A 144,179-nucleotide genomic window follows, 5' to 3' on the forward strand; every position below is an offset into this window, starting at 1 on the left:
GGTTACCAACTTAATTAGAGCTGTAAAAATAAATGTTTTGTCATACCTGTGGTATACGGTCTGATATATCACAGCTGTCAGCGAATCAGCATTCAGGGTTCGAACCACCCAGTTTATAATAATGCTTAATCTTGGGTCACACACCAAATCAACATCCTTGATAACACATGATCTTCTTCCAGGATCGTATGCTCATATGGCACCAGCAGTCTAACCGCTTCAACACAGAGCTGCGGCACTTCAAGAAGCAGACTGCTGATTTTATAAATGGACTAAACCAGGACCATGGTACCTTGTGCCAACACCTGGAGGGGACAGGGGTCTGGGTGGACCATGTGGAGAAAGAAATGGACTTCGTCAAGACCCAGAATCCAGCTAGGGCCTGTGTGAACCAGGCAGACAGAATGGTGGAAGTGGACCAAGAGGTGAAGGAGAGGGTGAAAGAGAGGGTGAAAGAGAGGGTGAAGGACAGGGTGAAGGAGAGGGTGAAGGACAGGGTGAAGGAGGGGTGAAGGAGGGGTGAAGGAGAGGGTGAAAGACAGGGTGAAGGAGGGGCGAAGGAGAGGGTGAAGGACAGGGTGAAGGAGGGGTGAAGGAGGGGGTGAAGGAGAGGGTGAAAGACAGGGTGAAGGACAGGGTGAAGGAGAGGAAGAAAGGGGGAGATGAGAGGATGGGCACTCCAGAGTCTTGGGTGAGTAGAGAGAAGAGCAGTGGGAGGCAGTTGGGGGAGCTCTGACGTCTTGCACAGGATGATTGCCTTTGATCTAGAGCCTTTATTTTCCTGCCTGACAGAGACTTGGCTGAGAGAGACCTGTTGCCTTATGGAGCATGGTTACAGATTTTTTGCCTTACACTAAGCATTATACAGCTATTGACAGTTGGTGTCCTCCCCTGAAAATAGGCAACACACACACATTTATTTCAAGTATTTTATTTGCAGTTGGACCTACGTTTTGAATCAATGGGTAGCTACTAGTTAATTTTGGGCGGGTTGTACCAGTCTCCTATTTGTACCGCATGGACACTTGTCTTCTGTCTTTATTACCTACAACATGACTCACAGCAGGTTGGTACAAATAAGGTTGTGATTCAAAGTCCTATTTCACAGACAGTAGGTTAATTTGGTCAACTGTATAACATTGAATGTAAAACACAGAGAAAAGAGTTTCAGCATCATAAAGAGTTTCAGCATCACTAGGAGTTTTAGCATCACTAAGAGTTTCAGCATCAATAAGAGTTTCAGCATCATAAAGAGTTTCAGCATCACTAAGAGTCAGCATCACAAAGAATTTCAGCATCACAACGAGTTTCAGCATCACTAAGTTTCAGCATCACAAAGTGTTTCAGCTTCACAAAGAGTTTCAGCATCACTAAGCGTTTCAGCATCACTAAGCTTTTCAGCATCTGCATGCCCTCCTGAGTGATCAGGGGGTTCGGTAGCACATCAACATTAAATAAAGGTTTATAAAAGGTTAAGAAGTAGTTTATAAACCAGGAATTATTAGTTTATACATTAGTTTATAATAAAAAACAGTTATAACATTAATGTAAAGCGTTTACCAGGGGTTCTTAAGGTGTCCGCAAACATAGGTGTCACGTCCTGACCAGTATAGGGGTTATTTGTTATTGTAGTTTGGTCAGGACGTGGCAGGGGGTATTTGGTTTATGTGGTTCGGGGTGTTGTGTGTCTATGTAGAAGGGTGTTTGATTTATGTATTCCGGGGTTTTTGGGCACTGTTCTATGTTAGTGTATGTCTATGTTCTGTCTAGTCTAGTCTATTTCTATGTTTAGTTTATTGGGGTTGGACCTTCAGTTGGAAGCAGCTGGTTATCGTTGCTTCTGATTGAAGGTCCTATAATTAGGAGTTTGTTTTCATGGGTTTTTTGTGGGAGATTGTGCTGTGTATAGCTTTGTGCCTTACCGACCTGTTATTCGTCGTTGTGTTCATCTGCTAAATATGTGTATGTGACCAATAAAATGTTTCTTGATTGGGTGACAGACAGTGCTGTGTTTCCAGTGGAGGTGGCGGACCATAGACCCGTTATATATATATATATATATATATATATATATAAAACAACAGATACAATTATAGTTTTTTGATCAGTTTATTACACATTGGACCTCATATTATGAGTCATAACGATTCAGGATTTAAAAGCAACCAAAAATAAAACCCCTTATCTGAACTAACAACATTTGGCTTCAATTACAAGAACAGTTGTCAAACAGTTATATTACAAGTACAAATCTTCAATAGAAAATTGGAAAGTCAGAGCTATCCATGAGGAATGGCAGGGATACGACATCATATTGAGGAACATAACGATAACAATAATAGCCAAAGCAATAAGGTCTTTAAAACAGTCCATAAACTGAGGCTAAATCGATTTAGTATGATAGCTACTATGGAAACAAACACACTAGGCTATATTATCAGAACATAAGATCATCATCATTATTAAACGCACGTTACTGAAACAGAGGAAGAACAAAATCTACAGTCAGTTATTTCAACAATTTTTGTCAAATAGAAACAAACTTGGGAGTCAGATATCGGTACAGAAATGTCATGAATCTAATCAGGAATATAACCAGCAAGTATATACCTAGAGACTGTATGTGAGAACAACTGAAGAATCACACTGAGCAGAAAAATAGAAGAAAAAAACCAGTAATGCAATGTGCAGGTGCCTCCTGTCTAAAGCCTCACTATTGTTATTTTACTGCTGCTCTTTAACTATTTCTTACTTTAGTTCATATTTTTTGGGGGTATTTTTCTTAAAACTGCATTGTTGGTTAAGGGCTTGTAAGTAAGCATTTCACTGTTGTATTCGGCGCATGTGAACATTTTAATTTGATTTGATTTTAGTGGTGTGAGGGAATCCAACAATCCAACAAACTGTAGTGAATCAGATATCAGGAGTCTGCCAGTAATGACAGGAGGAATCTTAGCAGGATTGTAACCATTACTGTAACTATACATACTATGTGAGGAAACCCAATTAATCACATTGTGCAGAAAGAAACAATACTGGTGTGAGGGAATCCAACAAGTGACACATTGAATTGTGTCTCACCAACTGCCAATTAGAGAAATGTCACTGACTCACTGCAAGACATCGGCCTTTCACTATCTATTGGCTAGTTTCCCCCACACTGTCTGTCTGTCTGTCTGTCTGTCTGTCTGTCTGTCTGTCTGTCTGTCTGTCTGTCTGTCTGTCTGTCTGTCTGTCTGTCTGTCTGTCTGTCTGTCTGTCTGTCTGTCTGTCTGTCTGTCTGTCTGTCTGTTAGACAGTGTAGACAAAGTAAACAAGGTTAACTCCTGCTCTCTCTAGGAGGAATAGCTAAAACAGTGATCTATTGTGTGTCTATTTAGTTCATTCACTTTAACCATTTTCCTTGTTCACTTTTCCCATGGTTCTTCCATATCCTCTCTGTTTGATTTATACCATCTTAAAACATGCTTCTGCTCTGCAGCTGTGGTCAGGCAGAAGCCACCTTGTCATGACCATTTTAGATTTTACTATCACTGAGTTACAATTACCTCTTTGATTCACAAACAACTACTACCATACGATCTGTGCCAAAGTTCTGTAGACAGAATGCATGGAAAACGGAGCTTCAGTTTAGAGCACTCAAGCGATAAACGTAGAGAAGAATGCTACTCAGAAATGCTCCTCATGTACTACAAACAACACCAATTTCCTGATACCCACATTATAGGCAGACCTGCTTTCAAACATGTGCTTGCCAATGTCAAATCAAAACACTGTCACGGTCAACATAAAACAACATTGATAAAGATTCCTGATTTGTATTACATCTTACTGGGATAAACAAGAATCCTTCTAATCAAATTGAAGATATTACTAAAATACCTCTCAAATGGTAGCCTACTTTCAGTTGCACATTTTATTATTAAAAAACATTTGTAATCCATGATGTATTTGTTCTAATAATTGAAACAATACATTCACTACATAGCACAGAAAATAATAAGTCTCACTGGAAAGAAAATATACATTTTGATGATTGACATTACTTTCCTTATTTTTGTCACAGAGCAAATTATAGTCTACCTTTGCTACAAGCACCAAAACACTATACACCAATTAGTTTGTTTTCTTTTGTCTGTTTAATACATATTTGGCTATTGAGAGGGTATCAAATATTAGGTTGTTCTGCACTCATCATAGTACCACAATGTAGAAAGAAATATAAATATTACATAACCATCATAATCAAACCAGGATTCCTTTAACCTTTTTAAATATTCATCCATTAGGTCCGATAGTACACATGTATGGCATACAATAGAAGTAGCTACATACATGACTGCCTACATGTAAAGGCCGACTAATTGGATTTTGTCGCAGCATTGGGAAAAGGGTTCAATAATGCAAATCATTTGTTTGGATTCAGATCAAGCTCCTCAACAATATCCAATAAACTGGTCCTTGTATGAAGGGCAGATTCAAAGTCAGCTCATTACAAACCACTAGTTTCCATGGTGCCTCATGATAGAAAATAAATATAAAATGAATAGTTGATTATTGGTCCCCCGGTGGGTGATGTTCTCCTCTTTTGGAGGAGAGTTCTGAACACTTAAGGATAAGGAAAACTCCCACAACACAACAATACTAGATTTACAGTGCCTTGCAGAAGTATTCATCCCCTTGGCATTTTTCCTATTTTGTTGCATTACAGTCTGTAATTTAAATGGATTTTTATTTGGATTTCATGTAATGGACATACACAAAATAGTCCAAATTGGTGAAGTGAAATGGAAAACATTACTTGTTTCAAAAAATTAAAAAAAATGTAAAACGGAAAAGTGGTGCGTGAATATGTATTCACCCCTTTGCTATGAAGCCCCTAAATAAGATCTGGTGCCACCAATTACCTTCAGAAGTCACAAAATTAGTTAAATAAAGTCCACCTTTGTGCAATCTAAGTGTCAAATGATCTGTCACATGATCTCAGTATATATACACCTGTTCTGAAAGGCCCCACAGTCTGCAACACCACTAAGCAAGGGGCACCACCAAGCAAGCGGCACCATGAAGACCAAGGACCTCTCCAAACAGGTCAGGGACAAAGTTGTGGAGAAGTACAGATCAGTGTTGGGTTATAAAAAAATATCCAAAACTTTGAACATCCCACGGAGCACCATTAAATCCATTATTAAAACATTGAAAGAATATGGCACCATAACAAACCTGCCAAGAGATGGCCGCCCACCAAAACTCACCGACCATGCAAGGAGGGCATTAATCAGAGAGGCAACAAAGAGACCAAAGATAATGACTTAAAGATTGCTCTACACCAGCGGAAAAATGGGAAGGAGCTGGAGCAGTTTTGCCTTGAAGAATGGCCAAAAATCTCAGTGGCTAGATGTGCCAAGCTTATAGAGACATACCCTAAGAGACTTGCAGCTGTAAGTGCTGCAAAAGGTGGCTCTACAAAGTATTTGGGGGGGGGGTGAATAGTTATGCACGCTCAATTGTTGTGTTTTTTTTGTCTTATTTCTTGTTTGTTTCACGATAAAAAATATTTTGCATCTTCAAAGTGGTTGGCATGTTGTGTAAATCAAACGATACAAACCGCCCAAAAATCAATTTTATTCCATGTTGTAAGGCAACAAAATAGGAAAAATGCCAAGGGGGGTGAATACTTTCGCAAGCCAATGTATATCTACTTTGTATTCTGGTGGGAAATACAAACTTTACATTAGCAGAAAGAGGACTGTGCTGTACAGTTCAAACCAACCCCAGGGACAGAATACAATAAGAAGGTGCTGAAGATGTGCAATATGTTCAGCTGAGAGGGAAAACTATGGGAGCAGGAGTAATGAGAATACACTCTGCGATGGAATAGGCAAGGGCACCAAGACTAACAAGGAAAAAAACAGGAGAGAGGTACGGGTGGTTCGGAGTCTGTGTGCTATTTAACCCTTTTTCGTTCCATAAAAGTCTCTCTCTCTCTCTCTCTCTCTCTCTCTCTCTCTCTCTCTCTCTCTCTCTCTCTCTCTCTCTCTCTCTCTCTCTCTCTCTCTCTCTCTCTCTCTCTCTCTCTCTCTCTCTCTCTCTCTCTCTCTCTCTCTCTCTAGTGTGTTGGACCAAGTCCCTGTGAGAGAACTGTGATCACATTCATTTGGACTCAACCCATAGATAGATACACTCGGAACCGGCAGTCTGTCGTTCCACTCAGACAACAAGCTCCCCCTTTGGGGACTCACTTGATGAGAGAAGCCCAGGATAAAACCAAACCAAAGCACCCCAATTACTGGGATTGACTCCAGATCAGTAAACCTAACTTCAACACTTCATGTTGATTCAAAAAAACCATTGTTACGTCACAAACAACTGACAGCGATGCTGATCCAGGATCAGTTCTTGGGAACGGGATCACTTTGCTGCTACACTTGAGGGAGAGTGAAGACTGAGAAAGGGACTGAGTGGGGTTATGTTTCTCCTCAGGCGCAGGCAGACAGACCAGACAGGATGTAGGATTAGTAGGAGAGAGAGGAGACCATTTCACTAGGGTCAAAGGTGCTTCTGCTCAGGGGCTAGAAGGAGGCCTGGGGGAGGGGCAAGAGCCCTGGCTGTCTAAACTGGCCGTCCGCGTTTTCCACTGCAGTACACAGACACACACACACACACACACACACACACACACACACACACACACACACACACACACACACACACACACTTCAGTTAGAAGATAGATATTACACTGTTACAATATCTGACATTGACTATTTATCCTACATGTGATCCTTGAAAAAAAGTCTATATTTTTTACTATATGCAATATTCATGCCTACGAATTCTTCACACAATGCAGCGTGCTGTATGAACTAACCTCTTTCTCTGATTTCTTGGCCTCCAGTAGGGGGTGCCAGTGTGCAATGGGCTTGCGTGGGTACGCCAGCATCTCGTTCCAGTGGCCCTTGCCAAGCCCCTCAGCACTGCACCCCACACGGTTCACACCAATGATCTCATTGTGACCTACCCTGCAGGGGCCAGACAACACACACAACGTCAACACAACAGTACAGCTAATCCTGCTCTTCAGAGACACTACATTACAAAATGCAGGATTGATTTCATAGCTGAATTTGTTTTACAAAATAGAATAAAAAAATACTCTGGGAACACACCAATGTAAGATCTTTGCACTCATATTAAAAAAGCTAATTTGGCAAAAATTATTTCACCCCATCTCCAACCCTTATAACAAGTATACATTTAGTTATCAGAGGATACGGCTGCAAGATGTAAAGTTAAAAGGGAGTGGTGATAATTAGCAGTTGCAGTTCATGTGAAGATAAAGTTATGGTTAAAAGGAGACATTTCCATATCTCTTGGAGAGATAATGTCTGAAATGTAAATGTGATGAAGAAACAACTACAAATGGTAATGGCACCAACAAAGTCCAGACCAGAAGGGATCTAAGTTCTTCCACATCATAATCCTGGATCTAATGGACGGACTGGTACAAAACAAGGATGACCTGGCTGATACCCTCAAATTAGAGTCAGTTCGAGAGTCGGCAGCTGCCACGTTAGTTGATAAAGACTACCCTCAGTGCTTCCATTCAACCAGTGAAGTGAATGTTCTGACTCCTGATCTATTCTTTCTATTTGTTGTGTTTATTTTTATTTTTTAAATAGACATCATACGCCGTGTTCTATTCTAGGGGGCGTATTGTGCAAACTACACAGATGCTGAATATTCTGATAGAACCATCTGAGTTGAATTTTTTGACAGTGCTTGACAGACTGTTACCAAGTTGCTGGCCAAGTGCATGCCAGATTTGTCTTATGGATGCCAAGATTAAATCAAAGTGTTATACGCACAAGTCATAGTCCATGACAGAGATGTGCAGGCTGACGTGGTCCATGCTGTCTGGGGGGATGTCGAAGATGATGGCCTCGTTGTACGTGGGGTTCAGAGTGTTCTTCTTGATGGTCGTCTTCTTCTTTTTCAAACGCCTCCCGTCACAGATGAGGGACACTTTGACGTAGGGATCTGAAGTGGAAAAGAGAAAAAGCTATAAGATATAAATCAGGATGTAAATTCTATATTCTATAGGCGCATTATCTTGAGATTAATCGTGGCGCCCAGAAATCTCCTTGTGTTTTCATCCTTGATTTGAAAAAGAGATTCTGTACATTTACCACCAGAACACTTGACATGCAGCATTATCAAGGACCCCACATGGAGCATGAGGTTTGATACCAACAGGCTCAGAGATAGTTTCTATCTACAAGCCATCAGACTACTGAACACTTGAACTGGACTGACCACCTGCACTGACTCTTTGCACCTTAGCACACATGCACTCGCTCACCTACGCATACACCCACACAGACATACACTCATCCACTGATCCACATACACAGACACATGCACACACACACACGCACGAACACACACACAGATATACAGTGAGGGAAAAAAGTATTTGTTCCCCTGCTGATTTTGTATGTTTGCCCACTGACAAAGAAATGATCCGTTTATAATTTGAATGGTAGGTTTATTTGAACAGTGAGAGACAGAATAACAACAAAAAAATCCAGAAAAATGCATGTTAAAAATGTTCTAAATTGATTTGCATTTTAATGAGGGAAATAAATATTTGACCCCTCTGCAAAACATGACTTAGTACTTGGTGACAAAACCCTTGTTGGCAATCACAGAGGTCAGACGTTTCTTGTAGTTGGCCACCAGGTTTGCACACATCTCAGAAGGGATTTTGTCCCACTCCTCTTTGCAGATCTTCTGCAAGTCATTAAGGTTTCGAGGCTGACGTTTGGCCACTCGAACCTTCAGCTCCCTCCACAGATTTTCTATGGGACTAAGGTCTGGAGACTGGCTAGGCCACTCCAGGACCTCAATGTGCTTCTTCTTGAGCCACTCCTTTGTTGCCTTGGTCGTGTGTTTTGGGTCATTGTCATGCTGGAATACCCATCCACGACCCATTTTCAATGCCCTGGCTGAGGGAAGGAGGTTCTCACCCAAGATTTGACGGTACATGGCCCTGTCCATCGTCCCTTTGATGCGGTGAAGTTGTCCTGTCCCCTTAGCAGAAAAACACCTCCAAAGCATAATGTTTCCACCTCCATGTTTGACGGTGGGGATGGTGTTCTTGGGGTCATAAGCAGCATTCCTCCTCCTCCAAACATGGCGAGTTGAGTTGATGCCAAAGAGCTCCATTTTGGTCTCATCTGACCACAACACTTTCACCAGTTGTCCTCTGAATCATTCAGATGTTCATTGGCAAACTTCAGACGGGCATGTATATGTGCTTTCTTGAGCAGGGGGACCTTGCGGGCGCTGCAGGATTTCAGTCCTTCACGGCGTAGTGTGTTACCAATTGTTTTCTTGGTGACTATGGTCCCAGCTGCCTTGAGATCATTGACAAGATCCTCACGTGTAGTTCTGGGCTGATTCCTCACCGTTCTCATGATCATTGCAACTCCACGAGGTGAGATCTTACATGGAGCCCCAGGCTGAGGGAGATTGACAGTTCTTTTGTGTTTCTTCCATTTGCGAATAATCGCACCAACTGTTGTCACCTTCTCACCAAGCTGCTTGGCGATGGTCTTGTAGCCCATTCCAGCCTTGTGTAGGTCTACAATCTTGTCCCTGACATCCTTGGAGAGCTCTTTGGTCTTGGCCATGGTGGAGAGTTTGGAATCTGATTGATTGATTGCTTCTGTGGACAGGTGTCTTTTATACAGGTAACAAACTGAGATTAGGAGCACTCCCTTTAAGAGTGTGCTCCTAATCTCAGCTCGTTACCTGTATAAAAGACACCTGGGAGCCAGAAATCTTTCTGATTGAGAGGGGGTCAAATACTTATTTCCCTCATTAAAATGCAAAAGAATTTCTAACATTTTTGACATGCGTTTTTCTGTATAAAAGACACCTGGGAGCCAGAAATCTTTCTGATTGAGAAGGGGTCAAATACTTATTTCCCTCATTAAAATGCAAATCAATTTATAACATTTTTGACATGCGTTTTTCTGGATTTTTTTGTTGTTATTCTGTCTCTCACTGTTCAAATAAACCTGCCATTAAAGTTATCGACTGATCATTTCTTTGTCAGCGGGCAAACGTACAAAATCAGCAGGGGATCAAATACTTTTTTCCCTCACTGTACACCCATAAACACACACACACACACGCACAGACACACACATGGAAAGACACACGCACACACACACACACACACACACACACACACACACACACACACACACACACACACGTTTGTTTTACTATTCTTGTGGTGACCAAACAATTGATTCCCATTCAAAACCCTATTTCTCTAACCCCTAACCCTAAACCTAACCCTAACCCTAAACCCTAACCTCAAAACCCTAACTCCTAACCCTAAACATAAACTCTAACCCTAATTGTAACCCTAAACCTAACCCATAAACCTAGACTTTTTCCTTGTGGGGACTGGCAAAATGTCTGGTCCCCACAAGGGTACTAAAACCAAAAACACACAGAGACACACATTTATGCTAGACACACATCCCATCTGCTGATGCTAGACTCGTATTATTATTGCTAAATAATGCACAATTTAAACACTTGCCCCCCAATCCCCCCTTTGCAAAACACGTGTAAATATTGAACTATAAATTGTGCCTTCCTGCTAAAATGTTTATTCTATTCTAATGAGCCATTTACTTAATGTTCATATTCTTATCTTGTATTATTTATTATTGTTGTTGCATTGTCGAGAAGGAACCTGGAAATAAGCATTTCGTTGGATGATGTATACCATGTGTATACTGTACATACGACTAATAACACTTGAAACTTGAAGCATGCAGGTATTGTTTCAGTATGTGAGAACATAATGTTTTTCTTATTAAGCCTGCAGTGACCTCAACATAACTCAACACATACATTTTGATGCTGCAGCGATCAATTTCATTTCCCATAAAGTAAATTTCCCATGTGTATTATACTCCTACGCTACCTTAAACCTAAATATAACAATAACATCCTTGGAAAGGTCCGGAAAAAATCTCTGTACATTTGAAATTGATGAGTAAACACCTCATGTATTGAAAGCGGAGGAAGCGAAAGCTGCTGAAATAGTGTTTTAATGGAATAAAGGGAAACATATTGGCGTGGTGAATACTGATTTCAATCTTCATCCGTCAACTCCTATAATCCATTATGCCAGTAAACTAGTCAGATGTAAACTGCCTTAGATCCATAAACAACAATACAAAGAGTGCTTGCTTTGCAACCAAATATGCTTCAGGGTACAATTTACTAGCCATGGTTTACTGCACACAGATCCAATTCAATCCAGCAACAATTGGTAGACATTTAAATCCTCAACTGAGAAGGGATGTTAAACTTGTAAAATGTTGTTAACAATGAGCGGAAAAATAATAACAAATAATAAAATAATTGTTTGAAATACATACTACAAGATTCACGACATTTAACACACAGGGAATGTCACTTCAATTCGCAAGCAAACATATTTCCTCAAATTAAATTTGGTTTTTGATAATATAAACTGAATATGGAACAGCAGATTGTTATCCTACATCCCAAATGGCACCCTATTTCCTACATAGTGCACTACTTTTAGCCCTTTGTAGTGCACTATATGGGAATGGGTACCACCTGGGACACACCTAGATTAGAATAAAAACATTGACTGAAACCTCAGAGAAATGAGTAGTTGTAGGTGACATCTTCATATTGCCAGTGGTGAATATGAAAAGATTCTCACAGAAACAGAGCTCAGCGCTAGAGAGGACTTCCCTTCGTTTGCTCTTTTTATTCAACATTTGATAACATCTATAATTTGATATGTTACAGCCGGGGTTTATTTTCACTTTGACTTATGAAAAACAATGAGCGCACCATCACAATGCACGAGTGCCCACACACACACACACACACACACACACACACACACACACACACACACACACACACACACACACACACACACACACACACACACACACACACACACACACACACACACACACACACATAAAGCTTGCCTACCTGAGTATCCAGTGATATCCATGGCCTTGAGGTTCCTGCACTTGATGACGGTGAGAGTGAGTCGTCCTGCGGTTGGCAGGTAGCATAGTGAGAACATGATCTCTCCCAAGTCTACACTCTCCTGTGGGAACAAACAGAGAAACAAACTGATGTGACACACATCACTGGAAGGATGCCTTCAAGCCCTACTGGCGCAAGGGCAATAACATTACGATGGAAATGGATTGTGAAGCCAATGCTATTCCAAAATCCCTCAAGAGATATTGGTGTGAAGCCTGTCATCACAAACAGGACTGAGTATCAGGCTCACACTGAGGAAGTTGTAGAGACAAATCTGCAGAACAGTGAAAAATGTCTACTTTATGGCCACCTGTGGAGTGTTAAGCATTTCAAATGAAATGTTAGTATTTAATGTGGAGTGTTAAGCATTTAAACTGTAGTGTTAGTATTTAATGTGGAGTGTTAAGCATTTAAACTGTAGTGTTAGTATTTAATGTGGAGTGTTAAGCATTTAAACTGTAGTGTTAGTATTTCATGTGGAGTGTTAAGCATTTAAACTGTAGTGTTAGTATTTCATGTGGAGTGTTAAAAGTTTTAAATGTAATGTTAGTATTTAATGTGGAGTGTTAAGCATTTAAACTGTAGTGTTAGTATTTAATGTGGAGTGTTAAGCATTTAAACTGTAGTGTTAGTATTTCATGTGGAGTGTTAAGCATTTAAACTGTAGTGTTAGTATTTCATGTGGAGTGTTAAGCATTTAAACTGTAGTGTTAGTATTTCATGTGGAGTGTTAAAAGTTTTAAATGTAATGTTAGTATTTCATGTGGAGTGAAAGTTTCGCTCTCAGTCTGTCCCGGGGTGTTCTGACTAAGCTTCATCCCATGAACATGCATCAAGGTTGGTGAGGTTCTAATCACTTTAAATGGGCTATGGTGAGACCCCCCTGACTGAGAATCCCATGACTTGGGATGGGATGTGGACTTAATGTCTCAAGCACTTAAAGCTGATTTAGCTAAAGCACTCCAATGGGAGAGGGATGGGAGAGGGAAAGCTAAAGCACTCCAATGGGAGAGGGAATTTGGTTGACGAAGACAAAGTTGGATTCTGTGCAGTAATATGAGCGCACAGCAAATGTGTCATAAAATACGTTTCTAGTCCAGAGCATCTTAGAAGTCTAATGTGGTACGTGAACTGTATGCAATATTGACATTTACAGTTATGAAATGGAGCTAATGAATCATTGTGAAGACTTCAGCAATGTCAGAACAGTTAGCTTACGCACTGCTCCCTTGTCCTCTCTGTCTAGAGACAGTATTACCTGTTATTAATGCCTCCTCTTTGTAAAACAGTATTGCTTTTCACGGCACCAGTGCAGGTTTTCAGTAGTCAAAGGGCCAGGATTAAAACTGGGGTGTGGTGCGAAGGCAAGGGATGCAAGTGTCAGTGTTATGAGGGAAAATGCTACATTTAGGGTTTGAGCCAGGATTAGAGTTTAGATTTAAGCTGATTCTCAAGCAATACGGCCCCAACCATTCACTTCCTCTGAGTTTGTGATCAGCCACTATCATTTATCACTTTATCACCACAGGATGAAACAGTGGATACAGTAGGCCTACCTATAGATGTAGAAATCAGGCTTACCTAAACATTTATGCATCATGCGGCCCATGATTAGTGAGAAACCCCTCTCAAAATAGTTCTTATGTATCATGCTCTAAGACACTGCCTGAAGTCAATAAGTCTTCCACCCTGCCCTCCCCCCAGCCCTCGGCCCCCTCTACACTCTTGATGTTCCTGATGCCAGTGGGTTGGTGTTATTGATGCATCCCACATTTGTAAACAGTACTTTCATTCAGTCCAAGGCTCATATAAAAGGTAGGCCTAGTACATGCACCTCAACCCCTTTATGCCTGCTATTACATCCTCAAAGCAACAATCACATTTAGAACCGTCCTGGTCGGTCTACTATATACATTACTTTATATAAGATGGTGGTTGAGGGAGTTTTGGCTGGGAGTCCTTGTTCAATAATATGTGTTTGTGAAGCAACGAGCCAACTGCTTTCTGCCACTTTAGCAATAACTGCTGGATTATTGAACTGCCCTCCAAAAGCAGCTGAAGTCCAACAATACAGGCCAAATAAAATAATCTGACAGAGGTACCCCTCAGACCAGAGAGCTGCCAGAGTGATGCCAGAATGATGCCAGAGTGATGTAGACTCCAATAGAATCCAAACTGATGCCAACAGCATAGTGCACTATTCATCAAGACATCCTCAGGACACCATCCAAATAGAATTACTGTCAAATATAATGACCACTTCAGTATCTCGTTGGAGGGCTCCATTTTTTTTGCCGAGACAGTTTTATGACCTTTGTGATGATTACAAGTACTTTTTATGCCTTTAGCTTATAATTACTGTAATTTCATATGACTTGAATAAATTCTTACTTCAACAAAAGATTTATGACATGCTGAACTCACATTTGTTCATAATTTTTTGTTCTGGTGGGAGGGGGGCATATGATTTGAATGAGATTATTATAACTGGTTTCAAATATAAGTAATGTTAACTCTAGGCTGGTCAGCACGAACAGATCTGGGATCAGGCTATGTCGACTCTGCTTTGACTCAAAGACAAACAGACAGACGTTCTTACAGTTGTGGCGTACTGAATGTCCCTCCAAATGTCTGTCTCCCTGGAGAGGTCTGACGTCTCAACAAGGTTATCCACCACCACCTCCCCGATCATATCATGTCTGGAGAACCTGTCAAAGTCAAACACACTCATGTGGAGCTTCCTAACAGCCAGCTCATCATAAGGCACGGGGAACTGGAAGGACTCGTCAAACGTGGGGTTGAGCGTCTTCCGGTGGACGCGCGTCTGGAACTTCTTGCGATCTGGGAGAAGATAGATTTTGACGTATGGGTCGGAACTGCCGCACAGGTCCTTGGCGGGCAGGTCGAAGGCCTTGAGGATGTTGACCAGGAGGGCCTCATTGTCATAGTCGTACTTCAGGGAGAAGTTGATCTTCCCACAGTTCTTGGCGTTGCTGTTCTTGGCAGACTCGTCTGTATCCAAGGTCTTCTGTCTGTAGAGTTCTGGTTTGATGCGTCCGATGCTGGTGGGCTGCTCGTCCTCATCCGCATAGTCGTTGCCCAGGTCCAGGCTGATGGACTGCATCTGCCTGGGCAGGTGCCTTTTGAATGAGCTGTGTCTGCAGAGACAGAAGAGAGGAGGGAGAAATATGAGAACCCCACTAAACCATTCAGCCTGTAGTAGCGACAGGCGGTGTGTAAAAAGGCAGAGAGAGAGGAGAAGAGGGAGAATATGAACAGCTTCATTGTGGCGTCTGGAAAGGTCAGTGTTTTGAAAAATTGCTTGAGTGCCCAGCAGGTGAATTCAATTCCAAGTGGTTTCTCAAATCTTAATAGTGTTTCTGCAACCAAGAACTACATGGTCCCCAATTCAATTTATCTTAGTCAGTAGTATAAATTGTCCTACTCTTAGGGGGCTGTTATTCAGGATGGGTATGGGTATTTCAAGACAACAGAGCACAGAGATTATGTTATTGAAAAATAATTTGAGGTACATCCAATAATTAGACCCCCCGTTATAGTTGTGGCCATGTGGAATAATGTCTGTGGGGTTGTTACTGGTGATTTTACGCTTTTAAGTGTATTGCATTACTCATCATGAAGTGGTCTGGAGATATTAACCTTATATTAAATGAACAGCACCAAATGGCTCACAGGCAAACAGTAATACAAGGGCTTGGGAGGACCGAAACAAATTGAAACATAATTGTCTTTTTCACTATGATAATCATGTAAAAAAGAAATGTTTAAACAGCTGTGGAATAACAAATTGAATTCAGATAAAAGTTCATTCCTAACTTTGTTAGTGTTGTTATTTGTGCCGTTATTTGTGAGGTCCCTATGAAGTTTCTTTATAACTGACTAAAGATATTTCTGCTGACTTCCTGACCCATTCAGTTTTTCTGACATGCCTCTGTGTATGTGTGTACTGTACTGTATGTGTGTGTGTGTGTGTGTGTGTGCGTGCGCGCGCGTGCGTGCGCATGTGTGTGTATGTGTATGCGTATGTGCGTGTGTGCATACGTGTGTGTTGTGTGCATGTGTATGTGTGTGTGGCAGTGGAATACTGAAGAGGATTCAGGTAGATTAAATGTTGGATTTTCTATCTTTGTTGCCATTATGTAGAGATGTGGCCTGTACTGTCCCTGTGTTCACGTCAGGTTCTTTAAACTTTAATGTTTTTATTATTACCAGAGCCATTCAATTTTTCTGACCATGCCTCTGTGTGTGTGTGTGTGTGTGTGTGTGTGTGTGTGTGTGTGTGTGTGTGTGTGTGTGTGTGTGTGTGTGTGTGTGTGTGTGTGTGTGTGTGTGTGTGTGTGTGTGTGTCTGTCTATGGCTGTGGGTGCTGACCTGGTGGAGGAAGCGGGCTCAGTGGCTTGCCGCTGCATGCGTTGCGTGCGCCTCAAAAAGTGCTCCCTCATTGAGAGCTGCACCTCGGCAGGGATGTCAGGCGATGTGTGGCTTATCTTCACAGCAGCCTCTAGGAATCCCATGGAACCCATCGGGTCTTTCACCTTATCCGTAGCCATGGTGACCGGTGACTTTTGCTGGTTGGGGCTGGGGAGGAATTTGTGCTGGTTGTGGTGGAGGGGGTGAGGAGGGTGGAGGTGGAGGTGGAAGGGAGGGCAGTCGTCTGGGGGACCACAGGCCGGAGTGAGGGCTGCAGAGTTGGAGGAGAGGGCCGCTGCCTCTTTATTCCGCAAATAAGGCACCCAGCACAGCTTCCAGGAGGCGAAGGCACAAAGAGTCAGCAGGACCAAGCCACACACCACAAACACACCGAGGAGGAGGCCAAAAGTGACGTCTGGAGCAGAGCCGCAAGGACCAAATGCAGGATCACACAATATGGACAAACAGATGGTGGTAACAGTGAGAGAGAAACAGAGAGAATCAGAGTCAATTAGATTGAAATACAAAATATGGCACAGTAGATTGGTATGGTGCAGTGCTGCAACACAGTATATTGATATCGCAGTATCAGTGGCAATGAAACACTGGCGGTCTGACAGCCATATGTTTACTGTCAAACCTGTTTTCGTAAGATTGATGATCATATTATACATTTATCTGCAGTCATTGATGTATACATGTGGATGCTGAATACATAAAGCTCATCCTTAAAGCAGTAAAAAGATACGTAACACACACGCTTAGTTAGCCTTGCAACTGAGTTAAAAAGTCATTACAGTTAACTCTGATAAATGATAAATAATCTATTTCAATAGCAACGAAGCCTATTGGGAGATGTGCTACAGTGTCAAATGCTCTCTCTGGAGATAGTTGCATTAATGAATGCCCGTCTCTGGTGTGTGGATCTGTATGTGTGTGGATATGAAAATGGGTAGGGGGTGTGGTGGGCTTGCAACAGCCTCTCAAACTAATTTATTTGTCAATATTATGAATATGTTTTCTGGAAGAACAAATGGGATCTAAAGACCTAGAGAGCCACCAAGAATGCTAGCAGGCAGCACCAAGGACAAACATTCATCTTTTTTTTGTTGAGAAGATGAAGAAAAAACACCACATTGTTGGCTTGGTTCACCCGGGGGGATACTTGCCAAAGCGTTATAAATATATTTTTGATGCAATGTAATTATTTTTCTCCACCTGATACTTACCAATGTTTCCATACTGTGGAAAATTTACTTTTATTTATTTGGGTTTCACTGTAGCGTTCATCCAATGCTGCTGAACTCTTGATTACCCTGATTTATCTGCAATAATTCACACTGAAGAGTTTCTGAGCATCTTGGTGCTTTCTGTTTGTATTCTGACTCCAATCTCAACATACTGTCATTCCCTGCTAACCATTAGACCTGCTTCAAGGCAGATTCAATTTGTTCCTTTTAGAAATTCAGCTGGCTCAACTGTTACTCATTTTAATGTACAAATATGAGCATATGTTCAAAAAGAACACTGGAGGTTAGATTCTATTTGTTCAACAGTTACATTATAGCCTTCAATATGTATATGATATCATATTTATACAGGGAGATTTGTAAATGGTTCTAATGAAACATGGGTTGAATGTCCAGTTTTTGACAATCATCAATATGGATCATTACTTTAAAAAAAAAATAGATTTAATCCTTTCCAAGTCCTTTCACACTCTACATCAAACTCTAAGACAGTGGTATTGCAGTATTATTAGGTATAATGAAGATCTCTTTACGCATGCCTTATGGTTTCTATAATACAGTTATAGCTTTCAAATGGCCCCAGATACCTCCAAGTTTGAAGATGTACATTTTTACTCAAATGAAAAACTCTCATGTTCAGAACTCTCCATCAAAGCATTTTGTAAATTGGGTCCAGTTTGGAGAGCTTTGGGCTTATCCAAGATGGAGCCCGGATTTCCTAGACATGGGGATTTGTGCCTCTACTCTGAGGGGATTTCAACATCATCCCCAGCCATGACTCCTCCTTGTCATCTCCCATTTCTCCCAGTTCTTCACAAAGGACAGTGTTAACTGACCTGTCACTGGCACATTTCTCGTTAACTGTGACAAAAAATGCGAAGATTGTAGATTGATGGTTTATGTAGGCTATCTGACCAGAGCATAGAATGGAAGTTTTATGTAGCTGAAATGGTATATGATGGCTTTGGAATGTATGATGTAGCTGTTTCATGATATGTAACCATATGTAACCATATGTAACCCTATGTAACCACTCATGATATTTAACTCATTATCAATTTGTTGTTATTATACAAAGTACTTAATTTCCCAATAATGACAACATAATCGCACATTTGATCATTGGAACCTGGAAGCAAATCTGAGTGTGCTGACGGTCTGTCACGAGAGACTATAGCGCAGTAGATCACTGGCATACAGTAAGCAGAGCTCTATTTGATGGGTAATGTAATGTTCACAATAGAGACAATGGAGTAGGCAACAGATATAGACAGTGAGCAGTGAATTTCCATTTTCTCTGTGTGTGTTGTAATGTCCACACTAGAGACACTCAGCATTGGGGAGTAACGGTTTATAAAAAACTCTAACTGTAATCCGTTATGTTACCAGCAAAAATATTGTAATCAGATTAAAAGTAGATGATTACGTCTATGAATAATTTGGAATTCAGAAAGGATGTTTGAGAAAAAAATCTTTGACACCTTTCTGTTTTCTCAATGACATTCAAATAAGCATTGAAAAAAGTGTAAATTGATCATGACACAATAAATGTGTTTGATGGATCATGGGAACAGAGCAGGAATAGCAGTGACGTGTACTGATTGATGACAAGGGAAGCCAGGCTTCCCAAAAATTTTTACAGATGAAAAAAGATAGCAACTAATGTATCTTTAGTTTCTCTGTTTTTCATAATTTTCCTTCAATTCGCAAGAGGCTGAATGTATCTCACCGGAGAAAGCATCTGAGCGAGCGAAATAGCTCCCCTCTTTTTCAGTATGTGTAGCCCATCTATCAGATGCTGTCTGGTCAAAAAGAGTATGACATTGTAGTTTCGGCTATTTCAGCCACCGACAGGTGTATAAAATCGAGCGCACCGCCATGCAATCTCCATAGACAAACATTGGCAGTAGAATCACCTTACTGAAGAGCTCAGTGACACTCAACGTGACACCGTCATAGGATGCCACCTTTCCAACAAGTCAGTTTGTCAAATTTCTGCCCTGCTAGAGCTGTCCCAGTCAAGTGTAAGTGCTGTTATTGTGAAGTGGAAACGTCTAGGAGCAACAATGGCTCTGCCGCAAAGTGGTAGGCCACACAAACACAAACAGGACCGTTGAGTGCTGAAGCTCGTAGTGCGTAAAAATCATCAGTCCTCGGTTACAACACTCAACCCTCAGTTCCAAATTGCCTCTGGAAGCAAAGTCAGCACAAGAACTGTTAGTTGAGAGCTTCATGAAATGGGTTTCCATGGCCGAGCAGCCACACACACACAAACCTAAGATCACCATGTGCAATGCCAAGCGTTGGCTGGAGTGAAGTAAAGCTGGCCACCATTGGACTCTGGAACAGTGGAAATGTGTTCTCTGGAGTGATGAATCACACGTTTCACCATCTGGCAGTCCGACGGACGCATCTGGGTTTGGCGGATGCCAGGAGAACGCTACCTGCTCCAATGCATAGTGCCAACTGTAAAGTTTGGTAGAGGAGGAATAATGGTCTGGGGCTGTTTTTCATGGTGCAGGCTAGGCCCCTTAGTTGCAGTGAAGGGAAATCTTAATGCTACAGCATACAATGACATTCTAGATGATTCTGTGCTACCAACTTTGTGGCAAAAGTTTGGGGAAGGCCCTTTCCTGTTTCAGCATGACAATGCCCCCGTGCACAAAGTGAGGTCCATACAGAAATGGTTTTTCGAGATCGGTGTGAAAGAATTTGACTGGCCTGCACTGACCTAACCTGGCCGTGACCTCAACCCCGTTGAACACCTTTGGAAAGAATTGGAACGCCGACAGCGACCCAGGCCTAATCTCCCAACATCTGTGCCCGACCTTATTAATGCTCTTGTGGCTGAATGGAAGCAAGTCCCCTCAGCAATGTTCCAACATCTAGTTGAAAGCCTTCCCAGAAGAGTGGAGGCTGTTAAAGCAGCAAAGGGGGATCAACTCTATATCAAGGCCCATGATTTTGGAAAGAGATGTTCGACAAGCTGGTGTCCACATACTTTTGGTTATGTAGTGTATAATGGATTTATACACCAGTTCAGTTGGCCAATGGCCATAAAACCTAATTGAAGAAGAAAAAGTAGGAAGGTAGGGTTAATGTAGCACAGGTGACAGGAGAGGGTATACAGTTCTTACCATCCCACAGGGCCATGCTTATAGATTACACCTTTTGTATGGTAAATAATGTTTTGATTACACTATTATGCAAATTAGAAAGGTCAAACCACAGTAAAGACCAAGGACAGCTAGTGCAGTAGTGGTACATGTAGCTGTGATTCCACCCTTATATTTACACAAAATCAAATCACGTGTTCAAGCCTACAAAGTCTTTATATCAAAATACCATATGAAAGAATATGTTACATTGTTGGATGTATATATTTTTTAAGGATTCATAATACAAATGTATTAATATTGTTTTGTCTGGAAAGCTCAGAAGCTCCAACATACAATTATATCATCATCATCAAGCTCAACACCGGCACCAGTAGACCCAGTAAAAGCCTATATTGTTAAGTCTTTCAATGGAAGAACGATGAAAGATGAAAAGGGCTGGCTGAGAACTGCTTCCATCCCAATAGAGAGTTCTACCAAGCTGGGCCTTGGCTGAAGCCTATGTAGCCTTTCAGAACGGCCCACAAATTGAATTAAACTTTGTTTTGAAGCAGAGTCAGAGCAAACTCAAGCCCGGGGGTTTTTCACTTCAAGTGCCTTCAAAATCTAACCTGGTTTCCATAGAAACCTTGTCATTAGACAGACGCAGTCTCTACTGGCTGTTATGAATCGACTGATCTCCAGAAAAAACTCAAAAGGAGGACCACTTTTGCATAGAGCTAATGGCACAATGCGAGATATACACTGCCCGCTGTGCACAGCATGAGTTGTATTGTATTGGTAATGTTGTATTACATATTGTATTACACGTGTTGCTGTCCACAATGCAACAAGGAGAGTGTTCAATGATAAGCCAAGGTTGACCTTTTGGATTTAAATCTTTCAAGAGCCTTAACGATCCACTGTCATCAATTGAATAAAAATGATTGGCGTGTACTGCTCAGCTCATTTTCTGCAAAGGGCAATCTCTGAGGAAGGCGGGGAGCGGTCGTGCTATCCCTGCCCTGTATCCCTCAATTACTCACAGGCTCTCCCTCCAACACATCGCCATGACAGTTGATATTTCCCTGGGAACGAGAGGGGAGCCACAGCAATGGAGAGTGGCTCAGAGTCACGCTGCTATCGAAGATGAGGGATTTCAGAGTAAAATAAAGTAAAATAGGCTTTGGATAGCAATTTCACTTCCAAACTTCCAAAGTAAAATTGTATTTGAAACCCTCAGTCATTTCCAGTGGTGAATCTCATGTTCACACAATTTCACTGTTCACAAGAAATGCAAATGTTCACAGTAGAATGATTCATTGAAGAGCAATACAACAGGCCAACTACAAGGAGATTAAAGGCAGGTTTCCCATCTCTCTTATTTTTTGATAGCTGCATTTCGTGGCTCACTTTCTATCTTTCTCTCTTCCTCACTGCAATCTGAAATCCTCTAATCCCCCACATCCCCAAATCCTTAAAACTCCACAGCATGCCAGGAAGAGAAGGGTTAGACTCTAGCATTATCTGCCTGCCTGCCTGCCTGCCAGAGGGGTGTGTGTGTGTGTGTGTGTGTGTGTGTGTGTGTGTGTGTGTGTGTGTGTGTGTGTGTGTGTGTGTGTGTGTGTGTGTGTGTGTGTGTGTGTGTGTGTGTGTGTGTGTGTGTGTGTGTGTCCAGTATATCTGCCTGCCTGCCAGAGGTGTGGGAAGAAAATGGGAATGGATTATGGGAAAGACTGTTAGACACCCTCACAGTAGAATTCACACACTGATCTGGGGTGAGGTCTACTATTAGAGCATGGTGTTATTTAGGGTTGGGGTTGGATGGAGTCCATAGTAGTAGTAGCCCTGATTTTGATGGGATTATGGCAAGGGAATGTAAGACATCCTACCTCACAGTACCATTCACATACTGGGTTGGGGTGAGGTGTACTGTTGTACTGATGTACTGTGTTTCGGATATGAATTGGAGTCGGTTGGATGGAGTTCATTAAAGCAGTATCCCTGATTTTGTGTCTTTGCTTGTCATTTTAGCCACCCTTTTTTAATTAGTGGAAATAATGTTATAATTATTTGGGTCTTGTAAACAGCTTTCAAGGATGAGCCAAGCTATTGAAATGGTACAGTATTGGGTAGGGGTTGGATGGAGTGCATTCTAGCAGTATACCTGCTTTTGCTTGCTTTCCTACTAATCGTTTTAGCCACCCTTTTTTAATAAGAGTGGAGAGATGATTTTGTAATTATTAGGTATCTTGTAAACAGATTTGTCAAGGGGTGGTGAAGCTATTTAAATGTTGTGGGGATGGATGGATGGTGTATCAGGGGTTAGGGATAGTGACTCATATAGATGCTGTGGTGAAAGTATATTAAAAACTTCCAGCTTGCTACAAGGTTGAATTTTTTACTGTGATTCATTGACTTTAGCAGGCCTTCATTTACAGCAGTATCAATTTCCCAAACTGCACTCGTATATGAAATATAGGACTATTCTCTAAGAGGAATAAACAGACAAAGTCACTTAACATTCATCAACATTGTTGAGGGTAGTAGAACAGGTAATGAATATTGCATTTGAAGACCAAGATCTTTCCTGTTAAAGGTATTTTTATATGTTATGTAAACAGATTACTTGTACAGTATAAATTGAGATCAAAGCAGTAGACTATTTAACCTTTATTTAACCAGGAAGTTCTACAAAGGATATTGATAAAGACTGTATGTCTCCTTAATTATGTACAGTGGGGCAAAAAAGTATTTAGTCAGCCACCAATTGTGCAAGTTCTCCCACTTAAAAAGATGAGAGAGGCCTGTAATTTTCATCATAGGTACACGTCAACTATGACAGACAAAATGAGAAAAAAACACATTGGAGGATTTTTTATGAATTTATTTGCAAATTATGGTGGAAAATAAGTATTTGGTCACCTACAAACAAGCAAGATATCTGGCTCTCACAGACCTGTAACTTCTTCTTTAAGAGGCTCCTCTGTCCTCCACTCGTTACCTGTATTAATGGCACCTGTTTGAACTTGTTATCAGTATAAAAGACACCTGTCCACAACCTCAAACAGTCACACTCCAAACTCCACTATGGCCAAGACCAAAGAGCTGTCAAAGGACACCAGAAACAAAATTGTAGACCTGCACCAGGCTGGGAAGACTGAATCTGCAATAGGTAAGCAGCTTGGTTTGAAGAAATCAACTGTGGGAGCAATTATTAGGAAATGGAAGACATACAAGACCACTGATAATCTCCCTCGATCTGGTGCTCCACGCAAGATCTCACCCCGTGGGGTCAAAATGATCACAAGAACGGTGAGCAAAAATCCCAGAACCACACGGGGGGGACCTAGTGAATGACCTGCAGAGAGCTGGGACCAAAGTAACAAAGCCTACCATCAGTAACACACTACGCCGCCAGGGACTCAAATCTTGCAGTGCCAGATGTGTCCCCCTGCTTAAGCCAGTACATGTCCAGGCCCGTCTGAAGTTTGCTAGAGAGCATTTGGATGATCCAGAAGAGGATTGGGAGAATGTCATATGGTCAGATGAAACCAAAATAGAACTTTTTGGTAAAAACTCAACTCGTCGTGTTTGGAGGACAAAGAATGCTGAGTTGCATCCAAAGAACACCATACCTACTGTGAAGCATGGGGGTGGAAACATCATGCTTTGGGGCTGTTTTTCTGCAAAGGGACCAGGACGACTGATCCGTGTAAAGGAAAGAATGAATGGGGCCATGTATCGTGAGATTTTGAGTGAAAACCTCCTTCCATCAGCAAGGGCCTTGAAGATGAAACGTGGCTGGGTCTTTCAGCATGACAATGATCCCAAACACACCGCCCGGGCAACGAAGGAGTGGCTTCGTAAGAAGCATTTCAAGGTCCTGGAGTGGCCTAGCCAGTCTCCAGATCTCAACCCCATAGAAAATCTTTGGAGGGAGTTGAAAGTCCGTGTTGCCCAGCAACAGCCCCAAAACATCACTGCTCTAGAGGAGATCTGCATGGAGGAATGGGCCAAAATACCAGCAACAGTGTGTGAAAACCTTGTGAAGACTTACAGAAAACGTTTGACCTGTGTCATTGCTAACAAAGGGTATATAACAAAGTATTGAGATAAACTTTTGTTGACCAAATACTTATTTTCCACCATAATTTGCAAATAAATTCATAAAAAAATCCTACAATGTGATTTTCTGGATTTTTTCTCTTCTCATTTTGTCTGTCATAGTTGACGTGTACCTATGATGAAAATTACAGGCCTCTCTCATCTTTTTAAGTGGGAGAACTTGCACAATTGGTGGCTGACTAAATACTTTTTTGCCCCACTGTATATACTGTGACACTGACAGCACTTTTCTATAGGAAAGGTCATTCAATTTAAGCCCTACTGTATTTTCAGTGTATTCTTAGCAATGTAATACAGATATTTGGTGACGTGAAAATATTGAGTATAGCAGTATTTCCGAGATTTAAAAAAATATATTGTCCATTCTCCTTTACTTCCCTGCAGGAAACTCCACTGGCTGGTTCTTGGCCTTTATCTTATATCATGTGAACATTGACTTCCCTAATCCATTTCCTACTGTGAAGTATATCTATTGATCTACTGACCAATTGATGAACTTTTGGAACTCAAGGAAGTGAAGGAATTAACTTATTTTGAAAAATCGATTTTCTCACAGGATATGCATGTCCATTTATATATCAATGCTCCCTCTGTCTCGCTGGCTAATTACTTTATCATGTAATGGACTCCTTGGGGTTCAACAATGTAACTTGCTAGCATTCACACTCAATAGCTGACAGACAGAAGACTCTCAGCTGGCTGTTATCTCACCACACTTGTGATGGTGTGAAGTAAATCATTGTAATCTTTTTCTATAATTTTCTCCACTTAAAATTATCAGATGATATTTCCCATTTCAGATTATGCTCTTATTCTATTGATTAATGATGGTCTTACATGAGTTTTGAGGTTAATATGAATGTTAATTATATTTTCCTTGGTCTGAGAAAACACATTTTGACTGCTGCCAAATGTTATCTGATTTATTTGATTTCCTGGTTCCCGTGTCCAATCAGGGAGCAGGAAGTCTGCCCCCTGGGGGATGTAATTGAGTGGCTTAGTGGTGCATCAACATCTTGTCCTAGCAGCCAATTAGCCTGCCTGGTTACCAGTAGTTTCTATCTCTGACACACAGGCTTTAGTGTGCCAGCCAGGCCCACACCACTGCTACTTTACCTGGCTTCTAAGCCCCTATAACTCTCAGGTTCACACAGAAAGGAAAACACTGAAGTCATTCCATGGATGGATGTTTTGCTATTTAAAGATGCACGCTTGTTTACAGTGCAGTGTTCTTTACACCTTACTCAGTCTACTCCGGGTGTCCTAACCCTCTCCTTAGCTCCCCCAGACACATCACTTTTTGTTTTACCCTAAACCGGCACACCTGATTTTAATTAGTCAAAGGCTTGATGATTAGTTGACCAATTTAATCAGGTGTGCCAGTTTAGGGTTAAAATGAAATTGTGAAACGTCTGGGGGGGCTGAGGAGAGGGTTGGGAAACCCTGGTCTGCTCAGTCTTCAGCCATCAGAGAACACTCCCTACCTGCCCAGCTCAGGCCCAGCTCTGACATTAAACAATTCTTCTGGCCAGCACTAGACACAGCACTGTTGAATAGCTAACAACTACTGCCCTCTCTTTCTTGCAGACTATCCGCACTGACTACCTGTGTAGGGCGACCCAGCCCCGAAGTGACTTATTAACTGTATGCAAGAATTTCCTATGTGTTGTCTACGAATTCAGCATTCTGTGTGTCGATCTTGCCAACCCCATTGTCTCACCACTGAGAAGCAGAGGTTACACCCTGTAGGTCTGATATCGGATTGGAGGTTACCTATACAGTAATACTACTGGTCATCAACTCAGTTTTTGAATCCAAACAACTCAGACGCTTATAAAAGGTCTTAGATTAATTGTATCTCTCTCTTTTTTTTGTTCCTGGACTGCTGCGTTGAGATACTTTCTATCTCTTTCTTTCTCTCTCACATGAGCCATGGTTTCTTTGATTCTCTCTCTCTCTCTGACCATGCTTAGAATCAGTGGTGGAAAAAGTTATTGAGTAAAAGTAAAGATACCTTAGTGGAAAATGACTGAAGTAAAAGTGAAAGTCACCCAGTAAAATACTACTTGAGTGAAAGTCTAAAGTATTTGGTATCAAAAGTATCAAACGTAAATGTAATTTCCATCATTGTAAATAAGAATTTGTTCTTAACTGACTTGCCTAGTTAAATAAAGGTAAAAAAAATATATATATTGTAAGAGTAAAAGTATAAATCATTTCACATTCCTTATATTAAGCAAACCAGATAGCCAGGGGTACACTCCAACCCTCAGACACCATTTACAAATGAAGCACTTGTGTTTAGTGAGTCCGCCAGATCAGTGGAAGTAAGGTTGACCAGGTATGTTCTCTTGATTAGTGTTTGAATTGGAAAATGTTCCTGTCCTGGTAAGCATTCAAAATGTAATGACTACTTTTGGCTGTCAGGGAAATGTTTGGAGTATAAATGTATGGAGTAAAATGTATGGAGTAAAATTATTATTTTCTTTAGGAATGTAGTGAAGTTAAATTAAAAGTTGTCCAAATATGAATAGTAAAGTACAGATACCCCCAAAAAACTACCTACAGTAAGTAGTACTTTAAAGTATTTTTACTTAAGTACTTTAAACCACTGCATATAATAATGCCTTGTAATGCTTGTTAATGCTTTGTAACTTAAGTTTATGTCTTGTATAATGTTATCATTCATTTTACAAAGTAAGTAAATACACCTGTTCTGGGCCAATTGTCTCTCTTTGTGGCACCTGACCACACAACTGGACAGTCGTCCAAGTGCGACAAAACTAGGGCCTGTAGGGCCTGCCTTGTTGATAGCGTTGTTAAGAAGGCTGAGCAATGGTTTATTATGGACAGACCTCTCCCCATCTTAGCTGCTGTTGCATCAATATTTTTTTACCATGACAGTTTACAATCCATGACAGTTTACTCCAAATAGTTTAGTTTCCTCAACTTGCTCAATTTCCACATAATTCATTACAAGATTTAGTTGAGGGTGCTTAGTTGAGGTTCTCTTAGTTTTTGAAATATTTTGTTTTTGAAATAACGTATTATTTATTCTGAATGTGTTGCAGTGATTTCACTTGCTGTGATAGCTGACGTGCATAGTATTGAGTCATCAGCTTACATAGACACACAGAGCCAGTGGCAGGTCATTAGAAAATATTGAAGAAAGCAAGGGGCCTGGACATCTGCCCTGGGGAATGCCTGAATCTACCTGGATTATGTTGGAGAGGCTTCCATTAAAGGCTACCCTCTGTGTTCTGTTAGACAGGTAAACTCTTGATCCACAATATCGCAGGGGATGTATAGCCATAACACATACATTTTTCCAGCAGCAGATAATGTCAAAAGCTGCACTGAAGTCTAACAAAACATCTCCCAGAATCTTTTTGTTTTCAATATCTCTCAGCCAACTCATAAGTCATTTGTATAAGTGCTGTACATGTTGAATGCCCTTCCCTACAAGCGTGTAGAAACTCTGTTGTCAATTTGTTTACAGTGGAATAGCATTGTATCTGGTCAAACGCAATTTTTTCCAAAAGTTTACTAATGGTTGGTAACAGGCTGATTGGTCGGCTGTTTGAGCCAGTAAAGACTGCTTTTATATTCTTGGGTAGTGGAATGACTTTGCTTCCCTCCAGGCCTGAGGGCACACACTTTCATGTAGGCTTAGATTGAAGAGATTGCAAATGGGAGTGGCAATTTCATCCTCTATCATCCTCATTCCTTTTCCATTGAAGTTGTTAGACCCAGGTGGCTTGTCATTGTTGATAGACAACAATAATTGTTTCACCTCTTCCACACGGACTTTACGGAATTCAAAATTACAATGCTTGTCTTTCATAATTTGGTCAGTTATGAATGATGTGTAGGGTAAGAATGTGTTGTTGGCATGTCATGCCTATGTTTGCTAATCTTGTCAAATATAAAATCATTAAAGTAGTTGGCAATATCAGTGGGTTTTGTGATGAATGAGCCACCTGATTCAATGAATGATGGAGCCGAGTTTGCCTTTTTGCCCAGAATTTCATTTAAGGTGCTCCAAAGGTTTTCTACTATTATTCTTTATATCAATTATCTTTGTTTAATAGTACAGTTTCTTCTTCTTTTTATTCAGTTTAGTCACATGATTTCTCAATTTACAGTACGTTTTCCAGTCGGCTGTGCAGCCAGACTAATTTGCCATTCCTTTTACCTTATCCCTCTCAACCATACAATTCTTCTCTTCCTCATGAATTCATGGGGATTTAACAGTTTTTACCGTCATTTTCTTAATGGGTGTATGCTGATTAGTAACTGGAATAAGCAATTTCATAAATGTGTCAAGTGCGCATCTGGTTGCTCCCCATTACACACCACAGACCTGTAAATATTATATATTATCTTCAACATAGGAATCACTACAAAACATATTGTATGACCTCTAATACACTATATTAGGCCCAGCCTTTGGAACTGAAAATTTCCCAGATATCAAATCAAATCAAATTGTATTTGTCACATGCGGCGAATATAACAGGTGTAGACAATACAGCGAAATGCTTACTCACAAGCCCCCAACCAACAATGCAGTTTTAAGAAAATACCTAAAAAAGTAAGAGATAAGAATAACAAATAATTAAAGAGCAGCAGTAAATAACAATAGCAGGGTTACATACAAGGGGTACCTGTGCAGAGTCAATGTGCGGGTGCACCGGTGTCGAGGTAATTGAGGTAATATGTACATGTAGGTAGAGGTACTGAAGTGACTATGCATAGATAATAACAGAGAGTAGCAGCAGAGTAGAAGGGGGGGGGGCAATGCAAATAGTCTGGGTAGCCATTTGATTAGCTGTTCAGGAGTCTTATGGCTTGGGGGTAGAAGCTGTTTAGAAGCCTCTTGGACCTAGACTTGGCGCTCCGGTATCGCTTGCCGTGCGGTAGCAGAGATCTGATGAGCTTTGAGGGCACCATGGTGTTGAATGCTGAGCTGTAGGTGTTCCTTTTGTCCAGGTGGGAAAGGGCAGTGTGGAGTGCAATAGAGATTGCATCATCTGTGTATCTGTTGGGGCGGTAGGCAAATTGGAGTGGGTCTAGGGTTTCTGGAATAATGGTGTTGATGTGAGACATGACCAACCTTTCAAAGCATTTCATGGCTACAGACGAGGGTCAGTAGTCATTTAGGCAGGTTATCTTAGTGTTCTTGGGCACAGGGACTATGGTGGTCTACTTGAAACATGTTGGTATTGCAGACTCAAAGAGAGGTTGAAAATGTCAGTGAAGATACTTGCCAGTTGGTTAGCGCATGCTCGGAGTATACGTCCTGGTAGTCCGTCTGGCCCAGCGGCCTTGTGCATGTTGACCTGTTTAAAGGTCTTACTCACATCGGCTGCAGAGAGCGTGATCACACAGTCATCCGGAACAGCTGATGCTCTCATGTGTGTTTCAGTGTTACATGCCTTGAAGCGAGCATAGAAGTTATTTAGCTCGTCTGGTAGGCTCATGTTGGTAGGCTCACCCGGATAAAGCACTAAACAAACTTCAGTCAGTGCTAAATACGGCTGCTAGAATCCTGACTAGAACCAAAAAATTTGATCATATTATTCCAGTGCTAGCCTCCCTACACTGGCTTCCTGTTAAGGCAAGGGCTGATTTCAAGGTTTTACTGCTAACCTACAAAGCATTACATGGGCTTGCTCCTACCTATCTTTCCGATTTGGTCCTGCCGTACATACCTACACGTACGCTACGGTCACAAGACGCAGGCCTCCTAATTGTCCCTAGAATTTCTAAGCAAACGGCTGGAGGTAGGGCTTTCTCCTATAGAGCTCCATTTTTATGGAATGGTCTGCCTACCAATGTGAGAGACGCAGACTCAGTCTCAACCTTTAAGTCTTTACTGAAGACTTATCTCTTCAGTAGGTCCTATGATTAAGTATAGTCTGGCCCAGGAGTGTGAAGGTGAACGGAAAGGCTGGAGCAACGAACCGCCCTTGCTGTCTCTGCCTTGCCGGTTCCCCTCTCTCCACTGGGATTCTCTGCCTCTAACCCCTTTTACAGGGGCTGAGTCACTGGCTTACTGGTGTTCTTCCATGCCGTCCATGGGAGGGGTGCGTCACTTGAGTGGGTTGAGTCACTGACGTGGTCTTCCTGTCTGGGTTGGCCCCCCCTTGGGTTGTGCCATGGCGGAGATCGTTGTGGGCTATACTCGGCCTTGTCTTAGGACGGTAAGTTGGTGGTTGGAGACATCCCTCTAGTGGTGTGGGGGCTGTGCTTTGGCAAAGTGGGTGGGGTTATATCCTGCCTGTTTGGCCCTGTCCGGGGTATCATCGGATGGGGCCACAGTGTCTTCTGATCCCTCCTGTCTCAGCCTCCAGTATTTATGCTGCAGTAGTTTATGTGTCGGGGGGCTAGGGTCAGTCTGTTACATCTGGAGTATTTCTCTTGTCTTATCCGGTGTCCTGTGTGAATTTAAATATGCTCTCTCTAATTCTCTCTTTCTCTCTTTCTGTCTTTCTCTCGGAGGACCTGAGCCCTAGGACCATGCCTCAGGACTACCTGGTATGATGACTCCTTGCTGTCCCCAGTCCACCTGGTCGTGCTGCTGCTCCAGTTTCAACTGTTCTGCCTGCGGCTATGGAACCCTGACCTGTTCACCGGACGTGCTTGTTGCACCCTCGACAACTACTATGATTATTATTATTTGACCATGCTGGTCATTTATGAACCTTTTAACATCTTGCACATGTTCTGTTATAATTTCCACCCTGCACAGCCAGAAGAGGACTGGCCACCCCTCATAGCCTGGTTCCTCTCTAGGTTTCTTCCTAGGTTTTTGGCCTTTCTAGGGAGTTTTTCCTAGGGAGTTTTTCCTAGCCACCGTGCTTCTTTCACATGCATTGCTTGCTGTTTGGGGTTTTAGGCTGGGTTTCTGTACAGCACTTTGAGATATCAGCTGATGTACGAAGGGCTATATAAATAAATTTGATTTGATTTTGATTTTGATGTTACTGGGCAGCTCTTGGCTGTGCTTCCCTTTGTAGTCTGTAATAGTTTGCAAGCCCTGCCACATCCGGCGAGCATTGGAGCCGGTGTAGTAGTATTCAATGTGCCTGTAATCCATGGCTTCTGGTTAGGGTACGTATGTACAGTCACTGTGGGGACAACATCCTCGAAGCACTTATTGATAAAGCCAGTGACTGATGTGGTGTACTCCTCAATGCAATTTGAAAAATCCCAGAACATATTCCAGTCTGTGCTAGCAAAACATTCCTGTAGTTTAGCATCTGCTTCATCTGACCACTTTTTTATAGACAGAGTTACTGGTGCTTCCTGCTTTAATTTTTGCTTGTTAGCAGGATTCAGGAGGATATAATTATGGTCAGATTTGCCAAATGGAGGGCGAGGGAGAACTTTGTACGCGTCTCTGTGTGTGGAGTAGTGGTCAGAATATATTTCCCTCTGGTTGCACATTTAACATGCTGATAGAAATTCAGTAAAACTAATTTAAGTTTCCCTGCATTAAAGTCCCCAGCCACCTCTGAATGAGCGTTTTCCTGTTTGCTTATGGTGGTCTACAGATCATTGAGTGCAGTTTTAGTGCCAGCATTGGTCTGTGGTGGTATATAGACAGGTATGAAAAATACAGATGAAAACTCTCTAGGTAGATAGTGTGTGGTCTACAGCTTATCATGAGATACTCTACCTCAGGCAAGCAAAACCTTGAGACTTCCTTAGATATCGAGCACCAGCTGTTGTTTACATATATGCATAGGCCCCCGCCCCGTGTCTTACCAGAGGCCTCTGTTCTATCCTGCCGATGGAGTGTATAACCCGCCAGCTGTATGTTCTTGATGTCGTCGTTCAGCCACGACTCGGTGAAACATAAGATATTACAGTTTTTAATGTTTTTTTTGTCCCATTTATTTTCCAGCGATTGAACGTTAGCTAGCAGGACAGAAAGCAAAGGCAGATTAGCCACTCGTCGCCTGATACTCACAAGGGACCCTGATCCTTTTCCGCGAAATCTCAGTTTCCTTCTCCAACAAATGCCGAGGATCTGTAGTCTGTAGTCACTTCCTCCTGTCCGATTCATTGAAGAAAAACTATTTTTCTAATCTGAGGTGAGTAATCGCAGTTCAGATGTCCAGAAGCGCTTTTCGGTCATAAGAAACGGTAGCAGCAACATTATGTACAAAACAAGTTACGAACAACGCGAAAAAACAAACAAAATAGCATGGTTGGTTAAGAGCCGATAAGACGGCAGCCATCCCCTCTGGTGCCATCTTCTTCTTTGGCTACGATACTATTATTTGGTATTTTGGTATTTTATTAGGATCCCCATTAACTGTTGCAAAAGCAGCAGCTACTCTTCCTGGGGTCCACACAAAACATGAAACAAAAAAACATTATCACTCCATCCAGTGGATTTGGATACTGCTTTATAGCAGATTTCTACAACATTAGTAAAGCTGTGATTAATACATGTAGATGATTTAATTCCTGTGCTGTTTGTAAATACTCTGGTAGGTTGTCTGATAATCTGAACCAGATTGCAGGCACTGATTACAGTTTGAAGCTATTCTTGAGTCGGCAGCCTGATGAAAGCCAGTGAATATTTAGGTCACCCAGAATAAATACAACCCTGTTGATATCATATACACTATCAACAGGGTTGGGTAGGTTACTTTTTAAATGTAATCCGTTACAGTTACTAGATGCCTGTCTAAAATTGTAATCAGTAACGTAACTTTTGGAGTACCTAAACTCAGTAACGTAATCTGATGAACTTCAGTAACTTTTGGATTACTTCACCCAAAAAACACATAAGAAGAAAAAAAAGATTATTACCAATTTAACAACATTTATTGTAGTATGTTTGAGCCACTAAGCATAGCCACATTAGAACACATCACAAAACATTGTGACAAAAATGTATTTATTCACTGTATACCTGCCTCTAACATGCGTTCTTCATTCTGATCTTGTCCATTTACACCTGTAAGATCTGATCACAGTCAGACCACATTTTAATCATGTACACCGGTCTAAAAATGTGGGCACAAACACAATGTGCAGGACAAAGGATACCTGTTAAAACCAGGTATAAGTAAGGGCTTAAGTAACACAGAAACATGGATGGTGCTAAACACTTATCACATGGGACATAAGTGATAAGAACGTCTGCTAAATGAGTAAAATGAGAAATAGAAAAGTTTAAGCAAAAAAAGTGCAGCTAGTTGCAATAAACCAATATTTCAGGACCTGTGTGCTTTGTTCCAAATGCTGGAACATTTTGACATTGCTCTTTTGTACAATTTTCATGATGGACCTTAGGATGCAGATTTGTCCACCTCATTAGTGGCAATGAGGTTGAGGGTGTGTGCAACACAACGTTGATGTGGAGGGAGAAAAAATTCAGTTCTTGCTCAATCTCCTCAAGAATCGCACCCACATTATCAAACCTCACTCCATCATTCGTCTCCTCTTGCTCCTCTTCATTTCCACTGATCTCCCGGAATGCCTTTACAAAGTTGCTTCCATTGTCTGTCACTGTGGATCTCACTGTGCTGAATTTTAAAATCTGCATGTATATCACTTAACTTGGCAGCAATCACATCATAGGTATGACGTCCTCACAGTCTCACACAAGCCAAAGTAGCTGACTTCCTCTCCAAGGTGTCCTCCTCGATCCAGTGGCATGTCATGCCAAAGAAGCTTATTTTATGGGCAGACCAGATGTCTGCTGTGGTGCTGACTGACTTAACGCTCTGGAATTTGGTGGAGAGAGCGTCTTTCACGGACTCAATTCCCTTTCAATTTGTTGCATAATGACCTTTCTCCCATCACTGATTCCTTCTACTAGCTTGCGGAATGAAGGCACCTCTACTAGTGAAAATGGTTGCACATCCTCCATGATTAAGTCAAATACCTGGTGATTAACCCCACTTTGTGAGGTGTGTGGTCCTCCTCAATGGTGTACAAGATGTCCCTTTTTGGCCATCTGTAGATGGCTGTGAATCTCTGCACCCCTCCATGTCATCTGGCTGCCTTTTCCTGCTCGGGGTCTTCCATTAACTGTTATGCATCCTCTGAAAAAGCAAAATGTAATTACTTAACTATGACACTACAGTATAAGTGAAATAACAGTGGAGTGAGAACCTTGTTATTGTTTCAATTAAGGATCGTAGCTATACCCAACTTTTGTCCATCCTTTTGAAACATATGTTTCACTTTCTATGCCCCTGTCTCATAAACACAGGGCTGGGGTTGGAACATGTAACCACTCACACATGGACAAAGCTGTGGATGCAAGGATATCTATGGTGGTATATATTGTTTGTCCAGAAATACTCAAATTTAAAACTAATGACAGCAGGAAAACTGCAGTATGGCTTTTTTGATTTGGGTAGCATGTTACTCTGAAACCAAGTTAGCAACAATCCTGACAGTTATATCTTGTTATGTTGGGTTACAGAGTGCAACTAGCTTTCAAAATTATTTTTTACTTTTGATTTAGCTAGCTAGCTAGGTTATGTAGCCCAGTGAATCTCACCCAACTATCTACAACTGATTTATGTTAGTTAAAATAGATTTAAATTGTTAACACATTTGCACAAAAGCATACTTGCTATGATATTTTGCTAACTACAGTAGCTAGCAACCGACAGAACAACCTTAAGTGAGCAGTATGCCACATACAGTTGAAGTCGGAAGTTTACATACACTTAGGTTGGAGTCATTAAAACTCATTTTCAACCACTCCACAAATTTCTTGTTAACAAACTATAGTTTTGACAAGTCAGTTAAAAAACAATTTCTGTCTCACTCACTGACTCACGCAGGGACCGAGGCATAATTAGGAGTTTATATATAGATATGGGTCCCATGTGGCTCAGTTGGTAGAGCATGGCGTTTGCAACACCAGGGTTGTGGTTTCGATTCCCACGGCGGACCAGTACGAAGAAATATTTTTTTCAATGAAATGTATGCACTCACTACTGTAAGTCGCTCTGGATAAGAGCGTCTGCTAAATGACTAAAATGTAAATGTAGTTAGGACATCTACTTTGTGCATGACACAAGTAATTTTTCCAACAATTGTTTACATACAGATTATTTCACTTATAATTCACTGTATCACAATTCCAGTGGCTCAGATATTTACATACACTAAGTTGACTGTGACTTTAAACAGCTTGGACATTTCCAGAAAATTATGTCATGGCTTTAGAAGCTTCTGATAGGCTAATTGACATCATTTCAGTCAATTGGAGGTGTACCTGTGGATGTATTTCAAGGCCTACCTTCAGACTCAGTGCCTCTTTGTTTGACATCATGGGAAAATCAAAAGAAATCAGCCAAGACCTCAGAAAAATAATTGTAGACCTCCATAAGTCTGGTTCATACTTGGGAGAAATTTCCAAATGCCTGAAGGTACCACGTTCATCTGTACAAACAATAGTACGCAAGTATAAACACCATGGGACCACACAGCCGTCATACCGCTCAGGAAGGAGACGCCTTCTGTCTCCTAGAGATGAAGGTACTTTGTCGCGAAAAGTGCAAATCAATCCCAGAACAACAGCAAAGGACCTTGTGAAGATGCTGGAGGATACAGGTACAAAAATATCTATATCCACAGTAATATCGACATAACCTGAAAGGCCGCTCAGCAAGGAAGAAGCCACTGCTCCAAAACTGCCATAAAAAAGCCAGACTACGGTTTACAACTGGACATGGGGACAAAGATTGTACTTTTTGGAGATATGTCCTCTGGTCTGATGAAACAAAAATAGAACTTTTTGGTCATAATGACCATCGTTATGTTTGGAGGAAAAAGGGGGAGGCTTGCAAGCAGACAAACACCATCCCAACCGTGAAGCAAGGGGGTGGCAGCATCATCTTGTGGGGGTGCTTTGCTGCAGGAGGGACTGGTGCACCTCACAAAATAGATGGCATCATGAGGGAGGAAAATGATGTTGATATATTGAAGCAACATCTCAAGACATCAGTCAGGAAGTTAAAGCTTGGTCGCAAATGGGTCTTCCAAATGGACAATGACCCCAATCATACTTCCAAAGTTGTGGCAAAATGGCTTAAGAACAACAAAATCAAGGTATTGGAGTGGCCATCACAAAGCCGTGACCTCAATCCTATAGAACATTTGTGGGCAGAATAGAAAAAGCGTATGTGAGCAAGGAGGCCTACAAACCTGACTCAGTTCCACCAGCTCTGTCAGGAGGAATGGGCCAAAATTCCCCCAATTTATTGTGTGAAGCTTGTCGAGGGCTACCCAAAACGTTTGACCCAAGGTTAACAATTTAAAGGCAATGCTACCAAATACTAATTGAGTGTATGTAAATTCTGACCCACTGGGAATATGATGAAAGAAATAAAAGCTGAAATAAATCGTTCTCTCTACTATTATTCTTACATTTCACATTCTTAAACTAAAGTGGTGATCCTAACTGGCCTAAGCCTAGAATTTTTAACAAGGATTAAATGTCAGGAATTGTGAAACTGAGTTTAAATGTATTTGGCTAATGTGTATGTAAACTTCTGACTTCAGCTGTAGTGTATGAGAGTTGCCAAGCAAATTAGTAAACTAAACAGGCTAGCTAGCTAGAAATCGGACTAACTAGCTAGCTAGTCTCTGAAATCTCTGCCCTATGCTGGAACATTGTGGATGCAAGACAACCTGTCTGTCTATGGAGCCTAGCTAGCTAAGCAAGCTAACGCGTCACACCTGACAATCGTCATCCTTACCTCCAGGTGTTTCTTCAGGTTCGAAGTCGAGTCTCCTGATGTTGACAGCAGCTTTATCGTGGGCAAGCATAGTTTGCATTTAACTGTTACATTCCTGCCCTTTTCTTCTTTGACACAAATTGTTATTTGAAACGGCATCCAAAAAATGCACAATACCTTTTTATTTTGTGACCGTGTATGTTGCTCAGGCGGGAAGATCAAAGTAGCACTTTTTCGGTTAATTACTGACCTTAATATGAATGGTAATTAACAAAACAGGCAATTGCTTCATGGAGAAAAAAATCCTGTAAACATCCCTTCTAAAATGTGAAAGTAATCTTAAAGTAATTATCGACTTTTACAGTAGGGGAACCCTGCTGTAGAGCATCTTCTGTTTCCAAAAGTTGTTAAAGTTATCTATAAACGTTATGCCAACAGATTTAGAGTAGTATTTTGTATTGGGCCTGAAATAATTGGCCTTTATTAGAACTTGAATCAGTTATTTAAGATCAGTTTTCAGCAGTTCCGAGCTAGCCCTCCTAATGTCGTTTGACCCCACATGCACTACAACAGTGTCAGCCCCCGGCAGCTGTCTTAGAATGGTAGGAAGCAGCCTTGTAATGTCCTGTACACATGCTCCAGGATAGCACAAGGTTTTTGACCTGTGAACCAAGATGTTTCTCACCATAGAACTGCCGATGATGACAGCTGGTAAAATGGCTGAGGAGGTTTGGCCATTCTGTGTTTTGGAAGACCCCTCGAGGACCGATGAGAGGTGGTGCCCGATGGATCCGAGCCAGCCATAGAATCCATCGTGGCTGATGAAGGGGCCGGAGTCTTAGACATCCTCACGGTCCGATGAGGGGGAGCTCTGAAGATCTGAATCCGAAGTAGAAGCCACCGGAGAGGGAGACAGAACAGAGGACAAAGATGCAAGTACCTCCGGATCTGATCTCGAAGCGGAAGCCCCCAGTGATGAAGGTGCCAGAACCTCTGGATCCAGGGCAGCGAAGCTGTTTGACGTCTGTATCTGGTCCGGGCTTCCCACCGCCAAGGAGGCCCCTATTGCCAAAGGCCGTAGCCTCCGTGGCTGGTTGGTAGGGTCAAGAATAGGAACATCCACTAAGTCATCCAGAAGCATCCTACTAACTCCATTCTGCAGGGAAGGGGGAGACCCCTTTGGGGAGGGATCCCTGCAGAGCTCCGGCCAGTCGGCTCTGGAGAGACGACACGACGGCGACACTCCCACCAGGCCAGAGCGATGTCCAGCTACTGGAGTAGAAGAGAAAGAGAAAGTAGGTGTGTAGGCTTGTGTAAGATCACTACTTGTTTGCCAAGAGTAGCCATATTTGCCCCTGTAGTCTTCTGCAATCAAACAGTTGCTACATTGAAAGTCCAGACGATCCACATTGTCCTGGAATAGAGCAAAATAAACATAGCTCCTGCAGCATTGAAAACATTTATTAGCAACCTCTATTTGAAACTATAGGCTAGCTAGGCTATCTGGGCTTCTGTGTCTCTCTCTTGACATTAATTTACTGAAGGTTTGCTATGAGCTACAGTGGGTTTGCAAATACAGGCCACACCCCGCCTCCCAAAACAAGCCCAGCAGGTGATAAGGCAAAAACACAGAAGCAACGCACACCCGAGTCACACACCAGTACAGAAAACAGAGAAAAGTGGAGGACTTGCTCGCTGTATGGATCCTGACTGCACATACACTATACAAGTGGGAGATGACCAACTCGCAAGTTGGTGCTGTAGAAACAAGCAGTAAATTGCGTGGCAGTGAGCCAAAACACCAGTCAACAAGTTAGGGAAAGAGCATTCGCTTACCAATGAGTAGCATGAATGCACATTGATGGGAAAGAACTTGCAAGTAAGCATTTCACTGTGCTGTTTTACACCTGCTGTATTCTGTGCACGTGACAAATAAATGTTGAAATTTGAAACTACGCCAGTTTTTCTTTTAAATCTCGTTGTGTGTTAGGAAAAATGCTGCTTATTCCATACTCCTATTTTTCTTCTCACCACTGCTGAAATCAACCCACCTATTCATCCCAGTCTCCAGCTTGCAGATAACACTCCCTACCTGCCGAGCTCAGACCCAACTTTGACCTTGGACCACCCACTCGTCCTCTCTGGCAGCATTAGTCCAAGCTCCTACAGCGCTTAACGCCTGCCCAGCCCTTACAGCCATTACAGTCTGTTGGCTTTCCCCCTGCCTGCCTCCTGCCTCTCTGCTTCCTGTTCTGCCTCCAGCCTCCAGCCCTACCCTGTCTCCAGCCTTGTCAACTAGTGGGCTGCTTTAAATAGATGTCAGTTCAACCTTGTTGGTAGCACTCTGCCATGTTAGTAGCATGAGCTGAACTCACTCCCCCATGCTATGGTCTACACCCCAATGCCATTCCACGCCCTGCTTTCACTAGAGAACAATAGACTGGACATGACAGCCCTCTGGTCATGTCTACTTCATATTGAATTAATAATGAATATTATTCAGAGGCGTCATGGAAGGAGTATTTTTTGAAGGGGCATTAATGGCCAAATTTGTATATATAAAAAAAAGATATTACATGAAAAGGCAACAGTCTCTTCTGCATTTTCAGTATTCAAATGGGAAGTAAATGAGAGGCCTGGGCCAATCATCATGCCAACCCTGCTATTATTCCTCCCTTTTATCTCCAGTTCTCTGTGAGGAAACATGAAATCCTGACACATTCTGCATAACTTCAACATATGAGAGGACCACCTCTCTTATCCACTAATTTTCATAACTAATTGTATGTTCCTCATAAAAATGCCCGACATTAAAAAATATATTTTATAAGCTGAAGTGTATAGGTAAGACCAGACCAGGAGAATACAGCACCTGAATGATTTATGACAGGGTGGTGAAGTCTTATCTATTTGGCCCACGCATTCAGCCATGACACATTCTAGGCTGTTTTAGTTTCCAAAGGTATCATAATAAAACTGCCAAGTTTCATTCCTTATGCTGTAAAAATAGATTAAGCCCATTTTCCGTCTCAGTTCTTGTCTCAGTTGTTTTCATTGCCCGGGAGTTTAAATGGATATGCTTTACCCATCACAGATAAAAAGCTTGCTGTTGCACACAGCAATCCTTCACTCCCACAAAATGCTTTATTGACCAAAAAACAATCAATTCATCTGCAATGAATAATCGCTAGCTACCAGTTACTGTCATATAAATGTATAAAGATATACGTGCTTGTATATAGAGGTGGCAGGCAGATAAGTTCTTATTGGCTTTGATTGGGTATGAAAAAATGTGGATGAACATAATTGAAATGGAGATACCTTTTTGTTCCCTATTAGCAGGTTATTAACACATCTTGATTGTTTATCAGAGCTCTCAGCTAAATGGACATTTAATGGAGTTTAAGAACAAACCCTTAAGACCTGCAGGGACATCATCACAGAGGGATGCTGCAAATGACAGCTTGAGGATGCATTAAAGACACGCTCCAGAAATTTGGCGACTACTTAGTATTTTTTTAATCTCCCGGTTAGGCTGGATGTGTCAGTGTGTAGTTCATACATGCATAATCTATGAGTAGAATTACTGTTGATATTCTGTATTGATATTCTAGTTTAGGCCACCTGTAACATGCTTATGTACGTTTTACATTTTAGTCATTTAGCAGACACTCTTATCCAGAGCAACTTACAGTAGTGAATACATACATTTCATAAATTTCATTTCATGCATTTCTTTTTTTTGTACTGGCCCCCTGTGGGAATCAAACCCACAACCCTGGCGTTGCACACACCATGCTGGCGTTGCAAACACCATGCTCTACCAACTGAGCCACAGGGGAGACGAATGCTGGAATGCTTGGATGCGACATTGGAATGCTTGGAATGTTTTGTCCTGTGAAACGTATTAAACAATGCCCACGTTAGCTTCTACTCCCATCTCATGTCCTGTTCTTATATTAGTTGTATAAGTAATACAGTATGTTATACAATAATTACTGTTTTACCTCAATTAGCCACAACATCCCTAGTTTTGTCACGTCCTGACCAGTAAAGGGGTTATTTGTTATTGTAGTTTGGTCAGGACGTGGCAGGGGGTGTTTGTTTTATGTGGTTCGGGGTTTGTTGGGCTATGTGTTTATGTAGAGGGGTGTTTGTTTAGAGTGTTCCGGGGTTTTGGTTCATGTTCTATGTTAGTATATTTCTATGTCTAGTCTTTCTAGTTCTATGTTTAGTTTATTGATTTGGCCTTCAATTGGAGGCAGCTGTTCCTCGTTGCCTCTGATTGATGTTCCTATGTATAGGGGTGTTTTGGTAATGGGAATTGTGGGTAGTTATTTCCTGTTTAGTGTATGTAGCACCTGACGGGACTGTTTAGTGTCGTTCGTTTTTGTATACGTTTTTCCTTCTTTTATAATAAATAAGGAGATGAGTATACATTTTCCCGCTGCACCTTGGTCTACTCAATACGACGGTCGTTACAAGTTTGAAAGTCACTATTTTTCTAGAAGCTGTGCTACACCATTTCCCCTTCATTTACGCCACGTGGGTCAGCCCCCTAGGAATTCAATTTAAACCAATGAGCTCCAGCCCCGCACCTTTTCAGTGACAGCTAGCAAGATGCACACACAGCAGAGCGAGAGAGAGAGCAATGACGTGGTGCACATATCTGCACATATGTGGTATAGTACGCAATTTTTGGGGACCACTTTTGGCTTGTGAGCGCTGCTTTCAGAACTACTGGCTAAAAACTATATAAATGTACTGGAGAATCTCTTGAAGAGAGCATGTGGTGCACTAGACTAGTTGAAAGGTTCTCAGATTAGTCTTGCAATGACAAAACATTTCATTCAATGATTATGGATGAGGCTATTCAGAGTTAAGTTCATGTCATTGGCTTTCTGCCTTCTCTCTCTTTCTCTTTGGGTTTAACCTCCAACACTGCATACCAGTCCAATCTGGAGTTTAAAATAGGATGAGTAGCCTACCTACTTATTTTGATCAAGAGAGTTTCATGTTGAGTCTAAATGTATTCAACAGCACCAGTCATGGTCAGTTCTTGTTTCGGACATTTTACAGCATTCATGTGTTTCGGCCTTGACAGCTCACCTACTACTTGCTCACTTTTATTCAAGGTCACAAGAGAAGTTCACAGAACTCCTTAAGGGTTTAAAAACTCATAATGGGTGTTGAATAAGCCATGGCCAAGCCACTTGCCACTACTCCAATCTGTTGATAAAAATTATTTATCAGCAGAGTGGCTCAGGCATTGATGTAATCTGACCTTTGGCCTTGGCCATGAAACAGAGCGTCCAGTCAGCATACGGAGATAATGATGATGTATCATCACTATGAGTCTCTGAACCGATGCTTGAAAATGAGAGGCCACGGGGCTCCGAGTCAGAGGGCAACTCTCGCTGCGTTATGGGTAGTAATGAGCTGGAGGTTTGACAGCTTCAGCGCTGCATCCACACACCAGTCACAATTCTCCTCTATATTTCCGTTTTGTCTTAATACATAACATATTGATGAGTTGTTATTGATCCAGTACAATGATGCAGGTCGCCTTAAAGCCCATTCATGTATGATGAGGAGGTAAATCAGAGAATTATGAAATGACTTGACACTATTTCTCTTGGTTGGTCACTTTTTATATGCACAGTGGGTATGTAGAAAATGTATGGTGAAGCAACATTAATTAGATCATACAATAGCATCACAGCTTTGTTGAAATCACGCAACTGTTCACTATGTTTTAATCTATGTCAGTCCAATAGGGGAATTGTCATAATGCGTTTCAGTACCACTGCAAGAATGCCCCAAAGGTGTTTTCCCTTCAAATAAAATATCCATTCCAGGATGCAACCTGCATAATTGCTGTCCACATACCAACAGCTTTCTCTTATGTAGGCTCAACCCTAATTTATGTGCTCTCTGACAACTGGAGTTGCATGGCAAATGGTCCAGGAACAAAGGACAATACCAAAGGACCAGTCAGCCCTTCCCCTCTGAGGGGCTAAAATGTACTGTATCTCTGCTATAGTATCCAGAGGACTGACTATAGAATGAGTGACAGAATAATACTATATTATATATCTGAAACTTGTTCAGCAAGGATAACTCTGATGCTATCTATATGTATCAGTGCATTCAGAAAGTATTCAGACCCCTTGACTTTTTCCACAGTTTGTTACATTACAGCCTTATTCTATAATTGATAAAATTATTTTACACACAATCTACACACAATACCCCATAATGACAAAGCAAAAACAGGTTTTTAGACATTTTTGCAAATTTATAAAAAAAAATAATAATAATAATAATACCTTATTTACATAAGTATTCTGACCCTTTGCTATGTGCATCCTGTTTCCATTGATCATCCTTGAGATGTTTCTACAACTTGATTAGAGTCCACCTGTGGTAAGGATTTGGAAAGGCACACACCTGTCTATATAAGGTCCCACAATTGACAGTGCATGTCAGAGCAAAAACCAAGCCATGAGGTCTAAGGAATTGTTCATAGAGCTCCGAGACAGGATTGTGACGAGGCACAGATCTGGGGAAGGGTACCAAAATATGTCTGCCGCATTGAAGGTCCCCAAGAACAAAGTGGCCTCCATCAATCTTAAGTGGAAGAAGTTTGGAACCAGCAAGACTCTTCCTAGAGCTTGTCCCCCTGGCCAAACTGAGCAATCAGGTCAGGGCCTAGGTCAGGGAGGTGACCAAGAACCTGATGGACACTCTGACAGATCTCTAGAGTTCCCATGTGGAGATGGTAGAACCTTCCAGAAGGTCAAATCAGGCCTTTATGGTAGAGTGGCCAGACGGAAGCCACTCCTCAGTAAAAGGCAGATGACAACCCGCTTGGAGTTTGCCAGATTCTCTGGTCTGATGAAACCAAGATTTAACTTTTGGCCTGAATGCCAAGCGTCACGTCTGGAGGAAACCTGGCACCATCCCTTTCGTGAAGCATGGTGGTGGCAGTATCATGCTGTGGGGATGTTTTTCAGTGGCAGGAAGCCACTCTGGGAGACTAGTTAGGATCGAGGGAAAAATGAAAGGAGCTAAGTACAGAGAGATCCTTGATGAAAACCTGCTCCAGAGCGCATAGGACCTCTGACTGGGGTGAAGGTTCACCTTCCAACAGGACAACGACTCTAAGGACACAGCCAAGACAATGCAGGAGTGGCTTCAGGACAAGTCTCTGAATGTCCTTAAGTGGCCCAGCCAGAACCCGGACTTGAATCCGATCAAACGCTCCCCATCCGACCAGTGGCGGTTCTAGACCATTTCAACTGGGGGGGCCAAGCTGGGGCCAGTTGTACTGTTTGAGGGGCCAGTTACATTAGATGTTATTGTTGTCATATTGTTTTCTTCACTGCATTGCAGGCATTAGCAGGCAAAAGACCATGTTCATAATCATTAGTGTTCCGTGTTGCCACTGTCTAATAACGGATGTAAAAAAGAACAATAGCAAAAATGTGTTATGTAAAAATTATTTCATACTCCACATTTAGGGGGGCCACAAGGGGGTCCAAAATTGTTGTCACAGGGGCACTGCCCGCCCTGCCCCCCCCCCCCCCAGAACCGCCCCTGCATCCGACGCTCTCCATCCAACCTGACAGAGTTTGAGAGGACTTGCAGAGAAGAATGGGAGAACCTCCCCAAATACAGGTGTGCCTAGCTTGTAGCGTCATGCCCAAAAAGACTCGAGGCTGTAATCGCTGCCAAAGGTGCTTCAACAATGTACTGAATACTTATGTAAATGTAATATTATACATTTGAAAAAATGTTTAAAAACCTCTTTTTGTTTTGTCATTATGGGGTATTGTGTGTAGATTGATGAGGGGGGAAAAACAATTGAATCAATTTTAGAATAAGGCTGTAATGTAACAAAATGTGGAAAAAGTCAAGAGGTCTGAATACTTTCCAAATGCACTGTATGCATTATCTCTGTGGTTCCTTGTATCTGAATAGGGTGAACTCTGAATTACTATATGCAAAAAGGTTTTATCGTCCTCTCAGGATTTATGTCTTATTTACATTGGTCTCATCCCCCACACAAGCCTTTAAATGCTGTGACACCCTATAGAGATTAGGCCTGGCAGTGTTTAGGTTACTGTAAACTTGATATTGTTTGATTGGGCAATGGTGGTTGGTTTGGGCTGAAAGGTTACACCTTCAGATGTTATAAATGGAATTTAATGCCTTTGTTCTCTCATCATATATCTAGTGAATGGAGGAAGGTTGTATGATCAATTCTCATTTTCTAGGCTTCTAGTTCTGGCCTAGTATGCATACCTTTGTTCATGCTTTGTCCAGTAAGTTAACCTTTGGATCTATATTCTTGGAATAATGCCTTGTAATGCTTGTTAACGCTTTGTAACTTAAGCTTTATGCCTTGTACAGTATGTGAATCCATTCATTGTACAATGTTAATTAAATATCTTCCTTTGATATAGACAACTCAGAACAATTCTTGCTAGTCATGGTCAACTCATTGCCTAATGCTTGCTTGTATATTTAGTAATGGCGCCGGAGGGTAGGGCTGCCGTCTTATCGGCTCTCAATCAACCATGCTATTTTGTTTGTTTTTTCGCGTTGTTCGTAACTTGTTTTGTATATAATGTTGCTGCTACCGTCTCTTATGACCGAAAAGAGTTTATAGACATCAGAACTGGGATTATTCTAGTCAAATTGGACGAGGAGTTCTTCTTCAATTAGTCGGATGCAAGGGATATACTGCAGACACCCAACCAGGCCCAGATCCCCGTGATTTACTGGAGAAGGAAACAGATATTTAGAGGCAAAAGACTAGGGTGCCTTCTGAGGATCAGGAGACGAGTGGCTAATCTGCCCTTGCCTTCCATTCTGCTAACTAATGTTCAATCGCTGGAAAATAAATGGGAGGAACTGACAGCACGTATATCCTATTAACTGGACATTAAAATCTGTAATATCATATGTTTCACCGAGTTGTGGCTGAATGACGACATTAAGAACATTCAGCTGGCGGGTTATACACTCTATCGGCAGGATAGAACAGCAGCCTTGGGTAAGACACGGGGAGGGGGCCCAGAGGGGCAGGGACCCACAAGGGGCGGGAGCCCAGCTGGTGCACGATATCTAAGGAAGTCTCAAGGTTTTCCTCCAAAATTTTTGAAAAAGCTGTTGCGCAGCAACTCACTGCTTCAGTCTGGTTTTAGACCCCATCATAGCACTGAGACTGCACTTGTGAAGGTGGTAAATGACCTTTTAATGACGTCAGACCGAGGCTCTGCATCTGTCCTCGTGCTCCTAGATCTTAGTGCTGCTTTTGATACCATCGATCACCACATTCTTTTGGAGAGATTGGAAACCCAAATTGGTCTACATGGACAAGTTCTGGCCTGGTTTAGATCTTATCTGTCGGAAAGATATCAGTTTGTCTCTGTGAATGGTTTGTCCTCTGACAAATCAATTGTAAATTTCGGTGTTCCTCAAGGTTCCGTTTTAGGACCACTATTATTTTCACTATCTATTTTACCTCTTGGGGATGTCATTCGAAAACATAATGTTAAATTTCACTGCTATGCGGACGACACACATCTGTACATTTCAATGAAACATGGTGAAGCCCCAAAATTGCCCTCGCTAGAAGCCTGTGTTTCAGACATAAAGAAGTGGATGGCTGCAAACTTTCTACTTTTAAACTCGGACAAAACAGAGATGCTTGTTCTAGGTCCCAAGAAACAAAGAGATCTTCTGTTGAATCTGACAATTAATCTGGATGGTTGTACAGTCGTCTCAAATAAAACTGTGAAGGACCTCGGCGTTACTCTGGACCCTGATCTCTCTTTTGAAGAACATATCAAGACTGTTTCAAGGACAGCTTTTTTCCATCTACGTAACATTGCAAAAATCACAAACTTTCTGTCCAAAAATGATGCAGAAAAATGTATCCATGCTTTTGTTACTTCTAGGCTGGACTACTGCAATGCTCTACTTTCCGGCTACCCGGATAAAGCACTAAACAAACTTCAGTTAGTGCTAAATACGGCTGCTAGAATCCTGACTAGAACCAAAAAAATTTATCATATTACTCCAGTGCTAGCCTCCCTACACTGGCTTCCTGTTAAGGCAAGGGCTGATTTCAAGGTTTTACTGCTAACCTACAAAGCATTACATGGGCTTGCTTCTACCCATCTTTCCGATTTGGTCCTGCCGTACATACCTACACGTACGCTACGGTCACAAGACGCAGGCCTCCTAATTGTCCCTAGAATTTCTAAGCAAACGGCTGGAGGTAGGGCTTTCTCCTATAGAGCTCCGTTTTTATGGAATGGTCTGCCTACCCATGTGAGAGACGCAGACTCAGTCTCAACCTTTAATTCTTTACTGAAGACTTATCTCTTCAGTAGGTCCTATGATTAAGTATAGTCTGGCCCAGGAGTGTGAAGGTGAACGGAAAGGCTGGAGCAACGAACCGCCCTTGCTGTCTCTGCCTTGCCGGTTCCCCTCTCTCCACTGGGATTCTCTGCCTCTACCCCTATTACAGGGGCTGAGTCACTGGCTTACTGGTGTTCTTCCATGCCGTCCATGGGAGGGGTGTGTCACTTGAGTGGGTTGAGTCACTGACGTGGTCCTCCTGTCTGGGTTGGCCCCCCCCCCTTGGGTTGTGCCGTGGCGGAGATCTTTGTGGGCTATACTCGGCCTTGTCTTAGGACGGTAAGTTGGTGGTTGGAGACTTCCCTCTAGTGGTGTGGGGGCTGTGCTTTGGCAAGGTGGGTGGGGTGTCGTGTCTTTGGGGGTACCATTAAACTGAAGATATGTTTATCAATTAGCTCCCTGTAATTATTATCACGCGATTAAACTGATTAATCGTTTAATTGTAATTAACTAGGAGGTCGGGGCACCAAGGAGAATATTCAGATTATAAAGCTATAATTTTCCTAATATAACTTTCCTATACTATAATATTATATTCTATTATAGTATTGGCCGATTATCTCCTAGTTTAAATGGTGTATTTACCTCTAGTCCAGTCTCATTCCAAACGTCGTAAATTGTTGTATCTGCATGAACCCAGTCTTTACTAAAATCATCCATACATCAATTGTCTTAAAATCATTTATTTACTACACTAAGTAATTAACAGAAAAACATACAAACAGTAATTATTGTCACAAAGGATTGGTATCGGAATGTGTCCTACTGGCTAAACAGTCAGGTCGGCCTGTTGAACAATGGGTCATAAAAGGTCGGCTGAGAAGTTACACAGGGTGATTTAATATTAACAATTGACAATTGAAGGCTCACTCATTCGGGAACAATTGCAATCAATATATATTTACGCTCAGTGTGTCGTTCTGATTCTTGTTGGAGAGTAGTTCTGTTGGGGAGTTTTGTCCGCGTTCTCTCTCTCTCTCTCTCTCGGTTAGAATGGATCTTTCAGAGCGACCTTCATTAATGTCGTCAGCGAATGGTTGCTTCGTTGGTCTTCGCGTTCAATGATATAATTTACTTAGCTGCAGACTAAGAATTAACATCAAAGACTTGTTCTTATTCTGTCAGTATCGATAGTCTAAAAGTTAACCACGTGGTATGGTTCACTTTCAGTAGAGGAATTAGATGGTAGAACCTATTTGGCCACGGAGTGTAGGCCTGGTCTCTAGAAATGTAAATCAGGGAGTGTTTTATAGTGCCCATAGAACAGCTTGTCAAATGACGCCTGGTCCTGTATGGGTGTTGGGGGCATGCCTATGACTGAGTTAGATTTGGTTACAGAAATACAATTTTATCACATTACATCAGTACATAGCATCTCAATGTCTTACAAAAGCTTTATCCTTATTAATACATTCCATACACCCATATGAGGCAAGTCTTAAACTGAGTCTATTATATAAACAGTTTTATGGTAATATGGCTATATTGTCTCTTCTGAGTATCACAAAATGGTACAGAGCGGATCAGTTCGTAGCTGGATTCTTCACCAATCTTCCATACCTTCTCCAGCACACACATGTCGCTCGGTTCTCCAATTCTATGAGTTGGAAGAATTTCCTTTGTCTCTCTATGAAACATGGGGTAGGAGATTCTCCTCAGAGGGTTTTTTACAACCCTGGGTTGGGGGGAAGGTAGGTTGGGTGATGGTACAAAGGGGAGGGGGTCAACTGTCCTTCCTGTACCCAAAGAGGCCAACGTCATGACAGGGGTTATATCCTGCCTGTTTGGCCCTGTGTCTTCTGATCCCTCCTGTCTCAGCCTCCAGTATTTATGCTGCAGTAGTTTATGTGTCGGGGGGCTAGGGTCAGTCTGTTACATCTGGAGTATTTCTCTTGTCTTATCCGGTGTCCTGTGTGAATTTAAATATGCTCTCTCTAATTCTCTCTTTCTCTCTTTCTTTCTTTCTCTCAGAGGACCTGAGCCCTAGGACCATGCCTCAGGACTACCTGGCATGATGACTCCTTGCTGTCCCCAGGCCACCTGGCCGTGCTGCTGCTCCAGTTTCAACTATTCTGCCTGCGGCTATGGAACCCTGACCTGTTCACCGGACGTGCTTGTTGCACCCTCGACAACTACTATGATTATTATTATTTGACCATGCTGGTCATTTATGAACATTTTAACATCTTGACCATGTTCTGTTATAATATCCACCCGGCACAGCCAGAAGAGGACTGGCCACCCCTCATAGCCTGGTTCCTCTCTAGGTTTCTTCCTAGGTTTTTGGCCTTTCTAGGGAGTTTTTCCTAGGGAGTTTTTCCTAGCCACCGTTCTTCTTTCACATGCATTGCTTGCTGTTTGGGGTTTTAGGCTGGGTTTCTGTACAGCACTTTGAGATATCAGCTGATGTACGAAGGGCTATATAAATAAATTTGATTTGATTTTTGATTTTCCTCACCTGAGGTAGTGTATCTCATGGTAAGCTGTAGACCACACTATTTACCTAGAGAGTTTCCATCTGTATTTTTCGTAACTGTCTACATTCCACCACAGAGCGAGGTTGGCACTAAAACCACACTAAATGAGCTGTATTCCGCCATAAGCAAACAGGAAAACAATCATCCAGAGGCAGCGCTCCTAGTGGCTGGTGACTTTAATGCAGGGAAACTTAAATTAGTTTTACTGAATTTCTATCAGCATGTTAAATGTGCAACCAGAGGGAAATAAATTCTAGACCACCTTTACTCCACACACAGAGACGCATACAAAGTTCTCCCTTGCCCTCCATTTGGCAAATCTGACCATAACTCTATCCTCCTGATTCCTGCTTACAAGCAAAAATGAAAGCAGGAAGCACCAGTGAGTCAGGCTACAAAAAAAGTGGTCAGATGAAGCAGATGCTAAACTACAGGACTGTTTTGCTTGCACGGAATGGAATACGTTCCGGGATTCCTCCGATGGCATTGAGGAGCACACCACATCAGTCACTGGCTTTATCAACAAGTGCATCGAGGACTTTGTCCCTACAGTGACCGTACGTACATACCCCAACCAGAAGCCATGGATTACAGGCAACATTCGCAGTGAGCTAAATGGTAGAGCTGCCGCTTTCAAGGAGCGGGACGCTAAACCGGAAGCTTATAAGAAATCCCGTTACGCCCTCCAACGAACCATCAAACAGGCAAAGCGTCAATACAGGACTAAGTCTGAATCCTACTACACTGGCTCTGACGCTCGTCGGATGTGGCAGGGCTTGCAAACTATTACAGACTACAAAGGGAAGCACAGCCGAGAGCTGCCCAGTGACACGAGCCTACCAGACAAGCAAATTAACTTCTATGCTCGCTTCAAGTTAAGTAACACTGAAACATGCATGAGAGCATCAGCTGTTCCGGATGACTGTGTGATCACGCTCTGTGAGTAAGACCTTTAAACAGGTCAGCATTCCCATGGCCGCAGGGCCAGACGGATTACCAGGAATGTGTGTACTCTGAGAATGCACTGACCAACTGGCAAGTGTCTTCACTGACATTTTCAACCTCTCCCTGTTTGAGTCTGTAATACCAACATGTTTCAAGCAGACCTCCATAGTCCCTGTGCCCAAGAACACTAAGGTACCCATAGCACACGTCTGTAGCCATGAAATGCATTGAAAGGCTGGTCATGGCTCACATCAACACCATTATCCCAGAAACCCTAGACCCACTCCAATTTGCATACCGCCCCAACAGATACACAGATGATGCAATCTCTATTGCACTCCACACTGCCCTTTCCCACCTGGACAAAAGGAACACCTATGTGAGAGTGCTATTCAGCGCCAAGTCTAGGTCCAAGAGGCTTCTGAACAGCTACTACCCCCAAGCCATAAGACTCCTTACTCCTTAACAGCTAATCAAATGGCTTCCCAGACTATTTGCACCCCCCGCTGCTGCTCCTCTCTGTTATTATCCATGAATAGCCACTTTAACAACCCTACCTGCGTGTACGTCATTACCTAAATTACCTCGACACCGGTGCCCCCGCATATTGACACATTGACACCGGTACCCCCGCTAATGTGATTTACTGCTGCTCTTTAATTATTTGTTTTTCTTATCTCTTACTTTTCTTGGGGTTATTTTCTTGAAACTGCATTGTTGGTTAAGGGCTTGTAAGTAAGCATTTCACTGTAAGGTTTACACCTGTTGTAGTCGGCGCATGTTACAAATAAAATTTGATTTGATATTTGAATTATCTTTATGGAGTCATATAAACATTTTAATAGGCTAATCGCTAAGTCTTATTACGAGTCACATGTGAGGTATTTATAATATCCTATATACTGTATTTGCACGTCAATTATTACTGTCCACTACACTCACACTTGATCTCTGAACAAGAGCAATCATTTATTCTTTTTTATTTTTTATTTCACCTTTATTTAACCAGGTAGGCTAGTTGAGAACAAGTTCTCATTTGCAACTGCAACCTGGCCAAGATAAAGCAAAGCAGTTCGACACATACAACAACACAGAGTTACACATGGAATAAACAAACATACAATCAATAATACAGTAGAAAAGTCTATATACAGCATGTGCAAATGAGGTAGGATAAGGGAGGTAAGGCAATAAATAGGCCATGGTGGCAAATTAATTATAATATAGCAATTAAACACTGGAATGGTAGAATGTGCAGAAGATGAACGTGCAAGTAGAGATACTGGGGTGTAAAGGAGCAAGATAAATAAATAAATACAGTATGGGGATGAGGTACATTGGATGGGCTATTTACAGGTGCAGTGATCTGTGAGCTGCTCTGACAGCTGGTGCTTAAAGCTATTGAGGGAGATATGAGTCTCCAGCTTCAGTGATTTTTGCAGTTTGTTCCAGTCATTGGCAGCAGAGAACTGGAAGGAGAGGCGGCCAAAGGAAGAATTGGCTTTGGGGGTGACCAGTGAGATATACCTGCTGGAGCGCGTGCTACGGGTGGGTGCTGCTATGGTGACCAGTGAGCTGAGATTTAGCGGGGCATTACCTAGCAGAGACTTGTAGATGACCTGGAGCCAGTGGGTTTGGCGACGAGTCTGAAGCGAGGGCCAGCCAACGAGAGCGAACAGGTCGCCGTGGTCGGTAGTATATGGGGCTTTGGTGACAAAACGGATGGCACTGTGATAGACTGCATCCATTTGTTAAGTAGAGTGTTGGAGGCTATTTTGTAAATGACATCACCGAAGTCGAGGATCGGTAGGATGGTCGGTTTTACGAGGGTATGTTTGGCAGCATGAGTGAAGGATGCTTTGTTGCGAAATAGGAAGCCGATTCTAGATTTAATTTTGGATTGGAGATGTTTATTGTGAGTCTGGAAGGAGAGTTTACAGTCAAACCAGACACCTAGGTATTTGTAGTTGTCCACATATTCTAAGTCAGAACCGTCCAGAGTAGTGATGCTGGACGGGCGGGCAGGCACGGGCAGCGATCGGTTGAAGAGCATGCATTTAGTTTTACTTGCATTTAAGAGCAGTTGGAGGCCACGGAAGGAGAGTTGTATGGCATTGAAGCTCGTCTGGAGGTTAGTTAACACAGTGTCCAAAGAAGGGCCAGATGTATACAGAATGGTGTTGTCTGCGTAGAGGTGGATCAAAGAATCACCAGCAGCAAGAGCGACATCATTGATGTATACAGAGAAAATATTGTGGATACATTGTGGATACACCATGCCTTATAAAGGACAAGAACACTATTCCCCTTTCACAGATGGTCAGGTTATTGATCCTATGTGCCAAACACCTGTCAAATACTAAAACATTCTGTATTTTATGTCTGCGTCCAAGAGGCCAATGGAAACTGTGGAAAACCTTACCACAAGCATCTCACACATCCCTCACTCTCTTCCTCGCTACCCTGGCTGTGTGTTTTATGACATTTATCTCTCCATTGTGCATCACTTTTTACACATTGAGCTGCTTCACTGGGTTTTTTTTTAACAGGCAACCCTTAGCGAGTGACATTTTGACAAGGAGTCTTAAATCGATTTCCGGTATGGCGACCGTGAGGTAGTCAGGTGAAGGTGATCCGTTTGGTATTCCGTTTCTTTACCAAAAATATGCCTCTTAAATTGAAAATAACTTGACTCTAAAGTCAGTAAATGACTGAAAAGTTATGTCGGCAACTGCATGTTATGGCAAATACTAGATCTAGAAATAGAGACAAACAAACACAGCAAAACAAAGTGACCATGGACCAATTAGCTGATGACTCGGCTAAAGTGAGACACCACTAATAGAATGGCAATGTATAGACTGAACAGACAATGTAGGACAGATGGGGAAATAAGAAAGGTATGCGTTAATGCCTTCACTCACACGCCTATTAACAAGACAATCACAGCACCACTCAGGCCAACTGTCTAAATTAATAACACTTTAATGGGTGTTGGATATGCAGCCTAAATGACAACCCATCCATTGGTAGGCCATAGCCATGATCTATTTGTTTACATAACAAACTGACAAGTGAGCTAGACAACATGATTGCTATGATCTGGACAATTATTTTGAATGACCCCCAGCCGATAGGCTATAAAGGCCTGAGTGGGTAGGAAGAATTTAAGTGGCCCATATATAAAAAAGAGATCAAATGTCATACAGCGTAAGACGCTGAATTTGTAAGCACACTGCCATTACCCTACAGCCACCAAAGGGCACTCTGTTCACAACGTTGACATCAGCTATGGTGGACATTCCTGCAGTCAGCATGCCAATTGCACGCTCCCTCAAAAGTTGAGACATCTGTGGCGTTGTGTTGTGTGACAAAACTGCACATTTTAGAGAGGCCTTGTATTGTCCCCAGCACAAGGTGCCCCTGTGTAATGACCATCTCAGTGCAAGAGGTGTCACTGCAGTCCCTGGTTCAAATCCAGGCTGCATCACATCCGGCTGTGATTGGGGGTCCCATAGGGCGGCGCACAATTGGCCCAGCGTTGTCCGGGTTTGGCCGGAATAGGCCGTCATTGTAAATAGAATGTGTTCTTTACTGACTTGCCTAGTTAAATAAAGGTTTGATTTATTGTGCAGCCAGCTAAAATAATTAAGGCATTTTCTTATTTTAAAAAGAATAACGACAACATCTGTTTTTTTTTTTTTTTACAAGAAACTCACGTCAGCAGTAGAATTTGAAAGGTTTGGGTGAGCTTGGGATGGGTACTCCACTTAGATCAAACAGGGTACATACAGAATAAGATGTCTTCAGACAGTCTCCGTCGATTTTTCTATAATCCATCATACCAAGAACTTGAACGTTCACAAAGTGGTAGTATCATTGGATGCCGAAAAAGCGTTGTATGGGGTGGAATGGGCCTATTTGGTGTCCGTCTTAAACAAAAATTGGTTTTGGTCTGGTATTTATTTCCTGAATGGAGCTATTGTATAAATCCCTCAAAGCAGCTATAAGAGCAAATGGACAAATCTCTGATTCAGACATCTGTTTCCTACAGTCAATGACAAGAAGCACCCTCTTTGTCCTCATGGCTGGAATGTTATTCATATTTGTCAAAATGTCCAAATAAAATAAAAGATAAACGACAAATCCGATGTTTCTTTGTTAAACTGTTTTGTTATATTTCAGTCTTCGTTGATGTATATAAAGTTTAATATTGGGATTCAAACTCATAATTGAATACAATTCAACTTTATATCTGACATGGTACAGGTGTCTTCTTTTTTTTAAGCCCATAACCATGTGTGTGAGGTGTATACTTTTGTTTCAAAGTAGATTTGTTTAAGACTACCAAGTATCACTCTATGTGACCCTGATTTAGGTTAAGTTAAAGAGGAACAAGACAGGGGGGGGGGCCTCTGTCCAGTTATTTATTTGCTTTAGCCACGTAACCCCAAGCATCAATAATCAGAACCCACGGCTCAATCCAGGGAAAGCAGCTACTCTTCCTGGGGTTCAGCAAAATTAAGGCAGTTTATACAATTTGAAAAACATTACAATACAGTCACACATTTCACAACACACTGTGTGCCCTCAGGCCCGTACTCCACCACTACCACATACCTACAGTACTCAGTCCATGTGTATGTATAGTGTGTATGTTATCGTGTGTGTGTGTGTGTGTGTGTGTGTGTGTGTGTGTGTGTGTGTGTGTGTGTGTGTGTGTGTGTATCCATGTGTCTGTGTTGCTTCACAGTCCCTGCTGTTCCATAAGGTGTTTTTTTAATCTGTTTTTTAAATCTAATTTTACTGCTTGCGTCAGTTACTTGATGTGGAATAGAGTTCCATGTAGTCATGCCTCTATGTAGTACTGTGTGCCTCCCATAGTCTGTTCTGGACTTGGGGACTGTGAAGAGACCTCTTGTGGCATGTCTTGTGGGGTATGCATGGGTGTCCGAGCTGTGTGCCAGTAGTTTAGACAGACAGCTCGGTGCGCTCAACATGTCAATACCTCTCACAAATACAAGTAATGATGAAGTCAATCTCTCCTCCACTTTCAGCCAGGAGAGATTGACATGCATATTATTAGTATTAGCTCTCTGTGTACATCCAAGGGCCAGCCGTGCTGCCCTGTTCTGAGCCAATTGCAATTTTCATAAGTCCTTTTTTGTGGCACCTGACCACACGACTGAACAGTAGTCAAGGTGCGACAAAACTAGGGACTATAGGACCTGCCTTGTTGATAATGTTGTTAAGGCAGAGCATCGCTTTATTACAGACAGACTTCTCCCCATCTCAGCTACTACTGCGTCAATATGTTTTGACCATGACAGTTTACAATCTAGCGTTACTCCAAGCAGATTAGACATCTCAATTTGCTCAATTTCCACATTATTTATTACAAGATTTAGTTGAGGTTTAGGGTTTAGTGAGTGTTTTGTTCCAAATACAATGCTTGTTGCTGGCATGTCATCCCTAAGTTTGCTTATCTTGCCAATTAAAAAGTCATTAAAGTAGTTTGCAATATCAGTGGCCGTTGTGATGAATGAGCCATCTGATTCAGTGAATGAAGGAGCCGAAAATGTCATTTAAGGTGCCCCAAAGCTTTTTACTATCATTCTTTATATAATTTATATTTGATTCATATTGTAGTTAACTTAAATTTTTATTTAGTTTAGTCACATGATTTCTTATGTTTGCCAATCAGTTGGGCTGCCAGACCTAAGTGAAATACCTTTTGCCTCATCCCTCTCAACCATACCATTTTTCTCTTCCTCATCAATCCAAGGGGGATTTAACAGTTTTTACAGTCATTTTCTTAATTAGTAACTGGAATAAGTAGTTTCATAAATGTCTGGTTGCTCCTCATTACACACCACAGACCAGCAAATATTATTTACATCATCAACATATGAATCACTACAAAACTTCTTGTATGACCTCTTATACACTATATTAGGCCCAGCCTTTGGAACTTTGGTTTTCCTAGATATGGCTATTATATTGTGATCACTACATCCTATGGATTTGGATACTGCTTTAAAGCAAATATCTGCAGTGTTAGTAAAGATGTGATCAATACATGTTGATGATTTAATTCCTGTGCTGTTTGTAACTACCCTAGTAGGTTGACTGACAACCTGATCCAGGTTGTAGACACTGGTTACAGTTTGACGTTTTTTCCTTAGTGGGCAGCTTGATGATAGCCAGTCAACATTTAAATGACCCAGAAAATATACTTCTCTGTTGATATCACTTACTGTACATTATCAAGCATTTCACACATATTATCCAGATACTGACTGTTAGCACTTTGTGGTCTATAGCAGCTTCCCACAAGAATGGGCTTTAGGTTAGGCAGATGAACCTGTAACCATATTACTTCAATAGTATTTAACATGAGATCGTCTCTAAGCTTTACAGGAATGTGGTTCTGAATATAGACTGCAAAACCGCCTCCGCCTCCGTTGGCATTTCTGTCTTTTCGGTAGATGTTATAACCATCTGTTGCTACCACTGTATAATCAAAGGCATTATCTAAGTGAGTTTCAGAGATAGTCAGAATATGAATGTCATCTGTTACAAGCAAGTTATTGACTTCATGGACCTTGTTTCTTAGGCTACATATGTTAATATGGGCTATTTTTAGCACTTTTCTGGGTTGCTTGATTGTACACTGCTCAAAAAAATAAAGGGAACACTTAAACAACACAATGTAACTCCAAGTCAATCACACTTCTGTGAAATCAAGGAAGCAACACTGATTGACAATACATTTCACATGCTGTTGTGCAAATGGAATAGTCAACAGGTGGAAATGATAGGCAATTAGCAAGACACCCCCAATAAAGGAGTGGTTCTGCAGGTGGGGACCACAGACCACTTCTCAGTTCCTATGCTTCCTGGCTGATGTTTTGGTCACTTTTGAATGCTGGCGGTGCTTTCACTCTAGTGGTAGCATGAGACGGAGTCTACAACCCACACAAGTGGCTCAGGTAGTGCAGCTCATCCAGGATGGCACATCAATGCGAGCTGTGGCAAGAAGGTTTGCTGTGTCTGTCAGCGTAGTGTCCAGAGCATGGAGGCGCTACCAGGAGACAGGCCAGTACATCAGGAGACGTGGAGGAGGCCGTAGGAGGGCAACAACCCAGCAGCAGGACCGCTACCTCCGCCTTTGTGCAAGGAGGAGCAGGAGAAGCACTGCCAGAGCCCTGCAAAATGACCTCCAGCAGGCCACAAATGTGCATGTGTCTGCTCAAACGGTCAGAAACAGACTCCATGAGGGTGGTATGAGGGCCCGACGTCTGCAGATGGGGGTTGTGCTTACAGCCCAACACCGTGCAGGACGTTTGGCATTTGCCAGAGAACACCAAGATTGGCAAATTTGCCACTGGCGCCCTGTGCTCTTCACAGATGAAAGCAGGTTCACACTGAGCACGTGACAGACGTGACAGAGTCTGGAGACGCCGTGGAGAACGTTCTGCTGCCTGCAGCATCCTCCAGCATGACCCGTTTGGCGGTGGGTCAGTCATGGTGTGGGGTGGCATTTCTTTGGGGGGCCGCACAGCCCTCCATGTGCTCGCCAGAGGTAGCCTGACTGCCATTAGGTACCGAGATGAGATCCTCAGACCCCTTGTGAGACCATATGCTGGTGCGGTTGGCCCTGGGTTCCTCCTAATGCAAGACAATGCTAGACCTCATGTGGCTGGAGTGTGTCAGCAGTTCCTGCAAGAGGAAGGCATTGATGCTATGGACTGGCCCGCCCGTTCCCCAGACCTGAGTCCAATTGAGCACATCTGGGACATCATGTCTCGCTCCATCCACCAACGCCACGTTGCACCACATACTGTCCAGGAGTTGGCGGATGCTTTAGTCCAGGTCTGGAAGGAGATCCCTCAGAAGACCATTAGCCACCGCATCAGGAGCATGCCCAGGCGTTGTAGGGAGGTCATACAGGCATGTGGAGGCCACACACACTACGGAGCCTCATTTTGACTTGTTTTAAGGACATTACATCAAAGTTGGATCAGCCTGTAGTGTGGTTTTCCACTTTAATTTTGAGTGTGACTCCAAATCCAGACCTCCATGGGTTGATAAATTGGATTTCCACTGATTATTTTGGGGTGATTTTGTTGTCAGCACATTCAACTATGTAAACAAAAAAGTATTTAATAAGATTATTTCTTTCATTCAGATCTAGGATGTGTTGTTTAAGTGTTCCCTTTATTTTTTTGAGCAGTATATTTAATCCTTTACTGGGAAGCTTATCAGAGGTAGACTTACTCATGTTATTTACATTGGAGCTGATGGATGGTCTTCCTACTATTGCACACCACCTCAGTGCTAACAGTGTAACTCTGGTTTATAGGCTCATGATTACTGCTTGTAATAGCTTTAGGATAAACAGATGTATTCGGTGCAATTAGGGGTACATAAATTAAATTACTAACATTGTGTTTGCCAATACCCCTAAGATCATGTACATTTGATGCAACATTATGACGACTCATTGTCACAATGGTAGGGATTAACTGAGCTGGTCTTGGATCATTTACCAGTCGCTGTTTCAATGCAGCCTTGAAATGAGAGTCCAGGAGCCAAGATGATTTGGTGGAGAACAACATGCGATAGCATTGTATGCAGACATTTGAATGCATTTAGCTGAACCAGCACATTCTTTTGCAACTGTTATGGTGCTCTATCAGGAGTCAGAATGAATTGGGAGAAAACAGAAATAATGCCCATTTCTAATTATGAATTTTCAAGGGGGGGACAGCAGGTAGCCTAGTGGTTAGAGCGTTGGACTAGTAACTGAAAGGTTGCAAGATCAAATCCCTGAGCTGACAAGGTAAAAATCTGTCGTTCTGCTGCTGAACATGGCAGTTAACCCACTGTTCCTAGGCCGCCATTGAAAATAAGAATTTGTTCTTAACTGACTTGCCTAGCTAAATGAAGGTAAAATAAAAAAAAGCTTGAAAAGTAGATTTAAGTTTAGAAATGGACAAAGATACATGGGTTTCTTGATACAGTACAATTTGGAGGAGGCCTATAAAATCAACTCCAGTGCCCTCCACTAATATTGGCACCCTAGGTAAATATGAGCAAAACGGGCTGTGAAAAAAATGTCTTTGCTGTTTATCGTCTTGGTCTTTCATTCAAAAATATTCACAAAAATCGAACCTTTAATTGATGTAAAATGATTGAAAAAAATATATGTGAAATAAATGCGATAAATATTTTTCCACAAAACATGTTTGCCACAATTATTGGCACCCCTAAAAATGCTTATGAGTCAATTCTAACTGAAGTATATTCCCATTCATATTTTATTTTTTTAAGTTCACCTGAGTGATTAGGAACACTTAAGTGGTAAGCCATGACTTCCTGTTTCACTGGGGTATAAATATCAGGTGAAACAGGCCAAGTTCCCATAGTCATCCATCACTATGGGAAAGACCTGAGACTACAGTAATGATATGTGCCAAAAGGTTGTTGAGCTGCACAAATCAGGAAATGGCTATAAGAAAATAGCTCAACGGTTGAAAATGCCCATTTCCACAATCAAGTTTAAAGCAACTAGAGATGTTAACAATCAGCCTGGAAGAGGACGTGTGTCTATATTGACCCCACACACAGTGAGGAGGATAGTTAGAGTGGCCAAAACATCTCCAATAATCACAGCTGGAGAATTGCAGACAGTAGTCTTGTGGTCAGAAAGTCTCCAAAACTACGATCAGACATAACAGTACATAACCATAAGTTGTATAGGAGTGTTGCCATAAAAAAAGCATTTGCTGTCATCAAACAACAAACTCAAGCACCTACAGTTTGCCAAACGTTACTGGAACTTTCAATGGGATCGGGTTCTATGGTCAGATGAGACCAAAATAGAGCTTTTTGGAAACAAACACCAGAGGTGGGTTTGGCATAGACAGAAAGATATCCATGCAGAAAAGTACCTCATCCCCACTGTGAAGTATCGTGGTGGATCTTTGATGTTGTGGGGCTGTTTATCTTCCAAAGGCCCTGGACAACTTGTTAGAATACATGGTGTCATGGACTCCATCAAATACCAGCAGATATTACATCGAAACCTGACTGCCTCTGTTAGGAAGCTTAAACTGGGCTGTGGCTGGATCTTTCAGCAAGACAATGATCCTAAGCACAACTCAAAATCAACACAAAAATGGTTCACTGACCACAGAATCAAGGTTTAGCCATGGCCATCCCAGTCCCCTGAACTAAACCCCATAAAAAACCTGTGGGATGAGCTGAAGAGGAGAGTCCACAAGTGTGGACCTGGGAATCTGAAGGATCTGGAGAGATTCTGGATGGAGGAATGGTCTCAGATCCCTTGCCATGTGTTCTCCAACCTCATTACGCATTATAGGAGAAGACTCAGCTGTTATCTTGGCAAAGGGAGGTTGCACAAAGTATTGAATGAAGGGGTGCCAGTAATTGTGGCACACATATATTTTAGAAAAATATTTGTTTTATGATAAGAATTAATTTTACTTTAATTAAAGGTTTGATTTTTGTGAATATTTGAATGAAAGACCATGAGGATAAACATAGCCCGTTTTGCTCTTATTTACCAAGGGTGCCAATATTAGTGCAGGGCACTGTACCCTCATTTACTAGATAAGATTGAATCAAATGTTCAGAGATGGAGAACTCTACCTATTTCTATGTTAGTTAGGGTCAACATAATCAAATGAATATATTACGATGGTTTATGTATTTATTCCAAACCTTAACTGTTTCAATTCCATCTAACTTCTTTAAGAAAATAGATGGTCTACTCTTCAACTTTAATTGGAATAGAAAGACCTCAAGAGTCAAATTGAATGTTTTACACTTCCCTTATAAAGCTGGAGGTATTGGACTACATCATATGAAAATGTATTACTGGGCCGCACAACTGCGTTCACTTAAACAATGGACAGCAGACTATCCTTGTGCTTGGAGGAGTATTGAAGCCATACATATAATACCCTATGGTTTAAAATATATTCACTACTTTGGGTCCGATGCTTTAAATAAAAAAACAGCCAATCCAATGATTTTCAATTAAATTCGTATTTGGGAAAATGTACATAAATTCATGAAATGAAATAAACCCATATCATTAGGTACCCCTATATGGAACAACCTGACATTACCTCCAGTGTTTAATGATAATACCTTAAAGTCCTGGTTCCAAAGTTGGCATCATTCAATTTTAGCATATGAATTGTAATGACTCCCTACTGTCATTCGATCAATCACAAGAAAAATGTATCTTATTCAAGACCAATTTCTTTAAATGATTACAACTAAGAAATTGTATTCAATCACTTCAACAGAATCATTGAAAAAAATGCTGAAAAAAGCTGCAACGCCAAAGAAGTTGATTGCCAAGTTATATCAAGGCTTGATTAAATCTCTACCTGATAGCTCAGAACCTATAAGGAAAAAATGGGAAATGGATCTCAAAGAAGAAATTGATGAGACCTATTGGTCACAGATATGTGAAAATATTCATATTTGCTCCTACAACCTTAGACATAAATTACTGTAATTCAAAATAATCCATAGGATTTACTAAACTCCTGCTAGAATGCATTTAAAGCACCCAGAATAGTCACATCTCTGTTGGAGATGCAGAAAACAAAAAGGAACCATATTACATGTGCTGTGGTCCTGTGACAAACTGACACCATTTTGGGATAATGTCTGTACTAACATGTCATTGTGTCTAGGACTTTATATCCATCCATATCCACTATTAAGTCTGTTGGGAAATATAAATATTGGGGACCAATATCAAACAAAGTTTTGGTGTAGGTGTAATTGCTGCAAAAAAATGGATAGCTTTCAATTGGAAAGCATCATACTCACTGTCAGTAATGAACTGGAGGGCTGAACTATGGGCTGAACTACATTCCATTAGATTCAGTGTTAAATCAAATTAAGCAAAATAAAATACATATTTGATCAAATCTGGAAACCTTACACTGACCATCTTGAGATGTGTGACATTTCCCTACAGACAGAATCGTGTTTGAATTTGATATGTATATTTGATACGTTCAAGGACCGGTGTGGGCATGTTGTGGTGTGTATCGGGTAGAGTGGTACTGGTGTGTATCGGGTAGAGTGGTTGTGGTGTGTATCGGGTAGAGTGGTTGTGGTGTGTATCGGGTAGAGTGGTTGTGGTGTGTATCGGGTAGAGTGGTTGTGGTGTGTATCGGGTAGAGTGGTTGTGGTGTGTATCGGGTAGAGTGGTTGTGGTGTGTATCGGGTAGAGTGGTTGTGGTGTGTATCGGGTAGAGTGGTAGTGGTGTGTATCGGGTAGAGTGGTTGTGGTGTGTATCGGGTAGAGTGGTTGTGGTGTGTATCGGGTAGAGTGGTTGTGGTGTGTATCGGGTAGAGTGGTTGTGGTGTGTATCGGGTAGAGTGGTTGTGGTGTGTATCGGGTAGAGTGGTTGTGGTGTGTATCGGGTAGAGTGGTTGTGGTGTGTATCGGGTAGAGTGGTTGTGGTGTGTATCGGGTAGAGTGGTTGTGGTGTGTATCGGGTAGAGTGGTTGTGGTGTGTATCGGGTAGAGTGGTTGTGGTGTGTATCGGGTAGAGTGGTTGTGGTGTGTATCGGGTAGAGTGGTTGTGGTGTGTATCGGGTAGAGTGGTAGTAGTGTGTATCGGGTAGAGTGGTAGTGGTGTGTATCGGGTAGAGTGGTTGTGGTGTGTATCGGGTAGAGTGGTTGTGGTGTGTATCGGGTAGAGTGGTTGTGGTGTGTATCGGGTAGAGTGGTTGTGGTGTGTATCGGGTAGAGTGGTTGTGGTGTGTATCGGGTAGAGTGGTTGTGGTGTGTATCGGGTAGAGTGGTTGTGGTGTGTATCGGGTAGAGTGGTTGTGGTGTGTATCGGGTAGAGTGGTTGTGGTGTGTATCGGGTAGAGTGGTTGTGGTGTGTATCGGGTAGAGTGGTTGTGGTGTGTATCGGGTAGAGTGGTAGTGGTGTGTATCGGGTAGAGTGGTTGTGGTGTGTATCGGGTAGAGTGGTTGTGGTGTGTATCGGGTAGAGTGGTTGTGGTGTGTATCGGGTAGAGTGGTTGTGGTGTGTATCGGGTAGAGTGGTTGTGGTGTGTATCGGGTAGAGTGGTTGCGGTGTGTATCGGGTAGAGTGGTTGCGGTGTGTATCGGGTAGAGTGGTTGTGGTGTGTATCGGGTAGAGTGGTTGTGGTGTGTATCGGGTAGAGTGGTTGTGGTGTGTATCGGGTAGAGTGGTTGTGGTGTGTATCGGGTAGAGTGGTTGTGGTGTGTATCGGGTAGAGTGGTTGTGGTGTGTATCGGGTAGAGTGGTTGTGGTGTGTATCGGGTAGAGTGGTTGTAGTGTGTATCGGGTAGAGTGGTAGTGGTGTGTATCGGGTAGAGTGGTTGTGGTGTGTATCGGGTAGAGTGGTTGTGGTGTGTATCGGGTAGAGTGGTTGTGGTGTGTATCGGGTAGAGTGGTTGTGGTGTGTATCGGGTAGAGTGGTTGTGGTGTGTATCGGGTAGAGTGGTTGTGGTGTGTATCGGGTAGAGTGGTTGTGGTGTGTATCGGGTAGAGTGGTTGTGGTGTGTATCGGGTAGAGTGGTTGTAGTGTGTATCGGGTAGAGTGGTAGTGGTGTGTATCGGGTAGAGTGGTTGTGGTGTGTATCGGGTAGAGTGGTTGTGGTGTGTATCGGGTAGAGTGGTTGTGGTGTGTATCGGGTAGAGTGGTTGTGGTGTGTATCGGGTAGAGTGGTTGTGGTGTGTATCGGGTAGAGTGGTTGCGGTGTGTATCGGGTAGAGTGGTTGTGGTGTGTATCGGGTAGAGTGGTTGTGGTGTGTATCGGGTAGAGTGGTTGTGGTGTGTATCGGGTAGAGTGGTTGTGGTGTGTATCGGGTAGAGTGGTTGTGGTGTGTATCGGGTAGAGTGGTTGTGGTGTGTATCGGGTAGAGTGGTTGTGGTGTGTATCGGGTAGAGTGGTAGTGGTGTGTATCGGGTAGAGTGGTAGTGGTGTGTATCGGGTAGAGTGGTTGTGGTGTGTATCGGGTAGAGTGGTTGTGGTGTGTATCGGGTAGAGTGGTTGTGGTGTGTATCGGGTAGAGTGGTTGTGGTGTGTATCGGGTAGAGTGGTTGTGGTGTGTATCGGGTAGAGTGGTTGTAGTGTGTATCGGGTAGAGTGGTAGTGGTGTGTATCGGGTAGAGTGGTTGTGGTGTGTATCGGGTAGAGTGGTTGTGGTGTGTATCGGGTAGAGTGGTTGTGGTGTGTATCGGGTAGAGTGGTTGTGGTGTGTATCGGGTAGAGTGGTTGTGGTGTGTATCGGGTAGAGTGGTTGTGGTGTGTATCGGGTAGAGTGGTTGCGGTGTGTATCGGGTAGAGTGGTTGTGGTGTGTATCGGGTAGAGTGGTTGTGGTGTGTATCGGGTAGAGTGGTTGTGGTGTGTATCGGGTAGAGTGGTTGCGGTGTGTATCGGGTAGAGTGGTTGTGGTGTGTATCGGGTAGAGTGGTTGTGGTGTGTATCGGGTAGAGTGGTTGCGGTGTGTATCGGGTAGAGTGGTTGTGGTGTGTATCGGGTAGAGTGGTTGCGGTGTGTATCGGGTAGAGTGGTTGTGTTGTTTTTGTGTGATGTTGTTTCTGTTTGTTCATGTTTATATATTTTTTAAAGTGAACAAATTAGTCATAAAACATGCTGCATGAAGAAAATCATACCATCCATCCCCTGTTTTCTTCTTCAGGAGTGAGAGAGAGAGAGTGTGAAACAGAGAGACAGAGACACAGAGAGAGAGAAGAGACCCCTGAGGTCATCCTAATCAACCTCAATCATGTCACGGCTGCTGCCTGCCTGCACACACGCCGCCCGCCTCCTGCTTGCCTCGTAGGGTCTAGTCTTTGGCAGAAAACTGATAAGGCTGGAAAGGATTTGTTCAGTTTAGCCTCCCTCCTACTGCTGTATACTGCTGGGGACAGAGTGACAGACAGCCTGGAACAGCACCATAGGAACAGGTGAAGGGATGCAGGGGACCCAGAGATAGAACAGTCTAATCTCCATGGGGGGGACCAACATCTACCACAGAGATGCATTCAATCATCATCACTCATCACTGAATGCTCAGCCAGCCACAAACAATGCAAAGTGATTTGATGTTGGCTGAAAAAATATTTATGAACCCAATCCACTGCAACACCAGATCCTCTGCCAATGCAAATACAATTCATGTAAGTTTCAGTTATGAATACCTTACTCCTATAACTACCACTGTATATCCTAATGCACATTGAACTATTGAATGGTTTTCTGTCTGATTCGTGTTGTACAGTACAGATGAAAGGAAACATGGCTCCCTGGTGTGTCTCACATTAGCTTGGCAGCAGACAGGGAGCGTTAATCAAAGTGACAGACAGAGCCGTGATCCATCCACTGAGGATTGATGATGAAACCCATGTGAGCTGTCCATAGAGAACATGAGGTAACTACCTACCTGATTGGACTGGGAGGTAACGCTCTGGAGACACCTGGGACTCACCTGACTCTGTGCTGCACATTTAATACACAAGTTACAAACGGTACCAGTCAAAAGTTTGGACACATCTACTGAGTCAAGGGTTTTTCTGTATTTTTACTATTTTCTATATTGTAGAATAATAGTGAAGACATCAAAACTATGAAAGAACACATATGGAATCATGTAGTAACCAAAACATTTATTTTAGATTTTAGATTCTTCAAAAGTAGCCACCCTTTGCCTTGGTGACAGCTTTGCACACTCTTGGCATTCTCTCAACCAGCTTCACCTGGAATGCTTTTCCAACAGTCTTGAAGGAGTTCCCACAAATGCTGAGCACTTTTTGGCTGCCTTGTCTTCACTCTGCGGTCCAATTCATCCCAAATCATCTCAATTGGGTTGAGGTCGGGTGATTGGGGAGGCCAGATCATCTGATGCAGCACTCCATTAATCTCATTCTGTGTAAGGGCTATTTGACCAAGAATGAGAGTAATGGAGTGCTGCATCAGATGATCTGGCCTCCACAATCACCCGACCTCAACCCAATATGGATGGTTTGGGATGAGTTGGACCGCATAGTGAAGGAAAAGCAAGGAACAAGTGCTCAACATATGTGGGAACTGCGTCAAGACTGTTGGAAAAAACATTCCAGGTGAAGCTGGTTGAGAGAATGCCAAGAGTGTGCAAAGCTGTCACCAAGGCAAAGGGTGGCTACTTTGAAGAATCAAAAAATATATTTTGATTTGTTTAACACTTTTTTGGTTACTACATGATTCCATATGTGTTATTTCATAGTTTGATGTCTTCACTATTATTCTACAATGTAGAAAATAGTAAAAATAAAGAAGAACACTTGAATGAGTAGGCATGTCCAAACTTTTGACTGGTACTGTGCAGTATATACAAGAGGCATAAAACAAAGTCAAGATTTTGACAAATTGACTAGAGCTGCAAAGATTCACACTGCAATCGACTGAGGCAGAAGTGAGAAAATCATTCTTATCAAATATTTACACAGTGCTTCATAAATGATACAGAAGAGTATGTGTAATCCAGCAACAGACACTATTAGAAAGAGAAACTCAGACACTGATTTGACTCTGGTGAGATAGAAATAGTGGCAAAACATAATCAACACTTGAGCAGAGAGGAGTCTGTCACTGCTTAAAAAGATCAGAGGATCATCTCCACTTTGATGACGCACACACACACACACACACACACACAAGCACATGCACGCAGGCACGCACAAACAGACGCTCACACACCACCACCACACACACACGTGTGCACACACACACACGCACACAGCCACACGCATACACAATTTAATTATGCAACAATAATGAACTTGAACCATTCAGCAAACAAAAGCCAGAGGTGTGCCAGCCGTCTGCCTGCCTCTGAGACCAAAGCATCACACAAACAAGACAGGGCTCTCTCTCTTCTCATCCCCCACAAACTAACAACCTGTTTCCCACACAGCCACATCATGAGAGAAAATAACCTGGAGAAATCAATGATCAAAGGAAAGAAAGAGCTCAAAGCAACAGATTTTCACCAACTGATCCAATATAAAGTGACAGCTTGTACTCACCGGTGACTGGCTCTCTCACTATGTTTCCCTGTTCCCTCTCTCTCTCGCGCTCTCTCTCTCTCTCTCTCTCTCTCTCTCTCTCTCTCTCTCTCTCTCTCTCTCTTTCTTGCACTCTCTCTCTCTCTCTCTCTTCACTTACTCCCTCTCTCTAACTCTTACTCTCGATCCTCTACCTCGCTAGCTCTTAGACAGAATGAGCTTCCACTGCACTCAGGAATTCTGTTTCTATGGCACTGCGAGACGAGAGCAAGCCAGCCAGCAGGATACTGTACTGTAGCAAATGTTTAGGGGCAGATACATCCTCACTCAGTTCCAGAGCAGTTACAACCGCTTCACAAATAGCCTCTCCGCTAATCCCCGTTGTGGTGAAACACCCCCAAACCACTTCACTTTGCTATCACATACAGATGTAGGATCTTCATTTGATCACCCTGTGATGAAGGAAATGTAATACTTGTAGTGTGTTTGAGGTTTAAAAAGGCTTCTGAAGTTTGTAATTTCCACTTTGAAATTGCAGGCTTGATGTAACAACCCATACAAAAATATCCATTAATTATAATCCACATGATAATTCACATTTCCTGTTGCTGCAGGATTACTTTCCTGCTGTAGCAAACTGGCTCAAATTAAGATCTGCACCTGTAGTGGTGTGTATGTAAGTGGAGACTAGATGTGGATGTGCATGCAGCGGGGGACAGAGAGGGAGAAAACATAACATAATATACACTCTGTAAATACTGTAATACTGTAAATACTGTAAATACTATAATACTGTAATAATGTAATACTGTAATACTTTAATACTGTACTACGTAATACTGTAATACTGTATATACAGTAACACTGTAAATACTGTAAATACTCTAAGTACTCTGTATGTTCTGCACCGAAAAAAAAGAGAGGAAGACATGCATTAGTTTAGAAGGCATGAATATTAATAAAGCAGACGTTCCTCCTCATTAATATTTTTTTTAAAGGTGAATAGATGCCCAGATAACAGATCCACCAAAGGTTTGTTTTAGATTTTTCAGATTGAATGAGATTAAGCAAATTTGTTAGACGGAAGATAAAATGTATTCTTTATGATGCTGCGAATACAAAACTATGGCTTTGTTTCCCTAGGGTGTTCTAAAGCCTAGATGATCTACTGCAAGGAACACAATCAAAATGCATACAACATTGATGCAATATGCTTGGGAGAAATTGTGCCTCAGTCTGCAGCTATAGCTATGTCTGAGGCCAGGCGATATTGCAGCACAATCTTGCACAGACAGAGAGAGAAAGAGAGAAAGAGAGAAAGAGAGAGAGAGAGAGAGAGAGAGAGAGAGAGAGAGAGAGAGAATGGCAAAACCTCCTAGCCTCCCCCTCTCTGTCTAGATTAGCATCAGTTTATATCCTCATCTGCCTTCAGCAGCCTAGATGCAGTCATCTCTGTTCACAGAGAAGCACCCTGACCAGCCATCAGCCTAGATGCAGTCATCTCTGCATACAGAGAAGCACCCTGACTAGTCCAGATGCAGTCCTCTCTGCAAGCAGAGAATCACCCTGACCAGCCAACAGCCTGGATGCAGTCCTCTCTGCACACAGAGAAGCAACCTGACCAGCCAACAGCCACAGTGAAGACGGCTTGAAATCAATTAAATACCCAACTACATACCGAAGATGTGTAAAGATTCATCTGATTTTAAGATTTATCATGTTGATATGCAAAATGATACAGTTGGCAGGTGCTCAATGGGAGTCTGAAATATACATATACATTGCCTAAGAAAATATTCCTACCCCTTGTCTTTTTCCACATTTTGTTGTGTTACAGCCTGAATTCAAAATTGATGAAATATATATTTTTCTGACGTATCTACACACAATACCTCAGAATGACAAAGTGAAAACATGTTTTCAGACATTTTTGCAAATGTACTGAAAATGAAATACAGAAATATCAAATGCACGTAAGTGTTCACACCCCTGAGTCAAAACCTTTTAGAAGCACCATTGACAGCAATTACAGCTTTGAGTATTTCTGGGTAAGTATCAAAGAACTTTCCACACCTGGAACGTGCAACATTTGCCCATTATTCTTTTCAAAATTATTCAAGGTCTGTCCAATTGATTGTTGATCATTGCTAGACAAACACTTTCAGGTCTTGCCATATATATTCAAGTAGATTTAAGTCAAAACTGTAACTCGGCCACTATTATCTTGGTAAGCAACTCCCCAGTCCCTAACTATTACAAGCAGACCCATAACATGATTCAGCCACAACTATACTTGAAAATATGGATAGTAGTACTCAGTAATGTGTTGTATTGGATTTGCCCAAAACATAACATTTTACATTTCATTTTAGTCATTTAGCAGACGCTCTTATCCAGAGCGACTTACAGTAGTGAATGCATACATTTCATTTCATGCATTTTTTTTTTGTACTGGCCTCCCATGGGAATCGAACCCACAACCCTGGCGTTGCACACACCATGCTGGCGTTGCAAACACCATGCACTACTAACACTTTGTATTCAGGACAAAGAGTGAAGAGGTTTGCCAAATGTTATTACCTTAGTGCCTTGTTGCTAACAGGATGCATGTTTTGGAATATTTTTATTCTGTACAGGCTTCCTTCTTTTCACTCTGTCAATTAGGTTGATATTGTGGAGTAGCTACAATGTAGTTGATCCATCCTCAGTTTTCTCCTATCACAGCCATTAAACTCTGTAATTGCTTTAAAGTCACCATTGGCCTCATTGTGAAATTTGAGCGGATTCCTTCCTCTCCGGCAATTGAGTTAGGAAGAACACCTGTATCTTTAGTGACTGGGTGTATTGATACACCATCCAAAGTGTAATCAATAACTTCACAATGCTCAAAAAGTTATTCAATGTCTGCTTTTTATTATTATTATTAAAGTGACCAGTGTTCAATGACTATGTGCATAGGGCAGCAGTCTCAGGGTATAGTACTGGGTGGTAGCCGGCTAATAACAGTGACTAAAGTTCAGGGCAGGGTACTGGGCGGAGGCCGGCTAGTAGTGACTATTTAACAGTCTAATGGCCTGGAGATAGAAGCTGCTTTTCAGTCTCTCGGTCCCAGCTTTGATGCATCTGTTCTGTCTCCACCTTGTAGATGGTAGTGGGGTGAACAGGCCGTGGCTGGAGTGGCTGAGGTCCTTGATGATCTTCTTGGCCTTGCTGTGTCACCAGGTGCTGTAGATGTCCTGGAGGGCAGGCAGTGTGCCCCCGGTGATGCGTTGGGTTGACCACATCACTCTTTGTAGAGCCCTGCTGTTGCAGACGGTGCAGTTGCTGTATCAAGCTGTGATGCTCTCAATAGTGCATCTATAGAAGTTTGTGAGGGTCTTAGGGGCCAAGACAGATAAATACTACCTCAGGGCTACAATAAGTGCAACCTCAGGATATGCGGTCGCAGTGTCGGCTTGAGGGGAAATATACATGGTCATGACGATGACCGAAGAGAATTCTCTCGGGTGGTAATGCAGTCGGCATTTGATAGTGAGGTATTCCAGATCGGGAGAACAAAAGGACTTGAGTTCCTGTACGTTACTACAGTCACACCATGAGTAGTTAATCATGAAACATAATGCACAATGCATCTCTAATTGAGACAGCTCAATGCAAATCGAAGAAATATGTTATACTGTGTTACAAAGTAATATGTGTGTCAAATGTGCTATTGTATTACAAATGTATTGTATTACAAATGTATTGTATTACAAAAACTATTAATGACAGAGAAGTTCAGAAGAGCAGGGACCTTATGACAGCGAGCTGATAGCAGCTGGACAGACACTTGACAGGGCAGCGAGGGCACGACAGTATGTTTGAAGTGATAGGTCAACATCAAAGCTGAGTCAGTCCAAAGGTAGAATATTCTAGAATGTTGTAGGTTTGGTACACTCTTGTAGAGTGTACCAAATCTATGTATATCCAAAAATGGTTATATCGCTTGCTTCCTATATGGCACCCAAATGGTTCTATATAGAGCCCTTGAAGGCTACAGTATATAGGACTTTTTCTGAAAAAGGTTCTTACATTTAAGCTAAAGAACCACATGGGTCTAAATAGCCTACAAAAGGGTTTTATGTAACCTTTCAGGGTGCCATTGTCACGTCCTGACCAATATTTAGGTATTATTTCTATTATATTTGGTCAGGACGTGGCAGAGGTATATTTGTTTTGTATTATGGGGTTTTGTGTGGGGTGTGTTAGTTTGGTATAGGTTCAAGGTTTGTTTTTCTATGTGTAGTTTTGGGTGCTGGACTCTCAATTGGAGGCAGGTGTTTCTAGTTGCCTCTGATTGGGAGTCCCATAAGTAGGTGTGTGTTTGTTTGGTTTTCGTGGGTAGTTGTTTTTGCACTGCGTGTTGTGTGCCTGCAAAACTGTTCCTGTCGTGTATATTGTTTTCCAGTGGATGCGTTACTCCTTTTTTGAATTAAAACATGAGCATCCATATTCCCGCTGCAGTTTGGTCTATTCAACACGGCTCTTTTTGTGACAGCCATATATGAAGCATTCGCCCGATATTGAAAGAACGTTCCTAGAAAACATTTAATCTGTTCATTAAAGGTTAAAGGTTCCCAGAATGTTTCATTTGGTTGTGGGAACATTCTGGCGAGAACATTGTGGGGACATCACAAAAGATATGTTCCCAAACCACAAAAACTGTCAAGCTGTGCAGATGACTCTACAATGTTTGTTTAAGGGTGCAAAAAACATTCAACCGGTTGTTACAAGAATGTTCCTAGTCTGTTCTTGAGAGGTTCCTATAAAAAATGTAAAAAAATTGTGGGAATATTGTGGGGATTTGACAAGGGATTAAAATTGTCCAGTTGTGCTGATATTCAGATAATGTCTGCATCATGGTGCACAAAACATTCCTTTGATGTTGCAAGAATGTTCACAGAACAGCCTTTCTGAGTTTTTTAAAGGTTCCCAGAACATTGCATTAGGTTGTGGGAACAGTGTGGGAACATTGCAAGAGAAGTTGTGATGACATTCATACAATGTTCAAGTTAGGTTACACAGGACATTCCTATAATGCTTGAAGAATGTTGACAGAACACCTGGTCTAAGTTCTTTAAAGGGTCCCAGAACATTTCATTTAGTTATGGGAGTTGTCTGGGATGTTGCAAGAATATCCTTGTGATATTCACGAAGGTTGCAAAGAACGTTCCCACAAAACTGCATAATGGTCCACAATTTCCAAATATGTCTGTTTTTATGACATTCATAGTATATTTGTTTTATGTTTAACATAATATTCCATTGATGTTCACACAACATACATTTTACCTTGTCTGGAGGTCCTCAGAACATTTCAAGAACATTTACAAAATGTTATATTTAAGTTTTACCTAATATTACCGCAACATTCTCACCATGCACATTTGTAGCTCCTTAAAGCTTAAGAAAAAAATATTGGAATACATCCCCATTACATTTCTCTCCAGATACATATGGCATTTATATTTTATTCATAGGACATTTGAACAGCATTTAATCAAACAAACACAGCTAAATGTTTTTACTCTTATGTTGTCAATGTGCACATTATTTCAATCATAGGATATTCGAGCAGCATTTAATGATACGGACACAACAATATTTTTCAAATTTAATTTGTTAACAATCTGTACATTATTTCATTCATAAGACATTTGAACAGCATTTAATCATACAAACACATTCATATTTTTTACACTTCATATATTGACAATGTGCACATGGTGGGGTTTAAACCTACAATGTTTGGTTCCCGAGCCAGGTCTTTAATCCTCTGCACCACCAGGGAAACTCTCTTACATCTTCTTTTTTCACTATATGCCCATGACAGTATGGCCAATCAGATATTCCACACTTGCTTTTCAGCATTACACATAACTAACCCAGGGAAATACTGTTAACTGGGTTATTCACCATCACTCCACCCATCCTCTTTATATGCTGCATACTTCTGGGCACACATTTACAAGGTATCCAAGACTATGAGTGCTGATCTAGAATAATTTTTGCTTTTCAGATCATGAAAAATAAGACAGGTGGAACCAACACAAATGTCTCAAAGCAGGAATTACAGTTGAAGTCGGAAGTTTACATACACTTAGGTTGGAGTCATTAAAACTCGTTTTTCAACCACTCCACACATTTTTTGTTAATTAACAAACTATAGTTTTGGCAAGTCGGTTAGGACATCTACTTTGTGCATGACACAAGTCATTTTTCCAACAATTGTATACAGATAGATTATTTCACGTATAATTCACTGTATCACAATTCCAGTGGGTCAGAAGTTTACATACACTAAGTTGACTGTGCCTTTAAACAGCGTGGAAAATCCCAGAAAATTATGTCATGGCTTTAGAAGCTTCTGATAGGCTAATTGACATAATTTGAGTCAATCGGAGGTGTACCTGTGGATGTATTTCAAGGCCTACCTTCAAACTCAGTTGTCATAAATGTTGAAGCCGTGTTGAGACCAAACTGCATGCGGAATGTGGATACTCATCTTTTTAATATATATAAGTAAAGTATACACAGAAAAACAATAAACACTCACGACAGGCTACTTACGAACAAACGAATAGCAGTGTTAACTCAACCACCCACAAACCCAAGTGACAAACATACTCCTAATTATATGACTCCCAATCAGGAACAACGATAACCAGCTGTCCCTGATCGGGAGCCACACAGACCCACATAGAAACACACCTACACAGACATACTCTGCCACGTCCTGACCAAAAACTACACAACAACACCCTCTGCTGGTCAGGACGTGACAGTACCCCCCCCCCCCCCCCCTAAAGGTGCATACCCCGAATGCACCTAAAAAAAGAAACCACAAAATCCCCAAAACCACAACAAAAACAAATACAAATACCCCCTAAACAATAAGGGAGGGAAGGGAGGGTGGCTGCCGTCAAAGACGGCACTGTGCTACACCCCCCCTCCCTAACCCACCTATCCTGGAGGTGGCTCTGGTTCCGGCCTCCTGCCCTCCAGGTTGTATGCAGACTCATTGGGGTCCGGGTCGTAGACAGACTCACTCCATTGTGGCACATGGGCAGACTCTTTCCGCTGTAGGCTGTAGGCAGACTCATTGGGTTCTGGGTCATAGGCAGACTCCTTTAGTTCACTGTTAATTATATTTATTTCCGGATCGTAGGCAGACTCACCCGGTTCTGGGTCATAGGCAGACTCCCTCGGTTCCGGGTCACAAGCAGACTCACCCGGTTCCGGGTCGCAGGCAGACCTCTTAGGTTCCGGGTCGCAGGCAGACTCCCTCGGTTCCGGGTCATAGGCAGACTCCGTCGCTTCCGGGTCACAAGCAGACTCCTTCGGTTCCGGGTCACAAGCAGACTCACCCGGTTCTGGGTCACAGGCAGACTCCCTCAGTTCCGGGTCACAGGCAGACCCCTTCGGTTTCGGGTCACAGGCGGACTCCCTCGGTTCCGGGTCACAGGCAGACACTGTTGCCGGATACTCTGGACTGCACACTGGTGCCGGATACTCTGGACTGCACACTGGTGCCGGAAACTCTGGACTGCACACTGGTGCCGGATACTCTGGACTGCACACTGGTGCCGAGCTCTCGAGGCTGGGCTGACGCACTGGACGCCTGATGCGTGGGGCTGGTAGTGGAGGTACCAGGCTGGATACACGCACCCCAGGACTAGTGCGAGGAGCGGGAACAGGCTGAATAGGACTAGGCCGACTAATGGGAAGCTTGGTCCGGGTTGCTGGTACTGGTCGTGCCAGACTGGAGGTACCCACTTCCGGGTTAGCACGAGAGGCGGGAACCGGAAAGACTGGGCCATGGAGGAGCACAGGTGGCCTTGACCGCACCGCCTGCACAACCCGTCCTCGCTGGATGGAAGTAGCAGCCCTGTACGAGCGCGGTGCTGGTATAGGGCGAACTGGGCTGTGCAGGGGCCTGATGGTTGCCGTGCGTAGAGCGGGTGTAGGGTAGCCTGGTCCTAGGAGGCGTACCAGCGACGAGACGCGCTGCGCAGGCATCCTCCTACCAGGCTGGATGCCCACTCTAGCACGGCATCTGCGAGGGGCTGGAATGGCGCGCACCGGACTGTGCGTGCGTATGGGCGAGATAGTGCGCACCTCAGCGAAACACGGCGCCCTCCACCTCATACGCTCCTCCATATACTCACGGGTAGCTGGCTTATGGCTCTTCTTAGGCCTCGCCAAACTACTCGTATGCCACCCCCAAACGTTTTTCTTGGGGGTGCCTCTCCGGCTTCCTCGCCAGTCGTGTACCCCGGTAGCGTTCCCGGTCCTCACCAGCCTTTCGCCGTTCCTCCCTCTCTCTTTCCACCTGTCCCCATGGAAGGCGATCCTTTCCAGCCTGGATCTCCTCCCAAGTGTAGGAGCCTTTTCCCTCCAAGATCTCCTCCCAAGTCCACTTCTCGCAATTGTCCATGTCAAAGTCCATTTTCTCAGCATAGTCCATATACTCAGCGTTCCTCTTCTCCTTCTTCCGCTGCTTGGTCTTGTTTTGGTGGGTGGTTCTGTCATAAATGTTGAAGCCATGTTGAAGAGACCAAACTGCATGCGGAATGTGGATACTCATCTTTTTAGTATATATAAGTAAAGTATACACAGAAAAACAATAAACACTCACGACAGGCTAACAGGCTACTTACAAACAAACGAATAGCAGTGTTAACTCAACCACCCACAAACCCAAGTGACAAACATACTCCTAATTATATGACTCCCAATCAGAAACAACAATAACCAGCTGTCCCTGATCGGGAGCCACACAGACCCACATAGAAACACACCTACACAGACATACTCTGCCACGTCCTGACCAAAAACTACACAACAACACCCTCTGCTGGTCAGGACGTGACATCAGTGCCTCTATGCTTGATATCATGGGAAAATCAAAAGAAATCAGCCAAGACCTCAGAAAAAAATGATAGACCTCCAAAAGTCTGGTTTATCCTTCGGAGCAATTTCTAAACGCCTGAAGGTACCACGTTCATCTGTACAAACAATAGTACGCAAGTATAAACACCATGGGACCACGCAGCCATCATACCGCTCAGGAAGGAGACGCGTTCTGTCTCCTAGAGATTAATGTACTTTGGTGCGAAAAGTGCAAATCAATCCCAGAACAACAGCAAAGGACCTTGTGAAGATGCTGGAGGATACAGGTACAAAAGTATCTATATCCACAGTGAAACGAGTCCTATATCGACAGAACCTGAAAGGCCGCTCAGCAAGGAAGAAGCCACTGCTCCAAAACCGCCATGAAAATGAGGACAAAGATCGTACTTTTTGGAGAAATGTCCTCTGGTCTGATGAAACAAAAATAGAACTGTTTGGCCATAATGACCATTGTTATGTTTGGAGGAAAAAGGGGGAGGCTTGCAAGCTGAAGAATACTATCCCAACCATGAAGCACGGGGGTGGCAGCATCATGTTGTGGGGGTGCTTTGCTGCAGGAGGGACTGGTGAGTAATCATGAGGAAGGAAAATTATGTGGATATATTGAAGCAACATCTCAAGACATCAGTCAGGAAGTTAAAGCTTGGTCGCAAATGGGTCTTCCAAATGGACAATGACCCCAAGCATACTTCCAAAGTTGTGGTGGCAAAATTGCTTAAGGACAACAAAGTCAAGGTATTGGAGTGGCCATCACAAAGCCCTGAACTCAAGCCTATAGAAAATTTGTGGGCAGAACTGAAAAAGCATGTGCGAGCAAGGAGGCCTACAAACCTGACTCAGTTACACCAGCTCTGTCAGGAGGAATGGGCCAAAATCCACCCAACTTATTGTGGGAAGCTTGTGGAAGGCTACTCGAAACGTTTGACCCAAGTTAAACAATTTAAAGGCAATGATACCAAATACTAATTGAGAACATGTAAACTTCTGACCCACTGGGAATGTGATGAAAGATAATAAAAGGTTAAATAAATCTATTATTATTCTGACATTTCACATTCTTAAAATAAAGTGGTGATCCTAACTGACCTAAGACAGGGAATTTTTACTAGGATTAAATGTCAGGAATTGTGAAAAACTGAGTTTAAATGTATTTGGCTAAGGTAAACGTTTGACTTCAACTGTATATTGAATGCGTTTTTTTAAAGTTAAACAGTCAATTGTAACACAATATAAAGATATATTTTTTTACGGTTAGTCTAAATACTAAATTCATGACTGGATTTATACATCTGGACGAAATAAAGACAACCTCTTTTTTAGTAGAGTATATCATTTTTTTAGGAATATGTGTCATTGAAATCTGCTATTTTTGCATATGCAAACAGCTAATTAACCCTATGCGCCAATAGAGGATAGCTGTGGCCTTTTTTTCTTTCTCTAATATGGCCAATCAGGACACAGAACCATTTTCTTAAAGTTAAAGAGTTCTTGAAATGTTCCTATCCTCTCCTTGCTCTGCACTTGTGACACTGTAATTTATGATTTAGATCTTTGGTATTGCGTTTTGAAGAGGGTGAGAACATTTTAATAACTCTGAAATGGTGTTCTGTGTCCTGATTGACGATAATTAGACTGATAAAAAAGCACAATACCACAGATATTCCCAGGTGGCACAAAGGTTTAATGATCTTCAGCTCTGTAATCAAATCATTAACCCGTTGCGCCACCAGTCTAATATGGCCGATCAGGACACAGAACACAATTTCTGAGTTACAAAGATGTTCCCATCCATGCCTCTACCCGCATCAGTCCTCTGCTCCTGTACAGGGCTACTTCACCAGCTGGGCATCAGTCCATGTCCTCGACACCTGTGCCTGGCTGGGCCTCTGTCCTTCTCATAAACATTTATGCCTGGCTGGGCCTCTGTCCGTGCCCTCAACACCCATGCCCAGCTGGGCGTCTGTCTGTGATCCTCACACTTGTGCCCGGCTGAGCTTCTGTTAATGACCAAACCTGTGCCCAGCTGGGCCTCTGTTAAGGACCACACCTTTACCAAGCTGGGCCTCTGTCCATCCTCTACATCTATGCTCTGTTGTTCCTCAGTCAGTCTCCTGTCCTCTGCTTTCTGATGGAGCCAGCGATCAGTCCCTCCCCATTTTCACTTAATTATATATTGTAATTATTAGTGTGGTGTTTATTTAACTGTACAGTATTACTATTTTTCAAGCTTATACAGCATTGTATTTCATTGACTTATTAATCAACAGTATTCTCCCCTTCCTCTTAACCTTTTACTGTAGTGGGCTAAATCAGGGTCACACAGAGAGTTTCTTGGTAGTTTTAAATAAAATCTACTTTGAAACAAAAGTATACACCTACACACATGGTTTTGGGCTTGTACCATGTCCTGACCTGTACCATGTCAGATATATACTGAATACTACACTTTAAATACATCACAGAAGACTGAAATTGAACAAAACCGCATGACATAGAAACACCGGATTTTCGGCAGGTTTTTAAAAATAATGTTTATTAATAAGGAAATGTGAAAAATATTAATAACATTCCACCCATGAGACCACTAGGTCATTTGACCGCAGGAAAGGGCTACAGGGCAACTCCACTTTTCATCCTAATTGTCACTATCTTCAGCACAGTATCAGTATCTATATACAGTTGAAGTCGGAAGTTTACATACACCTTAGCCAAATACATTTAAACTCAGTTTTTCACAATTCTGGACATTTAATCCTGATAAAAATTCCCTGCTTAAGTCAGTTAGGATCACCACTTTATTTTAAGAATGTGAAATGTCAGAATAATAGTAGAAAGAATGATTTATTTCAGCTTTTATTATCTTTCATCACATTCCCAGTGGGTCAGAAGTTCACATGTTCTCAATTAGTATTTGGTATCATTGCCTTTAAATTGTTTAACTTGGGTCAAAGGTTTCGGGTAGCCTTCCACAAGCTTCCCACAATAAGTTGGGTGAATTTTGGCCCATTCCTCCTGACAGAGCTGGTGTAACTTATACAGGTTCGTAGGCCTCCTTGCTCGCACACGCTTTTTCAGTTCTGCCCACAAATCTTTTATAGGATTGAGTTCAGGGCTTTGTGATGGCCAATCCAATACCTTGACTTCGTTGTCCTTAAGCCATTTTGCCACCACAACATTGTCCATTTGGACGACCTATTTGCAGCCAAGCTTTAACTTCCTGACTGATGTCTTGAGATGTTTCTTCAATATATCCACATAATTTTCCCTCCCTCATGATGCCATCTATTTTGTGAGATGCACCAGTCCCTCCTACAGAAAAGCACCCCCACAACATGATGCTGCCACACCTGTGCTTCACGGTTGAGATGGTATTCTTCGGCTTGCAAGCCTCCCCCTTTTTCATCCAAACATAACGATGGTCATTATGGCCAAACAGTTCTATTTTTGTTTCATCAGACCAGAGGACATTTCTCCAAAAAAGTACGATCTTTGTCCCCATGTGCAGTTGCAAACCATAGTCTGACTTTTTTATGGTGATTTTGGAGCAGTGGCTTCTTCCTTGCTGAGCGGCCTTTCAGGTTCTGTCGATATAGGACTAGTTTTACTGTGGATATAGATACTTTTGTACCCGTTTCCTCCAGCATCTTCACAGGGTCCTTTGCTGTTGTTCTGGGATTGATTTGCACTTTCGCACCAAAGTACGTTCATCTCTAGGAGACAGAACGCGTCTCCTTCCTGAGCGGTATGACGGCTGAGTGGTCCCATGGTGTTTATACTTGCGTACTATTGTTTGTACAGATGAACGTGGTACCTTCAGGCGTTTGGAAATTGATCCCAAGGATGAACCAGGCTTGTCATTTTTTTCTGAGGTCTTGGCTGATTTCTTTTGATTTTCCCATGATGTCAAGCAAAGAGGCGCTGAGTTTGAAGGTAGGCCTTGAAATACATCCACAGGTACACCTTCAATTGACTGAAATTATGTCAATTAGCCTATCAGAAGCTTCTAAAGCCATGACGTAATTTTCTGGAATTTTACAAGCAGTTTAAAAGCACAGTCAACTTGGTGTATGTAAACTTCTGACCCACTGGAATTGTGATACAGTGAATTATAAGTGAAATAATCTGTCTGTAAATAATTGTTAGAAAAATGACTTGTGTCATGCACAAAGTAGATGTCCTAACCGACTTGCCAAAACTATAGCTTGTTAACAAGAAATGTGTGGATTGGTTGAAAAATGAGTTTTAATGACTCCAACCTAAGTGTATGTAAACTTCCGACTTCAACTGTTTGTGAAAACGGCAGATTTCTAAGTTTTGTTGAAACATTTATAAAGTAAAAAAATTCTAACCCGATAACATCATCAAAAGTTTAACATTTTAAAAACAGTGATTTTCAAAGACTATGAGATTCACGGTGATGTGCGGAGCAAGAAAATACCTTCCCTTTGGCTAGAAACTCGTTGCAAGTTTTGAAAATCACTTTGCTTTTTTACTTTTAATACTACTCTGTGATGTCACAGAGAAGCATTTTTTCGGGTCCTTTCTTCTCATCCTTTTAACCACAGACCATAGAAACGCGTTGTTTTCACATATGTAGACACTGGTTTGGTGCTGGAGATGATGAATATGAGGTTGAAAAGTGGTGGAATTGCCCATGAATTCTCTCTAAGCACAAACCCCCTTAGCTGAATGCTCTAATTATGTTTTGATCAATTCATGTTAGTCGTTGAATGCTCCATTGTATAAATTATAAAACGTTCCTACATGTGTGCTATGTGCACTGATTTCATACAATGACAGTATATTTGTCATTCTTATGTCTTCCTCCAAGTCTGTGTCTTCAATTACTTCCTTGATTTACAATCAAAATAATTTAGCTAACGTTACGTTTTCGATGTGAACATGATCATACATTTATAGATTAAGCCCTTTCTCTTAATTGGGATAAAGCAGATTTAACTCTTGTGGTGTTTAGGCTTAACCCCTTTACCCTTCTACAAGTTCGAATCCTGATGAGGGTGTGTGGTTTGACAAAAATAAACAGGTTTTCATATAAAAAAATGATGGATAATGATGACAGATTTACGGGGTAAGAGGAACGAGGATTGTCGGAAGAAACCAGATTTTCACGGTAAGGAAAATAAAGCATAAAAAACAAAGACTCTAGACTGAGTACATCAGCCGTGTTAGGATTCCATACAAGGTCGGCGTTGTTGAGTATGTTCATTTTTGGTAGAAAGTTCCCCCCTGAATTCGTTACAATTATTAATGACAGGTTGTGCAACCTCAACTGACGAGCGTTATCCTTGGCGCAGAGGATTAAAGATCTGGCTTGGAAAGCAAACATTGCCGTTTTAAACTCATGTTCAGACTGTCAACGTATGATGTGTAAAGAAATATGGTTGTGTTTGTATGATTAAATGCTGTTCAAGAGTCTTATGAATGAAATTAAAATGACGTGTCTATATCGTGAATATCAAGATTATTCTTGCAATGTTAAGGGAATGTCCTGAGCAACCTAACTTAAACATTGTATGAATGTTATTACAACTGAGCATATTTTGTCTTTTGGGAACCTATCTCTTGTCACATCCACAAATGTTCCCACGACCTAAAGAAATATTCTGGGAACCTTTAAAGAACAGACAACATGTCTTCTGGGAACGTTCTTGCAACATCAAGTGAATGTTTTTTGCACCCTAATAGAAACATCATCCACACAACTGGACAGTTTTTGTGTTTTTTGTGTTTTTTGTTATGAGCCGATACTTGTGATGAAAGGTAAAGTTTCAGTCAAACCCACTTTGAGCTTTTAATTGCTTACAAGATGGTTGCTGCTGTCAGGGGAGGTTAGATTTATTCAAATGTTGTTTCCAGGAATAGTCACGCAAGGGGAACTGGGGAGGCTATATAAGCTACAGGATGTCTTAGACACTTTGCAGAACCTGGGGAGAGCTATCATATACTGTACTCTGTACTAACTTCTGCCTACAATTGTATTACTAAAGGAGAATCTTAATACTTAAACAGAGTCTGTGTTTCCTTTCTACTACCAATATATACTGCTCAAAAAAATAAAGGGAACACTTAAACAACACATCCTAGATCTGAATGAAAGAAATAATCTTATTAAATACTTTTTTCTTTACATAGTTGAATGTGCTGACAACAAAATCACACAAAAATAATCAATGGAAATCCAATTTATCAACCCATGGAGGTCTGGATTTGGAGTCACACTCAAAATTAAAGTGGAAAACCACACTACAGGCTGATCCAACTTTGATGTAATGTCCTTAAAACAAGTCAAAATGAGGCTCAGTAGTGTGTGTGGCCTCCACGTGCCTATATGACCTCCCTACAATCCCTGGGCATGCTCCTGATGAGGTGGCGGATGGTCTCCTGAGGGATCTCCTCCCAGACCTGGACTAAAGCATCCGCCAACTCCTGGACAGTCTGTGGTGCAACGTGGCATTGGTGGATGGAGCGAGACATGATGTCCCAGATGTGCTCAATTGGATTCAGGTCTGGGGAACGGGTGGGCCAGTCCATAGCATCAATGCCTTCCTCTTGCAGGAACTGCTGACACACTCCAGCCACATGAGGTCTAGCATTGTCTTGCATTAAGAGGAACCCAGGGCCAACTGCACCAGCATATGGTCTCACAAGGGGTCTGAGGATCTCATCTCGGTACCTAATGGCAGTCAGGCTACCTCTGGCAAGCACATGGAGGGCTGTGCGGCCCCCCAAAGAAATGCCACCCCACACCATGACTGACCCACCGCCAAACCGGTCATGCTGGAGGATGTTGCAGGCAGCAGAACGTTCTCCACGGCGTCTCCAGACTCTGTCATGTCTGTCACGTGCTCAGTGTGAACCTGCTTTCATCTGTGAAGAGCACAGGGCGCCAGTGGCGAATTTGCCAATCTTGGTGTTCTCTGGCAAATGCCAAACATCCTGCACGGTGTTGGGCTGTAAGCACAACCCCCACCTGTGGACGTCGGGCCCTCATACCACCCTCATGGAGTCTGTTTCTGACCGTTTGAGCAGACACATGCACATTTGTGGCCTGCTGGAGGTCATTTTGCAGGGCTCTGGCAGTGCTCCTCCTGCTCCTCCTTGCACAAAGGTGGAGGTAGCGGTCCTGCTGCTGGGTTGTTGCCCTCCTACGGCCTCCTCCACGTCTCCTGATGTACTGGCCTGTCTCCTGGTAGCGCCTCCATGCTCTGGACACTACGCTGACAGACACAGCAAACCTTCTTGCCACAGCTCGCATTGATGTGCCATCCTGGATGAGCTGCACTACCTGAGCCACTTGTGTGGGTTGTAGACTCTGTCTCATGCTACCACTAGAGTGAAAGCACCGCCAGCATTCAAAAGTGACCAAAACATCAGCCAGGAAGCATAGGAACTGAGAATTGGTCTGTGGTCCCCACCTGCAGAACCACTCCTTTATTGGGAGTGTCTTGCTAATTGCCTATAATTTCCACCTGTTGTCTATTCCATTTGCACAACAGCATGTGAAATGTATTGTCAATCAGGGTTGCTTCCTAAGTGGACAGTTTGATTTCACAGAAGTGTGATTGACTTGGAGTTACATTGTGTTGTTTAAGTGTTCCCTTTATTTTTTTGAGCAGTGTATATATAAGTTTGATAATTATATAGACCTGATCATCTGTTGAAGAAATTGACCAACACCACTCAAGGACATTCAGAGACTTGTCCCGAAGCCACTCCTGCGTTGTCTTGACTGTGTATTTAGGGACATTGTCCTGTTGGAAGGTAAACTTTCGCCCCAGTCTGAGGTCCTGAGCGGTCTGGAGCAGGTTTTCATCATTGAGCTCTTTGTACTTTGCTCAGTTCATCTTTCTCTCGATCCTTACTAGTCTCACAGTCCCTGCCACTGAAAAAACACCACCACAGCATGATGCTGCCACAACCATGCTTCGCCGTACCAACCATGCTTCGCCGTACCAACCATGCCAGGTTTCCTCCAGACGTGACGCTTGGTATTCAGTCCAAAGCGTTAAATCTTGGTTTCATCAGACCAGAGAATCATGTTTCACATGGTCTGAGAGTCTGTAGGTGTTTTTTGGCGAACTCCAGGTGGGCTGTCATGTGCCTTTACTGAGGACAGGCTTCCGTCTGGCCACTCGAACATAAAGGTATGATTGGTGGAGTGCTGCAGAGATGGTTGTCGTTCTCCCCCGATTGCTTAGTTTGGCCGGGTGGCCAGCTCTAGGAAGAGTCTTGGTGGTTCCAAACTTCTTCCATCTAAGAATGATGGAGGCCAATGTGGTCTTGGGGACCTTCAATGCTGAAGACATTTATTGGTACCCCTTCCCCATGTCTGCGCCTCGACACAATCCTGTCTCTACGGACAATTCCTTCAACCTCATGGCTTTGTTTTTGCGCTGTCAACTGTGGGACCTTAAATAGACAGGTGTGTACCTTTCTAAATCATGTCCAATCAATTGAGTTGCCCACAGGTGGACTCCAATCAAGTTGTAGAAACATCTCAAGGATGCTCAATGAAAAGAGGATGCACCTGAGTTCAATTTCTCATAGCAAAGCGTCTGAATACTTTAGTAAATAAAGTATATATATATTTTCTTATTCATTTTCAAAAACATCTGACAAGCTGTTTTCACTTCGTCATTATGGGGTATTGTATGTAGACTGAGCATTTTTTATTGAATCCATTTTAAACTGTAACGTAACAAAATGTGGAAAAAGTCAAGGAGTCTGAATACTTTCCGAAGACACTCTAATTATGCACCATAGCGGTATTTTTGTGAATTTCCGTGCCGAGAAAGTTCAACCAATAAGGACATTGGTTGAATGAGCCTGCTGTCTGATCTAAACATGAATGGAGTCATGTTTTTTAGCAATTATTGTCTTTGTGTTTCGCCGATTGCACGATCACGCTAGCAGCGAGTAGATATTGTTATCCTTGTTCAATAGAGCCATTGGTCTCAAAAATGTTCCTGTCTGCCACGACATTGCAGGATATATAGGTTGACTAATTTTCTCTGGCTTTGTAAAGACTACAGCCTGACGGAAGCCCTATTTATCGACCCTCGAAAGCAAAATGGGCTCGTTACTAGTTTCTACAGGTTCACTGGGAGCTAAGTTACTATGCACTGTCTATCTGAGATGGATAGCAAAATAATTACAATGGCTGCTTCTGATGATTCCTCTTTCCATGAAGAGCTGGACAATGAAACAGGTTTTGATGTTCTTTTACATACAAACATATGACAAACAAGTAAGTTGTTTTGCTGTTGGTAGCTAGCTAGCAGTATAGCTTTCTTTTCACACAAGGCAGTGTTGTTCAGTACAGTATAATTTTGTGTATGATTCGGCCATAACGGTGCTTGCTAATGCCACTACAAATTGAGCTCGCTAGCTTTGTTGCTATACCCAAAATGTACTCTACCTGAAAGTTATAGCTAACCAGCTAGCTAACGTTACTAGCTAGCCTCACAGCGCATCTCATTAGGACTAGGAGCAAAACTGGAGAAAAGTTGATGATGATGACGAAGAGTCAATGAATGATTTTGTCTTTATGACTCGTCTTTGAATACCTACTGTATACCTGTGCGTTGTAGTTAGCGAATGTGTGTCTTTGAGATGTGTAATATTCTGCATCGTGCTGCTACAGTAGGAATACAGACAGTACACAACGATTACCCATGAAAGTCTAATAGCGTTTTTGCATTCTCTTACAGACAATACTGCTTGGTGGTCTACAGTTTGTTTGGGGAGTTTATTCTACCTGGGGAGAATTTAGGCACATGACATTGAATCCCCTTGCCTGCATGTGTGGTTGGGACCATGTGTGACCTGTTTCAGGAAACTAGGTGTATGTCGCGGGTCACTACTTCACATGAGAGTCATTTGAATGTTATCTTTTTTTTAATCAAAATTCTTTCATGTGAACTTTCATGTGCCTTAATAACAAACTTGAATGCCATCTGTAAATACAAATAATATTTTTAAATTACGAGCCTAGTTGGTGTAGCCACAGAAAAAGGGGGGCAACCTTCCCGCTAGCCATGATTTGTTGAGATAATGAGTGGGCTGGACATGCCAAGAGATGAGTTCTGATTGGTCTGCCATATAGCACGCTTTTGTCTATTTGAGCTGGTTAGTATGTGTAGGTAATACTGTCTAACACAGCTTTTTTTTTATATATACTGCTCAAAAAAATAAAGGGAACACTAAAATAACACATCCTACATCTGAATGAATTAAATCATCTTATTAAATACTTTTTTCTTTACATAGTTGAATGTGCTGACAACAAAATCACACCAAAAAAATAAATGGAAATCCAATTTATCAACCCATGGAGGTCTGGATTTGGAGTCACACTCAAAATTAAAGTGGAAAACCACACTACAGGCTGATCCAACTTTGATGTAATGTCCTTAAAACAAGTCAAAATGAGGCTCAGTAGTGTGTGTGGCCTCCACGTGCCTGTATGACCTCCCTACAACGCCTGGGCATGCTCTTGATGAGGTGGCGGATGGTCTCCTGAGGGATCTCCTCCCAGAACTGGACTAAAGCATCCGCCAACTCCTGGACAGTCTGTGGTGCAACGTGGCGTTGGTGGATGGAGCGAGACATGATGTCCCAGATGTGCTCAATTGGATTCAGGTCTGGGGAACGGGCGGGCCAGTCCATAGCATCAATGCCTTCCTCTTGCAGGAACTGCTGACACACTCCAGCCACATGAGGTCTTGCATTAGGAGGAACCCAGGGCCAACAGCACCAGCATATGGTCTCACAAGGGGTCTGAGGATCTCATCTCGGTACCTAATGGCAGTCAGGCTACCTCTGGCGAGCACATGGAGGGCTGTGCGGCCCCCCAAAGAAATGCCACCCCACACCATGACTGACCCACCGCCAAACCGGTCATGCTGGAGGATGTTGCAGGCAGCAGAACATTCTCCACGGCGTCTCCAGACTCTGTCACATCTGTCACGTGCTCAGTGTGAACCTGCTTTCATCTGTGAAGAGCACAGGGCGCCAGTGGCGAATTTGCCAATCTTGGTGTTCTCTGGCAAATGCCAAACGTCCTACACGGTGTTGGGCTGTAAGCACAACCCCCACCTGTGGACGTTGGGCCCTCATACCACCCTCATGGAGTCTGTTTCTGACCGTTTGAGCAGACACATGCACATTTGTGGCCTGCTGGAGGTCATTTTGCAGGGCTCTGGCAGTGCTCCTCCTGCTCCTCCTTGCACAAAGGTGGAGGTAGCGGTCCTGCTGCTGGGTTGTTGCCCTCCTACGGCCTCCTCCACGTCTCCTGATGTACTGGCCTGTCTCCTGGTAGCGCCTCCATGCTCTGGACACTACGCTGACAGACACAGCAAACCTTCTTGCCACAGCTCGCATTGATGTGCCATCCTGGATGAGCTGCACTACCTGAGCCACTTGTGTGGGTTGTAGACTCCGTCTCATGCTACCACTAGAGTGAAAGCACCGCCAGCATTCAAAAGTGACCAAAACATCAGCCAGGAAGCATAGGAACTGAGAAGTGGTCTGTGGTACAACCTGCAGAACCACTCCTTTATTGGGGGGGTCTTGCTAATTGCCTATAATTTCCACCTGTTGTCTATACCATTTGCACAACAGTGTGAAATGTGTGAAATGTATTGTCAATCAGTGTTGCTTCCTAAGTGGACAGTTTGATTTCACAGAAGTGTGATTGACTTGGAGTTACATTGTGTTGTTTAAGTGTTCCCTTCATTTTTTTTGAGCAGTCTATATTGCTTAGTAGAACTGGATAAATGTTGCTCTCCACTTTCTGGAGGGTTGAGTTTTGAAATCAGTGGAATTATAGCATGATAGCTAAGGTGATGGAGAAAACACCTGTCTCCAGATTACATCTTCAAGCTAAGGGCAACCATGGCATCCGTGACTGGGAGAAGCCTCCAACCATGATGTATTCGGGTAAGATGGTCAAGCTAGCTACATTTTTAGATATTACACGTTTCTAATTTTTACAAAGAAGTTTTCATTTCAAGTTAAAGTGTACTGTTAGCTAGCTAGCTAACATTAGCTGGCTGGCTCACTAGCTAACGTTACGTGTATGATCTTATTATTTGTATCTCAGAGCCATTTACTTGGCTACTTATGGGATTATGAACCTGGTTTGCTAGCTACCTGCAGATTCATGCAGGGTAGTAATGTCATGATTGTTAGCTAGCTAACATCGAACCTGGTTCTCTAGCTCCCTGCAGATTCATGCAAGGTAGTAACGTCATGAGATTATGGTTCATTGTTTAGCTAGCTAGCTAGCTACATGTCTTAACATAAGACTTGACTATGCAAGTATACCTTTCAATAGAATGTCACTGTGTCAACTGTTGATAGACGAAGCTGGTAAATTCGCTCTGGCTATCTACTCTGATTTCAGACCACGGGTAAGATAGTCTAGCTCGCTACATTTTCAGATATTATATGTTTTTAATTTTGACCTGAAGTCTTTTCATTTCAAGTTAAAGTGTACTGTTAGCTAGCTAGCTAACATTAGCTTTCTGGCTCGCTAGCTAACGTTATGTGTATGATCTTAGAATGTCAACGTGACAACTGTTAGCCAGTTATCTTGGGATCAACCTTTAAAGAGATTGGTGGTGCTTAAGCTTAAGAGGGTGTGAACGATGCTGAATGGGTGTAGACAAAGAAGAGCTCTCCAGTAGGTACCAAAACATTTAAAGACCATTTTCTCAAAAGTGAGGTTACAAGTTTATCAACTTTCAAACCTTTATTTATTTAACTAGGCAAGTCAGTTAAGAACTTACAATGACAGCCTACCCCAGCCAAACCCTAATGACGCTGGGCCAATTGTGCGCCGCCCTATGGGACTCCCAATCACAGCCGGTTGTGATACAGCCTGGAATCAAACCAGGGTCTGTAGTCACACCTCTAGCACTGAGATGCAGTGCCTTAGACCACTCCACCACTCTGGAGCAGAATTACTTTCCCATTGTTCCTCAAATGCATTGTATGATATACATTTTTTTTAACTCTGTGTCTCTGCTTTTATCCAATGTAAAAAACACCATTTCAAATTTTGCTACATAATCAAGGTGGTCGGTCACATTTGAGCAATTCAAGAGGAGATGTAAAAGGTCCATAATAACAATACCCTGTTGTATCAAAGTGACTCTGAACACCTCACTGCACCCCCAAAACACACCATATGCATGCATTCCTTTTGTAGAGCTGTAGTATTTATCATAGACGTAAGTAGTATATTTTTGTTCTACTGTATATATACGTCATACATTGCCATAACTTTTCCTGCGTACTGCTGTGTAAACTCACCTCTGTCTTCAGAGCAAATAAATGTTGCCTTGAATAAAAGCCATGTCTACCTATTTGCTACATTGACAGACCAATCAACTGTTATTTTGAAGCATGTTTACTTGCCAACAAATTAAATTTGAAATGACGCACCAACTCCCTGCATCATTTGTTTTAGCAGTAAGATTGTAGCTAGTTACTTCCAAATACATTTAATGAATATCACAATTGATCCAGAAGTTGAAGTCAATACTTTATTGTTTTCTGATGCAGCTGCAATCATTTAGTCACTTGTCAGTACACTTGTAAAATATATTATATAAAACATTTGATATGAAACTTCATTAAAAACATATGTACAAGAGCTAGCAATATCTATACGACAATGCAGCTGTGAGCATAGTAGCCATTCTATATTATACTACAACAACTGAATATGGGTGTTGTGCTGGCTGAATGTTCCAGGCAGGGTCCTGAATAAGTCTACAGTATCTGAACTACTAAAGCTGGTGTCAACCTCATCTTGTGTTGGGCAATGGCAACTGGTCTGGCAGAACTTCATGAGCTCCATGACCTTGGACATAGACTATACACTTTGGCTCTTGCCTGCGCTGTGCAGTCTTTTCCTCTTCCCAGTCAGATGATGTTGAGCTTGTTCTCGTCTGAAAACTTTCATCCAATGGGTCTACAGGATCTGTACTACTAAAGTTGGTGTCCAGGTCATCAGCAGCAGGATGAGTCTGTAGGACATACACTAGTCAGTGATTAGCCAACATGTTACTACTTTGTCCCCATCAATAGACACTCAGAAAGGTAATATACACACCCATCCCCCCCCCATGTCAATAGATCAAGCTGACTAACTTTCACAAACACAATACCTACCCCAATAGACACCAGTCAGTCACCCACACCATCCCCTCCTTACTAATAACTCTACAGATACTGTAACTACGCTAGAAGTTGTAGGCTACTTATAAACACACCAACTATGACAACAAAACACAAACCATGTTTATGCCTAGCTCCAGTATATTTATTTGCTCATTATAGAGTCATGGAAAGATTTTGCAAATGTGACTTACCCTAGTTCCTGGTGCTGAGCTTGATGTTGCTGCCACTACAGATGTTGATGGGATCAGACTCTGTAAATACAACACATAGGCCAGTCACATTAGCCTCTGCGGTAGTTAGTTAGCTAGTTAAAGGTTAGATACGGTCCAGTAGGTTGTAGCTAACGTAACCTAACGTAGCTAAAGTTAGCTTGCAAAATTACAAATCACACCGCCAGATAGCAGCTGGCTATCGCTATGAATTTTGGATATTGTGGTTTGCTTACAATCAGGAAATGTAGATGTCTCGTTTCTACCGGTGAGATGCAGAAACTGTCATATTTGTGTGTAGTGAGGAGATTCTCGATTTTTATTACACATATTATATGATAATAACATTAATGGACAGTGAAAGAGCAGCAGTGAAGTTTCCCTTTAATGGGAACCTTAGCTAATGTCCTGGGAATAGGCAATGGCACTTCATGAGCTCCATGACCTTGGACATAGACAAAATTCACTCTGTGGCTGAATACCATGAATGACAAAGCTTTACGACAAGCCAGAATATAATCCTATTAACAATGTCTCACTTAGCAGCAGGTATTATAATTTCTTCTTCTATCGTACTTCCTATCAACTTGAAATGACTCATAGGGACAGTTATAGATGTAACGTACCCTTGCCTGCCATGTGCTAGTGCTGTGCTGCTTGACTCATGATCTGCACCTGTACATGCATTTAATTGCCTCTTTTACTGAGCCTTTGAATAGATTTGACATTGTACCTGTCATTGAACATGGAGGAAGCATGATGCCTTCCAGTGGAGGGAGGGAGCTCGACCTAGTAGAACTAAAGGCACAGCTCAACGTCAGGCCTCACTACGGATATAGCTCCACACCATTCATCTTTCTAATGAACCAAACATCAACAGCCCTCTGTCAAGTTAAGCATAAATGGCTCGTGGATCACTCTATACCTGAAACCCCAGCGTGGCAATCTTAAGAACAGAGGATCAAAGAGAAAGCTCTGCTCAGTTGAGATGTGTCCTTCAGGGAACTGATGGGGGGTCTCTGAGAATACGAATCTAAATTGAAATCCACTCAGTTATTCAAAGACGCCTTTCGGGAGATTTAATATAGCACCCTCAAAATCCTTCCAATCCATTGACAAAGCCCAAGACCGGACCACTGTGTTAACTTAAAAAAAAGAGAAGAAGTCAGGGGACAGACCCAAGTAGGAAATGGACTGGAGAGGGCTGATGTGTCGCAGAGATTAAAGAAAGAAGGGCATGATAAGAGGAAGTTCATATAAAATGGAGGATAGTGGTGGCTTTAATGTCTAGTCCTTTCCTTTCAGGGGATTTAGAGCTACCCTACATAACCAAAAGTATGTGGACGCCTGCTCGTTAAACATCTCATTCCAAAATCATGCCCATTAATATGGAGTTGGTCACCCCTTTGCTGCTATAACAGCTTCCACTCTTCTGGGAAGGCTTTCCACTTGATGTTGGAACATTGCTGCGGGGACTTGCTTCCATTCAGCCACAAGAGCATTAATGAGGTCAGGTACTGATGTTGGGCGATTAGGCCTGACTCGCAGCCGGCGTTCCAATTCATCCCAAAGGTGAATAATGGGGTTGAAGTCAGGGTCCCGTGCAGGCCAGTCAAGTTAATCCACACCGATCTCAACAAACCATTTCTGTATGGACCTCGCTTTGTGCACGGGGGCATGCTGAAACAGGAAAGGGCCTTCCCCAAACTGTTGCCACAAAGTTGGAAGCACAGAATTGTCTAGAATGTCATTGTATGCTGTAGCATTAAGATTTCCCTTCACTGATTACTACATGTGATTCCATATGTGTTATTTCATAGCGTTGATGTCTTCACTGTTATTTTACAATGTAGAAAATAGTAAAAAGAAAGAAAAACTCTGCAATGAGTAGCTGTGTCCAAACGTTTTACTGGTACTGTATATTGTGTATAATATCTCTCAAATGTTTTTTTCTAAACAGCGTTTGGAACAAACAGTGAATTTCAGAATCAAACCGATCGACAATAGACAAACAAAATGGTTTCCAGGGGGGGTCTATTGCTTATAAATGTATTGGGTAAACCCTCATGGAAAAAAACCTACAGTTTACTAGATAATACTACAGTACTTACTTTAGAATTCTGTCGTAAACTGTAGTATACTGTAGAATAATATACTACCACTGTAGTACCCTCAATCATGTGTAGCACTTACTATAGAATGGTGTATTATGCTGTAGAATACTATAGTAAATATCATAATAGTGTCCACAAAAACACTACAGTCCACAAAAACACTACAGTCTGCAAATGCACTACCCTTTGTGCCACCAATAAGTGAGAAACCTACATGCCAAGTATAAACCATATATTGTGTTACCTACAGGTTATAGAAATGATTAGAACCTCTGAACTATCCGTTCAGACCCCAGCCCTACCTAGCTACAAGTAATAGAAAATGTACTATTTTAGTATTTCTCAGGTAGGTTCCCTCAAGGAGAAAGCCTGCACTTCTATGTTAATGAGAATAAAACAAAAACACTGTAGTAAATATTACAGTAATGTCCTCAAAAACATTACAGTAAATACTACAATAAACTACAGTGAATAATACAGTATACTACAGTCCACAAACACCACAGTATATACTACATTATTCTACAATCCACAAAAACACTAATTTAATTACTATAGTATATACTACAGTTTTCTTTTACTACAATATTTATAGTATAATTAAATGTAAATACTAAAATACACTACAGTAAATACTACAGTATTCACTACAGTGTTTTTGCTAACTTTATTCTGCAAAATTACTACAGTGAATACTATAGTATTTATACCATAGTATTTTTTCATGTGGGAAAGCCCTGTGATGTGTCACACTAGCCTGTATTATAGTACAAATCTGCAATGAATTCAATTTTGCAATGAATTCAATTTTGCTCACAGGTGAAGGTAATCTGTGATATGAATCACTAGGGAGTCCTACAAAACTACTGAAGTGGACACTAGATCAGGGATCATCAACTCTTGAGCGGATGGTTGGGGGACCAGAACATAATTACAAATAATTTGTAGACTGCAATTGACCGCAAGAAGCCCAAACAGATATAATATTTGACAAAAATATATAATAATTTGAAACCTTGCTTACATTTGTATATGATCACGTCTCTCTATTATGCGTGGGAATACTTGGGAACATATTTCCAAAATTAAAATCACTTAGAGCTTATTTCCTGGTGTTTTTACAGTCTTTTATTTCCAACAATAAAAATATAAAAATTAAACTTGGAGGGTCTAATAAAACCAATCTTAGTCCAAATTGGTCCCGTGGGCCACCAGTTGGGGAACTCTGCTGTAGATTGTAACTACAGCAATGCTGTGGTCCCAGACATTAACCCTACTCGTCTTCTCTACCAAGAGGGCTATTTTCAGAGGATACGAAAAGACACTTAAATCTATGTTACAGGAACATCCTAGTACTAGAAACATCCTGAGAACCAAATGTTGAACTTAAATTATTTGGTTGAGCAAAGATACTTACTATCCTCATCCTCTTCTAATCTCTCTGTCATAATCTGAAGGGTTTGAGAGAATCATTCGTTTTCCATGAGTTTAGATAGTTACAGCCTGAGCTAAGATGCACACATTATGGAGTGTATCACCTCTGGCATGTCATAGATGCACCATTCTTATCATGTTCTTAATTACACAGATTACCCTGTGTGGCTCAGTTGGTAGAGCATGGTGCTTGCAATGCCAGGGCTGTGGGTTCCATTCTCATTGGGGGAAAGTACGGAAAACTATGCACTCACTACTAGGAAACACTTTACTTCAAATCAAAGTTTATTTGTCATGTGCGCTGAGTACAACAGGTGTAGACCTTACAGTGAAATGATTACTTACAGGCTCCAGCCAATAGTGCAAAAAAGGTATTAGGTAAACAATAGGTAGGTAAAGAAATAAAAACAACAGTAAAAAGACAGGCTATATACAGTAGCGAGGCTATAAAAGCAGCGAGGCTACATACAGACACTGTTTAGTCAGGTTGATTGAGGTAGTATGTACATGTAGATATGGTTAAAGTGACTATGCATATATGATTAACAGAGAGTAGCAGTAGCGTAAAAGAGGGGTGGGCAGGTGGTGGGTGGGACACAATGCAGATAGCCTGGTTAGCCAAATAGTAGAGTGTTTTATTTCCAGGGTCCAAACCACCAATAACAGGCATGAATAAGGAAAACCCAAGCAGACAAAAATGTCCACCCCAAAAAGGGCCGGAACGCAGTCCAGAATAAAGCGCCAGAGAAATACGTAACCCCCAAACCCACGACAGGTAACACGAAACAATCCCACACAAAACCCAACCTAGAACAGCAAGACTAAATAACCCACTAATGAACTCAACTCAAAACAGGTGCAACACAAGACAGACACAACCAAATGAAAAGGGAAAAGGGGATCGGTGGCAGCTAGTAGGCCGGCGACAACGACCGCCGAGCGCCGCCCGAACAGGGAGAGGAGCCACCTTCGGTAGAAGTCGGGACATTACTTTAACCTCTCTAGGGTCGGCGGGAAAAAAACATTAGATTATGTCAGCAGAGTACCCAGCCAGAAATAATCAGACACCCATTTTTCAAGCTAGCATATAATGTCACATAAACCCAAACCACAGCTAAATGCAGCACTAACCTTTGATGATCTTCATCAGATGACAACCCTAGGACATTATGTTATACAATACATGCATGTTTTGTTCAATCAAGTTCATATTTATATCAAAAACCAGCTTTTTACATTAGCATGTGACGTTCAGAACTAGCATACCCCCCGCAAACTTCCGGTGAATTTACTAAATTACTCACGATAAACGTTCACAAAAAACATAACAATTATTTAAAGAATTATAGATACAGAACTCCTCTATGCACTCGCTATGTCCGATTTTAAAATAGCTTTTCGGTGAAAGCACATTTTGCAATATTCTAAGTAGATAGCCCGGCATCACAGGGCTAGCTATTTAGACACCCACCAAGTTTAGCCCTCACCAAAGTCAGATTTACTATAAGAAAAATGTTATTACCTTTGCTGTTCTTCGTCAGAATGCACTCCCAGGACTTCTACTTCAATAACAAATGTTGGTTTGGTTCAAAATAATCCATAGTTATGTTCAAATATCCTCTGTTTTGTTCGTGCGTTCAAGACACTATCCGAATGGTAAAGAAGGGTTTCGTGACAAAAAATGTCTAAATATTCCATTACCGTACTTTGAAGCATGTCAACCGCTGTTTAAAATCATTTTTTATGCCATTTTTATCGTAAAAAAGCGATAATATTCCGACCGGGAAAGCGTGTTTAGGTTCAAAGAGAGAGAAAATAAAAACATGGGGTCGACTCGTGCACGCGCCTCAGTCCCATTGTCCTCTGATAGAGCACTTACCAAAAGCGCTAATGTTTTTCAGCCAGTGGCTGGAATTACATCATTCAGCTTTTTCCCGCCTTCTGAGAGCCTATGGGAGCCGTAGGAAGTGTCACATTACAGCAAAGATCCTCAGTTTTCATTAAAGAGAGCCAAGAAGAACAAGAACTTATCAGACAGGTCACTTCCTGTAAGGAATCTTCTCAGGTTTTTGCCTGCCATATGAGTTCTGTTATACTCACAGACACCATTCAAACAGTTTTAGAAACTTTAGGGTGTTTTCTATCCAAAGCCAATAATTATATGCATATTCTAGTTTCTGTGCAGTAGTAATAACCAGATTAAATCGGGTACGTTTTTTATCCGGCCGTGCAAATACTGCCCCCTACCCCCAACAGGTTAAGACATGAAGGTCAGTCAATGCAGGAACATTTCAAGAAGGCTACCAAAATAGTTGATCAACTTCCAAATATTGTTTTACAAAGTAAAACAAGAGAGATAGGCTTTTGGCATGAGCGCATTGGCCATCACCAGCGAGTGGGCTGCGCATCATTGGGTGAGTCAGTGAAACAGGAAAGCATTTTTAGGACTATAATTTCCTCCTCTACAGCAGTCTTCTCTTTTCAGCAGGAGCCATTTGCTTTCCAACCTGTGTTTCCCTTCATTGTATTTGAAATATTGCACAAGGCCTGTTGTGTCTGCATGCTGTTTTTTCTGCATGCTGTTTTTTCACTGACAGATTTGCAGCGTGTTTACGACTATAGGCTATAGTCCTTGTTTTTGGGCTACAATCCACAGCTAGGCTATTTAAGAATAGTATCTATGGCGTTGTAGCTAAATTATAGGCCTTCTCATGGTGTAGTAGGCTATTCTGAATGATTTCATTTATAGTAGACTACTCTGAATGATTTCAACAGACATCAGTAATTCTATAACTTTGGCAAATGTATTTCAATGTATAAGGGGTGCTGCAGTTCCTTCAGAACCCTTAGCGCGATTCTATAAGGAAATAAATGATGAAGTGCTGCGGCTGGAGAGATGAGAGTTGCAGGCTCATGTCTTTCAGAGCAGAGAGGGAGAGAGTTCATAGAAAGGGAATCTCATTCCAGTTATGTGAGAGATACTGGAGCGATTTTCACACAGCCACACTTTGGTCTCAAACATAGGTTACAATGTTGTGCAAATCATAAAGCCGAATCAACTCTTAGAATATTAGGTCCAGGCTGAAAATCTACTTCTTCACACTACGTTTTTTTGTGGGGCCAGGAGAATTAACAAAGAGGCATCCCGAATGAACACTGATCACTTTTGTTCGAATTTTTACATTGCAAAGAGTGATAATAATTTTTCATGCAATGCGAGGTTCTCGATCCGGCCAAATAGGTTCCGGAACAAAACAGTCCAAAACTGAGAGGTGCAGGATCTTGTTACGGAAAGATCTGGCTCAAATTAAGCACTGGTGGTGATACTTCACAGACCTTCAACCACACATCTGTTACACAAACCTGTGTTCTGTGGGTTAGAGAGAACATTTCCCAAAGTACCCTTCCTTCAGTATGCTTGTCAACCTTGGTGTTGTTTTGTAGGTAGAACATAAGTGAAAAATGCATCATAGAGGCACGACTGTCTCTTTCCCTGTGTTTCTCAGTGTCCCATGGAGAGGTTTTCAGCAGTTGGGCAAGCTGGAAGGTCATTCCATCAATTCCTGTCAGTTTGGGTAACATCACTTCAGGCTGTAGCCGGTTGGCACAGAGCTCTAATACAATCAAGGAATGAAATGTCACAACAAACCTCAAGTTGCCCCTACCCTTTGTCTTAGTGCAAGTGAGACAGAAATGTAATTTTGTCATTTTGTCATTAATGTAACACCATCCCCTTCAAATCCTCTCGCTGATTCATAGACATAAACACGCTTCTTTGCACGCACAGGCACAGAAGCATATATGCACACGCTCGAACGGACGCACACCCACACACAATCACACACACAACAGCACACACACTGACTTCAGAGGCCTTCCAGTTGTATTTCATGAGGTTGTTATTCAATTTCCACTCATTCTCGTCTCCTCTGTTGTCCCTCTTTTTGGGTAACATTTCCTCAGGGGACAGTTAATTGGACCATAAGTAAAAACAAAGAATAGGAACCAAGAAATATTCCAGGAAATTGGAATAATAAAGTCTGTACCAATAAAGGGCCAACAGCGTCAGATATACAAGGTGGACTGAGAAACCCAGTTTCAGTTAATACAACAGAAAATACTGGGCATGAATATGATGGAATATGAGTAAGAGTAATATACGTATATATAAATTGCATTGAATTTATAACTATTTATTATACATGAATGAATAATAACACTCAGACCATCCAGAAAAATGTAATACAGTATACCCTTGGCTTGCCCCTGAAAAAGCTGTGGTATTTTGTAAGTAATTATGGTCTTTCATGCATGCAACACAATCATCCAATTAGTGAATAAGGTGTTGACAGGGCTCTAACGTAGTGCATGTAAATATCAACATCTCTCTCACTTCCCTGTGCCCACAGCCATAACACCCTACCACTTTAATGTTAACAAACCAAGGTAAGAAGAAGGGGCTAGTTTTGACTATAGCATCTTACTGAAGTCTCACTAAAATACTAATAAGAATAGGTTAGATTTGGCTATAGCAACTTACTGAAGTCTCACTAAAATACTAATAAGAATAGGTTAGATTTGGCTATAGCAACTTACTGAAGTCTCACTAAAAAACGAATAAGACGGGGCTAGATTTGGCTATAGCATCTTACTCGCGTCTCACTGAAATACTAATAAGACGGGGCTAGATTTGGCTATAGCACCTTACTTACGTCTCACTAAAATACTAATAAGAAAGGGCTAGATTTGGCTATAGCATCTTACTCAAGTCTTATTAAAATACTAATAAGACGGGGCTAGATTTGGCTATAGCATCTTACTCAAGTCTCACTAAAATACTAATAAGACGGGGCTAGATTTGGCTATAGCATTTTACTCAAGTCTCACTAAAATACTAATAAGACGGGGCTAGATTTGGCTATAGCATCTTACTCAAGTCTCACTAAAATACTAATAAGACGGGGCTAGATTTGGCTATAGCATTTTACTCAAGTCTCACTAAAATACTAATAAGACGGGGCTAGATTTGGCTATAGCACCTTACGTCTCACTAAAATACTAATAAGAAAGGGCTAGATTTGGCTATAGCACCTTACTCAAGTCTCACTAAAATACTAATAAGAAAGGGCTAGATTTGGCTATAGCATCTTACTCAAGTCTTATTAAAATACTAATAAGACGGGGCTAGATTTGGCTATAGCATCTTACTCACGTCTCACTAAAATACTAATAAGACAGGGCTAGATTTGGCTATAGCATCTTACTCACGTCTCAACAAAATGTTGCCTACTCCAGGATCAAATCCAGGTCGATTGGATACATGAGCATTTTAAGACAGAATTAAGCATTTCTAATGTCTCACATCAGTGTGGTTGATGAAGTGTGTGGGGACACATGTCTGGTTGTAAGTGTTTCTACATCACCAACTCAGTGAGAATGGCAGTAGTTTTACCCCCAGAGGGTAGCTGGAACTACACTACAGCTTTCAGCATGACAGGCTGCATAGAGTAGTCCTGATGATGGGGGAACAGAACAGAATGACTGTATATATCCCAAATTGCACCCTATACCCTATATTGTGCACTATGTTTGACCAGAGCCCCATGGGCTGTAACGGGAATAGGGTGCCTTTTGAGACGCAAACTCTGTCTGCATGCAGCTAAATCAACAATGCCAACCTCTCTCGTGAACATAATCCATGTAGGAGTTGTCTAATCTACATCTCTGGGTAAATGAGTTGTGTTCAAAGCACTGATGTGAGTGGTAAATGAGAGAAATGAGGGCATGATGCAATTCTTGTAGTAGAGATACAGGCAGTGGCGATTTTAGCACGAAAAGCTTGGTGCGGCAAACTCCCCCTAAAATGTTTAGATGCATGCCAGCAAAGCCACTACACAACACAAAACAACACTAAACAATACATTATTTGCAATATAACAGTGACAAATGGTGCCCACAAACTGTTAGCGCCTACATAAAGCTGTCCCAACAACAGCGTCCCAACAGCAGTCCCAACACCTTACACAGAGCCTTGTCTGGCAGCGAAACAGTTCCTTCAGCCTCATTAACTGGCTTTAAAAAAACATAGATGATATGGCTGACATGCTTAAACATATGTGGTTTCTACTGACAATTGAGATGTACAAACTATGGCATAAGGGGACGACGAGCAGATGAGACGCAATCCGTAATTTCGATTAATACATTAATGAGCGAGCTAGGATGGACGTAGTCAATATAACTATTTGTTCAGCACTTTTGAAATGTACAGCGACATAATTCAGAACATGGGCTGTTCTTACAGTATTCTCCCTATACACCAAGTCAGAACCGTAGGATAAATTAAGGGGGTATATAAGCAGATAATGAAAGCTCTTACAATATTCGATGATGACATTTCTCTAAAACAGGCTATAGGCTACATGTGCACCACCAAGTCAGAACAGTAGGCCAAGTTATGAGGGGAAAAGGGACCAAATGAATAGGGTGAGGCACATGGGCTACTATCAGCTTCCTGTTAGTAGGAGTACAATTAGTATAACTTTCTTAACTACAGTATACATATCTCCCTGGCATATTACATAATTTATGCAGCAGCATACAATACATTTTTTGACTCACCTTGTTGTGCTGTGCTCACTTGAACAGGAAGGTGGCGCAGCAGCCCTTCGTGGGCAAATCTTGTCTTCAAACTTTGTCATCAAATTCTGACATTCTCTGAATTTATGGTGTTTTCGAGACAACTGGGATCCCGAAAAAAAAGAAAAATTGAATCATGATGTCTGTGATCTTCAGGTCAGAACTCTAGAAAGAGGCCCGAGTTCACGACTTGGAATTCTGAGTTGGATGACCGTTCAAAATTTATTTTCCCAGCAGGAGCAAATTTTTTTCTGAGTTCCCAGTTCTTGAACTCACTGAGGTCTGAAATTTCCCAGTTCCGAGTTTCCAGTTGTTTTGAACGCGGCAGAAGTCATGCTGGATTGACAGCATGGCCAATGTTGAATGTTTATCCTTCTAAGCTTGGAAAAGAGACCCTTAATTAAACCCACACTTGGACCACACACTCACTCCACTGAATAGCAGGCTTGTGATTGCTTTGCAATGGTTGCAGTTAGCCACTGATTCTTCCAAACCACAAATTGTTGAATTTGTGATTTCCAACATGTTGTGTAATGTTTGTGTCCAATGGCCGATGAGCACCAATACATTTTATCTATAATTTCTCTTCATAATTTCTCTTCATATGACAACGACTGAAAAGGATTTGCTAGTAGATTGTTGACTTGATTCATGATGATGACTACTAGCTTGCTAGCTAAGATTTTGAAAGTATGATGTTTGACATGATCAGACCAATCAAAGTTACGGTAGATATAACGTGATTTGACGTCATTTTATCTGTGGCCAATGACCTTGAGCCTTCTTGGATGGGCACTTCTAATGTAACTCTATGGCAGCACCCAAGGGGCTTGAATTTTCGAGCTCTCCTCGTAGATTTCGCGGTAACGTAGTGTTTCCACGAGTGACAGAACACTGAGCCAATCACGGCTCAACTAGAGAACATTACCAAGCCCTACTCTCTGTATTTTCCGCTGGCTGCGATACCACCACAGAAAGCACTGAGCTAGGCTGAAACACTTGCATTTTGGAGCTGCCTTACTCAAGAAAGCAAAAAAAGATACCATGTTTGTAGAGTATGCGGCTTTATTAAGTCAATGAATTTTTTTTTCATTGTTTGCAAAATTATATGTGACACGTATTAATGCCAAAATAACATGCAAAACAGGGCAGCTATGCCCCACCTGCCCTGAATAATGGGTCGCCACTATCAGGCATGCATGTAATTCTATACAGGCCATGTAATTCTTCTATGTTGTGGCTGAGACACAAGCATGCATGTAATCCTATACAGGCCAGTTAATTATTCTATGTTGTGGCTGAGATATAGGCATGCATGTAATTCCTCTATATGCTGTGATCCAGTTCTAGGGCTTCACAAAATGTCCATGTGTTTCAATGTGCATTCTGTAGCTATATTTGCAACAGGCCAGGATGAATAATATGGTCTGGTTTGCTAGATCTCTTTCTGAGTTGTCATGTTGGCTGGATGCCCTTTGGGTGGTGGACCATTTTTGATACACACGGGAAACTGTTGAGTGTTGAAAACCCAGCAGCGTTTAATTTCTTGACACAAACCATTGCGCCTGGCACCTACTGTACTATCAAACCCTGTTCAAAGGCATTAAATCTTTTGTCTTGCACATTCACCCTCTGAATGGTACACATACACTATCCATGTCTCATCTGTCTCAAGGCTTTAAACCCCTTCTCCTCCCCTTCATCTACACTGATTGCAATGGATTTAACAAGTGACATCAATAAGGGATCATAGCTTTCATCTGGATTAACCTGGTCAGTATATTGAGGGAGAAAACCAACTGTGCCTCTGGTTCATGCAAGGTGGTGGGTTATTCATGCAGGGTGGTGGGTTATTCATGCAGGGTGGTGGGTTATTCATGCAGGGTGGTGGATTTACATCGATGATACAGCACAGAGCATCACAGTGCATGGTGGGAAATAGCCCTGTACGGTTCTACTGAGAGATAGATAACACCCCAACAAGCAACACCATCAGGGATGTCCCAAAAGCTAGTGATCTTCAAAAAGTTAATGGTTAAAAAAAGAACATAAGAAAATAACACAGTGGAAAAAGCTAAATAATTCCAATTGGAGTGCTGCTCATATTCTCAGAACAGAGGCGTGATTGGTATTCTGGACTGCTCCTTTTGTCTTTAGTGCATTGTAATGAAAAATGTGTTCCACTTGGTTGGCCATTATTTCAGCCACCTCTTCACCCAACTGGGCTAACTGAGAGACGGGATCCGTTTGAATTTAACCTATGGCTTTTATCAGCCACTCTCAGGGAGGATAACCTTAGTCCTCTGCGTGTCGGTGGGTCTAAGGCAGGGAATAGAGATAGAACTAGATGGGTTATAATGCTTGCGGTGATGTGCATACACTGTTAGAAAAAAGGTGCTATCTAGAACCTTAAAGGGTTCTTCGGCTGTAGCCATAGGAGAACCCTTCAATTAACAATTTTTGGCTGCAAGTAGAACCCTTTTGGGTTCCATGTAGAACCCGTTCTACTAAGGCTTCTACATGGAATCCAATAGGGTTCTACATGGAACCAGAAATGGTTTTACCTTGAACCAAAAAGGGTTTTCCTATGGGGACAGCCAAAGAATCCTTTTGGAACCCTTTTTGCTGTACAGTACTCTCAAAGAACTAGAATTTCTATTATTTCCTCTTTATTCCCTCTCGAATAAGCTTGAATTTACACTGAAATGCAAAATGTAAATGTTTCATGAGCTGAAATAAAAGATCCCAGATATTTTCTATACACACAAAAATCTTATTTCTCTCAAATTATGGGCGCAAATTAGTTTACATCCCTGTTAGTGAGCATTTCTCCTTGGCAAGATAATCCCTCCACCTGACAGGTGTGGCATATCAAGAAGATGATTAAACAGCATGACCATTAAACAGGTGCACTTTGTGCTAGGGACAATAAAAGGCCACTCTAAAATCTGCAGTTTTGTCACACAACACAATGCCACAGATGTCTGAAGTGATGGAGGGATGGTGCAATTGGCATGCTGACTGCAGGAATGTCCACCAGAGCTGTTGCCAAATAATGTAATGTTACTTTCTCTATCATAAGCCACCTCCAACGAGCAGGGGTACTCAACTCTTACACTACGAAGTCCGGAGCCTGCTGGTTATCTGTTCTACCTGATAATTAATTGTACACACCTTGTGTCCCATGTCTAAATTAGTCCCTGATTAGAGGGACGTTCAACCGGCCTCACAACCACAGACCACGTGTATTGCGTCATGTGTGCGAGTGGTTTGCTGATGTCAACATTGTGAACAAAGCGCCCCATGGTGGTCGTGGGGTTATGGTGTGGGCAGCCGTAAGCTACGTAAAAACGAACACAGTTTGAATGACAATTGTCGTGCCATTCATCCGCCGCCATCACCTCATGTTTCAGCATGATAATGCACGGCCCCATGTCGCAAGGCTCTGTACAAAATCCTGGAATCTGAAAATGTCCCAGTTCTTCCATGGCCTGCATACTCACCAGACATCCCACCAACTGAGCATGCTTGAGACTCTCTGGATCGACGTGTACGACAGCATGTTCCAGTTCCCGCCAATATCCAGCAACTTCACACAGCCATTGAAGAGGATTGGGACAACATTTCACAGGCCACAATCAACAGCCTGATCAACTCTATGTGATGGAGATGTGTCGAGCTAAATTAGGCAAATGGTGGTCATACCAGATACTGACTGGTTTTCTGGTCCACGGCCCTATCTTTTTTTAAAGGTATCTGTGACCAAGAGATGCATATCTGTATTCACAGTCATGAAATCCATAGATTAGGATCTAATTCTAATTGGTTGTTCCACTGGATATCATAAGGTGAATGCACCATTTTGTAAGTCGCTCTGGATAAGAGCGTCTGCTAAATGACTTAAATGTAAATGTAAATGTAAATGTAATTCATTCATTTCAATTGACTGATTTCCTGATATGAACTGTATTTCAGTAAAATCTTAGAAATTGTTTCATGTTGCGTTTATATTTTTGTTCTGTATACATAAAAAAGTCAGTCGGTTTTCAAACCTGTTATGTGCTGTCACATATCAGACTGTATTCGTTAATCCAAATGTGCACAGCCGGAAGCGCTACCACAACAGCCTTCATGTCGTGATAATGAGACATAGGCATCTCACAGGGAAATGGACCGTTTTCCAATGTTCTTTTGGAAATGTTTGTACTCACTGTGAAGTGCTGTGTCTGTAGAACACAGAGTCAGTGTGACTGTGTGAATATTAATTATTAAAGGGAGGTTTGTAAGGGTTCTACAGTAATCTCTACAGCCTAGTTAATTTGATGTTTTTGTCCTGTTGTTTTGGATTTCACCTGCACTGCGTCATCCTTCCTGGCCTGCAAATAGAGGACTAAGGAGCGACCAGTTCCCTGTTCTGGATGGAACTTACCTATATTTCTAATAATTTGTCATTTTCTCCTTACAGAATTTGAATAAGTGAGGAAAGACAAACATTACATTATAGCCTGAACTAGCAGCATAGTGCTCTGTGAGAAATTCCCCTGGAGATACTGCAGTATTGTTTCTTCCCAGAACCGTATTGCTCTAGTTTAATCACAAAGGAGAACATAACTTCATTCACCAACATGAAATGCAGCAGAAAAATTCCTAAACATTCCCCCCTCTTATCTCTCCAAAGGCATCAGCAAAAATGTAAACACAACACAATAAGGTTATTGTAAAATACATTTCCTGAGATGGATGAATAACAATAATGAGTTGAATTAAGACTTCCCGTTGGCATTTTCCTTTCACATAATACCTGATCCTTGTGTCACTGTCAAACATTTTCAAGACATTGCAACAGTGAAGAGTTCCTACACTACAATGATGGATCCAGAAGGTACACGTCACATGTCAGGTGCCAGGCCATGGCCATGTTCTAAGTTCTGTCCAAATCTCCCCTCCACATCTCTACCAAGTCCCAACAATAAGAAAGTAAAGCGCCTTGCGTTTATCCTTCATGTGGCAGAAGAGATTCACAGTGATGGGTGGATAACATGCAATGGCATTTAATGCCCCCACAGCTTAGTGGCGGATGCCCATGGCATGGTGAAGTACATTTGATTCCATCGCTGAGGATAATGCGGAGTGACATAGGATTTTGTCAGAAATGGTGTGATGCGTACCCTCTGACATGGGGATCCATCCTAGCAGAAACATCGCTGAATGACATTTGTTATGTACCTGCCTTCAGTCCAAATTCTCTGGCTGGCTCTTCAATCATGTCACATACTGTAGCTATATGTTTCCCTGATGTATTGGTCTATGTATAAGCAGTTACAAAATCATCCAAATGTAAAAATCGTATTCAGTTTATATGTACACTACCGTTCAAAAGTTTAGGGTCACTTAGAAATGTCCTTGTTTTTGAAAGAAAAGCACATTTTTTGTCCATTAAAATAACATAAAATTGATCAGAAATAAAGTGTAGACATTGTTAATGTTGTAAATGACTATTGTAGCTGGAAATGGCAGATTTTTTTATGGAATATCTACATAGGCGTACAGAGGCCCATTATCAGCAACCATCACTCCTGTTTTCCAATGGCACGTTGTGTTGGCTAATCCAAATTTATAATTTTAAAAGGCTAATTGATCATTGGCAGGAACTGGAACACGCTGTTGTACACATCAATCCAGAGCATCCCAAACATGCTCAATGGGTGACAAGTCTGGTGAATATGCAGGCCATGGAAGAACTGGGACATTTTCAGCTTCCAGGAATTGTGTACAGATCCTTGCAACATGGGGCCGTGCATTATCATGCTGAAAGACGAGGTGATGGTGGCGGATGAATGGCACGACAATGGTTCTCATGAACTCATCACAGTATCTATGTGCATTCAAATGGCCATCGATAAATTGCAATTGTGTTCGTTGTCCGTAGCTTATGCCTGCCCATACCATAACCCCACCGCCACCATGGGACACTCTGTTCACAATGATGACTTCAGCAAACCGCTCGCCCACACGACGCTATACACGCAGTGTGCCATCTGCCTGGTACAGATGAAACCAGGATTAATCCGTGAAGAGCAGCACACTTCTCCAGCGTACCAGTTGCAATTGAAGGTGAGCATTTGCCCGCTGAAGTTGGTTACTGCAGTCAAGTCAAGACCCTGGTGAGGACGACGAGCATGCAGATGAGCTTCCCTGAGATGGTTTCTGACAATTCTTCAGTTGTGCAAACCCACAGTTTCTTCAGCTGTCTGGGTGGCTGGTATCTGACGATCCCGCAGGTAAAAAGGTCGGATGTGGAGGTCCTGTGTTGGCGTGGTTACACATGGTCTGGGGTTGTGAGGCCGGTTGGACGTACTGCCAAGTTCTATAAAACGACGTTGGAGGCGACTTATGTTAGAGAAATTAACATTCAATTCTATGGCAACAGCTCCTGCAGTCAGCATGCCAATTTCCCACTCCTTCAACACTTAAGACATCTGTGCCATTGTGTTGTGTGACAAAACAGAACATTTTAGAGTGGCCTTTTATTGTCCCCAGCACAAGGTGCACCTGTGTACTGATAATGCTGTTTAATCAGCTTCTTGATATGCCATACCTGTCCGGTGGATGGATTATCTTGGCAAAGGAGAAATGCTCACTAACAGGGACGTAAACAAATTTCTGTACAAAATTTGAGAGAAATACGCATTTTGCGCTTATAGAACATTTCTGGGATCTTTTATTTCAGCTCAGACATTGGACTAACACTTTACATGTTACATTTATATTTTTGTTCAGTATATGAGAAGAACTCTTCCCAGCCATTTCAATATCCATTACTGTAGAGACAGCTATACTGTAGGATGAGTTGTCTTTTCCATTATGATAGGCAACTCAATTCAGACACGCAATAAATGTCAATGGAAGAAAAAAAAGACATTGTGTGTACTTAACAATTGGATATATTTAACAACATAATTAATCACAGTGGGACTATCTGCAACATTAAAGAACTTTGAAAGTACACTACAACGCCAAAAGTATATCAACACCTGCTCGTCAAACATCTCATTCCAAAAGCATGAGCATTAATATGGAGCTGGTCCCTCCTTTGCTGCTATAACACCCTCCACTATTCTGGGAAGGCTTTCCACTAGATATTGTAACATTGCTGCGCGGACTTGCTTCCATTCAGCCACAAGCGCATTAGTGAGGGCGGGTACTGACGTTGGGTGATTAGGCCTAGCTCGCAGTCGGCGTTCCAATTAATCCCAAAGGTGTTCGATGGAGTTGAGGTCAGGGCTCTGTGCAGACCAGTCAAGTTCTTCCACACCGATCTCGACAAACAATTTCTGTATGGACCTCGCTTTGTGTACGGTGGCATTGTCATGTTGAAACAGGAAAGGTACGTCAGCAAACTGTTTCCACAAATTTGGAAGCACGGAATCGTCTAGAATGTCATTGTATGCTGTAGCGTTAAGATTTCCCTTCACTGGAACTAACGGGCCTAGCCCAAATCATGAAAAACAGCCTCAGACCATTATTCCTCCTCCACCAAACTTTACAGTTGGCACTGTGCATTCGGGCAGGTGGCGTTCTCCTGGCATCCGCCAAACCCAGATTCTTCCGTTGGACTGCCAGATGGGGAAGCATGATTCATCACGCTAGAGAACGCGTTTCCACTGATCCAAAGTTTAATGGAGGCTCGCTTTACACCACTCCAGCCAACAATTGGCATTGCACATGGTGATCTTAGGCTTGTGTGTGGCTGCTCGGCCATGGAAACCCACTTCATGAAGCTCCAGATGAAGCGTTCTTGTGCTGACATTGCTTCCAGAGGCAGTTTGGAACTACATAGTGAGTGTTGCAATCTAGGACAGACAATTTTTACGCACTATGTGTTGCACTAGCCGTTGTGAGCCGTTGTTGCTCCTTGAAGTTTCCACTTCACAATAACAGCACTTACAGTTGATCGGGGAAGCTCTCGCAGGGCAGAATTGTGACGAACTGACTTGTTGGAAAGGTGGCATCCTAGGACGGTGCCACGTTGAAAGTCACTGAGCTCTGCAGTACGGGTCATTCTACTGCCAATGTTTGTCTCAATGGCGATTTCATGTCTGTGTGCTTGATCTTATACACAGGTGTGGCTGAAATAGCCAAATCCACTAATTTGAAGGGGTGTCCACATACTTTTGGCAATTTAATGTCCCTCTAATAATGCATTAACTTTGGTGCAGTAAATATACCAGGCTAATAGCACTGACTGAGATTCTTCACGAAAGTAAAGTGCGCCTTCTTAGACTCTCATGAGTCCTCTCATTAATCCATGCAACAATATTATCAGTTTCAGTTGCAGGGAGCTGTGTGCTCCAATCTGCTATAATGCTAATGGTAAGGTTGAGCGATCAGGACAGCATCAGCAGAAATTAAGCTAAAGGCTGATTTATTTGTTTTATAGGAGCTCTGCTCCCCCAGACTAACTAAAAAGTCACTCTGAGTTTGGTTTATAGGCTATACCTATGGTTGCTCTGCCCTGAGGTCACAAAAACTAATTAGAGATATGTCCAAGGCCCAGCCTGACCCTACCATGGACAGTGAGGAAAACAAAAGGAGAAGAAAATAAGTAATACAGAGTGATAGTGCATGTGCGTGTGTGCGTGTGAATTCTTTCTTCCAAAAAATAAATTTGTTCTGGAAAAATGCACCTACTTATACAATTGTTGTTAATACCATGTGGCATCCAGTCATCAATAGTCCCATCACATGCACAGATAGGGCTCTACCTGATATACAGTACCAGTCAAAAGTTTGGACACACCTACTTATTCAAGGGTTTTTCTTTATTTTTACTATTTTCTACATTGTAGAATAATAGTGAAGACATCCCAACGTATGAAATAACACATATGGAATCATGTAGTAACCAAAAAAGTGTTAAACAAATCAAATATATATTTTATATTTGAGATTCTTCAAAGTAGCCACTCTTTGCCTTGATGACAGCTTTGCACACTCTTGACATCCTCTCAGCCAGCTTCGTGAGGTAGTCACCTGGAATGCATTTCAGATGTGAAATGATGTGCCTTGTATAAAGGTAATTTGTGAATTTCTTTCCTTCTTAATTAATGCGTTTGAGCCAATCAGTTGTGCCGTGACAAGGTAGGGTGGTATACAGAAGATAGCCCTTTTGGTAAAAGACCAAGTCCATATTATTGCAAGAACAGCTCAAATAAGCAAAGAGAAACGACAGTCCATCATTACTTTAAGACATGAAGGTCAGTCAATACGGAACATTTCAAGAACTTAAGTTTCTTCAAGTGCAGTCACAAAAACCATCAAGCGCTATGATGAAACTTTCTCTAATGAGGACCGCCACAGGAAAGGAAGACACAGAGTTTATCTCTTCTGCAGAAGATAAATTCACTAGAGTTAACTGCACCTCAGATTGCAGCCCAAATAAATGCTTCACAGAGTTCAAGTAACAGACACATCTCAACATCAACTGTTCAGAGGAGACTGTGAATCAGGCCCTCGTGGGCAAATTGCTGCAAAGAAACCACTACTAAAGGACACCAATAAGAAGAAGAGACTTGCTTGGGCCAAGAAACACGAGCAATGGACATTAGACCGGTGGAAATCTATCCTTTGGTCTGATGAGTCCAAATTTGAGATTTTTGGTTCCAAGCACCTTGTCTTTGTGAGACGCAGAGTAGGTGAACGGATGATCTCTGCATGTGTGGTTTCCACCGTGAAGCATGGAGGAGGAGGTGTGATGGTGTGGGGGTGCTTTGCTGGTGACACTGTGGGATTTATTTAGAATTCAAGGCACATTTAACCAGCATGGCTACCACAGCATTCTGCAGCGATACGCCATCCCATCTGGTTTGTGCTTAGTGGGACTATCATTTGTTTTTCAACAGGACAATGACCCAAAACACACCTCCAGGCTGTGTAAGGGCTATTTGACCAAGAAGAAGAGTGATGGTGCTGCATCAGATGACCTGGCCTCCACAATCACCTGACCTCAACCCAATTGAGATGGTTTTGGATGAGTTGGACTGCAGAGTGAAGGAAAAGCAGCAAACAAGTGCTCAATATATATGGGAACACCTCAAGACTGTTGGAAAAACATTCCTCATGAAGCTGGTTGAGAGAATGCCAAGAGTGTGCAAAGCTGTCATCAAGGCAAAGGGTGTCTACTTTGAAGAATCTAAAATCTTAAATCTATTTTGATTTGTTTAACACTTTTTGGTTACTACTTGATTCCATATGTGTTATTTCATAGTTTTGATGTCTTCACTGTTATTCTACAATGTAGAAAATAGTAAAAATAAGGAGTAAGTGTGTCCAACCTTTGACTGATAGTGTATATATCTTTTTTCTTCACAAAAGTAGTGCACTGGGCCTTTAGTAGTCCTGTATTAGTTGATGATATAGCAGTTGACAAAACACTGTCTGCCCGCCCGCCCCCCACTGTTTCGGAACCCACTGCCCGCAAGTCGTGGTCAAGTTCCCCACCACCCACCCTGTCCGTTGGTTGTGCCTGTAATTTGATGCAAGCTGTATTCTATCAAGACATAACCATGTTGATCTGTATGGAGCTTGCGCTTGCCCAGTTGTGCCTTTTCCCCAGTCTGCCCTGCAAGGAGATTGTGCAAGCGCCGGCTGGTATCCAAACATGCATGGCTTGAGAGATGCAGTTTAAATACATCAACAGTATTGCCCCAGCAGCATAACATTGATTAACACTTGCTAGCACTTGATTTAGCACACATTATCATCAATATTCGGTATGGTTGGCAGATGCATTCCAGAAAGATAGAGAGACAAATCACAATCAGTAAAATAAATTGAGCTAGCTAACTAGCAGATTTACATAAATCATCAACATCAATGATCAGCTGATAGCCCATCCTCTTTTCTCAATGTCAATCATGTCTTTAGGAGGCAGTGTAGCCTAAAAAACTTGCTTACAATTTCTGATGACGAGTGATTGTGTTGTGCAGAAATAAATAGGCCTTTGATAAAAATATAAATAATTTTTCGTTACAGAGGGATTTAGTATGTTATTACTTTCGAGATATAAATTATTATTATTATTCTTTCAAGCGGGGTTGCCCTTTTTTCATTTTGAGCACCTTACCCCTGAAAGGTCTGTGCATGGCCCTAATAAGTCCTAATCTACTGTACTGTATATAAAAGTTGTTACTGCAAGAAAGGCAAATTTAGCACAAATGTCACAAATGCTAGCTCACTGTTTGAGAAACAAAAAGGAGTGACAGCAGGGAAAACCAATTCCACAGTGCAAAAACACAGTGCATATTCTGGAATATAGACACTGTTATAAAACATGCTCAAGATTCTATGTACATGTTCTAAATGTTCTTACCTGGTTCCTTGTGGTCCGAGTTTTGGTTGGACAGTAGAAACAGGAAGTCCTGGCAGGTGTCCTGGTCCAATAGCTGCTTGTTCTGGAGGCAGAGGTCAACAATCAGGGTCACAGCTTTCTGACAGAACATGTCATACTCCTCTCCGTCAGGACTCATGCTCCCAGCTGCATCCTCTGTCTCTCAGAGCTGTGTCTCAGCAACGTGCTCATCCAAGGAGACTCATGCCACGTAACGCATGCACTGTACAGCACCCACACAAACAGACACACAGCCGCCCGGCTTAGACAGAAGATAAATGAGACTGGTCTCTGTCCGTACGGCTGATTCTTGTTGTTCTGTCTTGTACTGTCTCTCAAGGGTGTGTGTATATTTCAGTGTGTGGAGGTTAGCGTGTATGTGCATTTGTAAATGTGAGTTTGTATCTGATCTGGGCCACGTTTGTGTGTATGTGTGTATATGTATTAAGTTTGTGTGTGTGTGCATGTCCACGTGTAGCTACGGTTGGGGACTGTGTGTGTACAAGTGTGTAGGCTTGATGAATCACTTATGCCCCCAGGTATTCTAGGAACAATAATTATTGCATCACATTTATTCTGAAGCTCTGACAAATTAAAATGAAGAACACTCAATAACAACTGAATATGGATACTACAGCCCCTCCCTCTCACCTCCCCTTACTCTCCTGTTCTCCCCCCACTCTCCCATCCCTCCCCTTACTCTCCTGTTCTCCCCCCACTCTCCCATCCCTCCCCTTTACTCTCCTGTTCTCCCCCCACTCCCCACTCCCTCATCCCTCCCCCTTTACTCTCCTGTTCTCCCCCCACTCCCCACTCCCTCATCCCTCCCCTTTACTCTCCTGTTCTCCCCCCACTCCCCACTCCCTCATCCCTCCCCTTTACTCTCCTGTTCTCCCCCCACTCCCCACTCCCTCATCCCTCCCCTTTACTCTCCTGTTCTCCCCCACTGCCCACTCCCTCATCCCTCCCCTTTACTCTCCTGTTCTCCCCCCACTCCCCACTCCCTCATCCCTCCCCTTACTCTCCTGTTCTCCCCCCACTCCCCACTCCCTCATCCCTCCCCTTACTCTCCTGTTCTCCCCCCACTCTCCCATCCCTCCCCTTACTCTCCTGTTCTCCCCCCACTCCCCACTCTCCCATTCCTCCCCTTTACTCTCCTGTTCTCCCCTCACTCCCCACTCCCTCATCCCTCCCCTTTACTCTCCTGTTCTCCCCCCACTCCCCACTCCCTCATCCCTCCCTTTACTCTCCTGTTCTCCCCCCACTCCCCACTCCCTCATCCCTCCCCTTTACTCTCCTGTTCTCCCCCCACTCCCCACTCCCTCATCCCTCCCCTTTACTCTCCTGTTCTCCCCCCACTCTCCCATCCCTCCCCTTACTCTCCTGTTCTCCCCCCACTCCCCACTCCCTCATCCCTCCCCTTACTCTCCTGTTCTCCCCCCACTCCCCACTCCCTCATCCCTCCCCTTACTCTCCTGTTCTCCCCTCACTCCCCACTCCCTCATCCCTCCCCTTTACTCTCCTGTTCTCCCCCACTCCCCACTCCCTCATCCCTCCCCTTTACTCTCCTGTTCTCCCCCCACTCCCCACTCCCTCATCCCTCCCCTTTACTCTCCTGTTCTCCCCCCACTCTCCCATCCCTCCCCTTTACTCTCCTGTTCTCCCCCCACTCCCTCATCCCTCCCCTTTACTCTCCTGTTCTCCCCCACTCCCTCATCCCTCCCCTTTACTCTCCTGTTCTCCCCCCACTCCCTCATCCCTCCCCTTTACTCTCCTGTTCTCCCCCCACTCCCTCATCCCTCCCCTTTACTCTCCTGTTCTCCCCCCACTCCCCCATCCCTCCCCTTTACTCTCCTGTTCTCCCCCACTCCCCACTCCCATCCCTCCCCTTTACTCTCCTGTTCTCCCCCCACTCCCCACTCCCTCATCCCTCCCCTTTACTCTCCTGTTCTCCCCCCACTCCCCACTCCCTCATCCCTCCCCTTTACTCTCCTGTTCTCCCCCACTCTCCCACACCTCCCCTTACTCTCCTGTTCTCCCCTCACTCCCTCATCCCTCCCCCTTATTCACCTGTTTTTCCCCCACTCTCCCACCCCTCCCCCATTCTAACCCCTCCACCAAGCAACAGATGAGTTCACCCTGCAACAACTGAATATAGATACTTGAGCCCATGTCCTCAGCACTTCCCCTATTCTCCCCCATTCTAACCCCCACCCAAACAAAACGCAACAGATTAATTCACTGGGCAGTAACTAAATATGGATATTGAAGCCTATCTCCCATCTTCCCCCACCTCCCTCTTTTTCCCCCCATCCTCCCAACCCCCTCCTCCCACGCCAGTACCTCTGTCTGTGTGTAGTAATGAAAAGCCTCTCGTTTGGACCAGTGGGCTGCTTGTTTTTCTCAGGTCAGCTGATCCCTCAGCTCCGGGTCTCCCCTCTGGTATCACTCCCCCCTGGTATCACTCCCCTCTGGTATCACTCCCCATTGGTATCACTCCTCTCTGGTATCACTCCTCTCTGGTATCACTCTCCTCTGGTATCACTCCTCTCTGGTATCACTATCCTCTGGTATCACTCCACTTTGGTATCACTCTCCTCTGGTATCACTCCACTCTGGTATCACACTCCTCTGGTATCACTGTCCTCTGGTATAACGCTCCTCTGGTATTACTCCCCTCTGGTATCACTCCCCTCCGGTATCACTGCCTCCCTGGGCTAAGATAAACCCCCTGTGTCTTGTACCTTTCACTTCTCCTCTACCTCCTCCTCCTTTCCTCTCCCTCTTCCTCCTCTCCCTCCTCCTCCTTTCCTCTCCTTCCTCCACAACGTGATTGCCTGTGCTTTGCGTGCTGAATGTTTACAACAGTCTGATTAGGAGGAGAAGGGAGGAGGAGGAGGGCACGGAGGGAGGGACTGACTGTGTATGGGAGACATATCCTCCGACCGGACCTAATCACGGTCTGTATCGACTTTGGAGTGATTTTTGCACATGGCTGCATCCTAATAGCCTTTTGAGTGTTCTTGGCTGCACATGTGTGTATCTGCATCTAGATGACCTTGCGAGTGTGTTTGTGTGTGCAGGTGTACATTCAAATGCTTGATAATATTTTGTTCAACTGTTGAGTGAACACAATACTGAATTTAGTTTCTGATCATCATTATTTCAAGGGTTGAACCCTGAGATACATTTGATATTAATTCATTAATTTACTTGAATCTGCAGTCTCTTCAGGACTGTTGCATGCACTGGGAAAACTGCCAGGAGAAACTTGTTTAATTGACGTGACTTGGTCTCCACACAAAACTCTGCATTAACTTCCCTGACCCTGAGCCTTAATTACATTCTTACTGACTTTAACATTATTCAACTTAATTTAATCAACCTAATAAAGATAAAGATGTAGGAATAATGACTTCATGCCTCTCTTCCCTACATACAAAATTATATTCCCGATTGATTCCCTAACTTAATTGAGCCGAGACAGAGATGACCGCGTTGAAAGAGGAGCCGTGTCCATTTTGGTGGGGGAGGAGTTTCTTCAGATGGTTGCTGAGATAATTGGGTGCTAATCTTGGTCTGTGTTCGCCCCCTCATCTCCTCTGGTCCTGGTTGGATCCCCTCTCAGGTCCTCTGGTCCTCTGTTGATCCCAGGTAATGAGGATTGGATCTGCTCAGGCGGACAACAAATTCTTTCTGGCTGCACCTCTTCAAAGGAGTCAATTACTTTCTCCATCTGCTCTAGCTGATCCAGTCTTCTTTATTTACCTGTGGAGTGTCTGGCTAATACTGGAGGGTCAATCAACAGCCACCTGTTGCCCCAAGCCATAAGGTTGTATGTACTGTGGGGAAAGCACTGGAAATTGCTTCATGGTGCAATACATCTAACTGTTGTTAGAAAAATGTGATGGTGCAATGCATCCAACTGTTGTTTACTCAGTGCATCAATGGGGAGACAGTAGTCTGTCACTACTTAATTAAAGGATTAACATTTAGTAAATAAATATTATTACACTATGACTATGGGGACAGAGCAGCATGATTTCCGCCACTTCTGCCAACACTCAGTAGGCATGGTGATAGACCGGTGTGACGGCACTGTATTTTGCTGATGCACTTGAGAGAAAAATAGTTTTGTGGACGTGACAGTTCAGCCTGCCCTACAGCCTTGCACTTCATCATAAGAGCATTTGCGTGGCAGACTGGCAGTAGGGGAAATCAGCAGTTGAAACAATAACAAAGTGTTTTCCCGCCATTGTTTCGGGAAACAGCTGAGGGATGGGACTGGAGTAATGTAACCACTCTCAAATGCAAGGACTGACCATCCATGGTATCAACATTTGTTTTAACCATTATTTGAGGCTATACAGTGGGTTTTTTTACATTTATGTAGTTTACAAATATCAGAGTAAAGCAAGCTTATATTTGGGTTCTGATGGGGTATGACAGTTGAACTAAACTCATGAGGCATTTATAAGTAATATTTTTCAAGAATATAGTCTAAAACAATATAATAGCTGTGAGTTATTTAAGATATTCTTCAAAGAGGTAGGGTTTCAGACGTTTTCTGAAGATGAGGCAGGGACTCCGCTGTCCTGACTTTAGGGGGAAGCTGGTTCCACCTTTGGGGTGCAAGAACAGAGAAGAGCTTTAATTAGCCTAAGCGGGAACTGTAGTGGAGGGAGGGCCAAGAGACCAGAGGTGTTGGAACGGAGTGCTCGGGTTGGGATGTAGGGTTTGAGCATACCATGAAGGTAAGGAGGGGTAGTTCCTTTAATAAGTATAGTATAATTAAGCAATAAGGCCTGAGGGAATGTGGTATATGGCCAATATACCACGGCTAAGGGCTGTTCTTAAGCACGACGCAACGCTTTTCAACCACCCAGTTTATAATTTAGCATAATACAATTGAAGTATAACTTACCTGTATGCATTTCATACCATTTTATCCCCATTTCCTCTCCATCTCCTGTGAACCACCAGCCCTGGGATGGCCATCCACCCACCACCTGTTAAGTAGAATCCAACATTTATTAAACATCACAGGTTTAATTGTATAACACCAGCTTCTTCATTATTCATCCATCTTTAAGATCAAACATAGCATCAAAGTCGTATAGCAGCTGACTGGACTGTAGATACTGTACTCTAGTCTCTGAATAACTTAGAAATACTTAGCGTCAGAAGTGCATTACGGGAAATAGACGTAAATATGAAGTATGCTTATGTAGAATTAAGGTTTTAATCAAGTTTGCACTGCTAAGAGCACTCACAGCTAATTCAGTATCAAACAATCCAATCTTAAGCGTGTCTTGGTCCTTGAAAAGTGCTATATAAAACCCATGTATTAGGCCTATCATTGTCATTATACCAGCTAATCTCACATACACCATATTTTACGTTAACAGCCAAGATGCTATCTATAGAGTGTAGATGCTATCTATAAATAATGAGAATGGGTGGGGGTGTTACTAATATTGACTATAGCAGGTGTGCATGGGAATTATTTATTCCTAGTAAATAAGGAAAGCTGTTGCACATGAGGTGGCCAAGAGAGGGGAGGGTTTTGTGTCAACATCATCTTTAGTGAATCTGTGTGCTCTGACAGGCCTGTGGCTGCAGGTGTTGAACTTGATTCAGAGTGGCAAATGCATGACAAAGGGACCGCTCAGTCAAAGCTATGCTAATCAACATCAGCACTCCTATGAACTTGACCTGAGGGACAGCGAAGTGACAATTTCTGTATATAGAGTGAAATGTGTGTGTGTTTGTTGTGTGTTTGCACGTTCTTGTCACTCTATGTCACAGTATGTTAATCATAGGTTTTGAACTTTATCTTCAGGGGAAGCAGAAAATACTTCAATTTTGACTCACAGTTAAGCTCATTAGTGACACCCTCAGACTGTGTGTGTTAAAGTTCTCTGGTTATTAGCTACTCTCAAAGAGGGCAAATGGGAGGGAGAAAGAATCTATCTAAGTATGTCAGTTGAATACTGACATACTGTTTCAGCGAACTGCTCAGGGCGACTAAAATATTAATAAAGTAAAATGACATGTAGGCCTGAGACTGTATACAGTGATGTACAGTATGGGGGATGCATTACCTCCTGGTGTCCAGAGAGACATGACATTAGTCACAGTCCATGAGGCGTTCCAACCTGGACTCAGGGGTAGACATAACATAGTAAACGTAAATCCAGGACACTCCAGTTAGTATGATATGTTACGTTTCGTATGGTATGTATTAATCTGTGGATGGCCATCATCCATTTCATCCATTAGCTAGTCTAAGGGTTAGGGATAGAAGGTTAAGGTTAGGGTTAAGAGTTCAATTAAAGGGTTAAGGTTATCGTTAGGGGAAAGTTTAGCTAACATGCTAAGTAGTTGCAAAGTAGCTAAAAAGTAGTAAGTTGTTGAAAAGTTGGTAATTACCTAAAATTGTCCCTTTGGGTTGCTAGATGTTCGCGTTACACCCTTTCACCGCGACCAATCACTCTACTTTCATTGTTGTCTTGAGTAACCTTCTGTCTTATGTAACCATACCTAACATATCATACTCATTTGAGTGTCCCAGATTTACACTACTGTTCAAAAGTTTGGGGTCACAAATGTCCTTGTTTTTGAAAGAAAATCAATTGTTTTTGCCAATTAAAATAACATCAAATTGATCAGAAATACAGTTTTATTGCTTCTTTAATCAGAACAACAGTTTTCAGCTGTGCTAACATAATTGCAAAAGGGTTTTCTAATGATCAATTAGCCTTTTAAAATGATAAACTTGGATTAGCTAACACGACGTGACATTGGAACACAGGAGTGATGGTTGCTGATAATGGGCCTCCGTACACCTCTGCAGATATTCCATTAAAAAAAGCAGTTTCCAGCTAGTCATTTAGAACATTAACAATGTCTACACTGTATTTCTGATCAATTTGATATTATTGTAATGGACGGAAAAGTGACCCCAAACTTTTGAACTGTAGTGCATGTTTATTATGTTATGTCTAATCTATGAAACCATGATAGGGCATTCACAGCATTACTTCAAATACAGAAATCAGTCAATTGAAATAAATTCAATAGGCCCTAATCTATGGATTTCACATGACTGGGCAGGGGCAAAGCCATGAGTGGGCCTCGGAGGGCATAGGACCACCCACTTGGGAGCTAGGTCTACCCACTGGGGAGCCAGCCCCACAAAAGGGCTTTATTACAGACAGAAATACTCCTCAGATTCATCAACTGTCTGGGTGCCTGGTCTCAGATGATCCCGCAGTTGAAGAAGCCGGATGTTGAGGTCCTGGGCTGGTGTCGTTACACGTGGTCTGCAGTTGTGAGGCCGGTTGGACCTACTGCCAAATTCTCTAAAACAACGTTGGGGACAGCTTATTGTAGGGAAATTAACATTGGCCTTTTATTGCCTTTTATTGTCCCCAGCACAAGGAGCACCTGTGTAATGATCATGCTGTTTAATCAGCTTCTTGATATGCCACACCTGTCAGGTGGATGAATTATCTTGGCAAATGAGAAATGCTCACTGACTGGGATGTAAATTTGTGCAAAATATTTTTGAGAAAAAAGCTTGTGCATATGGAACATTTCTGGGATCTTTTATTTCAGCTCACGAAACATGGGACCAATCACTTTACATATTGTGTTTATATTATTGTTCAGTATACACTAGTGCATTCATCTTAAGATAGCTAGGTGAGAAAACAACATATCACAATTGTAGCATAAGTACATGGTATTTTTACAAGATACTCTTTAAAGAGGTAGGGTTTCCGTCACGACTTCGGCTGAAGTTGATGCCTCTCCTTGTTCGGGTGGAGTTCGGCGGTCGACGTCACCGGTCTTCTAGCCATCGCCGATCCATTTGTCATTTTCCATTTGTTTTGTCTTGTTTTCCAACACACCTGGTTTTCATTTCCCAATTACTGGTCATGTATTTAACCCTCTGTTTCCCCCATGTCTTTGTGTGTGATTGTTATTTGTTCAGGTCAGTATGTTCCGGCTGGTTTGTACCGGGTGTTGTTTATCACTCATGCTTTGTGGCAACTGTTCTTTTTGCACTTTGTAAATTGTTTACTTTGTGCTGTCGAGTAAAGTGAGTTGTTTCGCTCATCTTTGCTCTCCTGTGCCTGACTTTATACACCAGCTACATCCACCAACCTGACAGTATCAGATGTTTCTTGAAGATTGACAGGGACTCGGCTGTCCTGACATTAGGGGGAAGCTTGTTCCACAATATGGGGGTGTCATGTCAGAAAACAGCATCATGGTGTAAGAACAACGGTAGTGGCAGTATTGTTTATGTTTTAAAATTAATCTTTCTCAACACTGATAATATCTCGCTGCAGGCAGTAAGTATTTATCATCAGATTGCAGTAACAGCAGATTTGCAGTGATTAGAATTATTATGAACCTTGTTTCCGTATTAGTCGAGGACAAAGACTCATGATCTGTCTGGTAAGTAGCTATTGCCTATTCCCGCTAAATGTCAACTCATTAGGAACATTAGGAGCCATATTACAATACAAAGTCCCTATTACAGGATTTAACAATCTATTTCTCATTCTAACCCTTATCGCGGACGTATTGAAAGCAGGAAGCTGAAGTTAATAACAAAAACACAAGGCTGTATACAGATAGAATACCCTATATAATATTCATAAACACTAAATACATGAATCAATTCAGTGGTTTGATGACTATCGTCCTTGAACAACTGTAAAGTGCAGACAGGCAAATACACAAAAAGTAGGCCTACAAAACATTGTACAGTATATGCCTATGCATTGTCAACAGCCATATGCACGTAAACATTATGTAATAACTATAATTAACAATGAAAGTACTCCAGTGAGCAACCCCAGTCAGCCAGCATCCTGACTCTAGCAGAGCATGGACAGGATCAATACAGGGGCTGAGGCTTAGCTCTCATATAAATTAATCTTTAGGAGAGAGCTTCTCTACCTAGTCTCCTCCCCTCTCTTGGCCACCTCGGGCGACCGACAGATGGCCAGATAGTCCTGTGTTTGCTCAGGTGATTTGAGATGTATGGGGCCTAATACCAATGACTACTTCCAGCAGCCCTTCCTGGAAATGAGAGGCTAAATGAGCTTCTTTTCCATTCATCAGGATGAACTGTGTTGAAGTTGTCACCACGGCAACAGATCCAACAGGGAAAGGAGAGAGGGGGATGAGAAGTTCAAGAATTTAAAAAAGATATGTATAATTCACTACGATAACAGCAAAGACTAGATAATAAAGATGATCACATGGAAAAATAAGATTCATACCCTCTTCCTAAAAAAAGGATAAATATTTTTATTCTAAATGTGCTGTTTTGTTTTAATTACTCATGATATACACTACCATTCAAAAGTTTGGGGTCACTTAGAAATGTCCTGGTTTTTGAAAGAAAAGCAATTTTTTTTGTCCATTAAAATAACATAAAATTGATCAGAAATACAGTGTAGACATTGTTAATGTTGTAAATTACTATTGTAGCTGGAAATGGCTGATTTTTTATGGAATATCTACATAGGCATACAGAGGTCCATTATCAGCAACCATCACTCCTGTGTTCCAATGGCACGTTGTATTAGCTAATCCAAGCTTATCATTTTAAAAGGCTAATTGATCATTAGAAAACCCTTTTGCAATTATGTTAGCACAGATAAAAACTGTTGTTCTGATTAAAGAAGCAATAAAACTGGCCTTCATTAGACAAGCTGAGTATCTGGAGCATCAGCATTTGTGGGTTCGATTACAGGCTCAAAAGGGCCAGAAACAAAGACCTTTCTTCTGAAACTCATCAGTCTATTCTTGTTCTGAGAAATTAAGGCTATTCCATACGAGAAATTGCCAAGAAACTGAAGATCTCGTACAAGGCTGTGTACTACTCCCTTCACAGAACAGCTCAAACTGGCACTAACCAGATTAGAAAGAGGAGTGGGAGGCCCCGGTAAACAACTGAGCAAGAGGACAAGTACATTAGAGTGTCTAGTTTGAGAAACAGATGCCTCACAAGTCCTCAACTGGCAGCTTCATTAAATAGTACCCGCAAAACACCAGTGTCAACGTCAACAGTGAAGAGGCGACTCCGGGATGCTGGCCTTCTAGGCAGAGTTGCAAAGAATAAGCCATATCTCAGACTGGCCAATAAAAAGAAAAGTTGAAGATGGGCAAAAGAACACAGACAATGGACAGAGGAAAATTGGAAAAAAGTGTTATGGACAGACGAATCTAAGTTTGAGGTGTTCGGATCACAAAGAACATTCATGAGACGTAGAAAAAATGAAAAGATGCTGGAGTAGTGCTTGACGCCATCTGTCAAGCATGGTGGAGGCAATGTGATGGTCGGACGGTGCTTTGGTGGTGGTAAAGTGGGAGATTTTGGGATCTTGAAGAAGGAAGGCTATCACTCCATTCTGCAACACCATGCCATACCCCGTGGACAGCGTTTAATTGGTACCAATTTCCTCCTACAACAGGACAATGACCCAAAGCACAGCTCCAGACTATGCAATAACTATTTAGGGAAGAAGCCGTCAGCTGGTATCCTGTCTATAATGGAGTGGCCAGTACAGTCACCGGATCTCAACCCTACTGAGCTGTTGTGGGAGCAGCTTGACCTTATCGTACGTAAGAAGTGCCCATCAAACCAATCCAACTTGTGGGAGGTGCTTCAGGAAGCATGGGGTGAAATCTCTTCAGATTTCCTCAACAAACTGACAACTAGAATGCCAAAGGTCTGCAAGGCTGTAATTGCTGCAAATGGAGGATTATTTGATGAAAGCAAAGCCACCCTTTGCCTTGATGACAGCTTTGCAAACTCTTGGCATTCTCTCAACCAGCTTCACGAGCTAGTCACCTGGAATGCATTTCAATTAACAGGTGTGCCTTGTTAAAAGTTAATTTGTGGAATTTCTTTCCTTCTGAATGTGTTTGAGCCAATCAGTTGTGTTATGACAAGGTAGGGTTGGTATACTCAAGTTAGCCCTATTTGCTAACAGACTAAGTCCATATTATGGCAAGAACAGCTCAATTAAGCAAAGAGAAAGTCCATCAAGTGTTCAGAGGAGACTGTGTGAACCAGGCCTTCATGGTCGATTTGCTGCAAAGAAACCACTACTAAAGCACACCAATAATAAGAAGAGACTTGCTTGGGCCAAGAAACACGAGCAATGGACTTTAGACTGGTGGAAATCTGTCCTTTGGTCTGATGAGTCCAAATTTTAGATTTTTGGTTCCAACCGCCGTGTCTTTGTGAGACGCAGAGTAGGTCAACTGATGATCTCTGCATGTGTGGTTCCCACCGTGAACCATGGAGGAGGAGGTGTGATGGTGTGGAGGTGCTTTGCTGGTGACACTGTCTGAGATTTATTTAGAATTCAAGGCACATTTAACCAGCATGGCTACCACAGCATTCTGCAGTCATACGCCATCCGATCTGGTCTGCGCTTAGTGGGACTATCATTTGTTTTTCAACAGGACAATGACCCAACACACCTCCAGGTTGTGTAAGGGCTATTTGACCAAGAAGGAGAGTGATAGAGTGCTGCATCAGACTACCTGGTTCCACAATCACCTGACCTCAACCCAACTGAGATGGTTTTGGATGAGTTGGACTGCAGAGTGAAGGAAAAGCAGCCAACAAGTGCTCAACATATTAACTCCTTCAAGACTGTTGGAAAATCATTCCAGGTAAAGCTGGTTGAGAGAATGCCATGAGTGTGCAAAGCTGTCATCAAGGCAACGGGTGGCTACTTTGAAGAATCTCAATTCTATATATTTTGTTTTCACTTTTTTTGGTTACTACCTGATTCCATATGTGTTATTTCATAGTTTTGATGCCTTCACTACTTTACTACAATGTAGAAAATATTACCAATAAAGAAAAACCCTTGAATGAGAAGGTGTGTCCAAACTTTGGACTGGTACTGTATATTTCCACACGATGAGGTTGGAATAATACTGTGAAATTGTGAAAATTATGATAATTTCAGCCTGAAAAACAACTCCAACCCTGGGTTATGGCCCTGGTTCCTAACCTCTCTGCCAATAACAGATAGTTTTCAGTTTTCCTCTCTCCACTACATGACAGTCCTAGCAAAAAAATACTTTAAAAATTGCTTTGCTAAGAATCTATTTTTGTTTATTTTTGACAATTTTAATTTAAAACAATCACAGTAAGGTACTTAATTGTTACCCAGTAATAATTTGATATTGAGATAAATAATGGCTGCATTGGACCTTGACGTAAGTGAGTCAAATAGAAATTGGATTCATTCAAGTTTCCAATAGGAAGTGTTATGACAACATTGTAGAAAACTAAGCAGCACTGAAATCCAGAATGTGCAAATAGTTAGGCTTTAGGCTATTTCACGAGGGTTTTACAGACACTGCAAGTCCTTCTATACATGGGAGGGAGGTGAGTACACTCTTGGGGGAAAAAAAGGGTCTTCCACAGGGACAAGGATCATACAAAAAGGTTCTAAATGCATGTCTTTGCTGGGAGAAAAGATTATACTGTACCTAGAACCATAAAAGGTTCTTCAGAGTTAAGCTGAATAAACTTTTATGGTTGGTTCTAGGAATAACCTTTTTTTTTTTTAAGTGTAGACCCTGCTTGCCCTAGCTCTACCTGATGCACCATTTGTAATCTCTGATTTTCGGTGTGTGAAATCGCTCTGGCAGAATGATTTGATGGTTGGCTCTGAAGCAGAAGTGTGAGATTTGTTTCTGTGTTGATAAACACAACCCTCACTGTTGTCTGACACTGTGGCAAACACTTTCATTTCAATTTTGGCAGGAAATAATCACATCTTCCACAGGCAGGAAAACAACTCACCTAGTCATTGTGATGTTGTTTTGCAACTTTTTCATTTGAATATTAAATGATGTGTCTTTTGGGCCTAGCCAGTTGGCCTCTTAGTCATCCCTTAATATTGTTTTATTATGAATCTGCTCCACATGTACTAACAAAATATGCAATGTTTTGCCATGAGCAACATTTTACAATACTGCAGTACTAAGAATGTATAAGCACCTACCCAAAGGGTACAAAAAGGGAGAAACTATTCAATATCCTAATGTTGGCCTACTAATTATTGACTTGCTTATAAAACAAACAGTCATACATTTTTCATGACATAATAGTCTATTGTCAGTTGTAATTTTGTCATCTAGTCACATGTTTGACACCAGTTGTAAAATATCTACATTGTAATCTCCAACGGTACACTCTTAGAAAAAAGCTGCTATCAAGAACCTAAAAGGGTTCTTTGAAGAATCCTTTTGGTTCCAGGTAGAACACTTTTGGGTTTCACGTAGAACCCTTACCCAAGAGGGTTCTACATGAAACCCAAAAGAGTTCTACCTGGAACCAAAAATGGTTATCCTATCGGGACAGCCAAAGAACCATTTTGGAACCCTTTTTTCTAAGAGTGTATAAGAGCTCTTATGAGAGCCCTTGAAAGCTAATTGTACCCATGCAGCACCTCGTCACAAAACACACCAGTACTTAGATAAGCAGTGTTATTTTGTTCCTTGTTAATGACCAGTTTAGTCTGTCTCCAGCCCACCAAGACTCAATCAGCTCCATCCACCATCCTAATAACACAGCTGCCTCTGCAATGTGGCAGGAGCCACAATGGTAAGTGTCTTTAGTGTGTGTGTGTGTGTGTGTGTGTGTGTGTGTGTGTGTGTGTGTGTGTGTGTGTGTGTGTGTGTGTGTGTGTGTGTGTGTCTGGTGATAAGAGGTGAAGCTGCAGTCTATAGACAGGCTGTGAAGCAGAAACATATGGCTCTTGACGCCTCCCGGGGTTTAATGTCTTGGTTTTTTCCACAGACTGAACCAAAAATGAACTCTTCGGCAGCAGGGCCACTGTCAGGTTGCCGTCATTTCCTTTCACACGCAGGGAGTTAATCTGTTAGGAGGAACGCAGGGAACACATTTGCCTCGTGATTATGAGCTGCTCATATGGTTGACGTCGCATAACGAGGTCCAGCAGAGTTGTGGTTTTGCATAAAAATCTGGGATATTTGTTGTGAACTAATGACTTATGAACCTTTGTCAAATAGTTAGCCACTGAGAACACACACTACATTCCATCAACATTGTAGCTTTCATCCAATGACTCTAAAGTTTAATACAGTGTACCATGGTAGTGTCTAATGCCCCTTTTCCACTGTGGAGATTTACACCAGTACTTGGCCAATGTCAGAATGACATACAGTATAATGACACCCCTCTGTCTGTTGACCTTTACTGATGCCCTGTGTTTGGCCGGGTCATTGGCCGGGTCAGAGTACGTCAGTCAGTCAGCGTCCTTTGTAGTGGACGTTCGTTATTCTGCATCAGGTGAGTCATGGCAGAGGCTGGAGCTCAGCCCCATGCATCACTGCACCTTACTAAGTGGGTTTAACATGGTGAGTATTAGAAGCTCACATATCTCCCAGCGATTCCTTTCATTTTCCTTTGTTTCAGTCAACTTCCTTCTCATTATACAGTCGCTTGACTTCTTCATGGAGTTTGATGTAAAAAAATTGACTTTCTTTCACCTTGACTGTTGAGTGTTCCGTGTTCTGAATTCTGTAAATTCCACATTCTGAGGTGGGTCAGAGACAGAGTCTCCATTTATTAATCTCCTCAGTCATTATCTCTCATTAAAGCGTCAATCAGCCTCTGTTTCGGTAAAAAGCTGAGGGATAGGGCTGGAGAAATGTAACCAGTCTCAAATTCATAGACAGAGCTATGGATGCAAGTACTGACCATCCGTGATATCAAAATTATAGTTTTAACCATGTTTTGAAGGATTTATAGTGTTTGTTTACATTTACTTTGTTTACAAACATTGGAGTGAAACAAGCTTATATTTTGGGTACAGCAGTTGAATTAAACTCATGAGGCATTTAAAAGTTATATTCTTCAAGAATAAATGGGTACATTTCATTAATTCAGAAATCCTAAAATGTATCAATCATCTGTGAATTGCCCCTTTAAGGCAAAATGTATAAATATGAATACATTGGAAGTAATTATGAAAATGATGATGACTGACTTCATAAACTGCATACAACTATACAAGACTGTATTAGATTGTAACTCTTAAAAGGGCAATCTGCAGTTAGAACAATAACAAACCCCCACCCCACCATTGATTTGGTAAACTGTTGAGGGATGGGGCTGGAGAAATGTAACCCCTCTCAAACTCATGGACAGAGCTATGGATACAAGGCCTGACCATTCATGATATCAATATTAGAGATGTAACCATGTTTTGAGGTTATACAGTCTTTGATTACATTTACATTGTTTACAAACAAAGGAGTAAAACAAGCTTACATTTGGAGTTCTGATGGGGTATGACCTAAGCTTATGGGGCTTATAAGTTATATTCTTCACGAATCAATGGGTAAATATCTTTAATTTAAATGTCTAAAAATGGATGTAGCAACTTCAGATTGCCCCTTTAAAGTCACAGTCACTACACTAAATTCCACTTAAGGGTATAGTCACTATAGTGGTTGACCTCCCTTCACTATGTTGTAGGATGTGTCACTCTGAGCTAGGTTACCCTGGGCCATCCACTACAGTTGCATTAATTATGTGACATGGATGATTAATTGTGCAGTGTTGTGGGAGAGGAGATAATGTAAGTGATGGATGTCTGTTGAGTCTCTGTAGTGGGTGGGAGGCGCGACGGGAGCAGCAGTTACTCTTTAATCCCCATGTATAGATGATGGCTATTATGATAAATGTGTCTTTAAAACAAGAGAAAAGATTTTGGTGAGGTTTCAGAATAAAGGGATTGGGACGGGAGATAATGTAAAAAATATATATGGTACCAGTCAAAAGTGTGGACACACCTACACATTCAAGTTTATTATTATTAATATTTTACTATTCTCTACATTGTAGAATAATAGTGAAGACATCAAAACTATGAAATAACACATATGAAATCATGTAGTAACCAAGTGTTAAACAATTTCAAATATATTTTATATTTGAGAGCTTTGCCTGGAATGCATTTCAATTAACAGGGGTGCCTTGTTAAAAGTTCATTTGTGAAATTTCTTTCCTTCTTAATGCGTTTGAGCCAGTCAGTTGTGTTGTGACAAGGTAGGGTTGGTATACAGAAGATAGTCCTATTTGGACATGAAGCACAGTCAATACGGAAAATGTCAAGAACTTTGAAGGTTTCCTCAAATGCAGTCGCAAAAAACATCAATCGCTATGATGAAACTGGCTCTCATGAGGACTGCCACACGAAAGTAAGACCCAGAGTTACCTCTGCTGCAGAGGGTAAGTTCATTAGAGTTACCAGCCTCAGAAATTGCAGCCCAAATAAATGCTTCACAGAGTTCAAGTAACAGACACATCTCAACATCAATTGTTCAGAGACTGTGTGAATCAGGCATTCATGGTCAAATAGCTGCAAAGAAACCTGTACTAAAGGACACCAATAAGAAGAAAATATTTGCTTGGGCCAAGAATCATGAACAATGAACATCAGACCGGTCCTTTGGTCTGATGAGTCCAAATTTGAGGTTTTTGGTTCCAACCGCCATGTCTTTGTGAGATGCAGAGTAGGTGAATCCGCATGTGTGGTTCCCACCATGAAGCATAGAGAAGGAGGTGTGATGGTGCTCTGCTGGTGACACTGTCCGTGATTTATTTAGAATTCAAGGCACACTTAACATGGCTATCACAGCATTCTGCAGCGATACGCCATCCTATCTGGTTTGCGCTTAGTGGGACTATCATTTGTTTTTCAACAGTACAATGACCCAAGACCCAAACTGTTACAGACCTATATCCATCCTGCCCTGCCTTTCTAAAGTCTTTTAAAGCCAAGTGAACAAACAAATCACCGACCATTTTGAATCCCACCGTACCTTCTCCGCTATGCAATCTGGTTTCTGAGCTGGTCACAGGTGCACCTCAGCCACGCTCAAGGTACTAAACGATATCATAACCGCCATCGATAAAAGACAGTACTGTGCAGCCATCTTCATCGACCTGGCCAAGGCTTTTGACTCTGTCAATCACCGTATTCTTATCGGAAGACTCAACAGCCTTGGTTTCTCTAATGACTTCACTAACTACTCCTCAGATAGAGTTCAGTGTGTCAAATCGGAGGGCCTGGTGTCCGGACCTCTGGCAGTGTCTATGGGGGTGCCACAGGGTTCAATTCTCGGCCCGACTCTTTTCTCGGTATATATCAATAATGACCAAGAGTCCAGCAATGCAGACGACACTTTGTGTTGATCCTGTATTGCTGTTCCACTGGCGATAGCCCAGCTCTACCTAGTTGCATAGGCTCGGGAAGCGGTGACTCAGCCGTCTTTTGGCGACTCTCGGGGAAGGTCGGGAAGCCTCGGGTCTCTCAGCAACGGGACTATCAGGGACTTCCGGGATCCCTGGGCGTGCGAGCGAAATCCAATTTCCTCTCCCTCCGTCGTTTCTGTAATCACCCATCGATATGGATGGTTAAAGCAATGAGGGAATCGAGCTCCATAGGTAACTCCCGGGCTGCAAGCTCGTCCTTGACCTCCTCCGAGACGCCGTGCAGGAACATATCAAACAGTGCCTCTTGATTCCAAGCACTCTCTGATGCAAATGTAAGGAAATCCACCGCATAATCAGCTACACTGCGGGAGTCTTGCCGAAGCTGGATTAGCTTCCGGGAAGCCTCTCGCCCAGAGAACGGGGCATTAAAAACCTTCCTCACTTTTCCCACGAACCCCTTGCATATGGCTGGCTGTTGTTCCCACACGGCAGTAGCCCAGGTGAGAGCCCTCCCGGACATCAGCGTGATGAGGTAGGCTATCTTGGAGCAATCCGAGGGGAAGGAGGAGGCCTGAAGTTCGAAGACGAGGGCACACAGCTAGGAATGCCCGTCAGGTGCTCGGCTCTCCATTGAAGCGTTCTGGAGGAGGTACGCTGGGCTCCCGAGAAGGTGGAGTGACCGATGAGATGGCGCTGCTAGCAGCTGAGTCGCTGAGGATCTGAGGGGTTACCACCGTGGTAGGCGGCCTCCCAGACAACCCATGGAATTGCTCCAGCAAACTGTCCAACGCCATGGCGTTCAGCCAACATTTGGACCCCCTTCCCAAGGCCACGAAGCAATTCCTCGTGCCTACCGATGAGGCTCCCTGGGTGGAGATGTTGCGCTGCTGCCGTGGGTCTGCTGGGTCAGTCATGGCCAGTTCGTACTATCAGGAATCAAGGTAAGACCCAGATGGAGACACATCAAATTGACAATGGTTTAATATTCCAACAGGGGCAGGCAAAAGACACGTCAAGGCAGGCAGGGGTCAATAAACCAGAGGTGGGGCAAAGGTACAGGTTGGCAGGCAGGCTCAGGGTCAGGCAAAGTGGTCAGGCAGGCGTGCTCAGAGTCAGGACAGGCAAGGGTCAAAACCAGGATGGCGAGAAAAAGAGAGACTGGGAAAAGCAGGAGCTGATAACAAAAACGCTGGTTGACTTGACTAACAAGACGAACTGCCAACGGACAAACAGAGAACACAGGTATAAATACACAGGGGATAATGGGGAAGATGGGTGACACCTGGAGGGGGGTGGAGACAATCACAAGGACAGGTGAAACAGATCAAGGTGTGACAAAGCTGTCATTTTTTATTTTACCTTTATTTAACCAGGTAGGCAAGTTGAGAACAAGTTCTCATTTACAATTGCGACCTGGCTAAGATAAAGCAAAGCAGTATTACACATACAACAACACAGAGTTACACATGGAGTAAAACAAACATACAGTCAATAATACAGTAGAAAGTAAGTCTATATACAATGTGAGCAAATTAAGTGAGATAAGGGAGGTAAAGGCAAAAAAGAAAAAAGGCCATGGTGGCGAAGTACATACAATATAGCAAGTAAACCGCTGGAATGGTAGATTTGCAGTGGAAGAAAGTGCAAAGTAGAAATAGAAATAATGGGGTGCAAAGGAGAAAAATAAATAAATACAGTAGGGGAAAAGGTAGTTGTTTGGGCTAAATTATAGATGGGCTATGTACAGGTGCAGTAATCTGTGAGCTGCTCTGACAGCTGGTGCTTAAAGCTAGTGAGGGAGATAAGTGTTTCCAGTTTCAGAGATTTTTGTAGTTTGTTCCAGTCATTGGCAGTAGAGAACTGGAAGGAGAGGTGGCCGAAGGACGAATTGGCTTTGGGGGTGACCAGTGAGATATACCTGCTGGAGCACGTGCTACAGGTGGGTGCTGCTATGGTGACCAGCGAGGTGAGATAAGGGGGGACTTTACCTAGCAGGGTCTAGTAGATGACCTGGAGCCAGTGGGTTTGGCGACGAGTATGAAGCGAGGGCCAGCCAATGAGAGCGTACAGGTCGCAGTGGTGGGTAGTGAATGGGGCTTTGGTGACAAAACGGATGGCACTGGGATAGACTGCATCCAAGTTATTGAGTAGGGTATTGGAGGCTATTTTGTAAATGATATTGCCGAAGTCGAGGACCGGTAGGATGGTCAGTTTTACGAGGGTATGTTTGGCAGCATGAGTGAAGGATGCTTTGTTGCGAAATAGGAAGCCAATTCTAGATTTAATTTTGGATTGGAGATGTTTGATGTGAGTCTGGAAGGACAGTTTACAGTCTAACCAGACACCTAGGTATTTGTAGTTGTCCACATATTCTAAGTCAGAACCGTCCAGAGTAGTGATGCTGGACGGGCGGGCAGGTGCAGGCAGCGATCGGTTGAAGAGCATGCATTTAGTTTTACTTGTATTTAAGAGCAGGTGGAGGCCACGGAAGGAGAGTTGTATGGCATTGAAGCTCGTCTGGAACGTTGTTAACACAGTGTCCAAAGAAGGGCCAGAAGTATACAGAATGGTGTCATCTGCATAGAGGTGGATCAGAGACTCACCAGCAGCAAGAGCGACATCATTGATGTATACAGAGAAGAGAGTTGGCCCAAGAATTGAACCCTGTAAAACACTTATTTGGTTACTACATGATTCCATATGTGTTATTCCATAGATTTGATGTCTTCACCATTATTCTACAATGTAGAAAATAGTATTAATATAGAAAAACCCTTGAATAAGTAGGTGTGTCCAAACTTTTGACTGGTACTCTATATTTTCACTAATTCCATCTATTCTTTACTTCCGTGCAGTAGGACTCAGTAATATTAGTGGTATAATATGATATCACAGAGGTGTAATTTGATATTACAGAGGTAATACTAGTAGTGTCATGAAATGCACATCAACTTGTGTGCACCATCAGAGTCCAGAAAATCTGACATAAGATATGATTTATCATGATAATTAAGCAAACTTGTGTCCTTTTTCATGAGAGACAACATTAGACTAGATTGTTCAGGCAAGTGTTGAATGGTTGTACTGAGATAAATAATTTCCATCCCATGTGGATGTGTCTAGTTTGAATTTAAACATGTACAGTCTATTGCCTTTAGGAATAATGGGCAATAAAGGTTTATAACGACTTTAAAACCAAGGGCTGACAGTCAGCAATAGTCCACAAGGGTACAGATCTTTGGCTTATGATTGTCATCCAATGAGGCAACGGGAAACAAAAGCAGTGGCTTTGCCCTCTAAATGAAAGACATCGTTTGTGACATGCTTGACAGCAAGCTAGCAGTATGGGCTAATCCAGCACGGATCAACAAACAACCAATTGAGCACGCAGGTTGCCCACCTGACCCTAAAGTTCAACAGCACATACAGTCATCGTCTTACTCAGGTAAGGTGGTGTCACTCCGACGCAATGCTTGTCCCTCAATCGACGGTTACAAGCGAAATCTTTGCGCTAAGACAATGCACATACACACAAGGCTATCCTGTTATACATACATGGCAACTATGGTAATTGAAGACATTAGGACTATTGTAAAGTATAAACGTAAGTGCCTTATTATTAATAATAATAATAATATTTTGTGGGGTGCTTATATTTGTCCCGTTACAAACAAGTGAGTAATGGAAATGTTTTATCATTTATTTTTGGGCATATCAAAACTCCCCCTGAGACACCCGCAGGGAGTGGGGTCATGGCCAGGGTCATCATCATACAGCGCTCCTGGAGCAATTATGTCATAAATGTCGTAGGGTGTAGACCAAAACGCAGCGGGAAAATGTATACTCACAACGTATACAAAAAACAAACGAACTAGACAGTCTCGTCAGGCATACAGCAAAACAAGAAACAATCTCCCACAATTCCCCAAACAAACACACTCCTAAATATAGGACCTTCAATCAGAGGCAACGATAGACAGCTGCCTCCAATTGAAGGCCCCAATCCCCATACCTAAACATAGAAATACAATACCCTAGCACAGACATAGAACTAACAACATAGAACTAACCAAAAAAACCCCGGACTAATAAATCAAATACCCCTCTACATGAACACATACTCAAACACACCGTGAACCACATAAAACAAATACCCCCTGCCACGTCCTGACCAAACTAATAAGAACAAATAACCCCTTTACTGGTCAGAACGTGACAAATTAGGGTTAAGTGGCTTTCTCAAGGGCACAGCAACACTACCTTGTAGTCTCCGGTATTCGGTTACTAGCCCAATGTTGCAGCCAACACCAACGACTTCTCTTCAAGAGAATGATGTATTTATTCAAATTTGAATGTTATCCTAATAACAGGTTTGCTTAGATGACACTGTAAGGACAAAAGAAGGAACCACTGGTAGGCCTAGCATTTGATGTTAAGTGTTACAATGTCAAAGACAACACAATCATCTGTTCAATCTTCCCCCCAGTGTACATTCAATCTAACCTTTTACACAGATTGTCAATGTGTTTACAGAGGCTGCCATAGCGTTGTGGTGGAAATCCACACACTGCTTATTCCTCTTCTATATTGAACTAAGACACTATGTGCATCTATGATGGCAGGTGTAGCACTTTCCTGCAGTCAATGACCAAATGTGCCCTCTTTAACCTCATGGGTGAAATGTTATTCATATTTTTCCTAATTTCCTAATTCATGAAGATAACAAAATAAATACAAATAAGTGTTTCTATGTCAAACAGTTTTGTTATATTTCAGTCTTCTGTGATGTATATAAAGTGTATTATTGGGATGCAAACTCAAAATTGAATAAATGTAAACTATATCTGACATGGTTCAGGTGTCTTCTTTTTTAAAGCCCATAACCATGTGTGTGATGTGTATACTATTGCTTCAAAGTAAAATCTCTTTAAGACGTTGATTAATATGCACTGTCCCTGTAAAATAAACTTAAACTACCAAGAATCACTCTATGTGACCCTGATTTAGCCCACTACAGTAAAAGTTTAACATGACCAATTGAACAAGGCATTGTTTGGGTGTTTCATGAATAGTGAAAATGATCCATTGATGCTCTACTTGGAACGGTAGCTCATAGAAATACGTTCTTCCTGGATGAGGCTTATGCACGCAAAAATTAACCACTTAAATTCCAGTAGGAGGCCATAAAAATGCACCACACTTGGGATCATACATAATAAGCATTTCTGTGGAAATTCAGAGGAATTCACCCCTTTTTGTCTGCCTGGTAAAGGAAAGTCAAGGTGTGTTATTATTAAATTCCCTAAAGCTTGCACCCCATGGAAGAGCAATACTATAAAACAATTAGCAGGGAATATAATTAAGAAGATGATTATTATTGTCTATAATTAAAGTGTGCTCAGATGAAACATGTATGGCCACATTCTGTGTATACTACTAGCTAAGCAGGCTATGGTTGTCTGTCCCCTGTCCCTACCCCATACTGTGTCTTCTCTAGTTCCTCTCCTCTCCCCTCCCCACCTCTCCTCTCCACTCCCCTCCTGAGGTGTTTATTGATATTCAAAGCCGCACTTGAACCGTCATATCAATAATTTACACATTGAGTGTGCTGAATTCTAAAACGCCTGGACTCAGTGTAAAGTTGTCATGAGGACGGACGTCTAACAAGCCTTACATGAATCAGTCCTGCTGGACCATCCCACTACTTGCAGAGTAATGTGTGGTTTACAGATGTTTATAAAGTAGGTGGTTCGAGCCCTGAATGCTGATTGGGTGACAGACGTGGTATATCAGACGGTATACTACAGGTATGACAAAATCTTTATTTTTACTGCTCTAATTACGATGTTAACCAGTTTATTATAGCATAAAGGCACCTCGGTGTTTGTGATATATGGCCAATATACCACTGCTAAGGGCTGTATCCAGGCACTCCACATTGCATCGTGGATAAGAACAGCCCTTAGCCGTGGTACTCCATCTTTTTCTGACATTTTACTGAATTTTAACTAAATAGGGACTAATATTTTTTCATTAAATGCTCTTTGATCCTTGTCAGGTATTCTGGTACATTTCCATCAAGCAGAGACATATCGCAGTGTCTGGTGATTAGTGAGGAGGACATCAGTCAAAGGTCTTAATGATGGGCTTTTTACCTCTGGTAATATCCTGCTGTCGGAATAAATTATTATAATCTACTCTATGTAGAATGTGACTAATGCATACTAAGAGAAATACATCACTTTACAGATCAAATCTATATAATTGGCAATACACTTATGAGCCATACGTTTGAAAGAAAAATTTAAAGATGTAATTTTAGGGCATGTGAGTTTTGGACACGAAACAACTGCTACAATAAATTGTGAGCCATTGGAAAATAAAATAATATAATCTACTTGGGAATTATTTTAGTTCACTGAACACAGCCTTATATATTTTCTGCTGGAAATAAATACTTATCTTAGAGCTCCTGATTCAAACCTGACCAGTCAAGAGAGACAAAGGTGTTAAAAACCACAAAGTGAAGAATATCTCCATCTAGTGTCCGAAAGGTAACATTTAGAAAATTCATCACATCTACTATTATTACATTTTGTTTATTAATTTACTATATCCCCTGGACAGTGTTTGTCAGTCCAAATCTCTAAAATTCTGTATTTTGGATGATGCAAAGGGTTAGCATAATAGGCAGATAATGAGGTAAGTCTCACAGATAAGAATTACACACATGCTTGAACAAATAGGATTTGGAAAATATTTTCCCAAAGACAAATCTAAACCAGGATTTTAATTAGGAATCTTACAAATTGAAGAACAGCAATAAACAAAAACTACAATCTCTTGTCAGTATCTTGATGTATCATAAGTCATTGATTGAGAACTGCAGTGATAGTGCAATCAATGTTTCCTCTATAAGTAGAGCCTGTATTGTGGTCAGCATTTCCCTGGCCAACACGACCTGAGGAACCCTCAAGTGAGGCCAGAGGAAGTTCATGGAGAGGCTAGTTATAATTGCACTGCAATGGGTAATTTAAAGCTAGAATACTTAATTTAAACAATAACAAAAGGTCCTCCCCGGCTGTTTTTTTTAAAGCGAAAGGATGGGCCTGGGGAATTGTAACCACTCTCAAATTCATAGACAGAGATATGGATGCAAGGACTGACCATCCATAACACCAAAACGTATAGTTTTAATCATGTTTTGAGGCTATACAGTCTTATTTACAAACATTGGAGTAAAACAAGGTTATATGTTAGGTTCTGATGGGGTACAACAGTTGAACTAAGCTCAAGACGCATTTATTTATAAGTTATATTCTTTAAGAATCAGTGGGTATATATCATTCATTTATAAGTCCAAAAATGGATGTAGCAACTAATTAAGCCTTTTTCTAGATTAAAGAATGCATTTTCTTCGCTCATTATACTATTTTTGCTCACTTATGATTGAGTGGTAGTGGTACAAAGAATGCTCTGAATTTTAAACAGTTCTGTAAATTAAGCATAGAGGTCATGATTATCATATTGTTGTCCTTCATATGCTTAAAAAATCGAACTGAGTGACTAGTGAGGCCTATACACGCTATATTTCCTGATTCCTGAGATGTTTACAAAGAGGATTAGCTTTTGATTGACCATCAACGGTGTCTATCAGTGTCAAAACATTAACCATTCATTAAATTGTGATGTGATCCTAATTGAGGATATGGTAATACAAATTGCTGTACTGATATCGTTCTGTCCACTAAAAACTATTAGGCCTTTGCATCAACCATCATACATCAAGACTAATCAAAAGACAAATCATACACCATACCACTAGCTACAGTAAAAAAATAGACAGCTCATGCATCAGAATTAAGATTAAAATTGGGAAGTGGACAAGCCCGCATATATGCAAAGAAATTCAACCAAAATCAAGATAGGGTTGGATATGCCTTCAAGCAGAGCTTTTATCTGAGTAAATATTTATTTCCAAGCTGGGCCCTGGCTGGGAGAAAGCCATGATAATGAGGCCTGGTTTAGTTGCAGTCCAGGCATTCATTACACAATGTGTGGGGGGGGATTTTATAAGGAAACATTTGTCGAAATACTGTAGTTTCAATATTATTCATTTCCATGTCGGCTCTATGCCTGGAATTGCCCTTGTCTGGAGGAAATGATCCCAATTTCAAACTTTAGAAAAAAGTATTTAAAATTCTAACATATAATAATAATAATAATAATAATAGATAACAAATATTAACTGAAAAAAACTATCTTATATAGTTTCTTGTAACAGCCCTCTGTGACTTTAAAGAATATTTCTCTCAAAACTGTGATTCCTAAAAGATTTGGCCAGAGATTTGGCCAACTCTCTCAGATTTGTCTAAAATCCTATATTAATCAGGAATGAGCAGGGTCAGCTATACCATCAGGACCCCTTATTCATGTCCTCACTACATGTAGTGCAACAAGACCACTCATGGCCTGTAAAGTTCTCTACTTTTGACAGATTTAAACAAACAATATTGAAATCACCATGGTCACAACTGTCAGCTCCATCTGCCTGATAGAATATGAACTTTGGTTCAAATATGTTGCATTTTATTAGGTTTTAGAATCATAAAGCAACTGACGAAAACTAAAATTGCTACTGTGTAAAATATATTTAACCTTTATCTAACTTGGAAACAAATTCTTATTTACAATGATGGCCTATCCCCCGGCCAAACCCTCCCCAAACCTGGTCAACGCTGCGCCGCCCTATGGGACTCCCGATCACCAGTGGCGGTTCTAGACCATTTCCACTGGGGGGGGCCAAGCTGTGGCCAGTTGTACTGTTAGATGGGCCAGTTACATTAGACGTTATTGTTGTCATATCGTTTTCTTCACTGCATTGCAGGCATTAGCAGGCAAAAGACCATGTTCATAATCATCATCGTTGCCACTGTCTAATAACGGATGTAAAAAAAGAATGATAGCAAAAATTAGTTATGTAAAAATTATTTCATACTCCACATTTAGGGGAGCCACAAGGGGGTCCAAAATTGTTGTCACAGGGGCACCCCCCCAGAACCGCTAGTGCCGATCACAGCCGGCTGTGACACAGCCTGGGAACGAACCAGGGTCTGTAGTGATGCCTCTAGCACTGCAATGCAGTGCCTTAGACTGCTGCGCCACTCCGGAGGCCTATACCACTTGACATTTTTTTTTAAATGCTATTTTTGTCAACTCCGCAAAACATCAGCTTCATCAGAGTACTGAAATATCTGATAGAATGGTTATGTTCTTATTGGGGATTTGGAAATTAATCACTTTACATATTTTACAAATGTTTGTATTGAACTTTTATTTTTAGAGGCAAATGTCTGTTTTGAGTATCTGTCGTCAACTCCGTCACTGGATTATGCATTCCATAAGAATTATAGTGAGACAGTAAGACAAGTATTCTCTCTCTCCTCTCACCTGTGACAACGGTGCTAATGTTACCCTTCCTGGTTCTCAGTGTACCTGTATACACTATAATCCCATAGTGACATAACCCCATGTCAGTGTACCTGTATACACTATAATCCCATAGTGACATAACCCCATGTCAGTGTGCCCCTAGTAAAGTAAGTTGAAACATCCCTAGACAGATAAAATATACACACTTTAATCAAAGCTTGATGATGAGTTGGTTATTTGAATCAGCTGTGTAGTGCTATGCCCCCCCAAAAAACATCCACTCAGGTGGGGCCCCAGGACCGAGTTTGGGAAACCCTGGAATAGAGCAACACGGGATAGCAGCAGGCTGACAAATAGGGCTATCTGTTTATTGTCATGATACCATTACTTTGCCAGAGTGAAGGAGAGCACTCCGATAAAATAAAATATCAACGTTACAAAAGCCTAAGTAAATGTTGACAATTAATGAGTGCAATAGCGTTTAATAAGCAACAGATTTTCTCAATAATAACAAATAGCCCACAATTTCATGATGCGGAATAAAGCAACAGCATGAAGACACAACACTATATAAAAAATAATTGTCAAGGAAACATATGGTAAAATGTTCAAGAACATACTGTTTAGACAGATATTTTTCCAATTCCCAGTGGTTTCAAGTAACAAGTTCTTGCTACATTGTAACTACATTGTAACAAATTGTAGACTGGTCTCATAAACTAGACATAACAAATTAAATGTAAATCTAGGACACTCAAATTAGTATGGTTTCATTATATAGAAGGTTAATTAAGGCAAAAATGAAAGAAGGGGGTTGGTTGGGTTGAGTGGGTGCATAATGGTCTAGCAACCAAAAGGTCACGTGTTCAAATCTCATCACGGATAACTTTAGCATTTTAGCTCATTTGTAACTACGTACTACTTTTTAACTGTTTTGCAACTATTTAGCATGTTAGCTAACCCTTCTCCTAACCCCAGTCCTAACCATTTTAGCTAATCCTTTCCTTAACATTAACCCCTAAAGCTAACATTAGCCCGCTAGCTAGGGTTAGCATTAGACACCTAACCACCTAGCTAATGCTAGCCACAACAAATTGGATTTTGTAACATATCATACGTTTTGCAAATTTTGAACATATTGTACATTTAGCAAATTCGGAACATATCATACAAATTGTAATCCAAATTCATAACATAGTGTAACGACCCTGGGTTTATAAGCGCAGATATCGACTCTGCCGCTTGAGCATGCTTTTGCGGCACAGTCGATAGCGCGCTGGACTTCGGGCTAGAAGGTCGAGAGTTCGAGACCTGCTCCCTGCCTGTTTCATTACATTGGTGTCAGAAGTGATCGGACCTTGCATCCACGACAGTGTGTGTGCTTGGCCGGTGAGCGCATTCCTATAAGACGTTGAGTCGCAAGCTAGCGCGAGGATGCACTCTTTAAAAGGAGGGAGTACTGTAACGACCCTGGGTTTATAAGCGCGGATATCGACTCTGCCACTTGAGCATGTTTTTGCTGCACAGTCAATAGCGCGCTGGACTTTGGGCTAGAAGGTCGAGGGTTCGAGACCTGCTCCCTGCTGTTACATTACAATACCATACGAAATGGATGATGGACATCCACAAATTAACACATACCATATGAAATGTAACATATCATGTTAATTGGAGTATATCGGAGTGCCACAGCGGTCTAAGGCACCGCATCTCAGTGCAAGAGGCTTCACTATGGAACCTGGTTCGAATCCAGGCTGTATCACATCTGGCCGTGATTGGGAGTCCCATAGGGCAGTGCACAATTAGCCCAGGTCGTCGGGTTTGCAAAGCGTAGGCCGTCATTGTAAATAAGAATTTGTTCTTAACCGACTTGGCTAGTTAAAAAAATATAACTGATTTACTTACAGAATAATACGAAATTATCTGAGACCAGGTTGAAAGTTGTGAACGTCACACTGTGTCAACTACTGTATCCAATGAGGAGCATTTAGAGGCTATACCGATTCTTCACACGACGCGGAATCATGACGCAGATGACTGGAGAAGAGAATCAAAATCAACGTTTATTTTCAGATACGAAATGTGAACAACTTTTAAGCGTTTAAAACTATAACCCGTTCGTTGACTAGAATACGTTATATTTGGTAAGTATATTTACCTAATGAGGGATCTGTTTTATGTCTGCGAAGATTTTTCGTCGGTGGAAAGGATATGTACAGGATACAGGATATATACAGTTGTGATTGGACAGTAGGCATGTCTGATATAAAATAATAACTGAGTTCTGCATGTTAGTCTCTTTGTTTCTACCAGATATTGCTGCTCGTGTATCTACTTAGACACACCCGTCAATACATAATAGTTTTCCTTGTTGATGATTAACAGAATCTAAAGAAGAATAGACCTACTGTACTGACAGACCAAAAAAAAGATTAATGGTATTTACGATAATGTAGCTATGTGGATTTTTTTCATTATCATAAATTCAAACGATTACAGTGCTCATGGGCACAACTATGTTTTACTGTGGCTTTGGGTTGGTGGACAAGAACGTAAACAATGAAATGAAAGCAGTATGTTTGTTGCAGGTAGTTGTAGATATATGTCCCTAACTATGGACGTTATTCTTATCCATCGGCGTTATGGAAAAGTACATTCAAGTTATACGTTGGTGTGAGCAAAGACAATGTGCCCATCTGTCAGCATACCAGGCTTTGTCCTCCACCTCCAACGGTGTTACTCTTATCTAAGTAGATCCACATGCAGGGATCAAACTCTTCTCTCCAGATGGAATGTGACCAGTGGTTGACTAGCCTGCCTTTTTATGGCCAAACCAGGCTGCATGGGGATCAGCTATGGAGAACCCGGAGCTTTAGCTCACTCCACTCAGTTGGTTCTCATGGCCCCTGGTATGCAGGCCCTGTAGCAGCTGTGTTGTCATGGACATTTGCCTACCAGGTGCAATATTAGCCTGGTCCCAGATTTGTGATGTCTTGCCTAATCATATTTTCATTTATTTTTTAACCATTATTTAACTAGGCATGTCAGTTAAGAACAAATTCTTATTTTCAATGACAGCCTAGGAACAGTGGGGTTAACTGCCTTGTTCAGGGGCAGAACCTCAGATTTTTGCAACCTTTCGGTTACAAGTCCAACGCTCTAACCACCAGGCTATCTGCCGACCATAAGAGTTGGCAAAAGAGATAGTGATGCACCCATATGACATTTTTGGCCGATACCGATGTCTTATATCAAACATTTTAGTGGCCTTTTAAGCATTATAGTACAGTTAAATAGTTAACACACACACATGGATGCAGCGGTCTAAGGCACTGCATCTCAGTGCAAGAGGCGTCACTAGTCCCTGGTTCGAATCCAGGCTGTATCACACCAGGCCGTGATTAGGAGTCCCATAGGGCGGCGCACAATTGGCCCAGCGTCGTCCAGGTTTGGCCGGGGTAGACCGTCATTGTAAATAAGAATTTGTTCTTAACAGACTTGCCTAGTTAAATCAAGTTTACACACACACACCACACTGACCAAAAAGTTATTTTGTTGGCATTTACCAGAGGTGGGACCAAGTCATTGTTTTATAAGTCACAAGTCTTGGCACTCAAGTCCCAAGTCAAGACAGGCAAGTCTGAGTCAAGTCTCAAGTCAAGACCGTCAAGTATCAAGTCAAGTCTCAAGTCCTAAACTTTGAGTCTCGAGTCCTAAACAAGTCATAATGTGCTCTATACCAACTGTAATACCATTTCATATTTTTAACAGGAGTAATAGTTAGTATATTACAT

The 144,179-nt window shown here is 42.1% G+C and overlaps 2 protein-coding genes across 2 annotated transcripts in view; one reads left to right on the top strand and one right to left on the bottom strand.

The window, feature by feature from the left end:
• Window positions 1–6,054: 6,054 nt before the first annotated feature.
• On the bottom strand, window positions 6,055–113,854 carry LOC106572565 (synaptotagmin-6). The gene is made up of 7 exons (XM_014146859.2): window positions 113,631–113,854; window positions 16,522–16,975; window positions 14,729–15,287; window positions 12,070–12,190; window positions 7,869–8,040; window positions 6,872–7,022; window positions 6,055–6,637 (listed from the first exon to the last, which is right to left on the bottom strand). The coding sequence occupies exons 1-7, from the start codon at window positions 113,785–113,787 to the stop codon at window positions 6,566–6,568; spliced, it is 1,686 nt and encodes a 561-aa protein (XP_014002334.1). The 5' UTR covers window positions 113,788–113,854; the 3' UTR covers window positions 6,055–6,565.
• Window positions 113,855–142,375: 28,521 nt separating this feature from the next.
• The window catches only part of LOC106572566 (kelch-like protein 21), a 15,431-nt gene continuing 13,627 nt past the window's right edge, over window positions 142,376–144,179 (top strand). Inside the window, exon 1 of the mRNA XM_014146860.2 lies at window positions 142,376–142,529. The gene's annotated coding sequence lies outside the window, so the exon portion shown is untranslated. The remainder of the gene's footprint in view (window positions 142,530–144,179) is intronic.

The sequence above is a fragment of the Salmo salar genome, chromosome ssa15 (assembly GCF_905237065.1).
Source record: "Salmo salar chromosome ssa15, Ssal_v3.1, whole genome shotgun sequence".
Taxonomy (NCBI): Eukaryota; Metazoa; Chordata; class Actinopteri; order Salmoniformes; family Salmonidae; genus Salmo; species Salmo salar.

Excerpts from the sequence above, each read along its gene's own strand:
- LOC106572565 (XM_014146859.2), bottom strand. The coding sequence starts at position 113,787 with ATGAGTCCTGACGGAGAGGAGTATGACATGTTCTGTCAGAAAGCTGTG. Across the intron at positions 16,976-113,630 it reads CTCGGACCACAAGGAACCAG|ACGTCACTTTTGGCCTCCTC; the intron begins GTAAGAACATTT and ends GCTCTGCTCCAG. Across the intron at positions 7,023-7,868 it reads TCTGTCATGGACTATGACTT|GGTAGGTCACAATGAGATCA; the intron begins GTGCGTATAACA and ends TGGCCCCTGCAG.